At 36.1% G+C, this 121,896-nt stretch overlaps 1 protein-coding gene across 5 annotated transcripts; it reads left to right on the top strand.

Annotated features, from left to right (window-relative positions):
• Positions 1 to 48,338: 48,338 nt before the first annotated feature.
• Positions 48,339 to 121,419, top strand: LOC142357812 (diacylglycerol lipase-beta-like). 5 transcript variants are annotated; one of them, XM_075409334.1, is made up of 14 exons: positions 48,339 to 48,580; positions 54,538 to 54,823; positions 58,993 to 59,182; positions 62,097 to 62,282; positions 75,615 to 75,906; positions 76,209 to 76,890; positions 77,606 to 77,825; positions 88,807 to 88,975; positions 89,280 to 89,457; positions 89,772 to 90,059; positions 90,413 to 90,442; positions 90,581 to 90,668; positions 102,664 to 102,830; positions 120,584 to 121,419. In XM_075409334.1, the coding sequence occupies exons 1-14, from the start codon at positions 48,374 to 48,376 to the stop codon at positions 120,859 to 120,861; spliced, it is 3,261 nt and encodes a 1,086-aa protein (XP_075265449.1). In that variant the 5' UTR covers positions 48,339 to 48,373; the 3' UTR covers positions 120,862 to 121,419. The 5 variants fall into 5 exon arrangements, 3 of the variants coding, with proteins under 3 accessions (XP_075265449.1, XP_075265456.1, XP_075265461.1); XR_012761713.1 differs by lacking the exon at positions 120,584 to 121,419 and having other exon boundaries at positions 90,583 to 90,668; positions 102,664 to 102,804; XM_075409346.1 differs by lacking the exon at positions 54,538 to 54,823 and having other exon boundaries at positions 48,450 to 48,580.
• Positions 121,420 to 121,896: the final 477 nt, after the last annotated feature.

The raw sequence follows: 121,896 nt of genomic DNA on the forward strand, positions 1-121,896 counted from the left end.
TTTTAGTCACTCTCATAAATAGAAAAAAAAACGGAGGAAAATCAAAATATGCATCAAAACATTTTTATTTCAAATGTGATGTCTTGGTCTATATTACTGACTCAGCGTCATAAATGGCAAATTTATCTGTTGTAAAAACAAATTAGCTCCAGCAATTGAGAAAAAACTGCGAAAGCGTCTGGGTTCAAGTTAAAGCTCAAACAAATGTACTGTTTCTGATATCTTTCGAAACACAATATGAGGTTTTGACGAAAAAATTTCGTATGATTACAACTAACAGTGTTATACTCGTACACAATGAGTATAGTCATATGAATTGCAAACGGCCTCGCACAAGCTGAGATAGGCACTTGCGCCGCGAATGGCAGGTTTAGTTGTTACTTTCAACTAGATACTTTCTAGATTGGGCAATCGCGGTGCGATTGACTCTAACTGAACTAATAAGCTCAAATGAGAAGCGTTTGCAAGAATTAAATTATACTGAGCGTTAGCGCTGCAAATTGGAGAATGAAAGTTAATGATGATACAAATTATGAAAGAAAGTTTGTTCAGGTTTTAGTCATACATAAAGGAAGCAAAGTTTGATTTGTTTACAACGTGAATGAATATATATCCGGTACAGACTGAATGAACAGACTAAACTGCTAAAAATGGGAGGAAGTATATAGCAACTGAACTTAAATGGCATTCGCCCTTCAAATGGAACTTACAACAATGAATTAATTTAAAATACGGATATGGATACATGAAGGGTATCCATTGCCGTATGACATTTCCCCCTCTTGGAGAAAAAAAAATTACTAATTAAAATCAGAAAATTATTAAATATTCACCGGTTACTAAGTAAAAAAATATTAAACAATAGGTAAAATAAAAGTTTATGAAAGTTTGCTTTATCTAAGTTCATTCGCTATCGCTATTTTCAGCATTTTCAGCCTGGAGATCTGTCATCTCCCTCGGTTGGTCTTGCGAATACTCAGCTCCTTCATTTGACTCTCCCACAACTCCAGTATCCTGATAGTCAGTGTAGCCTTCTGTGCTACGAGCTTTTTCGACAATTGTTTGTGATTTTTGGGACTTCTTCTTCAATGTCCTCTTGCTTTTCCGAATAGAAGACGTGTCGGAATCCGATGTATCACTGTCCGTGAGTTGGCGTTTTGAAGTTTTCCGCAAGATGGGTGTAGGCTGTTTTTATACTGATGAGGCTATTTGTGCCCCGGATGGTCCTGCTGTATCGGACGATGCCACTTGCGGCGCGATTGGACTGAAATTTAGTATTTGTGTGAGATGGGGTCGATTTTGGAATGCCTCGTCGTATTTCGGGTTTCTTTTTGGCACTCTCATTTTCAATGATCTTGCAATATTGCTAGCTGTAGATATGCAAGATTGTCCCGAAGAAACGACACTCACATCATCTGTTTGTTTCCTATTGCGCTTTATCTTTTTCTCGCCAGTATTTTTTCGAAAAAGATCTCGTTTGTGTTGCTGAATTTTTTGTTCGAGAGTTTTTTCGTTTATCTTCTTTGGGCGTCGTTCTATGTATTGTGCTAGCTCCGTTTCACGTTCAGCCCGCGTCCCAAATTTGGCGATGTCAGAGTTCCTAACACGTACTTCTTGTTTGTAGGGTTCTTTGATGACACTCGTCGTAGGACTTATTTTGCACACTGTGCTGCCAGGGGCTAATACCTCATAGAGGCCATCCAAGTTCTTCTTTTGGCGTTGGTTCTCGTGTATCTTGCGGGCCAACTTCACCTGCACGCTACGTTCTGAGAAGGGAATTGCGCGGTAAACGACATCTGGCTTTATGAAACGATCTTCCCCGTCGTTTCGTTTCTCTTGTTCTGTTCTAGCGCGGGTACTTGCGGCGCAAACGACTCGCTCAACTTCCGTGTCAGAACAAAGAGCTGTATCCGCCCACTGTTCTTCTGTAAGGTAGGAGCGGCCCGGGATTGTATCTTCGTCTAAATAATAATTAATTATTGCATTATCTTTGAGATTTTTGCTATCAGATTTAGTTGTAATATTTGATATAGGTGTCTTCTCTACATTTTCTACCGAAGTCTGCCTCAAATAGTGTGATTGTTATTGTTTTTTGTTTCGATATTTTTAGTCGTTGTATTATTGCTTTCAGTGAATTTTCTAAGTTAAATTTTTTATTTAATTGTGATTTCATGCACGATAATTGTCGTTGAATTGTTTGAATGATACGTTCTACTAATCCGATTGCTCTATGGTCATTTGCTGGTGCATATATAGGTGCAATATTATTTTCTGCACAAAATGTCATGTCTCAAAGTTTTTTCCTGTAAAACATCTAGCTTGATCTAATCTAATAGTTCTAGGTACTCCGTGTTGATATATATTATTATTTAAGATTTGATTAATTTGATTACATTTGGACCTGATGCATTATTTACTATTTCTGCTGTGGGGTATTTAGAATATCTATCTATACTTGTAATAAAATATTGTTCTATGCCTTTCTCATTTAAAATTGGACCACCAAAATCTAATTGTATTTCGCCATTTGGTTCACTACATTTAGGTAGAGGTGTCCAATTGCGGTGCGGAATCACTGATTTGAGGTTTTTACCATTTTCCGTGCAAGCTTTGCACTCACTGGCCTTTGCCAGTATGTCTCTGTGGATGTAGGGCCACAAGATATTTTGGGCTAAAGAGAGCATAGCGAAACTGCCTGGATGTGTGGAATGAATATCTTCCAACACCGCATCCTTAATTGATTTTGGAATGGCAATTCTCTCATCTAAGCATACACACCCGTGTTTCACGCTTAGATCTCTCGAATATGAGAAGAGACAAGGACTGATCTCTTGCAATCGTTCCGCATCATTTCTAATCACACAGTCCCTCACTTCTTTCAGTATCGCGTCCTTTCCAGTCAGTATTGCCAGAAACTTCTTACTGAACACTTTATTGAGTGTCTCAGTAAACATCATGTCGTCGGCCTCGTCTATCATATTACCAGTTGGGGTTTCTGTATGAGTTGTTGCATTGGATTTGGGTGTTGAAGGTGTCGTGTCGGAGAAAGTTACTCTCGCCTTAGTAGGGGTCAATTTAGAGCGGGTTGCTTTGGCCTTTGACATCGTTTTGATACTATTTACTGAATTATTTGATATGAGAGGTTTATTGTGTTTATTCACAAAGTAGTGTTTCGTAGGCAGAATTTGGGCAAAAAGCGAGTGATTTTTGTGCAAGTGGTATTTATACTTGGGGATTTGTGTTTTCGCGCTTAATTTAGTGTTATTAGGTGTATTACTTGACTTATTACCATTAATGGGCTGCATTGGGGATAATTGTTCAGATTGTTCACATTCTTTACTGTCTAATATTTGCACCTCTTTTGCAGCGAATTTGTTAATGGAATGTGAATTATTTACTTTACGGTGATTTGGTACAAATTGTAATTTTGTAACTTTAGGTGGCATTTGCGACTCAAATGGATGTACAGAATACGGATTAATTTTAGAATTAGCATGTGTTAATTGCGGTGCGAATGGAGTTTTCAATGGTGAAACAGTTAATTGTGATGCAAATGCTTTCTTGCAATTAGATGAAATATCACTTTGTGATATGGTTAATCGCGATGCGAATGGTCGTGTTACTTTTGGTGAAGGCGAATTTGACTTTAAAATGTTTTTAAATTTTTTAGTTGCTGTTTCTCTATTTATAATTAGGTGTTTCATTGAATCACGGATTTTTGAAATTGTTGCTACAACAAAATGTTTGTCGTATGTAGATATCTTTTTAGCTCTGGCGAATGGGTTTCTGGAAATGTAGTCAACGAGTCCCATCTTTGCGCCTGGCATATGCTCAATTGTGAAATTGTACGGTAGCAATCTATCTATCCATCGAGACAGTCGACTATTGTATGACTTGTTTGATCGGTGTTCTTTAAGTATGGACAATAGAGCTTTATGATCTGTCACTACCGTAAAGTTGTTTCCGTATAAGTAGTATTTAAAATAATCAATTGACCAAACTATCCTCAATAGTTCCAATTCATTGACACTCTAGCGTTCTTCCGTTGAATTTAGAAATCATGAAGCGAATGTATTGGTTTCCAACCATCCGGTGTATTTTGTTCTAATGCTGCCCCCAATCCTGAACGAGAGGCATCACATTTTACGCGAACGTCCAATTTAGGGTTGTAATGGCTATTTTCTGTACTATTTGCTATTTTTTATTAATCTGATTAAAATGTTTAGTGTGTTCATCTGTCCAGATGAATTTTACTGATTTCTTTAAAAGTGGTCTAAGTGGATGACATAATTGTGCTAGGTGTGGTATAAATTTGCCACTGTAATGTACTGACCCTAGAAATGATCTAAGACGTTTTAATGTTGTTGGTGGTGGTATTGTTAAAATTGCAGCTGTTTTGCTTTCTAAAGGTGATATTCCGGTCTGTGTAAATTTGTAACCGAGCCATTCTATTTCTGATTTAGCAAATTGATATTTCTGGAGGTTAATTCTCAAGTTATCGTCATCTAATTTCTTTAGACATTTGTGAACGTAGGCTAAATGGTCTGCTTCATTGCCGGTACTATTGATTATGATATCTTCCAAGAAACAATATGTGTTTTGCAAGCCTATGAGTGTGTAATCCATAGCTTATTGAAATTCTGCCGGCATATCTGTAAGTCCATAAAAACCAGTTTTGAATCTATATGTACCGGTAGATTCTCCACATATGATGTTAAAATTACAGTATTTTGCTGTGTCGTGATGTAATTTTAGTTGACTATATGCATACTTTAGATCTAATGTAGTGAAATATGCTTGTTGACCGTTTTGTGTATCTGTAAGGTGTTGTGAGATGGTGTCGATTAACATTTCAATATTAGGCATTTGGTATTTATTTTTATGTATTGCTTTATTTAGTACTTTAGAATCTAAGGCTAATTTTATCGACTGATCTTTCTTCACTGTGATTACAATCGGGGAGATGAAATGTTCGTCAGAGCAACTAGATAGTTTTTCGATATGACTTTCAGTCTGTAATCTTTCTAATTCGTCTGACACTCTAGGTTGAAGATTTATCGGAACACGTCGACCTTTTTGATGCTTTGCTGTGAACTTTTGATGAAACTTTGATTTCGCTACATGTGTTTTAGATAAGCCAATTCTTGATACTAGATGTGGAAATTGCCTCGCAATTGACTCTTTCATTTTACATGTAGAATTATTGATGTTATAAACACATTTACCAGTTTCTGGTTGTTGTTGAACAACTGCAAGTCCCAATGTAGTGAACAGATCTCTTCCGATGATATTTTTGTGCCCATCATCTACCACAGTCAACATTGGTGATTTGTCTTGCCATTGATTGTAGATTACTGTGGTTTCCAAGTGCCCAATGACTTTAATCGGCTCATTTAAAAAAGTTTTCAAATTCCTTCTTTCTGTTGAATCTGTCCATTTGGCTGATTTTGTAGATCGGATGATTTTATTCGCTAAATTTTTTGTGATGATACTGACGGCACTTCCAGAGTCAATCATAGCAGATGTTTTTATTTCCCCCATTTGCACTTCCACGTTCAATGGTTCCAATTGATGAACTGAATCCGAAGAAATCGCCGCCACATCGTCATCTGAATCACTATCGTAGTTTGAATCGTAAACCTGTTCGTACAATTGTTGATAGCTCGTTATATAGTTGACGGATTCTTCGTCATCACTTTTTTCCGGCGACTGATCGATTTGATTTACATTTGATTTTTGGGTTTTCTGAATTGGATTCTGTGACTTTTTTTAGTTTGCGACTTTTTCTGGCGAAATGACCCATAATACCACAGTTATTGCATTTCTTACCATTCGCGGGACAAATCTGCTTATGGTTGTGGCTCCAACGAAGACCACAATCCGTACAAACACTCGTATTTTGATAATTTTGAGGGACAGTTGGGTAGCGTGTGAAGTCTCGTTTTGTTGAAGGTCCATTCGCGTTGCGATTGCGTACTAAGTTATTATTGATGAAATTCACAGAAGTATTACCTGACATCAAGTTTTGGTTAATTTTCTGCTTATTCTGCGCTCCCATTTCCATTTGTATGGCTATCTCCAATGCTTTTGGTGGTTCTACTGTTTCCTTCAACAACTCTTTCTGAGTATCGTGATCAAGCATATTTAATATGAATGCATCACGAATTAGTGTAGTTTCTTCACTACCAAGATTGCAATTCTGCGCCAATTCTATGAGACGGCCGTAGAAACTTTCTACCGACTCTCCTTTTTGCTGCTTACACGAGTAGAAAACAAAGCGATCGTAAGTTATATTACGAACCTTTGTGAATGTGTCCTCCATTGCCCGCCACAAATCTTTAAAAGGTTGTTTCTCGATCTGAAAATGAGGGTATTTGCTCTTGAAGATCCGCCGTCCCTCTGTACCAATGCTCAGATATAGCAACGATATTGTCTTCTGTTCACAAATTCCCCACGGTTTGTCTCCACAGAGGATCCCGATTTCTTCAACCTTTTTGCAATGATTTTGCCAGTTTATTTTCAATTGGTGGTTTCCAACTTTACGATCTCTTTCCGTTGCCTGTGTGTGGTTTTCCACCGGTTCTTCGTAGGTAGGTTCAGGCGGGTAAGTCACTGTTGTTGGGGGATCATTCAACAGGGTGTCCAATTGTATCCCTTCCTTAGCAAGTAGAGCCAATTTCCATTGCTGCGTCCATTTGATCCACGTCAGAGGAGGTGTTGCTGTCGGTTTCTCCCAAAATGCTTCTATATGAAGTGGTGTTTTTTTTTTGAGTCCACTGCTGGCTGCGACATGTTATGCTCATACACAATGAGTATAGTCATATGAATTGCAAATGGCCTCGCACAAGCTGAGATAGGCACTTGCGCCGCGAATGGCAGGTTTAGTTGTTACTTTCAAATAGATACTTTCTAGATTGGGCAATCGCGGTGCGATTGACTCTAACTGAACTAATAAGCTCAAATGAGAAGCGTTTGCAAGAATTAAATTATACTGAGCGTTAGCGCTGCAAATTGGAGAATGAAAGTTAATGATGATACAAATTATGAAAGAAAGTTTGTTCAGGTTTTAATCATACATAAAGGAAGCAAAGTTTGATTTGTTTACAACGTGAATGAATATATATCCGGTACAGACGGAATGAACAGACTAAACTGCTAAAAATGGGAGGAAGTATATAGCAACTGAACTTAAATGGCATTCGCCCTTCAAATGGAACTTACAACAATGAATTAATTTAAAATACGGATATGGATACATGAAGGGTATCCATTGCCGTATGACAAACAGGATTGAAAAAAGTAAGCATCTGGTCTGCAATTTTTGATAAGCACAGACAAAATATGTTTGCTTCAGGTGGCTTAAATTTGCTAGGTTGAGTTTCATTGTCAGAAAAAGAAAACACCAGAGGCGTGCCCAAGCATAAATATCTACGCGTCAATAAAAAATGAGTGATCACAAAAATCATTCAACGTTTTTAGAAACAGCAAACATGCAAAAAGGGCACTAATTTGTATAACTACTTCAATTTGTTTGTGATAGAAAAGAAAAGATTAAGTTAGTCCATGATTTGTATGTACATCATGTCTAAAAAATTCACTTTCAAAAGAAAGTGAAGGTTTCTTTAGTAAGGCTTGTCCTGTCATTGTTTCTCTCGATTTCGCTATCTTGTCTGCTCAAATTAATCGATCGCACTGTTTCTCCACTGTTCCTCTGTTGAGAAAAAAAGCCAAATTCTCATCTTTCTGCTATTTGTTTTCTTAAGCAGCTGTATTCACCATTTGGGCTGTTTTTGCCGCACTAAAATTCACTCAATTGAATGATAATAGTGGGAATACTCGAAAATGACTTGATATTAAACTTGACGTGCGGTTAATCAAAAATTACTCTCCTACAAATCAAATCTCCTTGTGGATCTTGTTTTGTTTGCAATTGGTTGAGCAAACCAATTCAAACTCTAAGTTAATAAACGTTTCAAAAATACATAAGGAAAATATATACCGAAATTAGATACAGAAATACTCACAAAAAGAAGCAAAAAAATACATACTGAAAAATTGAATTTACTAAGAAACGGTCCACAAAACTGTGAAAAGGCATACAATCAAACCACTTGTTCCAGTTGATTAAATTGTATTGGTGTTAGAAAAATCCCCGACCTGCAGGCTGATTTTTAGTAAATTCATTTTTTATCAAAAGGACGCATTTTGCATGCATTAGGTTTGAGATTTATGTTTCAAGAACATCCATTAAATAATACTAGCAGGCCCGCAAAAGCATCACAAGACAATCATTTGAAAGAAGAGATAGAAGGTTAAAAAATCAGGTTTTTTTGCACCACCTGGGGCTGGAACCTATGCCCATCATTCAAAAGCAATAGGTATTACGTTTCGTTACCGATGTGTTTTGTTCGTGAAAATTACCCTATGTGCCAACATTTTTTGTCCCACCACGTTTTCTGCTTTACCATTTTGCATATTTAAGGAGCGCTAAGACTTGTACAGATAATGATATTCTACATGGTGGCATAGTGTAACTCATGTTCTACGTTAGGTTGCATGTTTAAGGAGCGTTTATAACATGCGATGATATGGAGCTTAAACAAGCGAAAGAGAAAAGAAAGAAATAAACGAGAGAGAAAAGACAGAGGAAAGAGAGAAGACGAACGCAGAAAAAAAGAGAACAGGAAAGGGATTAACAAAAGAGAGAAAAAGAGAGAGAAAATAGAAAACAAACAGAACAGAAGAGAAAAGACATAGAAACGAAAGACAAAAAAGACAAATGAAATAGGGAAAAGAGAAAAAGAAACGAAAAAAAAAAGAAATCCACGACAGAAAAGAAAAAGCGAAAAGAAAGACTAAAGAATGAAAAGAAATCGAGAAATCAAAGACAGAAAAGAAAGAAAAAAAACAGAAAAAGAGAAAAGCAAAATAGAAAATAGAGAAAAGCGAGAAAAAAGGAGAGAAGACAGAAAAAAAGAAATGCAGAAAAAGAACACGAAAAAAGAAATAGAAATACAAAAAAGAGAAAGAACAAAGAGAAAAGAAAAAAAGAAAAAGGGGAAAAAGCAAAGAAAAGTAAAGAGAGAAGAAAGAGAAAAAAGAGAAAAAAGGACAGAAAAAAGTCAGGAAAAAACCAGAGAAGAAACGATACAGCGAAAAGAGAAAGAAACGAAAGAAAAAAAAAGAAAGCAAAAGGAAGGCAGAGGAAGAAGAGAAAAGAAAAAGAGAAAAAATAATCAGAAAAAAAGCAGAAACGAAAAAAAGAGGAAAGAAGGATCGAGAAATCAAAGACAGAAAAAAAGAAAAAAAAAACAAAAAAAGAGAAGCAGAATAGAAAATAGAGAAAAGCGAGAAAAAAGGAGAGAAGACAGAAAAAAAGAAATGCAGAAAATTATCACGAAAAAAGAAATAGAAATACAAAAAAGAGAAAGAACAAAGAGAAAAGAAAAAAAGAAAAAAGGGAAAAAGCAAAGAAAAGAAAAGAGAGAAGAAAGAGAAAAAAGAGAAAAAAGGACAGAAAAAAGTCAGGAAAAACCAGAGAAGAAACGATACAGCGAAAAGAGAAAGAAACAAAAGAAAAAAAGAAAGAGAGCAAAAGGAAGGCAGAGGAAGAAGAGAAAAGAAAAAGAGAAAAAATAATCAGAAAACAGAAAACAGAGGGAGAAAAGAAAGAGAAGAAAGGCAGAAAAGAAAAAGAAACGCACGAGAAAGGAAAAAAAGAAAGGAAAGAGAAAAAACAAAAACCTAAAGAAAGAACGAAAGAGAGGAACCAAAGAGAGGAACAAAAGAGAGAAGAATGATAAAGAAAGGATGAAAAATGGAAAGAGAAAAAGAAAAGAATGAAAAAATGAGAAGAAACAAAAAGGAGAAAGGCAGAAAAAGAAGAAAAAGAGAAAAGAAAAGATAAAAGTAAGGAAGAGAAAAGAAAAGAAAAGAAAAGAGAGAGGGGAAAAAGACGACAGAAACAAAAGACACAAAAGTGAAAAGTGGTGAAAGAGAAAAGCAAGGGAGAGAAGAAAGACAGAAAAGAAAGAGAAAAGCAAGAGATAAAAAGAATGAAAAGAGAAAACAAAGCGAAAAGAAGAGAAACGAAATACAAAAAAGAGACCAAAAAGAAAGACCGAAAGGAAAAAGAAAAACAAGAGAGAAAAGGAAAGAAAAAAGACAGAAAAGAAAAGGCAGACAAATGAAAAAGAAAATACAAAAATGAAGAGAAACGGAGAAATGAAAGCGAAAACCAAATCAGAAAAGAAAAGAAAAAAGAGAAAAGCAGGAGAAAATGAAGAGAAGACAAGAAAAAGAAGAGCAGAAAATAAAGATAGAGAGAGAAAAACGGAAACAATAGAAAAAGAATGGCCTAAAAGAACAAAAAAAGAAAGAAAGAAAGAGCGAAAAGAGGGACGGAAACGAAGGACAGGAAAGAAAGTGAAAAACAAGACAGAATAGAGAGAGAGAAAACGAAGAAAAAAGGCAGAAAAGAAAGAGAAAAGCAAGAGATAAAAAGAAAAACAGAAAAGAAAGAGAAAATAACGGAAGAAAAACTAAAAACCTAAAAGAGGAACGAAAGAGAAGAATGGGAGAGAAAGATAAAAACGAAAAGAAAAACAGAGAATAGAAGGTGAAAAAAGGAGAAAGTAAACAAACAAAAGAGAAGAAAGGCAGCAAAAGAAGAAAGACAGAAAAGCAAGAGCGAAAAAACCACAAAATAAAGAGGGAAACGAAACAGAAGAGCAAAAAAATACAAAAACGAAAGACAGGAAAGAGAAAACCAAGAGAGAATACAAAGAGAATATGAAACCAAGAAATAAAGAGCAAAGAAAAAGATAAAACGAAAACGGTAGACGAAAAAAAAACAGAAAATAAAGCGAAATGAAGAGAAAAGGAGAAAAAAAATACAGAAAATAGAGAAAGGCAGCGAAACGAAAAAAAATACAAAAATAAAGAGTAAAGAAAGCGAAAACAGCAAATCAGAAAAAAAAGAGAACAGAGAAAGAAGAAAGAGAAAAACAAGAGAGAAAGGCAGAGATAAAAGACAGAAAAGAAAGAGAAAACCAAACGATAAAGAGAAAAAAGACAGAACAAATGATAAAGAAGAAAAAGAAAATAAAGAAAAGGCAGAGGAAACTCAGAACAGGAAGAGAAAAGCAGGAGAGAGAAGAATGGAAAGCAAAGCAAAAAGTATGAAAAACTGAGGCAAAAAAACGAAAGAGAAGAACAAAGAGAAGGATTAGAAAGAATGGCAAAAAATGTAAAAAAAAAAGAATAGAAGAAAAAGAAAAAGACAAAGAAACGAAAGAGAGAAGAAAGGCAGAAAAAAGAACAGAAAAAAGAAAAGAATTAAAAGAGAAAAGAAAAGAGGAGAAAAGAAGAGATAAAATGAAAGACAAAAAGGAAAGAGAAAAGAAAGCGAAGAGAAAGAAAGGAGCAAAAGAGAAGAGAGACAGAAAAGAAAAAAGGGACGGGAGAGAGGCGAGAAAAAAGACAGAAAAAAAATGAGAAAAGACCGAAACTAAGGAAATATAAAGAAGATAAGGAGAGAAAACAAAGCGAGAAAAACAAATCAGAAACGAAGCAGAGAAAAAGAAGAGAAAAACAGGATACAAATGAAGAGAAACAAGACAGAAAAGAAAGAGAAAAAAACAATACAGAGTAAGAAACGAAAGATAGACGGAGAAAAGAAAAGCGGGAAAAAAGCAGAAGAAAGGCAGAAAAAAGGAGAAAAACATAAATGAGAGCCAGATGAAAGAGATAAAAGCAAGGCAGAAGAAGAGAAAAAAGAGAACAGAACAAAGAAACAAAAGACAGAAAAGAAAGAAAAGCAAGAGAGAAAAGAGAGAAGCAAGAGATAAAAGAAACAGAGAAAAGCAAGAGAAAAAGGCAGATAGAAAAGACAAAAAAGGAAAGAGAAAAAGAAACAACAGAGACAAAGGAAAAAGAAACGAAAGATAAAGAAGAAAGAAAAGCAAGAAAAGAAAAAACAGAAGACGGCAGAAAAATAGAAGAACAGAAATGAGAGCGAGAGACAACAAGAGAGATAAAAGAAAGGCAGAAGAAGAGAAAAAAGAGAACAGAAAAGAGACGAAAGACGGGAAGAAAGACAAACGCAAAAATAAACGAAACAAGGAAAAGCAGATATCAATGGCAGAAAAAAGAAAGACAAAAAAACAGAAACGAAAGACAGAATAGAGAGAAGCGAGAAAAAAGAGAAACTGAAGAGAGAAACGAGAGAAAAGAACAAAAGAGGGCAAAAAAATGAGAAAGGCGGAAAGAGAACAGAAAAGAAATCGAGAAAAGAAAGACCGAAGAGAAAAAGATAGAACAAAGACAAAAGACAGACAGAAAGGAAATACTGAAAAGAGAGAGAGAGAGAGAGAGAGAGAGAGAAGCAAGACAGAAAAGCAAGAGATAAGCGAAAGAGAGAAAATGGAAGAGAAAAGACAGAAGAAAACTGGAAAAAAAGAATCGAAAGAGAAAAGAAAGAAAAAGATGGGAGAAAGGAAAGACAAAAAAGAAAAAGCACCAAAGAAAAGAAGGAAAAAAGAAACGAGAAACAAGTGTAGCAAAACAAGGGTAACGAAAGAGGAGCAAAAGAGAAAGAAGAATGACAAAAAGAAAGAAAGATAAAAGGAGCAGAAGAGAAAGAAAGAAAGAAATATAGAAAAGAAAAAGACAAAAAATAGAAGACAGAAAAGAAAGAAAAACTAAAACGAAAGGGGGACAGAAAAGAGCGAAAGGGAAAAAGGAGATACAAAAAAAAAGAAAAACGGAAAGATCGAAAAGATATACAGAGAAAGACAAAAGAAAGAGAAAAGCGATAGCGAGAAAAGAGAAAAAAGCAGCAAAAAGAAGGAGAGAAAATAGAGAAGAAAGAGAAAAGAAAGACAAATAAAGACAGATGAAGGCAAATAAGAAAAACAGAGGAAAAAAGATGCGAGAAAGTAAAGAGAACCTGAAGAGGAACAAAGAGCAAAAAGAATGAGAAAAAGAGAGACAGGAAAGAAACAGACAAAAGAAAGAGAGAAAAATGACTGAAAAAGAGAGAAATGAGAAAATACAGAAATTAAAAAAATATAAAGAAGATTAGGAGAGAAAACAAAGCAAGAAAAACAAATCAGAAACGAAGCAGAGAAAAAGAAGAGGAAAACAGGATACAAATGAAGAGAAACAAGACAGAAAAGAAAGAGAAAAAAAACAATACAGAGTAAGAAACGAAAGATAGACGGAGAAAAGAAAAGCGGGAAAAAAGCAGAAGAAAGGCAGAAAAAAAGAGAAAAACAGAAATGAGAGCGAGAAATGAAGATGAAAGAGATAAAAGAAAGGCAGAAGAAGGGAAAAAAGAGAACAGAACAACGAGACAAAAGACAGAAAAGAAAGAAAGGCAAGAGAGAAAAGAGAGAAAAGCAAGAGATAAAAGAAACCGAGAAAAGCAAGAGAAAAAGGCAGAGAGAAAAGACAGAAAAGGAAAGAGAAAAACAAACAACAAAGACAAAAGAAAAGAAACGAAAGATAAAGAAGAAGGAAAAGCAAGAAAAGAAAAAACAGAAGAAGGGAGAAAAAATAGAAGAACAGAAATGAGAGCGAGAGACAACAAGAGAGATAAAAGAAAGGCAGAAGAAGAGAAAAAAGAGAACAGAAAAGAGACGAAAGACGGGAAGAAAGACAAACGCAAAAATAAACGAAACAAGGAAAAGCAGATATCAATGGCAGAAAAAAGAAAGACAAAAAAACAAACGAAAGACAGAATAGAGAGAAGCGAGAAAAAAAGAGAAACTGAAGAGAGAAACGAGAGAAAAGAACAAAAGAGGGCAAAAAAATGAGAAAGGCAGAAAGAGAACAGAAAAGAAATCGAGAAAAGAAAGACGGAAGAGAAAAAAAAAACAAAGACAAAAGAAAGACAGAAAGGAAATACTGAAAAAAGAGAGAGAGAGAGAGAGAGAGAGAGAGAGAGAGAGAGAAGCAAGACGGAAAAGCAAGAGATAAGCGAAAGAGAGAAAATGGAAGAGAAAAGACAGAAGAAAACTGGAAAAAAAGAATCGAAAGAGAAAAGAAAGAAAAAGAAGGGAGAAAGGAAAGACAAAAAAGAAAAAGCACCAAAGAAAAGAAGGAAAAAAGAAACGAGAAACAAGTGTAGCGAAACAAGGGTAACGAAAGAGGAGCAAAAGAGAAAGAAGAATGACAAAAAGAAAGAAAGATAAAAGGAGCAGAAGAGAAAGAAAGAAAGAAATATAGAAAAGAAAAAGACAAAAAATAGAAGACAGAAAAGAAAGAAAAACTAAAACGAAAGGGGGACAGAAAAGAGCGAAAGGGAAAAAGGAGATACAAAAAAAAGAAAAACGGAAAGATAGAAAAGATATACAGAGAAAGACAAAAGAAAGAGAAAAGCGATAGCGAGAAAAGAGAAAAAAGCAGCAAAAAGAAGGAGAGAAAATAGAGAAGAAAGAGAAAAAAAAGACAAATAAAGACAGATGAAGGCAAATAAGAAAAACAGAGGAAAAAAGATGCGAGAAAGTAAAGAGAACCTGAAGAGGAACAAAGAGCAAAAAGAATGAGAAAAAGAGAGACAGGAAAGAAACAGACAAAAGAAAGAGAGAAAAATGACTGAAAAAGAGAGAAATGAGAAAATACAGAAATTAAAAAAATATAAAGAAGATTAGGAGAGAAAACAAAGCAAGAAAAACAAATCAGAAACGAAGCAGAGAAAAAGAAGAGAAAAACAGGATACAAATGAAGAGAAACAAGACAGAAAAGAAAGAGAAAAAAAACAATACAGAGTAAGAAACGAAAGATAGACGGAGAAAAGAAAAGCGGGAAAAAAGCAGAAGAAAGGCAGAAAAAAAGAGAAAAACAGAAATGAGAGCGAGAAATGAAGATGAAAGAGATAAAAAAAAGGCAGAAGAAGGGAAAAAAGAGAACAGAACAACGAGACAAAAGACAGAAAAGAAAGAAAGGCAAGAGAGAAAAGAGAGAAAAGCAAGAGATAAAAGAAACCGAGAAAAGCAAGAGAAAAAGGCAGAGAGAAAAGACAGAAAAGGAAAGAGAAAAACAAACAACAAAGACAAAAGAAAAGAAACGAAAGATAAAGAAGAAGGAAAAGCAAGAAAAGAAAAAACAGAAGAAGGCAGAAAAAATAGAAGAACAGAAATGAGAGCGAGAGACAACAAGAGAGATAAAAGAAAGGCAGAAGAAGAGAAAAAAGAGAACAGAAAAGAGACGAAAGACGGGAAGAAAGACAAACGCAAAAATAAACGAAACAAGGAAAAGCAGATATCAATGGCAGAAAAAAGAAAGACAAAAAAACAGAAACGAAAGACAGAATAGAGAGAAGCGAGAAAAAAAGAGAAACTGAAGAGAGAAACGAGAGAAAAGAACAAAAGAGGGCAAAAAAATGAGAAAGGCAGAAAGAGAACAGAAAAGAAATCGAGAAAAGAAAGACGGAAGAGAAAAAAAACAAAGACAAAAGAAAGACAGAAAGGAAATACTGAAAAAAAAGAGAGAGAGAGAGAGAGAGAGAGAGAGAGAGAAGCAAGACGGAAAAGCAAGAGATAAGCGAAAGAGAGAAAATGGAAGAGAAAAGACAGAAGAAAACTGGAAAAAAAGAATCGAAAGAGAAAAGAAAGAAAAAGAAGGGAGAAAGGAAAGACAAAAAAGAAAAAGCACCAAAGAAAAGAAGGAAAAAAGAAACGAGAAACAAGTGTAGCGAAACAAGGGTAGCGAAAGAGGAGCAAAAGAGAAAGAAGAATGACAAAAAGAAAGAAAGATAAAAGGAGCAGAAGAGAAAGAAAGAAAGAAATATAGAAAAGAAAAAGACAAAAAATAGAAGACAGAAAAGAAAGAAAAACTAAAACGAAAGGGGGACAGAAAAGAGCGAAAGGGAAAAAGGAGATACAAAAAAAAGAAAAACGGAAAGATAGAAAAGATATACAGAGAAAGACAAAAGAAAGAGAAAAGCGATAGCGAGAAAAGAGAAAAAAGCAGCAAAAAGAAGGAGAGAAAATAGAGAAGAAAGAGAAAAGAAAGACAAATAAAGACAGATGAAGGCAAATAAGAAAAACAGAGGAATAAAGATGCGAGAAAGTAAAGAGAACCTGAAGAGGAACAAAGACACAAAAGAATGAGAAAAAGAGAGACAGGAAAGAAACAGACAAAAGAAAGAGAGAAAAATGACTGAAAAAGAGAGAAAAGACGGAGAAACTAAAGAAAGAAAAGACAGACAAATGAAAAGACAGAAAAGAAAGAGAAAAGATAGAAAAAAAATGGTAGAGAAAAAAGCAGAAAAGAAGAACAGAAAAGAAGAGACAAAAGAGAGCAAAGAAAGAGAGAAAAGCAAAGAGAAAAAAGAAAGAGAAAAGCAAGAGAGAAAAGAAAGAGAGAAAAGCAAGTGAGAAAAAAGGAACGAAAGAAAAGAAAGGCGGAAAAGAATGACGGAAGAGAAAATAAGGGAAAAAAGACAAAAAATACAGATGGGAAAAACAGAAAAGAGAGAGAAAAGCAGAGGAGAAATAACGAAAGAGGAAAATTAGATAGCAAAAAAAAAACGAAAGAAAAAAGCAAGAGAAAAAAGAAAGACAGGAAAAAGCAACAGAGAAAAGCACGAGCAAAAAAAGAAAAAGAGAAAGGAAAAAAGATGCGAGAAAATAAAGAGAAGCTGAGGAGGAACAAAGAGAAAAAGAATAAGAAAAAGAAAGACAGAAAAGAAACAGACAAAAAAAAGAGAAAAAAAAAGAATGAAAAAAAGAGAAAAGACTAGAAACGAAAGAAAGAAAAAACAACGACAAACGTAAAGACAAACTAAAAAGAAAAGAAAGAGAGAAAAAAGAGTGAGAAAAGAAAAAAAAACGAACGAGAAAAGAAAGGCAGAAAAGAAAAACAGAAAAAAGAGAAAGAAGAGAAAAAGACAAACGAAAAACGGACAGTCAGGAAATACAGAAATAAGTGAGAAATGCAAGAGATAAACGAACGAGAGAAAAGAAAAAAGAGAACAGACAGACAGAAGAAAACAGACAAAACAACCGAATAGAAAGAGAAAAGAAGGAAACAGAAGGGAGAAAAGAAAGACAGAAGTGAAAGTCACAAGAGAAAGCGAGAAAAGAAAGACGGAAGAGAAAAAACAGAAGAAAGAGAAAAGAAAGAAAGGAATTACAGAGAAGAGAATGAAAAGCAAGAGAGAAAAGCAAGAGATAATCGAAAAAGAGGAAAGAAAGAAGAGAATATGCAGACAGACGTAAACGACAACAAATATACAATAGAAAGAGAAAAAAGAAACAAGAGAGAAAAAGGCAGAAAGGAAAGACAGAAAAAAGCAACAGAGAAAAGAACGACTGAAAAGAAAGAGAAAAGCATAAAAAGAAGAAAAACAGAAAGGAAAAAAGATACGAGGAACTAAAGACAAGCGGATGAGGAACAAAAAGAGAAAAGAGAATGAGAAAAACAAAGACAGATAAAATGAACAGAAAAGAAAAAGAGAGAAAAGAGAAAAGGAAGATAGAAAAGCCAAAGACAAAAGAGAGAAAAGACAGAAAAGGAATACAGAAAAGAAAGAAAGAAAACCGAAAGAGGAGGGAGGAAAAAAGAGCGAAAGAGAAAAGCAATACTGAAAAAGAAAAACCAAAGAGAGAAATGATATACAGAAAAAGACAGAAGAAAGAGAAAAGAAATTGCAACAATCTTTGATGAGAATTTGAAAACGCTACACAAAATCTTGACCAAGTTGTATTTCTCTCTAGGTGATTTAAATTTATTATCATTTTTCTTATCATTTATATGGACAATTTTTCATCTTCGATTTCATTTCGGACTTTTACTTAAAGAACCTTTATTTTGTTAATATCTGTGATGCATCGCACATGTCATTCAAGGACTGTTTTCGTGTAACAAATTTTTCGGCGATGGAATTATTTTTTTTAGGCAGGTTTTCAGTCATTTACCTTGTTGTTGACTCTTTTGGCACAGGAAGATTTTCGGACATTTGCAGCTTTTCGGTTAATGACCTACTTTTGCATCCACGGCTTTGCATAGGCGCTTAAACATGGTGTTCAGTGGCTCTCTGTCGACTTTGAATTAATGTATAGATGCTTCACAGCAAGGGATTTAGCCTAGTGGTTTGCGAAAATTTTTATACCCTGATCCAATTCAACAGACTCCGGTTCGATTCCACCTCGCAGCGCTCAAAATGCATGCAAAACGCTAGGCTGCATTTTTAAGGGACGCTAATACATTTGAAGATTAGGAGCTTAAACATGGTGACATAGCTTTCGTGCTTTTTAACTTTTGCATTCTTTCGTGCTTTTTAACTTTTGCGGGGAAATTTAGCTATCAAAAAAGAAACAAATGCGAGGAAAAAGAACAAAAGACAGTGAGCTTTCAATTTTTTATTTCTTATCTGATTATTAGTTCTATAATAAAATTTCAGCTAGAAGCAGAACGCAGGTAAAATTGAAGGAAAAGACAAACTGTAATCAACAAAAAAATAAAATCAACGAAATCAAAACATTTTGATCAGATAACATAAAAACTAGCAGATTCCAAGAACCCGCCAAATAGACAATTCCGCTAAAAATCTTCTAAACCTTGAAATAGATCCTAAACGTCTGATAAAAATTTGAAAATTTCAAAAAAAAACTTTGAAAACAACTTCGTATATAGCACTCTTTATTTCTGACCCGGAAAATTATTTAATGGCTATTTCTGACCCGGAAAAATATTTACTTAAATTAAAATCATTTAAAAATCTTAAAAGATCTTCGACAATTTAAAAGAAGAATTGTCACGTGACGATAAGTCCTATTCAATTCATAGAGCCCAATTAATTAAGCGTTTACTTTTTTGCAATCTTAGATCCTAAGATTGCAAAAAAGTGAACGCTTAATTAATGTCAACATTGATTGTTTCTTGTCTTATTCGTTAAAAGAACTTTGTAATCAGCAAACAATATTGATAGCCAATTTTTGTACTTTCTTTCTGTCATCCCGAAAAAACAATATCTGCAATTCATCACAATCTGTCTCTCTTTGCAATGTTGCACAATCTTTTAAATTTAAATTAAAATTTATTTAGCAAATATAGTAAATTTTAAATGACTCTGGATACGTTAATGATGTCTCCTTGTCCTTTCAGATTTCCACACCTTTTACGAAATAACGCAGTTTTTTGGGGCAGCAGCAGCACATCGATCCTCTTTCCAGTTTTATCGTACCTGATCGTCTTAACAGCTATTGCACTTTGGCGAAAAATCAGTTCTAAAAACTATTTAGTGTTTGAAAACACGTTTTTGATAAACCGTCGGGAAAATATAAGTTAATTTTGTAAAAGTGTCAATCAAACGAGCACTCGGCAATAGCAGGAATATTAGCAAAAAGAAGTCAATCTGTTTGACGCCAATAACGGAACTGTATTCATAATACCTAAAAGTAACTGCAAAAATCTTCATTGTAGTTCAGAAGCCAAACAAGAAAAAGAATAGCACCAAACAAATTTGGGAAAACTCAAAATCTGAAGAATCTTGTTTTTGTAAGTTTTGCGGAAACAGATGCCACTATCTCGCACTTACGAACCATAAACGACAATGCAAAGTAAAAATGTTCTGGAAAAACTAAAAACCACAATGGCAAATGAAGAAAATTTGGCAACAATTTGCTTAAAAACACAAAAGTAGCAAATTTGATTTTGACAGAATTGTGGAGAAATTGCATTTGTTGCCTTAGTCAAATTGAGATGGTTATCTGCTAAGATCTTGCAAGATTATTGCAAGACTTTGTATGATTATGCGTCATCTTGTATGGGCTACAACAAGACTCCTACCAGATAACTATTAGTCTTGCAAGTTTCTTAGCCATTAACCGCCGTTCTTTTAAAAATCTTACAAGATAACCGTCATTTTGGCACTGACAAAAAATTCGATGATGTATTTGAAAACAATTTAATAACTAGGACCTAGCATTGAGTATTATCACCCGGTTGCTGACGTTATTATCAATCCAAAGGAAACGTAGCTGATCTTTGAAATACAGTTAGACACATTAAGAATTGCTTTGGGCTTAATACTCTTCAAACAAATTGTTCAAAACAAATACAAAATGTTTGTTTTGTAAGACATAATGACTTAAATAAATTGTTCGCACAAAAACAAAATCCCATTTAATGGACCAGGTTTTCACTGATAGGCGATTGTCTACTTGAAACCTTTACTTCAAGTCAAGAACAACTAGCAAAGCGTGAAAGCTACACGCATCCATCTGCTTCGTTTTTTTCAAAAATTTTTTATGGTTTATGTTCAATTCTTATTTGCTTGCTTGAAAACTATCTGAAGCCTGGTTGTGCATTTTTTAGGAAAAATTAGAAAGTGTATGATTAATTTATTGGAACCTAAACTGAAATGGGAAATAATTGGAATATATGCCAAAAAGTGAAACAAATTCGTTTGATAATTTTTTAAATTAATACTTTATAATAATTTTTCTCAAAAAAAATTTTGTTGCCATCTTGTTTTGTGTTTTGGAGTGCAAAAGATAAACAGCTTAATCTCAATCTAATCTCAATCAATTAATTGAATCTCATTTCCAAAGATTTTGTCCATCACGAAAAATTAAATAACGACAAAAAAGTTTGCAAAAAAAATTTAGCTATATTATGTTTTCATGTCGTCATTAACATTTTCTATGCCGACCACACCAATTTTTTTAGCACAAAATGTTTTTTTGACGCAAAGCAACAATATGTGTACACTACTTTGTCAAATTTATCAAAAATAAATCAAAACTTCCTGAAATACAGGAAATTGTCTTGAAAAAGAAAATAAACAGAAAAACTAATTCAAATTTTTGCTAATACTCATACAAGCCTTAAAAAATAACCAACGTCTGCCATAAAACACGAAACAGAACAATCGCAAATTATCACAGCCATTTGTTTATAACCTGGAAAAAATACTGAGAGAAAGAGTGAGTTTGGGGAGAAAAGAGAGAGAGAGAGAGAGAGAGAGAGAGAGAGAGAGAACGAGAGAGAGAACGAGATAAAAAGATAAAAAACTGCAACTCTACCCAAATGTAGAGAGAAATTGAAAAATAAAGAGAAATCTTTTTTCTCCATCTTTAGAAAACACACTTTTCTGATAGAGAACAAAATTTTTTTGCTGCTCTGAGGTATGTTCCTTAATCTTTTTTTGCCTAAACAGAGATAAAAAAAACAAAGCTAAAATCGAAAAAATAACACGATCTATAAGAAAACTTATTATTGCAACAGTTAACAAGGATTTACGGATTTAAAGTCAAAAGTAGCTTGTTAAATTAGAACTAAACATGGGAAGTCTCAAAATAGTCAAGTCAGTTATTTGTGGAAGACATAATTTATAGGTTTTTGGTTGCCGCTCTGATTGGAAAAAAAGATGCCTGCAACTGAGAAGACGTCAAAGAGAGATGTGCATTTAGCCTTTCTTTAATAAGAAGAAAGTTGGCCTTTGCTTTGATCCACATTTCCCCGCAAACTAGATTTCAAAGTCTCCTTCAAGACACCTTAACGATCAAAATTTCTACTTCAAAAAGAAAGGCAAAAACAGCTAAATTAATCCAAAAAAATCCGGTCTCAAAATTCCAAGCTATTTCTAAGTTTTTCAGAATCAGACCTCACCATCTCGCACTTACCATAAATGACAGTGCGACATAAAAATGTTTCGAGAAACCTAAAAACCGCAAAAGCAAATGAAGTAAATTTGGCCGAAATTGAAATTTTTATTTCTGACGGTATTTGGAGTAAATCTATTTTCTACTGCTTTAAGAGAAAAGCCGAAATAAGAAAGATTCATCTCCCAAATAAAAGCCGTCACAACAGGGAAAAGACTTCTCTAAATCTAAGTAGAAACAATAAGACAGAGAAACAGATCTTACGACATGTTTTTCCAAAAATATGCTGATAAGTATTGCATTAACTATCACTTAGGAGATATTGAAAACAATAACAATAAGTTTGTAACAATTTAATCCTGAACGCTAAATGAAAAAGTACACAATTGTTGAGACCGAAGGTGATAAATATTTTATGTAAAATTTTTGTTCAACCATGTTCTTGTTTTCGTTTAAAGTATTCAATGCCATCTGATACTAGCTTTGGATCTCAAATGAAAGCCTGATAATTTTGATAACGTTTTTGATAACAATTTGATAAGTATGACCTAGCAAAGATGCCTCCTAATCATGTTCGTCATTTTAATTTTACAGCATTGAGTACTGTCACCCGGTTGCTGACGTTATAATCAATTCAATAGAAACCTAACTCATCTATGAAATACAGATAGAAACAAAGAACTGTTTTTAGCATAAATTGATTTTTTAAAAAAAAACAAAGACGAAATGTTCTCCCTTGCAAGACACGATGAAGTGAGGTAAATAAACTTTTTCGTACAAACACATTATTCTTTCTAATGGATCAGTTTTTGACCTAATAGTCGATTATCTGTTTAAGTTTTTGATTATGTTATAGAAAAACTACAAACGAACCAACGAAAAAATAAAATCTTTACGTAAACCTGACATACCCAAAATGCATCGTACAAATAATTTACCTTACTTATTTTATTGTTTTTTTATTACATCTTCTCTCTTATTAAGCAACCCTTACTTTGCCAATCATCCTATGATTGCCTTCCCATTACAATTTGTCTAAAAATCGTGAAAATTTCTCAGATTCAGGTCACAAAACCATATTCGAGCTTTTTTCTTTATTGGCTATTTTAATTCAATATAAATTCTCGAGCTTCAATTGTTGCTTCTCGATCTATAGCGTGGCAATGATGGTTACATAAGCAGCAAAACTCTAAACGACGGCTCTTGAAAGTCTTTGCGTGGCACAATAATTTCCAACAAATTTCATGAAAGAAAGAAAATCAAGAAATGATTTCGGCCATTGATCCGTTTGTCTTCTAAATTGTTTTCGAAGATTTGCGTTAAACTTTGGTCGGTTAGTTACCTAAAACGGTTAGTAACCTAAAACGGTTAGTTTTTGATAAGTTGTTAATTGTTTTTTCGATTTTTCTTATATTCGCAGCATGAATCCGTTGCAATGAGCATCTAATTAGACCATTTAATAAAATTGTTGACTAAAATAAACAGTACCTTAATTTGTAATAAATTTCCTTAAAAACATCTGTTGCCGTCATGTTTTGTCCTGGACTTCAAATGCAACTTTCAAAAAACTGGGCTTACGTCTTATACCTCACATACTGCCTCGAAAGGACAACAACATCAACAAATTGCTTGGGAATAACTCTACAAAAACACAGCATAAATATTCCTGACACTCAGTCCGGAGAATTAAATGAACTATTAGAAAAAACTCGAGCTGGAGATCGAAGTGAAATCGTAGTCAAACTTTCGAGTAAGCCGTAAACCTCAAAAATGAAACAGAGAGCAAATGATCAAGGACAATAACGATCAATAACGATCTTATGATTGCAAAAAATTATTGATTAAAATGTCCTAGTCTAATAGCAAAAGTCAAGAAAATGTAAGATTTTCTTATATCCAAGATTAGAAAAACTTGAATCGAATGGCCCTAAAAACCTAAAATGACGAAAAAGGTTGGAAAACTTGAAAGAAGGACTCAAAAGACTTATCTGTACACAAAACAAGATCTATATAACCCGTGGCGTACTTTAAGTGAAGTTGTCTCTTTTTAAATGAAATTAAACGAAAAAAATTTTTTTCGGTATTGTTCGTGGTGATGGTGTTGTGCGTATGCGGGAAATATAGCGGTAAGTTTTGCAGTTTTTAATGTTGATTTTTTTGCACCGATCTCGACACGTAATAGCTTTTAATACTTAAAACTTAATGGTACCCCTATCTTAATAGAATGAGTAAAAAAATTTCATTCCTGGCTAGAGAAAAATAATGTGGCCTGCAATACATTTCATTACTTTTTTTGAAAATGTTGAAGAAATTATGAACAAAATATGAACTCTATGAACGGCACATATCCAAATCTGTCATCAAAACTTGATATTCAGGCTGAAATTATAACGCTTCAATTCCCTAATACAGTTGGATTAGGTGACATTTAAAAAACTTTACAAAAAATAAATATGTTTATTCAAATTAGATTTTCAATCCTTAATTTATAAAACTATTTACAGCATTCAATTTATACGCACTGTTCAATTTATTAAACAAGCTTCGCGATCGGTACCGAACTAAGCCTCCTTTCAAAAAAGAGTAGCTGCTGCTTACAGACAAATAAAAAAGATTAAGTATGAATAGGTATAGTCAACTTACACAATATATAAATAGATGAAAATCAGCATCAAAAAAGCTAATTTACTCGAATATTCGGTACCACTAGGGGATTGTAAAAAATCTCTTGAAGCAAAATTTTGCACAAAAATTTCTAAGCTTTTGGAATAACCATTGATAAACTATATGAGATTTTTCTGTGTCATTCCGCAGATTCGCACTACCCGTCTTTTTACATTGAAATATTAAACCGGTCAATATCGTTTCTCGTAGGAATCCTTTTGAAAAACAAGAAATTATTGTCTAGTGAATATCACGTACGGTATATTAAGCAATGGGCGACCTTGACCTGTTTGCCTCTCATAGTGGGTCTGTCTCTTTGGCAGGTCTTTACGAAGTCCTGTTCGATCCTCTACTTGCGGATCTCATTACCTCAAAGATCATCTGGGCATTAGAAGTGGGCACGCGGTCTATTAAGATCAGTTATGGCTTCATTAATTCTATCATTCTCATTGTTCTGCTGAAACCATTTCATGAACCACTTCTGATCGTAGTGAAAAGAATGAAAAAATGTTTGAGAAAATTTTCCATATAGGGGCGAAGAATGTTAAATGTTTGACAAAAAAAACTTCCGATGAGCAATTCCTGAAAAAAAAATTATTCCTGTTGACTTTAACCTGTTTTAAAACTCGCTTTCCACGTTAATTTCAAATTCTAAACATCTATCTAAACTATTTGGCTACCAAAACTGCTATAAACCGAAGGTAGAAAATTCTTCAATATGAGTTCTTAAATATGAGTGGGATATACACTCTAAAACTCTCTCGTATGAAATCACACGATTTTTTCTCCTTTGATGAAAAGTCACTCGATTTTTTGTGTAAAAAATTCAATTCCTCGCGTGAAACTATCGTGTTTTTTTAGCGAAAAATTGTTTTGTTACACGAAAAATCGGGTTTTTTCATTTTTTTCACTCGATTTTTCGTGTGAATCACGTATAAAAGCATTAGATTAAGGCCGAGAAAATAAACCATTTATCATGTAACTGCAAGTTTTCTCAGGTGTCAGTTTACCCTGAAAAATCGTTCCGTAATACACGATTTTTTGTGTGATTCACACGAGAAAAATTTAGAGTGTATAACTTCTCACAGAATGAGCTGCATTAGCATTGATTAACAGGAAGATAGACTTACACTCAGCTAGACTAACGTAGCAGGCGTAGTTCAACGGGCATGCAGTGCCAAGCAAATGACACGGTCTGAAATGTGTGAAATCACCTAACTGTCTACAGAAACTAATCAAATTCTGTAACTAAATCCCTTAAAGGTTTCTCTTAAATAAAAACAACTCCTTGACCAGATTAATAAACACTGCTTTACAATAAAGTCATTTAACTAAATGGAGCCCCTTTCTCAATTCAGATCGATCCATATAGACAACCCGGGCCATTATCTTCCCAGGCTGTGTGCGCTCAAAATCGTCCTTGTTCAGACCATTTAGAGCGCATACCTGACCTTTGTGCGCTCGAAACTACAGGGTCTGGAACGTGGAGTGAGCGCACTTGAATCTGATCATAGGCGGATTAGAGCGCACTTCGAGCGCATACAGACTGTCGAGCGCGCTTGAGTCTGATCCTAACCAACTTCGAGCGTAATTGAGTCTGATCATAAACGGATTCGAGCGCAACTGGGTCAGGACCAGGATTGCTTTGAGCGCAGGACGATAATACTGCGCTCGAAGCCTTCTGATGAGAGAAATTTTGAGCTCAACTGGTTCTGACCAAAAGCGGCGTCGCATGCAAAAGAAGTGTTAAAATAGCTAAAATTGTGTCCGAAAAATTTCTCATTTTTTCAAGTCCACTACTTGTACTACTACTACTACTACTGTTTCAACACTTTAATTCCAAATATGAAATAAAGGCACGGTTGGCAACAAATACAAACAAAACAAGAAGAGTTATTTGTTTGGTTATTCTGTGAAGTGCTGTACGACGAAATTGTTGAAGGCATTCTTTGACCCGGTTGCTGCTTTCTCCTGCAATCTGGTGAACGATACTTTGTTTCGTACACAGTCTCCTTCGATTTGACTCATCCACGTTTTCCTTTGCCCCCCAGGAGCGCGTCTAGCATGGACGTATTGATCGGGCGGGTCCCAATCGAAGGCACTGCGGGCTAATCTTCCTGGTTCCATTCTCTGGATGTGTCCGTACCATTTTATCCGTTTGAGCATGATCATCGTGGATAGTTGGGGCATTCGTGATCTTGACATAATTTCTTCGTTCGTTGCTTTCTCCAGATATGACACACGTAGAATTCTCCTCAAGGACTTAATTGGCTTTGCTATCTTGCATATTTAAATACCGCTAAGACTTGTGAAGATAACGAAGTTCTACATGTTGGCATATGAGAAAAGAAAGTGAGAAAAGAAAGTTAGAAAAGAAAGTTAGAAAAGAAAGCGAGAAAAGAAAGTGAGAAAAGAAAGTGAGAACAGAAATGAAAAAAGAAAGTGAGAAAAGAAAGTGAGAAAACAAAATAAAGAAAATGAAGAAAAGAGAGTGAGGAAAAAGAAGTGAAGAAGTGAAAGTGAGAAAACAACGTCAGGAAAGTGAAAAAAGTGTGAAAAGAAAATGCAAAGAAAAGTGAGAAAGCAAAGTGAGAACAGAAAATGAAAGAAAGTGAGAAAGTGAGAAACGAAAACGAAGAAAAGAAAGTGAAGAAAAGAGAGTGAGGAAAAAAGAGTTAAGACAAGAGACTGAAGAAAAGAGTGAAGAAAAGAGAGTAAGAAAAGAAAGTGAGAAAAGGAAGTGATAAAAGAAAGTGAGAAAAGAAAATGAAGAAAGTAAGAAAAGAAAATGAAAAGAAAATTGAGAAAACAAAGTGATAAAACAACGTCAGGAAAGTGAAAAAAGTTTGAAAAGAAAATGAAAAGAAAACTGAGAAAGCAAAGTGCGAAGAGAAAATCAGAAAAACAAAAGAGAAAAGAAAGTGAGAAACCAAAACGAAAAAAGGAAAGTGATGAAAAGAGATCGAGGAAAAGAGAATGAGGAAAAGAGAGTGAAGAAAAGAGAGTTAAAAAAATGAGAAAAGGAAGTGAGAAAACAAAGTGAGAAAAGAAAGTGAGAAAAGAAAGTGAGAAAAGAAAGTGAGGAAAGTGAGAAAAGAAAGGAAGAAACAAAGTGAGAAGACAAAGTGATAAAACAATTTGAGAAATCAAATTGAGAAAACAAAGTGAGAATACAACGTGAGGAAGGTGGAGAATAAGTTTGAAAAGAAAATGAAAAGAAAAGTGAGAAAGCAAAGTGCGAAAATAAAATCAGAAAAGCAAAAAAGGAAAGAAAGTGAGAAACGAAAATGAAGAAAGGAAAGTGAAGAAAAGAGAGCGAGGAAACGATAATGAGGAAAAGAGGGTGAAGAAAAGAGAGAAAGAAAGAAAAGAAAGTAAGAAAACAAAGTGAGAAAACAATGTGAGAAAAAAAGTAAGAAAAGAAAGTGAGAAAAAAAGTGAGAGAAAAATATGAGAAAAGAAAGTGAGAAACGAAAACGAGGAAAAGAGAGTGAAGAAAAGAGAGTGAAGTCAGTAAAAAAAAGAGAGTGAAGAAGAGAGCGAAGAAAGAGAATGAAGAAAAGAGTGAAGAAAAGAAAGTGAGAAAAGAAAGTGAGAGATGAAAGTGAGAGAATAAAGTGACAAAAGAAAGTGCAAAAGGAAGTGAGAAAAAGAAGTGAGAAAAGGAAGTGAGAAAACAAAGTGAGAAAAAAAAGTGAAAATAGAAAGGAAGAAAAAAGTGAGAAGACAAATTGAGCAAAAGAAAGTGAGAAAAAAAAGGAAGGAAAAGTGAGAAGACAAAGTGAGAAAAGAAAAAGAGAAAAGAAAGATAGAAAAAAAGTGAGACAAGAAAGTGAGAAAAGAAAATGAGAGCAGAAAATAAGAAAAGAAAGTGAGAAAAGAAAGTGAGAAAGAAAGTGAGAAAAGAAAGTGAGAAAAGAAACTGAGAAAGGAAAGTGAGAAACGAAAATGAGAAATAAAAGTGAGAAAAGAAAGTGAGAAAAGAAAGTGAAAAGAGAACATGAGAAAAGAAAGTGAGAAACGAAAATGAGAAATAAAAGTGAGAAAAGAAAGTGAGAAAAGAAAGTGAGAAGAGAACATGAGAAAAGAAAGTGAGAAAAGAAAATGAGAAAACAAAGTGAGAAAAAGAAAAGAGAAAAGAATGTGAGAAAAAAAAGTGAGAAAAAGAAGTGGGAAAAGAAAGTGAGAAAAGAAAGTGAGAAAAGTGAGAAAAGAAAGTGAGAAAAGAAAGTGAGAAAAGAAAGTGAGTCTAAGGAAAGTCTACAAAAGTGAGGGTACCCGACTCGGGTTCGAACCCTCGCCCCTCAGAATAGCAGTCCTCCGTCTTACCAACTGCACTATAACGGGTACAATTCAACGTTTCTCACAATCGCTTATATCGTATCAATAAAAATATTTTAGATTGAGAGCATTTGAGATCACACAAAAATCAAAAATTAAAGCGTGACAAAATTAGTTGAAATCTGGGAGTGCTCTTGAATAGCGCAGAATCTAAAGCTAAAACTTTGCAGGAAAACACACGTTTACAATAAGAGTTTCAAACTTAGTTCGGGAGCATTCAGAAAACACGTAATACCCAGGACAGTAAATTCTCTCTCTGGGCGAGCATACTTTCAAGCCCACTTAGCCTCGTGGTAACTGCACCTGACTAACAGTCTTTTGTCCCAGGTTCGATTCTCACCCATCAACTTTGAGCCTTTTAGGTCATTGACCTCTCTCGATATGTTCGCTTAAACATGCTGCCCAATGCGGCTCTTAAACATGTGCTTCCAATCGCACAGAAGTATCTGCCCCTGGCTACCACTCTTTAGACCCAGGTTCGATTCCCGAACATCTAATTTTTTTGGCCTTTTAGCTTTTTAAGTCATTGGCCTCTCTCGACATGGCCGCTTAACCATGCTGCCTCTGAAAGGAATTTTTAAAAGCAATGGTTTTTGGTTCTGAATCCAACCCATGCCACACTCACGCCCGCCCACACACACACACACAACCACACGCCACACATACACACACACACACACACTATTGCATACACCCAACAAGCACCACACATCTCCGGACCACCAGGGAGCAATAGCACAGAGGTATCTACCCCGGGCTACCACTCTTTTGACCCGGGTTCAATTCCCCCCATCTACTTTTTTTTCAACTTTTTAGCCTTTTTGGAATCTCTCGACGTGACCGCTTAACCATGCTGCTCAACGCACCCCTTAAACATGCGCTTCGAGAGGCTTCTTAAACATGCAAAAATTTGTCTTTTTTAGAGCTCACGCGTTTATTATATAAGACTAGCAATACCCGCTTTTTGGATCTATTTCTAATTAACCTTTTTCGGTGAATGACTTTTCTCGCATACCTGTTTTTTTTTGCGGCGCGTAAACCTTTTGGCAGCTGGATTATCGTTCATTGACTCTTTTGGCATTTAGGTCAACCACTTTTTTTGCATTTAGGTCAATGACTTTTTTGCAGTCTGCGCTTTTTCGGACATTACCTTTTACGAGACCAATTTTACGAGAGCAATCTGACCTCTTACCCATGCTGCTCAACAGCTCTTAAACATGCTCTTCGATAGCTCTTAAACATGCTCGTCAGAGGCCTTTTAAACATGCTTTTCCGCCTTTCGTTAAACATGGTGCCTTATAAACTGTCATGCATTTAAAATATAGGATTACCGTTGACACCTCGACCTGAGTTGAGTCCGATCAGAAGTTGATTTGAGCGCAGTAGCGCACTGAAACTGTCACGCGCATTTCGACCGCATACTAGCGGTCGAGCCATCAAAGATACTGTCAAGCACACTTGAGTCTGATTACAGGGAGAATCGAGAGCACAAGGAGCCCGTCAGGACTGTGGAGCTTGCATGAGTCTGGCTCAAAGCAGTTTAGGTTGTGGCTGTCTGGACTGGGGTGGTTTCGTGCGCACACCTCAGACTGGGTTTCAAGCTTCACCAACCGTTTTGGATGATCCAGATCGTTTCAGTGGAAACAAATTTGTTCGTGCTTTGTGTCGTTCATCGACTATCTTATATGTCGACCTCTCAAATACGGTTCACAATGGTCAGAATGTATTCTGTTTAGGAGCATATGGGATGTCGCGCGCGGTAAACTTCCGACCACTGTGAACGCATAATAAGCTGAATTAAAACAAAGCCAAGCCGACGTAAAAGCAATCCGAAAATCATGAATTAATTAGGTAGTCTCCCAAAAATGTCTCCCAAAAATGTGTTAACAATTACACTCGAAACCGTGCATGCAACTTGCAACATATATTGCATTATAACATGGATCCAAAGATACAAAATACGTCTTTTTTAAGTCATCCATGGTTGCCAACCCAGACAAACAGTTGAATTTGGCCGTCTCTCATAGGCATTGGCATTCCGGTGAAGGTTGTTGCGGCCAGGGACAACTTTAAATACCGCTATCTCAAAATTATCGGCTTAACTAACTTAATTTTCAAAATTAGGCTTGCTTGCCTATCGGCTTGCTCAAGCACAACCAAAAAGCATGGGCCAGTTCTTTGTCGACTTGTGAAAAGAATTTGTGACTACTAAATTTTTTAGGTATTAGTTAGGTGTGAATCGTGCAAAAACTATTAGATTGTACTGAGCTTGAAAAATTAGTAACATTGAAATTTTTCGTTTTTTTGCTCAAAACGAGCTGCCAAATAAAATAAAATACAATTGAGCGCCTTATCATTCTCCTACAATTTTGTGCTTTAAGGTCATAACAACCACTCTTACAATTGCGGTAAAATCATCGACGTTATTGTGTATTGTGAGGCATTAACAGAGTCCAAAATTCCCCATTTCTGAATTTCTAGCTGGGCCTGAATAAATTCAAATTACAAGTTTCTCATTTCGGAGAAAAATTCCGGTCATGCTCCCCTCTGTTTGTTTTATGATATGTTTGTAAAGATGACAAGAACACTATTTCTTTATTTCAGTTCAAAGATTAAACAAATCAACTTGTTTGTATATCAAGGCAAAAAGTCCTAACGTCTTAAAGTAACAAGCATAAGCAAACGTCATACTGTAACCCAAGGAATGTGATAGGTGGACCCAAACTAAATCATTCTTCTTGATGTCCGCCTCGATAGGAGTCTCTCTTTTAGGTTCAAAGATGAGAGTAGGTAGACACTCGTTAGGACAACGTTTCCATTTTGCCTTGGTTTTGGACTGAGCCCTAAGGCTAACGGTAATGATTGACCGCGTTAACGAAAAACGATTGGCGGAATTCTGGCTGCTTGGTTACCAAGTAGGAAATATTTAAGCGTTATTGTGCTTTGGTTGGACTGGTTGGTGCCTATGGCTTTTGTCGGTTGATCATTGAGTGCGTATTCAACTAGACAAAACTAATTGTTCAGAATTTCATCAGTAAGGCCACAAGTAGAGATGGTGACACACATCTGCTTGAGACTACGGAGCACCTTCTCCCAAATTTGACCTTCGTTTGGAGCACTGTGAAGATTGAACCTCCATTTTCTGCTTTTTTCAAGATTTACGCGGTGATAATCATAACATTCCATTTGTCAATATTCTCAACTCCTTTTCGACACCGTTGATGATCGTACTTTTATCTGAGCAAATCTTATCTGACATTTAGCTGCGGGAGACAATCCACTAAGCTTCTTGTACACAAAAACTATTGGCAGTGGACATGGACGAAGAGACTTCAACATGAATAGCTTGAGTAGTTGGATAAGTGAGGAGGAATCCCCACATATTCTCGATAGTCCAATGAACGGTAAGTTGAAAATCGCCAATATAATCGACCACTTTGTTTGCAAAGAGAGGAGATTGCTCTGCAAGTCTTTCTTAGGTTTCTCAGTCTTCACAGTTTCAAAATCAATTTCCACATTTGACCAGAATTAAAGGCGAGACCATTATGTCTAAAAAATATGTGAAAAGACCGATGTGGCTACTCAAACGATATTTTGTTGTCGAGACAATCCTTTCTTTTGGTGACAAAAGACTCTCCTTGATTAGTTGGCTGGAGATGGGGCTCAGCTTTGTCAATCTCAATAAGTTCTCTAATGCAGCCTTCGGCGGTGCAGTAACTTCGAGCGATGGTAAGATACGGAGCATTTATGCGGTGATGCAGATCATTCTTTGAGATATTATTGGCAAGCATTTTTTTAACTTGCTGGGACGTTGAGTGGTAAACATGAGATGCAGTGATAATCTTTTTTTCATGGTTACAACGCCGAGCGACTTGGTTTCATAGGTCAACGCTTGTGTACTCAAGAATTTCACTTTTTACAATATGCAATAAAGTTGTGGCATGTTTCGTTTGAGCTTAAACAATTCCAAACATTTGTAGTGTTTGTTCGTATGAAATCTTGTGTACAGTAATGGTCGATGCTCGACATATTTTTTTAAGCGGGCAGCGAGAAGAGCGGCTTGCAGCTCCAACGTAGGGATAGTATTACTTTCAGGGTACAAAACTTGCCTAGCTCAGATCGATTGCGAGCTCTGTTTTAGTGTTCTAAGAAGTGGTAGCTACATGAGCCATATGAAAACCTACAGCACCGAATACATCTTGATATCACCAAACATGTGGCGTTGAAGACAAGGGCACAGTCCTGAAAAGTAAAATCCTGGTAGAGTCATCCTTACCAACTACGGGGTTCAACACATAATGAAAATAATCTATCAATTATTTCTATTGGTAAGTAAATTATCCAATTTTTGTCCATTGCCAGGCTAATTTTTGTTCAAGATTAAATATTACCTACTGTAAGCGATTCAACAATAACAAATGGATCGTAGACTCTTGACATAAAAAAAAACGTGAGGCACTGTGTTCAACGCTCGGTTATGGTCATGTTTGTAGTTCTGCTTACAACGAAAGCGTTGCTTTTTTGATCCCTTTTAAGTGCAAGCACCTGCAGTGTCGAATTGCTTCCTCCTTGTATGAAACAATAATTTTTGATTCAGTAGATTGATCAAACTCATCATTATGGTCTTCCAGATCCGGAACGTTGCCGAAAATTATAGTTAAATTAATCTCATCTGGTTGAAGGAGACGTGACAATTCCTTCGACGTAATGAGGGCTCTCTCTCGGGGGATTCCACTAAAACTAAGTAATGGTCCATGTAAAAGTTGTCAAGGACGGTTGTTGTAAATATGTTTGACACCAAGGGAGCACTCTAACCTGGAGCAACCTTCTTTTAATGTCGGATTATGTGGTAAAAATATGTTGTCTGCTCCGTAGGAGCACATATTATAGGCTTGGTTTTGAACTAAATCTGTTCCGGGAGTAATGACTTGTTGGGGGATGTCCGATGGAATTTGGCTGCCTCATTCAGTACCCAATGAACCTTATTTTCTTAGTTTAACAAACGGAATATCTGGTAGGTACCATTCACTTTTCGACCCATTGTCCACCTTGTTAGCATCTTTGTTTTTCTAAGAATTTGTTGACGTTAATGGAGGAATTTTTTTCAGAGAACGGTCTTTTTTCAGCTACTTTCAAAACATTTTAATTGAACCAGAGCTCAGAAGTATCTATTGGGCAGTAGGCATCTTCAAATCTTACTAAGTAACACTTTTCTGTGTATTTGTTGACAGTATTTGAATAACTGTCCCTCGTAGACTGGTCTTGCGTAAGCAGCTATTCTAAAGATTTTATTTAAATAATACTGAGAAAAAGTTTTTGAGCAGTTATACTTATGCTCCAAAATTCTTTTTTTCAGCTAAGGAGTGACATTGAACGGTTCGGAAGCTTTATTGTCGCCTGCCGTAACAGTTAACAAACTTGATGTCAGCATGATTTTCGGCATTTTTACCCTTGACTGTTAGTTTCAGTGCCCTACTGTCCAAACCAAGAATGTTTGTCAGACCAATGGACACCCAAATGTCATTGCAAACGGAATCGGAAAAAATAAGTTCCTATTATCTTTAACATAAAACTTCTTATTCAGACAAATTACTTTATAGTAGTCTTACCCAATGATTGGCCACTAGAAATTTTACTTTGACTTGCGCCAGCCATAAAATTATTGCTTTTGTTAGTTGAGAACACCGATGAAAAAAATTGTTCTGAGAGCTATTGTAACCGTCTTTCTTGCACCTCCTCGACTTTGCGCATTCCTTTGGGCCATCTCTGTTTCTCCCAAACATGGTAAGCACGGTTTTGATTTGGACACTGTTGTTGATTGCTGTGCGGGAGTTTTTTCAAGGAACACGCTTCCCCCAGAGAGGCTATGGTTGCCTCTACACTTAAACAACAAGTGAAGAGGGGAATTACGGTTATATCTGGTTTATGGGTTCCTTTTTGGTGTGTGGTGGCAGTGAATGTATTCGAGGCAACTTTATGCTTAATTACGGAGTTATTGTTGTCCGCAGATCTTGCCTCTTTTATGTTTGATTTATTCATTCATGTGACTTGGCCTTTTTTTAACCTATCGTTGGAATCAAGAGAATTGGATTAACCAAATGTTTCTTAACTGTGAAGGTTCAACATGATTCTTTCATATTGGCTGGTAGTCTTTGCCTAGCCGTGTTTTTAGAAGTGAGGCACTTTTTAGATCAGAGTCATGTGTAAGTGACAAGAAGACCCCGACAAGATTTGAAGTAGTGGCAGAAAAGTTTATGTTCCTATCGTTATTTTGAATCTTGAGAAGTGCTGAGTTTGTCTGAAAACGCACAGGCAACTGCCCGTGGCGACAAAATTATCGTTTTCCACTCTTAAGTGCGTTTTTGTACCTGAGGCCAAAGTACTTAGGGCTGACGCAACAACGGCAATTTTTGTTTTCCCCTAGCAATAGTTTTTAGGTCAGTTGACTTGACGTCATCCGTCAAATCGTAATCCGCTCTTTAAATTAACATTACCACTCATGCCACTGCAAAATGTCGCCATTGAGTACAATTTTTCTTCCGACAGGAGATTATTTGTCGTGCAGTTAATTGCTGTTACCAACTCCCTACCTAAACCCATTGGATCTCAGATTGAACGTTTGTTGTCAACGACTCAAAGGGAGCTGCCCTTGGCAAATATTCAAATTTTATAACTATCGAGACTGTGTTCCGGATGCGTCGGTTGATACCGGCTTAATAACATTACGTAAGTTTTGGTTAACTGATTACTTTAACTGAAAGCTGCGAGCGGTTAACCGAATGTATTTAGCTGGTACGGGGTTAATGACCTTTGGTGAAAGTACATGTGGTGGTTGCAAGGGAGCAAAACTGAAAAGAGTTGGGAGTGACTTTGAACGGTTCGGAAGCTTTATTGTCGCCTGCCGTAACAGTTAACAAACTTGATGTCAGCATGATTTTCGGCATTTTTACCCTTGACTGTTAGTTTCAGTGCCCTACTGTCCAAACCAAGAATGTTTGTCAGACCAATGGACACCCAAATGTCATTGCAAACGGAATCGGAAAAAATAAGTTCCTATTATCTTTAACATAAAACTTCTTATTCAGACAAATTACTTTATAGTAGTTTTACCCAATGATTGGCCACTAGAAGTTTCACTTTGACTTGCGCCAGCCATAAAATTATTGCTTTTGTTAGTTGAGAACACCGATGAAAAAAATTGTTCTGAGAGCTATTGTAACCGTCTTTCTTGCACCTCCTCGACTTTGCGCATTCCTTTGGGCCATCTCTGTTTCTCCCAAACATGGTAAGCACGGTTTTGATTTGGACACTGTTGTTGATTGCTGTGCGGGAGTTTTTTCAAGGAGTACAATTTTTCTTCCGACAGGAGATTATTTGTCGTGCAGTTAATTGCTGTTACCAACTCCCTACTTAAACCCATTGGATCTCAGATTGAACGTTTGTTGTCAACGACTCAAAGGGAGCTGCCCTTGGCAAATATTCAAATTTTATAACTATCGAGACTGTGTTCCGGATGCGTCGGTTGATACCGGCTTAATAACATTACGTAAGTTTTGGTTTACATTGATCCCACTAGATAGATATACTTGCACGAAACGCCAGATATTAGGGATCGGGGAAACATTGCTTGCGTACAATATGATCAATGACATACGGGGGGTTGGTACCTCTAATGTGGTGGCGTTTGATGCTTTAACTGAAAGCTGCGAGCGTTTAACCGAATATATTTAGCTGCCACGGGGTTAATGACGTTTGGTGAAAATACATGTGGTGGTTGCAAGGGAGCAAAACTAAAAAGAGTTGGGACTAACTGGAGTTGCAGGTTATGGGGCTTAGATGGGGGTAAGACAGTACGTGCATTTATCTGTGCTTAGGGTGGTTTCGAACCATTAGTTGCTAATGGAGCATTAGCAAGTGCAATAAGGGACGGTAAATGAGGAGGGCTTCTCAGGTTCATCTTGGCATCACTCTTGGCATACTATGCTCGAGAATTTGAGTGTGGTTCAAAACAATTTTTTTTTCAATTTCCTCCGATTTGGCCAAAATCTCTAAGGTTCAATGAGCAGTGCAAGAAGAACTCATAGATTTTCGAATGACAATTTGAAGTCTTTCGGCCTAATTTTAATTTTCTACAAGACTGTAACCAAGTGTTTTTCTCCAACCAACAGCTAATTTTTAGCTTCAGTACTATTGGTTTCTAGTGATCTCTGCTCTTCGCTGATTTAAAAAGTCAAGACTTTATGCTTTCAACATCCACATTTTAAATTCCTTTCCAATTAAGATGGATTTAAGACTACTTGCGCCGTTGGTATCTCGAGAATTCCCTCCGACCATTGTCAACAGAGTGCATTAAGGACAATAAATGGCATCAAACCAGTTGATTCTAGTTAAACCGGTCCAGGATTTTCTCTCAAATTATGTTCCGAAGCTCATCCGAGAAGTATCAACAGAAAACCTAGTACTATTACTAAATTTGGTAATGCCGAGTAAAAGAGTCGGATTTGATACCAATGCAACCGAATGTTTAGGCAAAAGAGTTCCAATGGATCAATAAAGGAGAAAAATTTGCTTTGAGAGGATTCCATGAAACCGACTGTGATGACAATTGAGCCATTAGGTATCATCTCCAGATCATCGCTTTACTTCAGATAAAGAAGACTAATTTATAGTTATTTGTTGGCAACATTATTCATTCACTAAGCCATTAGAGCTTTAACTCTCACTTACACACAAAAAAAAGTTTTTACCATACCAGAAGAAGCAACAAATTTGAGCTGCGATATCCTCCTAGCATCAACGCCACAGCATCAGTGCCACCACTACGCAATTAAAATTTCGGTTTCGACAATGCTAACGTGCTGCATAACAAATAGTGCACCGGACGCATGATATGAATAGCTACTCTAGAATATGAAGTTCAACTATTAACAAAATTTATCAAAAATTGCTGACCTCCTAAGCTTCTATAAAACTCCAGCACAGCTATATTGCATTTGACTTAAATTATTTGACTCATTGGAGTGCTTAATTGGGACTATATCTAACCTAAATAACTTCCTACTTTTTGAAAATAAAATGAAGGCCAACCCCTATTTAAAGAAAATATTTGTCAAAATATTTCTACAGAGTAAAAAGTTTCAGGGGTAGCCAATTAAAGGGTCGCCATAAGGGTTTTGAAATGAAGATGTTGACTGAATAATAAAAGCAGAAAAACCGATACTTTGTTTCTGGGATAAGAGTTAGTCAACCCTGAAAATTTTCTATTCTGAAGGTGACATTGTTAAAAGTGCTTCTCGTTTGCGTCTCGACTCGAAATTCCGGCCTGGTCCTATTTCATCAACGTGAGAAAGGTCAACTTATTTCAACCATTAGTGCTCCGCTTGCCAACAAAGCTGTTGGGAGAATGCGAGGCCCGTTGTAGGTAACAATCAGAGCTCTTGACTGACTGGCTCAATTTTCTTGTCGATGCTGTGCTGTAATTTCATGTGGGCGAACTATTGCAGCCCTATCATAGAGAACGTAGCCAACGCATGAAGAGGTAAATTAACGATAGAGACAATAATTGTTAGCATCAATGACATCTTTGTGAACAATTTGGTTTGTAGCATGGCTCATGGTTTGAAACAAAGTTTGGCTATAGCATTGTGATTTTGTGTGCTATCGGTGTTGCTAGGGCTCGTAATTTGCTATAATTAATAACAGTTATTCCATATGTGAGCTCTGTTTTGACATAAAATAAAAGTTCTAAAAAGTGTAATACCCTAAATAAATCTGGGTATTTACTAAGAAAATTGTCTCTATTGCATTAATGTTTGTTTTTCTATATACTTTTGTTTTTTTTTATTTTTTTAATAAACTTTTACTTATCAACAATGCCTAAAATGTAAAAACAAATTATGCGTCTTAACTACTAGATTGTATTTACTACACAAACTTATAATAGGAGTTTATTTTCTAAAGCCCTTTTGTAAAGGTAATATACATATGGCTTGTTTGTTTGATCAAAAAACAGCCGCCGAAAATATATTAAAGCCTCATAGCTTATGAACTTGAACTAATAACAAGCTGTTAAACAATTGTATTGACCATGACCCAATACATACCCATGAATCCAGATGTAATCGAGAAGCTTGATATCTCAAAAGCAGTTTTTTTTCACTGGATGCAGAACTCTGACAACGAGAAATAAAAGCGGTGTACGTAAAAATGGTTTTTAAAAATTTGTTGAAGAAATTAGAAACGTGCAACAATTTTACAATGCTTATTTTAAAATAGTACGCATCATGAATTAACGGTGGATATGTGTGTTTTTCTTAGAACAAAACAGCAAAAAAACACTAAAATTAACGAAATCAGAAATAGTAGTTGAAAGAAGATAAAAAAATATATTCAAAACAACATTTTCTTTGATTGAATTGTTAACAGTACTTGGAAATTGCATACATACAGGTGTTTGCTGTGAGTACCAGAAAAAAGGGAAAAACTATAAATTTTCCTGGTCCGATCGACAACCAAAATTCAAATAGAGTCACCAAAAATATATCCCCCCATGAAATTAAAGCCCCCCATTATGGTATATTTACCATGATTAGGGGGCGGGGGCGGTAGGTTATCTGACCACTAAGCTGGGGAGGGGGCTTTAATGTGAAAGACCCCATTTCTGTAATTTCAATGCTCTTTTGATTCAAGTGACCCAGCGCTCAGAAAAGCATCACATAGTTGAGGAAAACACTGTTTGTCTTCAGAAAAAAGTCCATAACTGATGCCGCTTTACCACTAATTGAAACTATTCCTACCAATTTAAGCCACAATCTAAATTTTCTGATCTCCGAAAGCATTCAACTAGCTCTCAACATTTCCTGCACAGATATAGAATTTAATTCGGCGCGAGAGGTCACATGGACCAAGCTACATTGAGAAGAGCTTTCCACAGAGTCTTGCCCAAATTTGTAATACTTTTTAGCGGTTCAAATAAAAAACTTTACAGTTGTTTTTAGCTCTCAGTGTAATGCTAGTATCAAACAATTTTAAATTGAACACTTTTCTGACTTAATCTGATTGTTCCCTTATTTGTTTTTCGATAATTGATTGGAAACCTAGCAAACCCAAGCGACAAATATTTAACCGGAACAGGAAACTGTTTAGGCTTGACTGGTATCTGACCTCGCTGATAAGTTATTTCAGCATAGAGTAAACTTCGAGTGTTGATCAAGCCTGGAATGAATAACTGGCTGCAGAAGAAAAAATATTGAATGATCAATTACCGATTAAGGTTAAAACAGTCTTTGACCATAAATGCACGTTTTATGATGATGAATTGTTATTAATGAAGAAGAAGAAAAGGGAATGTGAGCGATTGTATCGAAAAACCCGAAGTGTTGATTTGAAGGCGAATTTTGATTTGAATACCAAAATTTATTTCAATTAGTTTCAACACAGTTAAACACAGCGAAATGACGTGTGGTGTGATTCCGCTCATGAAATTTTACGAAAATGAATGAGTTCAATGCCGTTTGTTTTACAGTACTCTTCAATTTCAGTGACAGAGATATGTTGCCTAAGTCGTCCAACATAGACATGACGGCGGCTTGGAGGTCTTTTAACGCCCAATATATCCGATGTGTTCGTATTGGTACCAGTCTTTAATTTTTTAATTCCAGAAGGTCTTTGCTTTAGCTGTGTTGTTTCTATATTCAAATCGTAGGCTTTTCGTTTTTTGGTACCTGTAGCACTTTGATAACTCGAAGTGCTGTCATTTCTGGTTTTCAGGAGCTCCGTTTCTGCTGCTCTAGGAAAGGGTGAATCAGGTTTTTTCATCGTAGTTATTTTATTTCGTAGTAAAGAGACCTCGCGTATAAGAGCATCAATGCGTTCCGTTTTTTGTTCAATTGCAGAAATTCGGATCTATTCTGCCCCCCCCCCCTCCCCAGCTTAGTGAACATAAATTTTTTATGACCCCCAAGCGGAAGTGCTATTCTTTTACCTAGTAACATATAATTTATAACGGGGGGTCATAAAAAACACGGGGGGGGAGAGAGAAACAGAATAGATCAAGAAATTCTATGCAGTGCCGACAGCTCTGCAGGGAAGGTTGGCGATCACATACTGCAGGACCAAAAAATCTTTCCACTAATATTTGAACTGTTCGTAATGTGAGTGTCACACGTATGTAAAAAAAGGGTGTATTAAAAACCTTGGGTTTCAAGGTCAAAGATTTAGTTTAAATTTTAATTTGTTACTTGATTAATGACTGACACAATCTTGATAGGTGTCGACAGATTGAAATAGACAAAGCTCGGGCTTCGAGCAATACTAACAGTTGTGACATATCAGTATTTACTTGGTTAATTTACCACGGTGATAGAACCGATATTGAGTACGGGCAAAACTGAGGATAAAATTCATTCATTGAATAAAAAACCTACCTTCAGAGTTAATCACTCAATTAGATCTTAATTTATATGAAACCATTCTCTTCTGCTTTTATCTACTGATTAATTAAACTTCAATCCTTGTATTTTAAACAAGTACCACGCTCAATTACAAAAGATAATACATATTGCGCACGGGTGGCTGCTTAGTGGCGACAGAGATGGGATTGAACTCAGGACAACTCATTTTCTTTTTTTTACCCAACCGACTCTTTCAAGAACTCTTTCTCTTCAATCATTTTCTTTTGTTCTCGGCGTTCATTAATTAATTTGAGTAGTTGATTATACATACGTGTATACACAGCCTGTAAAAATTTTTGGTAACAACAAGACCACTTTTATCAGCTGAAAATTGTTACACAAAAACAAATATGAAGATTTTGCATTAAGAAATCTTAGAGGAAAAACATTGTTAGTCCATCGGTAACGCTCTTCGAGAAAGGAACTCATGTCGAAAGAGCAGGATCTGTGTTATATGTTAATAAATGTGCAAAGATGGTAGCAACAATAACTAAACTTCCTTTTTGCACAGAAGAAGTTCCTGTGTTAGTAGAGGGTCAGAATTTTTCTTCTATTAGATATATGGACCCTATTACAAAAATTTTGTATCGTAATTATACAATCGCTGCATGCAACCCGCTGTACCCAAATGTTGTGAAATTAGAAGACGGCAGTGTTCAACAAAATGGAGAAACGCTGAAGAAATTCAATCGTGAGATATATCAGTGGTCGATGAATAATAATTTAAATGTAAGTGATGAAAATCTGCATCGCAGCCTTTTCTCCATATCAGACGTAAAACAGAGTCAAATTTTACAAACAATTCGCCATAATAGTAAAAGAATTATCAGTCGGGAAGCATTCCGAGATTCGGATGGAAAATACAGTAATGAAAATTTTATTCATTGGAACGCTCAGTTCCAAAAACAATTTTTTCTAACAAATGAAATAACAATTTTTCGTAACTTAAAAACTGAAAGCTTATACGTTTGGTTAAAAGCTAAGGACATTGCTGTGTCAATCTTAACAGTCTACCTCATATTCCAAGTTGTGAAAAATTTTCCTAAATTGTCCATCTATTTAGGATTAGTCATTAAAGGAGCCTCCTGGCAACAACTGTTGCGGAATCTCGACCCTGTAACGGGAACACGTATGTATAATTAACTATTCAAATTAATTAATGGGCGCAGAGAACAAAAAAAATGATTGAAGAGAAAAAGTCCTTGAAAGAGTCGGTTGTGTAAAAAAAATTTAAAATGAATTGTCTTGAGTTCAAGACCCAAAAAAAATGAAAATGATTTGTCTTGAGTTCAGGGCCAAAAAACGAAATGAAAAAGACTTGTCTTGAGTTCAGGACAAAAAAATTGTCTTGGGTTCAAGACCAAAAAAAATGAAAATGAGTTGTCTTGAGTTCAAGACCAAAAAAATGAAACTGATTTGTCTTGAGTTCAGGACCAAAAAATGAATGAAAATGACTTGTCTTGAGTTCAAGACCAAAAGAAATGAAAAAAGGTGTCTTGAGGTCAAGACCAATAAAAATAAGGGGAAAGTCTTGAGATCAAGATTGAAAATATTGAGAAACTTTAGAAGCAAAAATGGTTTCTATTAAACATAGCAGGTAGTGAGACCCCACAAGTTGGTGAATATGTGAACTATATGCCAGAGTTGTGGAAAATTATTTCGCAGATTTACCCGGGAGTGTACCGAGTTGAATCTTGTCTGTCACGGACTCGGAAGGTGTCTACACTAGAAATTCTGGCACCCGCCAGTATTCGGTCCCGAGCTCTGCAGACTGAAGTGGAACTGCAAAACCAGTGCGCGCAGTTAGAGAAATTGAAGAGTACAAACTCTTTACTCCAAAAGGATCTTGTCGAGCTACGAAAAAATCTAGACGAACATTGCGACAAAGCCAAAGAGGCAACAAGAGAAGCATTGGGAAAATTGAGCGCCGAGTGTGAGGCGCTAAGAGATAACCTAAATGCGGCGGCAGCTAGAAATGCCGAACAAGAGCAGTCAATCGACTTACTTAAGCAGGAGTTGGCCGATCTAAAAGTCAATACTGATAAAACTGGTAAAAAGAGAGCGAAATCATGGAGAAAATGGAAAAAGAGAATGACCAGTTGAGGTCAGAGCTTCAGCAGTTGGAAAACTATAACCAGTACTTGGCGAGTGAGTGCCGAAGGAAAGACACGACACTATAATTGATAGACAAAAGCATTCTTTGAAGAACGAGAAAGCCAAAGCGAAGGCCACAGAAAAGTGTTTATTCGAGATTCGGAATAAAATGTATTGAATCGGCCTGCGACTTTGTACAAGATTTTGCTGGTAAAAAGTTCTGCTTCAAAAGATCAGATCAAAGAACACTACCACAAAATGAGCTTGTTGACGCACCCTGATGCTGGTGGATACCACAAAATGAGCTTGTTGACGCACCCTGATGCTGGTGGAGATGAGGAGTTTTTCAAGACCATTAATCGAGCATACCAAATACTGATGAACAATGGGGCGCGAGAAGCGTACAACAATTTCGGGCTGGACGAGGCAGAGAAAGTCATGAATGACGAAAACTGATACTCAAACTTTTTATATGAAAATTACAAACTTTTTGTATTTTAAAACGTTCTTGCATCAAGAGCTGTAAAATTTGTTTGATTTCATGTGAGTGAGTGGCACACTCTATTCTTATTGAGAGGGGGGCAGTGTGAGTGTCACACGTATGTAAAAAAAGGGTTAGTCCCCAGCTTAGTGAACATAAATTTTTTATGACCCCCAAGCGGAAGTGCTATTCTTTTACCTAGTAACATATAATTTATAACGGGGGGTCATAAAAAACACGGGGGGGGGGGGAGAGAGAAACAGAATAGATCAAGAAATTCTATGCAGTGCCGACAGCTCTGCAGGGAATTCCACTAATATTTGAACTGTTCGTAATGTGAGTGTCACACGTATGTAAAAAAAGGGTGTATTAAAAACCTTGGGTTTCAAGGTCAAAGATTTAGTTTAAATTTTAATTTGTTACTTGATTAATGACTGACACAATCTTGATAGGTGTCGACAGATTGAAATAGACAAAGCTCGGGCTTCGAGCAATACTAACAGTTGTGACATATCAGTATTTACTTGGTTAATTTACCACGGTGATAGAACCGATATTGAGTATGGGCAAAACTGAGGATAAAATTCATTCATTGAATAAAAAACCTACCTTCAGAGTTAATCACTCAATTAGATCCTAATTTATATGAAACCATTCTCTTCTGTTTTTATCTACTTATTAATTAAACTTCAATCCTTGTATTTTAAACAAGTACCACGCTCAATTACAAAAGATAATACATATTGTGCACGGGTGGCTGCTATAGTGGCAACAGAGATGGAATTGAACTCAAGACAACTCATTTTCTTTTTTTTACCCAACCGACTCTTTCAAGGACTCTTTCTCTTCAATCATTTTCTTTTGTTCTCGGCGTTCATTAATTAATTTGAGTAGTTGATTATACATACGTGTATACAGAGCCTGTAAAAATTTTTGGTAACAACAAGACCACTTTTATCAGCTGAAAAATATTACACAAAAACCAATATGAAGATTTTGCATTAAGAAATCTTAGAGGAAAAAGCAATTAGTTTATGTGGACAGCAGGTGAAAACAACCGGAGTTCCCAGAGTTTTTTACTCCGAGGAAAGTTCAGAACTGAAAACTGGTAATATTAAAATAACCATGGAAATGTTTCTTTCAAGCGTTGTTGACACCTTGAATTTTGGAACTTCTCAAGGAGAGAGAAATTTTTTTATGAAAATTAGAACGCTCCAATGCGAGATTCAACGACTAAAAAATCAAACTACGATTGAAATATCAAAAAACATTGTTAGTCCACCGGTAACGCTCTTTGAGAAAGGAACTCATGTCGAAAGAGCAGGATCTGTGTTATATGTTCATAAATGTGCAAAGATGGTAGCAACAATAACTAAACTTCCTTTTTGCACAGAAGAAGTTCCTGTGTTAGTAGAGGGTCAGAATTTTTCTTCTATTAGATATATGGACCCTATTACAAAGATTTTGTATCGTAATTATACAATCGCTGCATGCAACCCGCTGTACCCAAATGTTGTGAAATTAGAAGACGGCAGTTTTCAACAATATGGAGAAACGCTGAAGAAATTCAATCGTGAGATATATCAGTGGTCGATGAATAATAACTTAAATGTAAGTGATGAAAATCTGCATCGCAGCCTTTTCTCCATATCAGACGTAAAACAGAGTCAAATTTTACAAACAATTCGCCATAATAGTAAAAGAATTATCAGTCGGGAAGCATTCCGAGATTCGGATGGAAAATACAGTAATGAAAATTTTATTCATTGGAACGCTCAGTTCCAAAAACAATTTTTTCTAACAAATGAAATAACAATTTTTCGTAACTTAAAAACTGAAAGCTTATACGTTTGGTTAAAAGCTAAGGACATTGCTGTGTCAATCTTAACAGTCTACCTCATATTCCAAGTTGTGAAAAATTTTCCTAAATTGTCCATCTATTTAGGATTAGTCATTAATGGAGCCTCCTGGCAACAACTGTTGCGGAATTTCGACCCTGTAACGGGAACACGTATGTATAATTAACTATTCAAATTAATTAATGGGCGCCGAGAACAAAAAAAATGATTGAAGAGAAAGAGTCCTTGAAAGAGTCGGTTGTGTAAAAAAAATTTAAAATGAATTGTCTTGAGTTCAAGACCCCAAAAAAATGAAAAATGATTTGTCTTGAGTTCAGGGCCAAAAAACGAAATGAAAATGACTTGTCTTGAGTTCAGGACAAAAAAATTGTCTTGGGTTCAAGACCAAAAAAAATGAAAATGAGTTGTCTTGAGTTCAAGACCAAAATAATGAAAATGATTTGTCTTGAGTTCAGGACCAAAAATGAATGAAAATGACTTGTCTTGAGTTCAAGACCAAAAGAAATGAAAAAAAGGTGTCTTGAGGTCAAGACCAATAAAAATAAGGGGAAAGTCTTGAGATCAAGATTGAAAATATTGAGAAACTTTAGAAGCAAAAATGGTTTCTATTAAACATAGCAGGCAGTGAGACCCCACAAATTGGTGAATATGTGAACTATACGCCAGAGTTGTGGAAAGTGATTTCGCAGATTTACCCGGGAGTGTACCGAGTTGAATCTTGTCTGTCACGGACTCGGAAGGTGTCTACACTAGAAATTCTGGCACCCGCCAATATTCGGTCCCGAGCTCTGCAGACTGAAGTGGAACTGCAAAACCAGTGCGCGCAGTTAGAGAAATTGAAGAGTACAAACTCTTTACTCCAAAAGGATCTTGTCGAGCTACGACAAAATCTAGACGAAAATTGCGACAAAGCCAAAGAGGCAACAAGAGAAGCATTGGGAAAATTGAGCGCCGAGTGTGAGGCGCTAAGAGATAACCTAAATGCGGCGGCAGCTAGAAATGCCGAACAAGAGCAGTCAATCGACTTACTTAAGCAGGAGTTGGCCGATCTAAAAGTCAATACTGATAAAACTGGTAAAAAGAGAGCGAAATCATGGAGAAAATGGAAAAAGAGAATGACCAGTTGAGGTCAGAGCTTCAGCAGTTGGAAAACTATAACCAGTACTTGGCGAGTGAGTGCCGAAGGAAAGACACGACACTATAATTGATAGACAAAAGCATTCTTTGAAGAACGAGAAAGCCAAAGCGAAGGCCACAGAAAAGTGTTTATTCGAGATTCGGAATAAAATGTATTGAATCGGCCTGCGACATTGTACAAGATTTTGTTGGTAAAAAGTTCTGCTTCAAAAGATCAGATCAAAGAACACTACCACAAAATGAGCTTGTTGACGCAACCTGATGCTGGTGGAGATGAGGAGTTTTTCAAGACCATTAATCGAGCATACCAAATACTGATGAACAATGGGGCGCGAGAAGCGTACAACAATTTCGGGCTGGACGAGGCAGAGAAAGTCATGAATGACGAAAACTGATACCCAAACTTTTTATATGAAAATTACAAACTTTTTGTATTTTAAAACGTTCATGCATCAAGAGCTGAAAAATTTGTTTGATTTCATGTGAGTGAGTGGCACACTCTATTCTTATTGAGAGGGGGGCAGTGTGAGTGTCACACGTATGTAAAAAAAGGGTGTACTAAAAACCTTGGGTTTCAAGGTCAAAGATTTAGTTTAAATTTTAATTTATTACTTGATTAATGACTGACACAATCTTGATAGGTGTCGACAGATTGAAATAGACAAATCTCGGGCTTCGAGCAATACTAACAATTGTGACATATCAGTATTTACTTGGTTAATTTACCACTTGATAGAACCGATATTGGGTACGGGCAAAACTGAGGATAAAACTCAATCATTGAATAATAAACCTACCTTCAGAGTTAATCACTCAATTAGATCTTCATTTATTTGAAATCATTCTCTTCTGCTTTTATCAACTTATTAATTAAACTTCAATCCAAGTATTTTAAACAAGTACCACGCTCAATTAAAAAAGATAATGCATATTGCGCACGGGCGGCTGCTATAGTAAGGCCCAGACACGCAAGGTGGGACGTAAACGGTATTAGAGTTAACACAATGGGTACCAATTTGGGCACTGCGTCGCTGAACATAAATTTCACAAAGCCGTTCAGGGCTGGTGGCGGCGGTGGGGATGCAATTTCTAATGGTAATAATAAAACATGGGGATCAAAGGAGTTCGCCCACAAGGAGCTCGAAGTAGCGCCCTACAGAGGGTTGATGTACACAGAATATAATTGATTTGATTCAATACAAATTTGAATAAGACTATTGCAAGGTCTGTCAAACAGATCAAACTGATGCGGAGAACCCTCAAGCCAAACGTTTGAGCTGGAAACTATCCAGCATGCAGAGGAATAAGATCTTCGAATAACTTGAGCAAAATGAATAAATCAAGCAGATGCGGAGAAACCTCACTGCAAAAGCTAGAAAAATTCAAATTCAGATATCTGTCCCAGATACAAATTTTTTCGCCGGAATCTGAAATCCCCAGTAATTGGGGCTACCCAAAGAATGTCCGGCCTCTTATCACTCAGTAAGTGACAATAATCACGAGCTGAAGCAAAATTAAATAGCCTCCCGTGTGCAAAATGGAGACTATTTAAGTTTATCACAACAATTAGGCTATTTACAATTATAAATATACGGGATTAATCTTTGCATGGGTTTCTGTAGCACAGCCGGGGTGTATGGGGATATAATGGGGGGAACACATTCAGAAAGGACTACGTATTTCGTGTTTCAGGTGAAATGTAGTATTGAGGGAGCATTGGCTCTGTACACGATGCCTAAGCTGCGAGTTTGCGGTAGAGCTTGGGCAATCGGAACCGATGATTTTGTAATGCCAAGTGCACTCAGCATGTATTTCAGACTTCTCTCGCTGGCGTTTTTAATCACAATAATAATTCTTCTGCACCTCAAGCTACTTAAATGTGACCAACCTTACTTCTACCTATCCCTCTATCTCTATGGCTGTCTTGGCATTACTGGGGTATGTGAAATTGCGTTTGGTTTCGTTTATTGTTCAACTTCTTTTTCCAAAATGGTGGCATGTATAGATATGCAAGGCTGGCCTTTTTTCTGTCAAAGTTCTCATTTTGTTTGCGCATCCTTGGGAAAAACGAGCAAAACAAAAACAAGAAAAAAGTGTTATACAAATTATAAAGCGCAGCAAAACTCGAATACTAAATCAAACTCTACAGGATTCTGACATAACCCGAACGCAAAAATGTCGAACAAATAAATCATCTGAAAAAAAGCAACTTGAGATAAATTTAAGAAAACAAGCGGAAATAATGTTTGACTATTTTCTGTCTTTGAATTCTTAAAATAGCCTGATAACCCATATCATACCTTCAAGTTGATTTCCTCTGTTGGATAAACAGACAATTAATGGAAAAATTTGCTTTTCTTGAGAACTAAAATTAGACCAAAAGTTTGCTTCAAAAGGTTGCATAAATTCAATAATTTTTTGATTTATCCGAATTCTTTAATAAAATTTAACATAATAAATATTTGAATTAAAATGAGAAAAGGAGGAAAGTATGGTGTCCGCTTATTATGTTTATGTTAAGCTTAAAACTTATTATCTCCAGTTCCTCTCTGGCTACCTTTTTGATCCAACGGAAGCAGTGCAAGTGCAGAAAGCATCATGAAGAAAGAAAAAGAAATGTTCAGAGAAACTGCAGTATTAATTTAAATTTTATATTTGCACTATCTAAAATATCCGTTAAATGATTAAGGAATTTGTTAATTGTACACATCTGACTTTTTTCGACTTCAAATACTTGATAACTTGTAACTCAATAGCAGTTTGATTTAAGAGAAATAGTCCTAGCCATTATTTCTCTTCAGTATAGTGTCATTTATGTCAGAAAAGCAGATCAATATTTTTTTCGAACTGCCCTCATCTTGAAAACCAAGTACTATGCTTGATTTAGATTTAAAATTGTCGTATATTTACTTACACAACTGATCTCAAATGGGATCACTGAATTTTTAGCAAATAAGAAACGTTTTTGAAAACTTAAAAAAACTTTGCAGCTTTCGATCTCCATCTTCATTTGGTTTACCCAGATTCTTATGTTGATCTCGAAACTGATATTCCTGGTCAACATCTCAGAGCTGGGTGTCAGAATGTTGAGCCGGTTGATCACATACACAATTACACAGCATGTTTTTTAAAAGAGATGATGCAATAAATTCTTAGACAGTGTGGGAAAGTAGGAAAATCAGCAACTTTTTTTGTTCGATTTGCGCGTCAACCTTATAAATAATGTGTGATAATAATGTGTGAGACTGCAGTTCTATGTTTCGAGAATTTTTTCACACTTCACTCGGTAATCCGTATGAAAAAGTTTTTCTGTGGATATAGAAATTTAGTAATTGCAAATCGGTTTAAGGTGGTGAAGTAAGTAAGTTCAGCAAGGATGTTTAGTGAAGTAAGTTCCTGGCGAAACATAGAAATTGTGAAATCGGAAGTTGAATAGCAAACGATTATGGACGGATGTGATAAGTCTTTGAAACTAGATGCATGATTGTTCCGACCCCCACTTTAGAGGGGAGGGAGGAACTATATACTCAAATGGGTTTTTTTGTTCAGACAATTTTGGCCGATCGATATATTCACCGTAGAGAGCTGTGAGTGGTATCATTTAAAAGCACTTACATCCTAAAATATGGAATTAAAACGATTTCTTTTGAATTTCGTTTCTTACAGGGAGTTATCAAGGTTTAAAATTTGTGAAAATTCGACAGTTTTTATTAACATTTTCAGTAATTTTTAACACAATTTTGCCAAGATTATTGAAAATTAGTTGAAATTTTTAACGTTAGAGACAGAAGAGCGTTGCTGAATTGTTTGATTTGAGTTGCTTTGGCTGAAGATTTTGACTTTCTTCTTCAAAAATTGGATAAAATATGCATTTTTGGTCCCTCTTGTTTAAGTTTGCCGCAAATGGAGAGCTACAAACCGCTGACACAGTCTCTCTAAACTCCAAAAGAGAGCTAGTTGAAACTCGGCACCCTATAAAAGTCTTCTGGAATTAAAGTTTTGCCGTTTTTTACAAATTTAACTCGGTAATTATACAAAATAAATCATTGTTTTATAAATATATGAAGTATTTGGCTCAACAATTGGTCTAATTTGCAAACATTTGGAACACTGGGGTGTTTTTTTTGGGCGCACGGCAAAATCAGTGATAGGTTTGATTTTATCATGGATTCTTACAATCAGAAATTTTTTAATTTTTATTTTGGTAATGCCTTCTTCAAAATATTTTGCTTGTTTTTTTTTAGTGTTAATTACTGACAAAAATTTTTATTCGCGACTCCATTTGGGAAAGCTCCCATTTACGTAAAAGTGAGTCCGAGTGTAGATATAGTTTGTTTTCATATAACATAAAGGTTTTTGTGGGTTTGAAGACGTGTTTTAGTAAACTTAAACTAAATTATTGTTTTGCTTTTAGTTGTTATTCTTTTTGTAGTCTTTTTGTTAGTTGTTACTTAATGTCTATTATGTCATTGAATTTTTATTATTTCTGTCAACTTTTAGCTTATTAATTACCGCTCCCATTTATGTAAAAATGAGGTCGAATGTAAATATAGTTTGTTTTCCGAGAACCTAATGGGAAATCTTCAACTTATATCCCTTTTTGTTCTGTTTTGCGTTTTTTCCATATTTGACGATGTTAAAATCATTATAGTAACTTAGCATCATTTTTGAGATTTCTTCGTAGTGTTTTGTTGAAGAACACAATGATTTTTGTTGGCTAAACGTTTTGACTGCTGTCCCCAGGGCTTAGACAATTTGTTTAAGAGAAATTTCGTGAACTTTAGATGTTATTTAATTTTTATGGTTCTTTGCTGTCATTTCGAAATAGTCGTTCGATAAAAAATACTTTGATGTTCAAAGCAGACGCAAATAAAGATGAGTTTAACTTTCTCGTGGTAATTTTTTTATAAACTTTATAGCTTCAACACTGGTTTCGTAAAGTTGTTTGTGAAGCTTTTTCAGACTGTTTTTAATGTTATTTTATAGTCTTATGACTTAGTTTCACGAATAACAGGAGTAATTTGTTATCGAAAAAGTTGTAAAATAAACTGTCTACTCTTTTAGTCGAAAGCTTATGTTGGCTGTGAATTTTGAAAATGTTTGTTTTTTTTTGGATTTCTGAGCTTTGCCGATCCTATTTCTGTTAACGTGTAGCTTAATATCTATAGACAAGTCAGATCCCTTATCTATTGAATTGAAAATTACTTTTGATAACGGTTCTGTTTTCCTCAAATAGTCTGTTCTTGGTACAACCATTTTTCGTAAAATATTCGTGATTTTTGCATATTCTCCCATTGTGTAAGTTTTCGTTTTCTTTTCACATTATCACAATAATGGGCGGACCTCTGGTCATTTGAATAACAAACGCAATCAAAAATTTTTATTGTTCTGAATTAAAAACTTAATGCTTTTTTTGGCTGGGACATAGTTTTCGTGGTGCAATATTTCTATTTTTGCCTGTATTTTTTAATTGCTCTCAAACGAAGTTTGTAGCAATTATATTAGTCCTGTCGGTCTTTTTTCATGCGATTTTTTGCTTGACCGATTTTTCGTCTGACGCTTTTGACTTTTCGTCCTCAAAAACGGGATAAACAGGTAGCGCCCAGCGGGCATTAAGTGCTCTTAGAGCCTTTCAGCTCAAAGTGTTTAGGAGACGTATACTTATACTTATGGTGTGAAGGGCGATTCTTAGAGGTTGGACACGCCCACTGTTCCCCCCCCATTGCCCCACCCCCCCCCACCGCGCTGTTGCCCCCCACTCCAGTGTTTCCCCCACCCCCAATCTGCCCCAGTGCTTTTTGAAGAAAAACATTTTTTGATTTTTTCAGCCCTAGGTGTCAAAGAACCTCCTTTAGGGTTTGATAATAGGTTACTGCATTATTTCTAGTGGTAATGGAATGGTTTCAACATTTTAACATCACGAATTTTAGCAATTGTTTGACAAAACGTGCAATTTTTTTGACATTTTTTTCTTTATTCAGGTCTTTTCAGACCCAGGGGCCAGCAAACATCCTAAGGGGGTTGGTAATAAGTTACTGAAAAAATTTTAATGGCCATGGAATAGTTTTTCAACTTTTTAATGTCACAATTTTTAGCAATTTTTTGATAAAACTTGCTTGTTTCAAGTTTTGAGGTTTTTGATTTTTAGATTTTTTGAGCCTCGAGAGCCAAGAAACCTCCTCTAAGGTTTGAAAATACATTACTGAATTGTTTTTAGATTAAATGGAAAGTCTTGCAAGATTTTAACATCACGAATTTCAGCATATTTTTGATATTGTTAGCCATTTTTTTCCGATTTTTAACATTTATGCTCATTATTCAGATTTTTTTGAAACCTCGAAGGTCAGAAAGCCTCCGTTAGGGTTTGATAATAAGTTACTGGAAAATTTTGTTGGTCATGGATTAATGTTCATCTTTTTAATATCTCAAGTTACAGCAATTTATTTTTATAAAACTTGCCATTTTTTAAAGTTTTTTATAAATTTTTGTCGTTTCTTAGATTTCTCTAGACTCAAGGGCCGCGGAACTTCCTCTAGGGTTTGATAATATATTACTGCATAGTTTAGAGATGTAATGGAATGTTGTTCAAGATTTATAATCATGAATTAAAGCAATTTTTTAAAAATATTTGCAATTTTTCATATTTCAATTTTTTTGCGACAACAGAGGCCCTCGAACCTCCTCCAAGGTTTGATAATAAGCTGCTGCATAGTTTCTAGAGTTAACGGAATGGTAATCAATTTTTTTGACTCCAGTTTTAGTAATTTTTGGATTAAATTAACAATTTTTTCAAGTTTTTGGAAAATTTTTATCGTGTTTGAAGTGTATGGATCTTTATGAGCCTGTAAAACATTTTCTGGCTTGACACAGGGATACCGGGTAGTCTCTTGAGACAATGAATTGGTTCTTAGGATATTAATGTCTTGCTTAATGTCATCAGCTTCTTTGCGTAATGTCATCATCTCTGATATCTATTATGAATGAGTTATAGTTGAAATGTTTTTTATCATAAGTGATCTAACAAACACTTTTTAGGAAACCATTGTTAATTGCTCTCAAAGGCAATTTGTAGCAAATTTATCAACCCTGTTTGTCTTTTATGCAATTTTTCGCGCGGCTGATTTTTCGTCCGACTCATTTGACTTTCGTCTTCAGAAATGGGATAAAGATGTACCCTGAGGTCACTAAACCGTGGCTAGCTTTTGACGAAGCCAACCGCTCGCCGGTCGTTTGAGAGCAATTCGCCCGACGTTAGTCGGTTATGTTCGCTTTTTGTAGTCATATGAAATATCCTGGATAATGAAACGTCTCAATCGCTCTCTATGGAGTTGTAAAAGAATCTCGTAAGGATTTCATTTAATGCATAATGTTTGTAATCAGTTTGATTTTAATTCTTTTCAAAAAAGCGACGTTTTAATAAACTGCCCTTTTGCTCATTTTTCGTGGACTTGTTACCAAGTCGCATTGAGGAAAAGTCCCATATTTTTCTCTAACGAAGAAGAGGTTAATCTTCTTTGGTATAAGTTTTATCTGATGCCATTTTGATCTGGTTATTAATGTTTTTCAAAAAATGGAAAACGGCTTTTGGTCGTAATTAATATTTGTTATAATCTGATTTTTATGGCCGCCCTTTCTGGTAGTCATATGATGGTAGTCACTGGTATCATCGGCCCTCTAAGGTAGATTGTTTTATTCATTTAGTAGTTTGTTGAACGATTTTATATATGTTAATTTTTTGTCTCTCTCATTTGGTTGACAATTATGTGAAAAATGTAAATGAGCGGGGTCGGAACGTTATGTGCAAACGCACGTTACCGAGCCTCCTTGTTTGATTATTTAAGCAAAGGTGTTTTTTCGTCGACTTGAGTCGTATGATGTTCCAAATTTTTGCTTAGGTGATTATAGTTGTGGATGTGATTGTGTTCTGTCTCAGTAGAAGAGGTGGGATTATGGACGAATACCCTCGAAGACATATTCCAGCCTTCTTCATATTGAGATGCGTTCTCTGTGTTGTTGAGTTCGGGTGGACTGGAATGGGTACATTTGTGGTCAGCTACAAGTTCCCTTGTGAATTGGCACTACATGTCCTAATGATTTTATGGGTGGTGCTCTCTTGGTTTGTCTTCGTATTGTTCCTGATTGGAATGATGTTGATCTTTGACCCCCTTGGAGCAACTCCGTGTAGGTTTAGTAGTCTATACTTAAATCTTTTTACAATTTTTATATGATGGTTTTATCTATTTTGTGTTTGAAGAGATGTCACTCTGTTTTGCGTCATCTAAGTTGCTGTCATTCAGAATGTCTAGCAGTTAAACTCAATTCAAATATCAGCAATTGCCCTTCAAATGTAGTTCCAGTTTTTTTTAAAAAAACTAACTCGTTGAAGTATGTAATGAATTTTTTAAATATATTTATCATTATTAATTGCTCTAAAACAAAGTTTGTAGCAATTATATTGGTCCTGTGGTTTGACCGATTTTTTTATCTGGCTCTTTGAACTTTTATGCCTCAAAAACGGAATAAACAGGAAAAGCCTGGAGGGCATAAAGTGGCCGCGCTGCTCTCTTAGAGACTTACGCCTTACTAGTCTCTTGTAAATTGTGATATGAAGGGCGGTTGTTAGACGTTTGGCCGCCCTTCACCACCCTCCTCCACCGGGTGATTTGAATGATGTCCGACTCGACATCACGAGTGGATTATAATGTATGTATTACGGATGATTACTCTAACACAAAACGGCCTTCATTATTCTAGCAATCAGCGTTTGTGCTATATAACTAAAAGAAAAATAAGTATTGGAAAGAGCCTTACATAAAAATACCGTAACTTTTATATGGTTAAAGCTGAACAAAGCTACTATCGCTCAACAAAAAAGTTTAAAAGAAACCCTTCCTGATCCTAAGACTAACATAAGTGAAGCAAACGTAGGATTATTTCAGTATGTATCAAGAAACTCTCCGGGAATGCAAAAAGCAACAGAGGCAGAGTAATCGTTCTCTGGAATTGCTGGTGACTCTTTACCTCGAAATACTGATTTTTTGCTCATCATCGTTATTACGATCAATTTGTCGTAAAAATATTTGTGTAAATCTTCAAGTCACCGGTCAACGCAGGTGAGTCTTGAATCAAGAAACATGTATTTATTTAACCGTTAAGGTAAAATTATGCCGTAAGAAAAAAAGTTCTTCTTTAATAAAATTTCTGGAATGGTCTGGGAACAGTGAGTCAAATTATCTAAAAAATATTTGGAGCCGAACAAATGAATGTAATAATTTTTGTGAAGATATGAAAATCACAGAGCGGAGCATTTATTGCTGTCATGATGACATCCAATTCTTAAAGTCAAAAGCTTCCAAGCTAGAGGACAGTAAATTGAAAAAAAACATGGCTGTTAAAGTACCTCAACACTTTTTTGCTTTTCCCCAATTTTGACTTAATTGCCCGTCATTGGTTTTTATAGTACAAAACTCTCTGGTCCTGGAGCCATTTTTTTAAAGGGAAATATTTTGAAAACTCGTTTTTTGAAACCAAATATGGGTTCTGGTACTCCTTTATATTTTATTTCAAATTAAGCTTCCATTGATTATATAAATACTTATTAAATATTATTGAGAGACGATCGGAACTGTTAGATAACTAGACTACACTCACTTAGCGATGTTAAGAAATAATATTTTTTAATTGCTCTCGAACGAAGTTCGTAGCAATTATTGTAAACATGTTGGTCTTTTTTATGCAAATTTTTCGCCTAACCTTTTTTGCGCTTTTCTTGAACATTCTTTGACTTCCCTAGTGACTTTTTTCCAAGCTTTCGTTCTTCATTTCTAAGTGATCTGTATTGCACTCACTCCAAAGTAAAGCTTGTTGCTAAAATAAAAACGTGTGCAGTAGCAACAAAAAGGGCCTGATAGCCCGGTGGGCAGTTCTTTGGTGAGGGATCGGGAGGTCAATGGTTCGAGTCCCGGCGTGGTCAACTATTTTTTGCACCCATAAAGAAAATTTTATCTAGGCTACAGCTCCTGAATTAAATTGCATCGCCTGTCGTTCGAGAGCACTTTTTCCGACATTAGTCGGTTTATGTTCTCAGTTTTATTGCTTTCAATCAAAGTTTGTACCAATTATTTTAGTCCTGTGGTCTTTTTATGCAATTTTTCGCTGGACGGATTCTTTGTTTGACCCTTTTAAATTTTTGTCTTTGAAGACTGCATAAACTGGCTGAGCAGCTCTCCTAGTTATACGCCTTACTAATATTTAAATTTGCAATTCACTAAAACTGTTTTGATGAGACAATTTCATGGTGTCAAGGGCTGTTCTTAGTCAAGGGCTGTAAAATTTTGCCTCCAGCCCACGCCCCAACACAATCACGTCCTCCATCCTGCACCTGGCGATTTGAACCCCCTCTCGTACAGTCCTTTCAACGCTTTCTCCCGTCGCTTGACCAAACGCAATCCGCTAGGCATGCTTCCATCCCTAAGTCCCAGCTTGATGCTACCGAAGCCAACTGCTTGACGGTCGTTTGAGAGAAAATTTTCCCCGAATTTAGTCGGTTATGTTAATGTGTCAAATAATGTGTAGAAGTGTAGAAAAATAATGGTTTCTGTCTCGTGAAATTTTTGTTGTCAAAAACCATAGGGGTCCAAATAAATTTAAGAGCGAAGTTATGTAAAGTTGCAAAGTATCAGCATAATCTTTTACATGTAATGAGCAAAAATGAAAATAAGGTTTGTAGGACTCATCACTATTGCTCCATTTTCGAGTAGTTTTTGTTGAGACTATTGATGACGTTATAGTTTAGCAATACATGTTAAGTCGGCAAGAATGCCAACTCTCATAAAAATCCAAGTTAACAACTTTTTATCAATCACTCCTTGTATTTGAATAGCGGAGGAACCATCTAATGAAAAGCCAGCTTTTTGTTGATTCAATCATGCTCTGTTCTGTCTTGTTGTGTTTGTAATGGACTTTTTCGCTGTGATTGGAGTGACTTTTTGTTCAGTTGTGTAAATGGATTTTTAATCTCATGTGCTGCTCGCAAATCTTTTAAAATTGCTGCGTCTGGTAAGTACATGAACAACTTACTCCGTAGTAGTAATCGACATTGATGCCTCGTAGCTCAGATCTTCCACAAAAAGTTGAAAACTTTTTAAAACTGCTGTTGGTCTCAAACAAAAAATCCGTTTTTACCTAAAAATTTTAAGAAAGTAGTGAATTTCAATACATTTTTGAGTAATCATATAGTTTCAAAGCCACAGAGAAAGAACGGCCTTTGGTCATCAGTAAATATGCTCAAAAAACTTCGTGGAAGCCAAAGTGCTGTGGGAGGTGGTAATATAACGTGAGGAAACTTTTTTTGGTTGATGGATGTTTGCTGGACTAATATTTGTTTTGGTCATTTCTGCAGCAAAATTTTTCAAAATATCTTAAAACAAAGTTCTATTCTTTCGAAGGAATTTGAAAAATGGATTGCAATTTGTTTTCGAGAACACATCTGAAAGCAACTCAGTCAGGCCGGCTTTTGGAAACAGCAGAACTATTAAAAACATGCGCGAAACAAAAGACGCGCTTGGGCTGGTTGGTAATTGACCAGCACATAATTATCCCATAGTAATGTTGATGTTTTTCGATATTTGGTGGTGTTTAAAGTGTCTTATATTGGTAAATAGTACATGATAATGTTATGCGCCAAATAAAGCTGACACTTTTTAAGTTTGATATTTAAAGTTTTCTTTCAAATGCCCCCATAAATTGCCAAATATTTCCATAGCCTATCTTCATATATATATGCGCCCTCTGAATTTCGTCATATCCGTGCAATGTTTTGCTTAGGTTGTATTGTATTTGCAATTCCTGATGTAAATTGTGCTTGTCTGAACAGGAGGTGAAACGGCAAGTAGAGCTTGAAATTGAACCCATTTGTAATTATGCTCCTATTCATTCCCTAATGAATTATCATTAATTTCTCATCTTTGTTGCTGTGCTTAATAATGCTTCATTGCAAAAGTAACTCCGAATAATGAATCTGAATAACGAAGACTCCAACAGTTGGAAGTGGTTTTTCGGCTTTAAATTTGTCAAGGCCTTAGATCATTTAACATATTGTGGGCATACCAGAAAGATTGACGACAATCGGGGCTGTTTAATTTAATGAATTCTAGATTACGGAGGGGGGGGGGATTGGGTAAAGATGTTTTCTTTGAAATCGACAATGTCTCAACTCACCCCAAGTTGAAAGCTCATGTAAATTGAACGCTCCTTGCCCTATTTTTACGCCTAGTGGGGACGAAACTTAACAGATCTGAAACCGTCATTAAGCCAATGATTTGATGATAAGATTTGCTCAATTGTTTTAGGTGACTGCGAGGAATACCCAGTGCATGCGAGTAAGATCTGGAAGACGCGAGTTTTCCTTTTGAGGATGCTCATGTGTAGATACAAATATTACGAGGAGTTCGAAGATGTGGCCAGGCTTTTCCAGACTGAGTTCAGGCATAATGAGCTGGCTCTGAGTGACGTCACTGCTGGCTTGATACTCCTTGCCAGGTATGTTTACCATTTAATATACACGTAAATCCTAATTGAGTGATGGAACACATATAAGTTAGAGTATTATGAGCGTTGTCAAGGCAGAATACCCCATATCAAAATGTACTAAATGTTTTGCCAAAAATTTTGAATGCATATGAATACACTTTTCAGAAAGAGACTTAAGCAAAGCTATATGTAAGCGGGGTCATTTATGACTTTATTGCTAAGGCCCTGAATCAACGGCTTATGGGACTTTTGCAACTAAATGATAGACAAGAGGGAGGCTCGGTAATGTGCCTTCGCACATAATGTTCCGACCCTGCTCTTCCACGTTTTGATTTAATTGTCTACCAAATGAGGAAGACTGTAAAAATTTACCGAAAATTTACGTATCGTTCAACAAACAAATAAATCAAAAAAATAGATCGACAAATAAGAGCAACAAGCGCAAAGTTAAAAAAATTCTCAACTTTGCGCTTTTTCGAAAACAGCCAATTTCAAATTCATTAAAACCAGTACTTATCAACCCGGCTCGTTAGCGAGGTTAGCTCATACCTCACAGGAAACAATTAAGAACTGTCATTATCCGTAATATGTCAGACGACAACAAAGAGAACATAAACTATTCAAGGAGAACATTAAATATCTTCAATTGAACATTTATTCAACGCTGATTGGGCGACCTCATTAGTATGATAATGTGATAAGAAAACAAAAACAAATCAGAAATGGGCAAATGAATGGGCACTTCTCTTATGAAAATGCCTAATACCACAGCCAAAGAAAACCATTAGTTGAGAGTAAAATCAGTCTATAGATTGGATTTTCGATCAGTAGAAAGTTGATGCGACCTATCGTTGCAAACACCATGCTAGAAATTTGACAGAAATAAGAAAAATGACGAAGATGAAAAAATCCACTGATATTTTCCACAACAAAATTTTTCAAAAATTCAAACAGCATAAGCTTTCAACTTACAACAAAAACAGATGAACCTGCAACTGCTCAGGAAGCTGGTTTTGCTTGTTATTAATGAGACCGAATCATAAGAAGAAAATCATATCAAATTTTTAATTCGGACAGAACTCAAAGTTTCACAAAATTTTTTTTGAAGACAGTGTTGAATCATTAAAACCATAAGACATTTTAAGCAAGTGAAAACTTGACTTAAAAAGTGACTTAAAGCAATCGAATTTTGCGCTTGCGTTTTTTCATTGTCATCCTTGAAATGTTTCTTTATGAAAAAGAAAGAAAAAACCACAAAAATTGACCAGCGTCGAAAAGTTCTTATGAAAACACATTTCTGAGCTCTAAATACGTCGGTCAAAACATAACCAACAGTACAAATGTTGTTTGACTCAACAAAAAGTTGGTCAGTTTTGTCAAGAGTGATACTAATTTACTTGTTGACGACAATCACAACAAAAATTTGGAAGTACAAAAATATTTTCTTTAGAAAAGATCATTAATTGACAGTCACCAAAACCGATAGGTGTAAACCGATGTGGGTAATTAGATTCCTATAAACAACCATAGAAGGAGTGAAGGTTTTTGGTGGTCCAGAGTAAAACGTACGTCAGCAAAAGACCGACAATTGGCAAAAACAAAAAAAAATGCGAGAGGGACCGTGTTGCAGCCGTTAAAACTGTATGCTATTCACTGAATTCTTTACAGATGTTCTATTCCGCATTCCTTTACGTTCAAATTGAACTATCCTCATTGTGAAAAATTGAAAAGGGAACAATTTACAACCTCCAATATAGGCCAGTACGCAAAAATCGGAAAACTTCGTAGTAAGAAAGCCAAGTAACCATTAGTTATAAATTAAAACATTATGAAGATGTGTTTGGCACATCACTTGGAATAAGTTTTCCTCTGTACATTTTGAGACTAAGCTACATGTGGACAGAAATAAGATAAAAAATTGGCAAACATCAGATTTTCGCTGACATCTTAAAACAAATTTATTGAAAGTCCTAAGAGGCATTAGATAATAACTGAAAGCTTTAAATTGGTCCACCTAGAGCTCATAAAGAACCCAACTCGATCTTTGATTAATAAGGCGTTTGAAATCATTCACGTTTGAAATCATCAAAATAATAACAAAAATCCAATTATATTTTGAAAGAAACCGCGCCCCAATATAATCCGAATAATTATTGACTGTAAGAATCCAAGCTGTGTCCAAACCTAGCCCTAATTTTGCTGCGCGTCCATAAAAGACAATTAATTATTCCATGCGAAAGCGGAAAAAGACCACTTAGCAAATGACTTATTTCATTGAACCAAAAATAGTGTACTTTGTTTAATTATTGAGTTACATTTTCGAAAAACCAATGAAATTGATGCCTATATGTAACAAAAGTACCACTAACTTTTTTTGGAGTTTTCAAAAAATTCGAAAAATTTTGCAAAAATATCAACCAAAAGACTCTGATCAATCGATAAGCCTCATCTATCGTTAAAAGTAAAACCAATAGCATCATGTTAACATTTTTATCAAATTTTTTGCAAAATTGACGAAAATTTGGTCTTAAAAAATACGGAAACTGAATAAAAACAACCGTATTCCGACTACTATTTACAAAACTTTAAACCTCGATAACTCCCTTTAAAAAACGAAAATCAAAATATTTTTAATTCCATACTCTACGCTGGATGGGTTTTCTAATGATACCAGTCTCAACTCTCTAAGGTGAATATATTGATCCGCAAAAGTTGACTGAACAAAAAAAAACATTGAGTGTATATTTCGTTCCCCCACAAGTAGGTCGGAACAATAAATGTATCCGGGTAATCATAATTATAATAAAGCATACATGTAATGCTAACTGGTAATTTGTGTTCGAAATAATGATCGAAAGGAATCAATTTCTGTTTTGGCTTTGGGTAAAAGGTCACATTTCCTTGTGAGTACAATGATTTATAGGAAGCACCATGTGGAAGCGGAGCGTTTCTTCAATGAGGCAGATAACTTTGCTCTAGAGGAGCAATTGAGTGTAGAAGATGCTGAAAGAGTGATGCACTTTTTCAAGTTTGCTAGTGCTGCATATGGATGGCCCAACTATGTCATTGAAGACAGGTCCCATTTGTCAGAGATATGCTGTGCCTTGAGGTCAGTCAATTATGAACATCTGCTGATTGATCTTGCAATTATAAACTGCTCAGTACAGGGTAAATATTGAATTCGCGGTCTTTTAAACAATAGAAAAAATGATAAAGTAAGTGAACAAGAAGAAAGGATTGCAGAACAGAAACTTAAATTTTTGTGTATTAGTGTTGTCGATGCCATATGGAAATCAAAAACTTGACTTGATGCTTTCGGGGAACTGAAGGAACTAAAAAAACTCGTACTACCTTTTTAATAGCCGCACAGCGATAGCTGGGGCGATTACTGGCCTTCTCTTGGTTTTTTTACGACTCGAAGAGGAGTATTGGTTTTCTCTCGATTTTTTTTTTACAGAAAGTAGATTTGTTCACGCGGCATTTTGACCTAAAAGCAAAAGTGAGAAAAGCTGTCTTTGTGAGCAGATTTTCGCTAAGCGAGAGAAGCTTTTTGATCATGCACTGCGTTTAGTGAATGACTTTTTGACTTTGAAAAGTAGTTTTTACGACTCGAAGAGGAGTATTGGTTTTCTCTCGGTTTTTTTTTACAGAAAGTAGATTTGTTCACGCGGCATTTTGACCTAAAAGCAAAAGTGAGAAAAGCTGTCTTTGTGAGCAGATTTTCGCTAAGCGAGAGAAGCTTTTTGATCATGCACTGCGTTTAGTGAATGACTTTTTGACTTTGAAAAGTAGTTTTTACGACTCGAAGAGGAGTATTGGTTTTCTCTCGTTTTTTTTTACAGGAAGTAGATTTGTTCACGCGGCATTTTGACCTAAAAGCAAAAGTGAGAAAAGCTGTCTTTGTGAGCAGATTTTCGCTAATCGAGAGAAGTTTTTTGATCGTGCGCTGTGTTTAGTGAATGACTTTTTGACTTTGAAAAGTAGTTTTTGACTGAATTGCACATATAGATAACCGTTTTAAGCCGTTTTTTCGTCTAAGTGGCCCAATTTTTTTGCTTTTAATTTGGTTTCTTGTAGAAATAAATTTTATTTGATACTATATTGAAATGTCAACCTCGGATATTGATGCCACAGTGTTTTGCAGAGCCTGAAAATCTTGAAATCAGCTAATAGATGCAGCAATAACTTATACAGATTTTTAATCAAATTATAACAGATCAGCTTTCAATAAATAGACGAATTTTTTGGTCTGTCTTTTTTACTGTTTTTTTAGACTGCCGATCTAAGAATCTATTGCGACTATTTTCTGGCAATCTGCCAGCTGTGTTAATAATAGCATGAGTAAAAAAATTCGCAGTACAGCTGAGTAAAGTTTACTATTTTTATGAATAGCCATTTCAAAGTAATCAAAATCAAATCTTCTGAACTCAACTTCAATGCATCTCAAACATAGCTTCGCTCTATCAGGAAAAATTTCTATTAATGAAAGCATGGATTCACAGGGAAACAAAATAGCAATATAATTGAACATAAGTCAAGAGCTCACTTTAAATTATGGAAAAACGTTTTGTGAAAGTCCTTATTGTGATATATCGCGTTATTGAGAACTTAGGAGATTAAGTTAAGCTTCTATATAGGAGCAAAACTTTCTTACCTAATTTTTGTGAAGTGACTTTAATATGTAATAACATCTAATTTTAACCGAGTCGTTGCTTCATTCGTTTCATACCACAAATTTATCAGTGTCCGTAAACCATAATTTTGTGTGAAATTCGATCTACCCACCATTAGTGTTGATCATAAACCAACTCGACGAGCCTCTCAGTAAATGTCCATGGCACTTTCTCACGTTGTGAGAAGCGTATCAAATTCAAAAAAAACTGCACTAGTGCTTGCCATAAAGCGACAGCGGAAAAACTTGTTCATTCTTGAGGTGTAAAATTTACTCATATAAGTTAATATATACATGGACAAATCTGTAGATTTTAATACCGATGCGGACCATAAATGCCTGCTAATTTTGTATATTCGAATTCAATTGTATATTTGAATTCTTGTGCTCGAGACCACGACAATGGTGTCCAGACCACCGACCGACAAAATTTGAATCTGCAGAACACTGAATCCTGTACTGCGTGGCCTGGCATTAGTCAAGATTTTATCGATGTTCGTAAGGGATGCCAAGGTTACAGGTCTAATCTGGGGGAACAGAATTTTACTTCTGCCAGAAGCAGAAGTTTATGAAAGAATCAAGATGGACTTGGGTTATGTTAATGACCAAGGCAATATCTTAGTGATATTGGACGTGGGATCATGTTGGATTGAAGCCTTCCCTGAGGTAAATAGAACTTTCAGAACACCAACAGTGTAGGTTTACTTGGATTAAAGGTTTGCAGAATTTGAGATACCAAAACAATAGTATCAGACAATGGTCACGTTTGTAAGCGGTAACTTAAAACCTAAAAGAGATGGTGAATCACTGGGGATTAAAGAGATGAAAGATGGAGTCAGCCATCTACCATCCAAGATCAATTGACTTGCTGAGCCAGCGGTCCACTTAGTGAAACTTGCTACTGAAGCGTGGGGTATGAATCTGAATGAGCTATTTTGTGCTTTCCTACAGCGGGCCCTGATGACACATCGGAACGCTGATAAGACTCGGGACGAAAGTCTGTGGAACTAATGCTGGGACTGAAATTAGGACTTCCAGTGGTCACTGATTTCGATATAATTAAACTACTCCTTTTCAAAGGGATGGAGTTCAGCATCAGTTCTAGCCTTCTTTTTTTATCTGTAAATGAATTAAGTTTTAGTTCGTTCAGCCGGAGATTTCTAGACAGTGCCTATGGAAAAACGTTTTGTGAAAGTCCTTATTGTGATATATCGCGATGTTGAGAACTTAGGAGATTAAGTTAAGCTTCTATACAGGAGCAAAACTTTCTTACCTAAATTTAGTGAAGTGACTTTCATATGTTATAACATCTAATTTTAACCGAGTCGTTGCTTCATTCTTTTTTTTCATACCACAAATTTATCAGTGTCCATAAACCATAATTTTGTGTGATAAATTCGATCTACCCACCATTAGTGTTGATCATAAACCAACTCGACGATCCTCTCAGTAAATTTCCATGGCACTTTCTCACATTGTGAGAAGCCTATCAAGTTCAAAAAAACTGCACTAGTGCTTGCCATAAAGCGATAGCGGAAAAACTTGTTCAGTCTTGAGGTGTAAAATTTACTCATATAAGTTAATATATATATATATATATATTTATATATATATGGACAAATCTGTAGATTTTAATACCGATGCGGACCATAAATGCCTGCTAATTTTGTATATTCGAATTCAATTGTATATTTGAATTGTTGTGCTCGAGACCACGACAATGGTGTCCAGACCACCGACCGACAAAATTTGAATCTGCAGAACACTGAATCCTGTACTGCGTGGCCTGGCATTAGTCAAGATTTTATCGATGTTCGTAAGGGATGCCAAGGTTACAGGTCTAATCTGGGGGAACAGAATTTTACTTCTGCCAGAAGCAGAAGTTTATGAAAGAATCAAGATGGACTTGGGTTATGTTAAGGACCAAGGCAATATCTTAGTGATATTGGACGTGGGATCAGGTTGGATTGAAGCCTTCCCTGAGGTAAATAGAACTTTCAGAACATCAACAGTGTAGGTTTACTTGGATTAAAGGTTTGAAGAATTTGAGATACCAGAACAATAGTATCAGACAATGGTCACGTTTGTAAGCGGTAACTTAAAACCTAAAAGAGATGGTGAATCACTGGGGATTAAAGAGATGAAAGATGGAGTCAGCCATCTACCATCCAAGATCAATTGACTTGCTGAGCAGGCGGTCCACTTAGTGAAACTTGCTACTGAAGCATGGGGTATGAATCTGAATGAGCTATTTGGTGCTTTCCTACAACGGGCCCTGATGACACATCGGAACGCTGATAAGCCTCGGGACGAAAGTCTGTGGAACTAATGCTGGGACTGAAATTAGGACTTCCAGTGGTCACTGATTTCGATATGTTTAAACTACTCCTTTTCAAAGGGATGGAGTTCAGCATCAGTTCTAGCCTTCTTTTTTTATCTGTTAATGAATTAAGTTTTAGTTCGTTCAGCCGGAGATTTCTAGACAGTGCCTATGGAAAAACGTTTTGTGAAAGTCCTTATTGTGATATATCGCGATGTTGAGAACTTAGGAGATTAAGTTAAGCTTCTATACAGGAGCAAAACTTTCTTACCTAAATTTAGTGAAGTGACTTTCATATGTTATAACATCTAATTTTAACCGAGTCGTTGCTTCATTCTTTTTTTTCATACCACAAATTTATCAGTGTCCATAAACCATAATTTTGTGTGATAAATTCGATCTACCCACCATTAGTGTTGATCATAAACCAACTCGACGATCCTCTCAGTAAATTTCCATGGCACTTTCTCACATTGTGAGAAGCCTATCAAGTTCAAAAAAACTGCACTAGTGCTTGCCATAAAGCGATAGCGGAAAAACTTGTTCAGTCTTGAGGTGTAAAATTTACTCATATAAGTTAATATATATATATATATATTTATATATATATGGACAAATCTGTAGATTTTAATACCGATGCGGACCATAAATGCCTGCTAATTTTGTATATTCGAATTCAATTGTATATTTGAATTGTTGTGCTCGAGACCACGACAATGGTGTCCAGACCACCGACCGACAAAATTTGAATCTGCAGAACACTGAATCCTGTACTGCGTGGCCTGGCATTAGTCAAGATTTTATCGATGTTCGTAAGGGATGCCAAGGTTACAGGTCTAATCTGGGGGAACAGAATTTTACTTCTGCCAGAAGCAGAAGTTTATGAAAGAATCAAGATGGACTTGGGTTATGTTAAGGACCAAGGCAATATCTTAGTGATATTGGACGTGGGATCAGGTTGGATTGAAGCCTTCCCTGAGGTAAATAGAACTTTCAGAACATCAACAGTGTAGGTTTACTTGGATTAAAGGTTTGAAGAATTTGAGATACCAGAACAATAGTATCAGACAATGGTCACGTTTGTAAGCGGTAACTTAAAACCTAAAAGAGATGGTGAATCACTGGGGATTAAAGAGATGAAAGATGGAGTCAGCCATCTACCATCCAAGATCAATTGACTTGCTGAGCAGGCGGTCCACTTAGTGAAACTTGCTACTGAAGCATGGGGTATGAATCTGAATGAGCTATTTGGTGCTTTCCTACAACGGGCCCTGATGACACATCGGAACGCTGATAAGCCTCGGGACGAAAGTCTGTGGAACTAATGCTGGGACTGAAATTAGGACTTCCAGTGGTCACTGATTTCGATATGTTTAAACTACTCCTTTTCAAAGGGATGGAGTTCAGCATCAGTTCTAGCCTTCTTTTTATCTGTAAATGAATTAAGTTTTAGTTCGTTCAGCCGGAGATTTCTTGACAGTGCTTATGGAAAAACGTTTTGTGAAAGTCCTTATTGTGATATATCGCGATGTTGAGAACTTAGGAGATTAAGTTAAGCTTCTATATAGGAGCAAAACTTTCTTACCTAATTTTAGTGAAGTGACTTTAATATGTAATAACATCTAATTTTAACCGAGTCGTTACTTCATTCTTTTTCATGCCACAAGTTTATCAGTGTCCATAAACCATAATTTTGTGTGATAAATTCGATCTACCCACCATTAGTGTTGATCATAAACCAACTCGACGATCCTCTCAGTAAATGTCCATGGCACTTTCTCTCGTTGTGAGAAGCGTATCAAGTTCAAAAAGACTGCACTAGTGCTTGCCATAAAGCGACAGTGGAAAAACTTGTGCATTCTTGAGCTGTAAAATTTACTCATATAAGTTAATATATATGGACAAATCTGTCGATTTTAATACCGATGCGGACCATAAATTCCTGCTAATTTTGTATATTCGAATTCAATTGTATATTTGAATTGTTGAGCTCGAGACCACGACAATGGTGTCCAGACCACCGACCGACAAAATTTGAGTCTGTAGAACACTGAATCCTTTACTGCGTGGCCTGGCATTAGTCAAGATTTTATCGATGTTCGTAAGGGATGCCAAGGTTACAGGTCTAATCTGGGGGAACGGAATTTTACTTCTGCCAGAAGCAGAAGTTTATGAAAGACTCAAGATGGACTTGGGTTATGTTAAGGACCAAGGTAATATCTTAGTGATATTGGACTTGGGATCAGGTTGGATTGAAGCCTTCCCTGAGGTAAATAGAACTTTCAGAACACCAACAGTGTAGGTTTACTTGGATTAAAGGTTTGCAGGATTTGAGATACCAAAACAATAGTATCAGACAATGGTCACGTTTGTAAGCGGTAACTTAAAACCTAAAAGAGATGGTGAATCACTGGGGATTAAAGAGATGAAAGATGGAGTCAGCCATCTACCATCCAAGATCAATTGACTTGCTGAGCCAGCGATCCACTTAGTGAAACTTGCTACTGAAGCGTGGGATACGAATCTGAATGAGCTATTTGGTGCTTTCCTACAGCGGGCCATGATGACACATCGGAACGCTGATAAGCCTCGGGACGAAAGTCTGTGGAACTAATGCTGGGACTGAAATTAGGACTTCCAGTGGTCACTGATTTCGATATGTTTAAACTACTCCTTTTCAAAGGGATGGAGTTCAGCATCAGTTCTAGCCTTCTTTTTTTTATCTGTAAATGATTTAAGTTTTAGTTCGTTCAGCCGGAGATTTCTAGACAGTGCTTATGGAAAAACGTTTTGTGAAAGTCCTTATTGTGATATATCGCAATGTTGAGAACTTAGGAGATTAAGTTAAGCTTCTATATAGGAGCAAAACTTTCTTACCTAATTTTAGTGAAGTGACTTTAATATGTAATAACATCTAATTTTAACCGAGTCGTTGCTTCATTCTTTTTCATGCCACAAGTTTATCAGTGTCCATAAACCATAATTTTGTGTGATAAATTCGATCTACCCACCATTAGTGTTGATCATAAACCAACTCGACGATCCTCTCAGTAAATGTCCATGGCACTTTCTCTCGTTGTGAGAAGCGTATCAAGTTCAAAAAGACTGCACTAGTGCTTGCCATAAAGCGACAGCGGAAAAACTTGTTCATTCTTGAGCTGTAAAATTTACTCATATAAGTTAATATATATATATGGACAAATCTGTAGATTTTAATACCGATGCGGACCATAAATGCCTGCTAATTTTGTATATTCGAATTCAATTGTATATTTGAATTGTTGAGCTTGAGACCACGACAATGGTGTCCAGACCACCGACCGACAAAATTTGAATCTGTAGAACACTGAATCCTGACTGCGTGGCCTGGCATTAGGCAAGATTTTATCGATGTTCGTAAGGGATGCCAAGGTTACAGGTCTAATCTGGGGGAACGGAATTTTACTTCTGCCAGAAGCAGAAGTTTATGAAAGACTCAAGATGGACTTGGGTTATGTTAAGGACCAAGGTAATATCTTAGTGATATTGGACGTGGGATCAGGTTGGATTGAAGCCTTCCCTGAGGTAAATAGAACTTTCAGAACACCAACAGTGTAGGTTTACTTGGATTAAAGGTTTGCAGGATTTGAGATATGAAAACAATAGTATCAGACAATGGTCACGTTTGTAAGCGGTAACTTAAAACCTAAAAGAGATGGTGAATCACTGGGGATTAAAGAGATGAAAGATGGAGTCAGCCATCTACCATCCAAGATCAATTGACTTGCTGAGCCAGCGATCCACTTAGTGAAACTTGCTACTGAAGCGTGGGGTACGAATGTGAATGAGCTATTTGGTGCTTTCCTACAGCGGGCCATGATGACACATCGGAACCCTGATAAGCCTCGGGACGAAAGTCTGTGGAACTAATGCTGGGACTGAAATTAGGACTTCCAGTGGTCACTGATTTCGATATGTTTAAACTACTCCTTTTCAAAGGGATGGAGTTCAGCATCAGTTCTAGCCTTCTTTTTTTATCTGTAAATGAATTAAGTTTTAGTTCGTTCAGCCGGAGATTTCTAGACAGTGCCTATGGAAAAACGTTTTGTGAAAGTCCTTATTGTGATATATCGCGATGTTGAGAACTTAGGAGATTAAGTTAAGCTTCTATATAGGAGCAAAACTTTCTTACCTAATTTTAGTGAAGTGACTTTAATATGTAATAACATCTAATTTTAACCGAGTCGTTGCTTCATTCTTTTTCATACCACAAATTTATCAGTGTCCATAAACCATAATTTTGTGTTATAAATTCGATCTACCCACCATTAGTGTTGATCACAAACCAACTCGACGATCCTCTCAGTAAATTTCCATGGCACTTTCTCACGTTGAGAAGCGTATCAAGTTCAAAAAAACTGCACTAGTGCTTGCCATAAAGCGATAGCGGAAAAACTTGTTCATTCTTGAGGTGTAAAATTTACTCATATAAGTTAATATATATACGGACAAATCTGTAGATTTTAATACCGATGCGGACCATAAATGCCTGCTAATTTTGTATATTCGAATTCAATTGTATATTTGAATTCTTGTGCTCGAGACCACGACAATGGTGTCCAGACCACCGACCGACAAAATTTGAATCTGCAGAACACTGAATCCTGTACTGCGTGGCCTGGCATTAGTCAAGATTTTATCGATGTTCGTAAGGGATGCCAAGGTTACAGGTATAATCTGGGGGAACAGAATTTTACTTCTGCCAGAAGCAGAAGTTTATGAAAGAATCAAGATGGACTTGGGTTATGTTAAGGACCAAGGTAATATCTTAGTGATATTGGACGTGGGATCAGGTTGGATTGAAGCCTTCCCTGAGGTAAATAGAACTTTCAGAACACCAACAGTGTAGGTTTACTTGGATTAAAGGTTTGCAGGATTTGAGATACCAAAACAATAGTATCAGACAATGGTCACGTTTGTAAGCCGGAGGTTTCTAGACAGTGCTTGTTTGACAATCAACTTGCACGGCTCGAACTCGATTAAATGACAGCTGTATATACTGATCTGCAATCCAGTGACTCAAGTTGACAACACTAGGTCAACATGGACGTGGCATCGGTTAATTGTACTGAAGAAACTGCAGTAACTCATGGGGAAGAAGCTTCAGGGGCCACGCTAACCTGGAGCAGACAAAAAAAACAGTCAAAGATTTGGAGATGCCTTATCTACGATCTTGCTTCAAGAAGCACGTGGGATTGGATGTATTGCGAAGTAGAGAACTTAGGAGTTTAGTTTACATCTTCGATATATAAAGAAAACTTTCTTACGTGACGTTGAAGTGTTTTAAATGAATAATAGCTTCTAATTTGAACCAAATCTTTGATACCGGTATCTTCATACCACAAACTTATGGACTCAGTGCGCATAAACTACAACTAGGTTTATGCACTCAATGTGCATAAACCATATTTCTGGGTGATACTTTTGACCTTCCCACCATTGTTGATGATCATAAATGAACCCAACAATCCTCCATGCAGATATCAATGACACGTTCTTAGGTTGGGATAACAAAGTGTTAAGTGAAAAAAAACTGCTCTAATACTTGCCGTATAAGGGGCAAGGGCAAAAGCTTGTTCATACTTGAGCTGTAAGTTTACCCATATCAGCTAATCTATATCTATACGGATCGGTAAATTTTAATACTGATACGGACCATAATTACCAGTTATTTTTTGTAAATTTAGACCATTCAATTATAAAATAAAACTGTTGTTGCTTCTGCTCGAGACAATGAAAATTATAAACAATATTTGAATTTTGGAAGCCTGAATCTACAATGCAGAACAAAAAAAATTGATAAGAAATGCGATCAAAATCAGAATTTTTTTAATTTGTGCTTTTGAAATTTTAGTTTTTTTTTAAATTAAGGATTTTCATAATCAAAAAATCTTTGGTTTCTCACACAAGTGAAACTATGAACCAATAGAGAAATCAAATTTTAGCCATTGCATATAATAGAAATAAAAAAGCAACCAGAGCGGTAAAACTTAAGCATTTACTCAGTTTTGAAATTTGCGTTGTCAATCTTCAACACCTAGTAGGTATTAACTGTAACCCCCAATTAACAATCATTATGAATCTTAAGATAACTCTTATCAAGTGGTTTTTTGAAGAAATTGTGATCATCAGCAATTTAAAATTGCTATAGAAGAGACAAGGCGGCTCGGTAATGTGCAATGGCACATAAGGTTCCGACCCCGCCCATCCACAATTTTGTGGATGGGCGACCAAATGAGGAACAGATAGAAAAACCCAAAAATTATTTTTTGCGAATCCCAAAAAAGCCCAAGTCTTTTTCAAAAAATTCCGTATGAACGATAAGATAACCTCCAAAACAAATAACTCAGTGGAGTAAAAATTGATGCATTAGATTGCTGTAATATGTCAATATTAAGAGAGCGAGTCAAAACGAACAGCAAAATCAAACAACAACAACAACAAACATTAATTATATCAAAAAATTTATGTCCCTCTTAAAAACTAAATTTAATAACAAAGTCAACATACCGTCAGATAAACCTGAAACTAAACAAAAATAACTTAAAAATCACCACAAAACATATGCGACCAGTCCATAGAAAGGTTGGGTAATAATTATACAAAAAAGAACAAAAACAGAAAAGTAAAAATTAACTTTTTTTTTTGAAACAATTAACTTCAAAGTAATAAATACCATTAGGAATAAATTAATATTACCACAAATTTGCGATTACCACTGCTTCTATAGAAGGGCATTAGGACCTGACCTTATTCATTTTTTAGAGCGGCTAAAAAGAACAACAAAGAACAAACAAAATTTAAATTGAAACTTGCCAGAAAACGCTGTCAAAACCGTCAAGCCAAATTTTGGCACTCAAAATATATTTGATTGCGCCTTCTTCAAACAGTTATAATGTAGTACGTGGCCATTCATTAGTAAGACTAGGTAACAAGTAGACAAAAAAGAGGAGTGCTAAAGTATGTAATACTTTTAATTTTTTTTTCGAAACAAAATTACATTCAATGTCATGAAAGGCATTAATTACAAAAAGAACTATTTAAATATCGTCGTTTTTTCATGAAAAAGAAACCCTCGAGACCTGTAATTATCCAGAATATTTCTTGCATCTACAAAAAGAACGTCAAATATGACAAAAATCAAATTAATTTAATTTTTTTTTGTGAAAAAGCGGTGTCGAAGCCAGTAAGGTCATAACAAAATCTTTAAAAAAAAGATTTTTGGACACTAATCCCTTTTATTCCCTTGACACCCATAATGTCATATTTGACCTGTAATCAACTAACGAGATTAGGTAACAAAAAGAAACATAAAAAGAACAAAATTGCGAAGTTAAAAAATTATTTTTTAATTTTGGAAAACGATGGGTTTGAAAGTCATAAAAGCCATCAGCTATCTGCTAATATCAGAATATCGGTTTTTCTATTCTTCCATGAAAAGCCAATGAAAGCTATCACTAAACAGGAAATTTCATACGACCGAAACGACAAAGTATAAATGACAGTTAAGACAAAATTAAAAAATTCAATTGATTTCTTCAAGAAAGAGGCGTCGAGGCCATTAAAACGATGATTTATATCTTTCAAGATTTTAATATGTTCAATTGTGTTTTAATTTGAATGCTAATAAGGTGACATGAGAACTGTCAATAATGTGATAATGTGACAAAATTAGAAAACATGAAAAACTGGCAAATATCAAAACAAACAAAAATCTAAAATCTTGTAGTATCAAAGCCAGAAAACAATAATTTCAGGCTTAAAACTGCAACCGAGAATAAATGTTAACTCAGTAGAAAGAAGAAGCAGTCTTTTTTTGCTGACACTAAGCTGGAAGTTGAACAAATTAAGAAAAAAATAGAGGAAAAGTTAATTAAGCCATTATTTATTGAAAAGTCAATTATTTTTAAAAAAAACCACCATAAACTTTCAATTAAAAAACTAAATGAATTAGCCTGGAGCTGTTTCGCAAGCGAATTGGTTGGACCTATCACTCCTGAGCTTTGATTTGATATGTTCTGTTCTTTATTATTAAAAAAGTCTTTTTTTTTAAAAAAAAAAGACCGACTGATTACAACCCGATTTTTTTTTGGATTGTAACAGTCCAAGAATGGCCCAAAACTACCCCTGTTAATACTTATTGTCCGTTAAGAACAATTGATTTTTCAAATGTTGTAGATATAGATAATTTCTGAGTTGAAACTCAAAATAAATTTTGCATTTTTGATAATCAACGAGTAAAGTTAGCAAAAAACGGCAAAGTTTTAACTACAAGGCACTCTCTGCGGACTCTGAAGTAGAAATAGCCCCCCTCTGAGTCTACAAAGATTGTATGAGTGTTGTTTGGGGGTGTACTGTAGGCAAATTTAATCAAAGTGGACTAAAGTAGCTTATTTCGTGCTGTTGTTGATGAAAAAGGCTAAATTTTGAAATGTTTATCCAGATTTTTTGACCAAAAAATTAAATCAAAACAATCAAAAATGCTTGTTCGTCTTCAAAAATGAAATCAACGACACTATTCTTAAAAATTATAACAAATTTTAGCAAAATTGACGAAAATTTAGGCAAAAATTCCGGAAAATGTGAATAAAAACAACGTGAATTCACTCTTCTTTTCTCAGAAGTTTAAGCCTCGATAACTCCCTGTAGAAAACGAAAATTAAAAAAATCTTTTTAATTCCATATTCTACGCTGAACGAGCTTTCTAATGATACCAGTCTCAACTCTCTACGATGAATATATCGAGCGGCGAAAATTCACTGAACAAAAAAAAAAAAACCCAGTTGAGTATATAGTTCCTCCCCCCTCAAGAGGGTCGGAACAATAATATCAGAAAAGAACTTGGGGAATAAGATACCAAAGGTAAAAGGATATAAAAAATTAAAATAAAAAACAGCTATATAGACATTAATAAACCTTCATTAAAGCGCGTCTGCTTGTCAAAATTGGCCTGCTTGTGGAAATTGGTCTTCTCAAACTAGTTGAGCTCAATTAATTGCATCTCAACTCCATCTCAACATATTTCTTGGGGTCGAAATGCCAGAACAAAAAGCCAGGCTAACATAGTTCCGTCCCTTTTTACATGAGCTCGGAAAACTACTAGAGAAATATGTATATTATGAACGTCTAATGTGTGTTATGTATTGTCGTTCGTTGCTGAGATCTTGTTCGTAAGCTGAGTCTCTCTTCTGCCTTATAGAAGAGGCAGAAGAGGATGATCTGGCTAAAAGTCAAAGTATTTGTTCTGCCCATCTGTGAAATTATATTTGCAGTTGGTAACAGTAGTATATTTTTGAGAGAACTAGCAATAGTTAATATTTATTAATGCATTATTGATAATTTATCTGGTAATTAACTCTGCACGCTAGAGGCAATAGAGTTCGGCGAGTTGACTGCGTGTAGTATTTCAGCTGTCAAGATGTTGGATACACAAATTTGGTGTCGAGAGAGGGTGAATGTGCGTGTCATTACAACTCTCGTACTGTTCTTAACAAAGCCCAAATCAAGAGACCAGACCTCATTATGATCTCATTCAAGAACACTATAGCAGAAGTACCATTCTACGTGTGTATGGACCATGAATCGAAGAGTGTCGTGGTTGGAGTCAGAGGAACTCAATCACTTGCTGATACCATAACTGATATGATAATCCATCCTGCTCCAATTGGTTGGGGGTATCCTGATACCTTCTGTGCTCATAAGGCAGACATGTCCTTCCGTTTTTATTCGAAGTCGCAAGTTTGCCTTTGTCCATAAACAGCAGTGAGCGTCAAGGTTTCGCGCCCTGCTGAAATTAAGGAAGTGATTACATTTAACAAAAGTATTGTCCAAGAGCCTTGAAAAGTATTAAGACGTTTTCATTGAGTGCTTTGTATTCCAGAATATTTAGTTTGCTTCTAATCGTTTGTTTCCATATATTTTGTTTTTTGGTTATAGCTTATTATGAGCATCAAGTGAAATAAGTGGACAGTATTTCTCAGAATTGGGACATTTCTGCGCTATAGGGAATGCTGGCAGCTGCCAACTTTGTGTTTGCCAAAATCCAGCGCACGAAGTGTTTTGATTACTGTTTTGAAAAGTGGCCCAACTACAAAGTGGTTGTCGTCGGCCATAGTCTTGGCGCAGGTGTTGCATGTCTAGTTGGTTTCATAATGCGACAACAAGAATTCCTCAAAGAGCGCAATGTGACGTGTTACACGTATGCACCGCCAGGAGTTCTGCTTTCCGAAGAGGCTTCAAATTTTTCAAGAACTTTCATCTACAGTGGTGTCGTAGAACGGGATATAGTTCCACGATTTTCTCTCGGAGCCATGCGGAGGCTCGAACGGGAGTTGAACGAAGTATTGCACGAAAGTACGGAAAATAAGTCAAAAATTATATTTGGAACAATTGCTGGTTGCGTAGGGAAAGCAATTCCCTGTTGCTGTTGTTTTAAGAAGAAGGTTCCGGTTCGAAGGGCCTCTTATGTGCCTGGCGATGAAGTGTGTGTTAATGTGAATGCGTGCAAAGATGAGGGGCATAAATGTTGTGGTGCGGATGGTGTTAAAGGTCACGACTTGGTTCAAGATGATTGCAATTGTCACGAGGAACCAGTCGACAATTCTCGGGCAGATTCTCACGTGCTTCCACACGAGTTCCACAACGCGTCTCTTCAAATTGATTCGAATGCTATTGATGTGGAGCAGGGTTGGGAATAGTTAAAATAATTTCATTACACCAAATTTGCTATGCAATAGTTGAAAGAAGTTGAAAAATTTTAACAGTCAATTGAAGAATTGTGATGAGAAAAGTGCGGAAATATATAGAAATGTTTTTTGGCAACTACGTATGTGTATAATAGTAGTCTCTATTCTTGCATATCAATAGTAGTTCAAATAAGATTTTGTTTTTCTGATACTCCCAGATTAGAGAACCAAATTAATTTGTAGTTATCAAATATAATTGTGTTTTGTATGCATTGTAGAACTTAATGGAGGGAATTTTAGCGACTTGTTGATAAAGTAGTTTAAGGGAAGTGATGTTAGTTGGAGTACGGAAAGTATAGATGAACTTGGATTGTTTATTCCAATCTTGCAAATTCAGAAAAGATAACTAGATGGTCAAATATTTCCATTCTCCCCAAAATCGATTCTACCCATATTAAATAAATGTGTAAATATAATACAGTTGAGAAATTTTAAAACCATTTTAGTTGTTTATTTTAATAGGCTAAAATAGTATGTGAGATGGCTACCTGTCGGCTCAACTGTAATAAATTTTGAACTGAGTCAGATGCTTAAGGTTTCTCCGTGGAAATTTGCTGTGAAATCTCGAAAGGCTACATATCTGTTTAAAGTGGGAAGTAGGTGGAGGAAGTTACAGCTGGTAAGCCTTCTTATTCCTAACTCTGCTCAATCGATAGATGAAGTACTAAAGAAATCTGTGGTTGACAGCAATCTTGTGTATGAGAACAGTAACGATGCAGGAACAGGAGTGAAATTCAAATCTGATAGCACTTCTCACGCAGCCACTCAGAAATGGAGATCGTCTACTGGGTCAAGGGTGTCCTCTATCATAGGTAGAATACTGCGTGGTGAGGATGTAGGGAAAAAACACTTCCAATACGTGCCTAAGCGAGAGCCGTGAGTAGGTTTTTAAATCTCTCTCATACAAAATTCTTAACAATTATTTTGGCTCTGTAGGTTGTTTGCTATTTTTGTGTAACCAATTTGCCACTTAGTATGCGGTTCATGAAAGCTGGCTGCTGAGAAGGCAGAAATTCATCGTGTGGAGGAAATGCCGCTCGGCGTTCGTTTGAGAGCAATTCGACCGACGTTAGTCGGTGGTTTAATTGCTCTCAGACGAAGATTGTAGCAAATGTTTTATTCATGTGGCTTTTTTGATGCGATTTTTCGATTGACCGAACCTTTATATGGCCCACTTCACCCCATTCCCCCACCACTTCACTCAAAAATCTGAACATTTTGATATTCGGGTTTCGCCTTACCTTATCTTTTGATGTTTGTGTTCGTTTTTTAAATTTTTTGTAGTGAAATTCTTTTTTAATTTGTTAAGTGCTCTCGAAAGATGTTGGAAGCAATCATTTAGAAATGCTTGTCTTTTTCCGCAAAAATTTGTGCTTCTCTCACAAAAGCGCAATCTCTCACGAAAGCGCAATCTTGTTTCGAACAGTTGACCTTGCTGTGTTCATGCGTTCTTAAAGAAAAAAGACAAAATGAAACAGATTTTTAGCTTTCCTTTATCTCGTTGTTAATTCTTATAACTTTTATCTGATACTTTTAACAAATTTGATAGATCTTAATTAAGCAACATGATGAACCAAGAGGAGTTCAATTCGCATAATGAAAGTGAACTGTACCGAATTTATGTAGATTTATTTAAAAAAGTTGGAGAAGACTTTGTTTGTTATTTCGGCAAGTCAATTTTTGCTTAAAAAAGCAGCCAAATGATGATCCAAAGGAATCATGTAAAATCTCGAACCAATATAACCATTCCATCATTAGAGAGTTTCGAGTAAGACGTTTTGAGCTAACAGGTCGCCACAAAAACACAAAACCTTGTTATTGGAATTAGTCTGGTGAAAAATTTGGTGGGGGATAGTACTATACCAGAAGATATCTGCGTACATGATAATCGAGGCTAAACAATCTGTGAAAAAATTGAAGTTGTCAAATAATTGCCCAAAACAGTGATCAAAACAGTTGGCACTCAGGACGGGACGAATTCAATTCTGAAAGAAAAACATGAAAGCATTGTCGAGTTGTTTGAGATGTATACAAATTTGGTTGATGTAACAAACGCGCTATCTCCTGAGAATATTGTACTAATGCAAGTGCCAACAATTCGTAATCTGCGAAAAAACGAACATATTAATGAGCGCATTAAACTTTTTAATGATAAAATAAATGCATTTGCAGGTCATGAAAATTACAAAGTTGCGAATATGTACGACCTGACGAAAGCCATTCCAAGCTATGATAGTTTGTATTATGACAATTTGCATTTCCATTGCAAACCAGGTGTCCCTTTTTAAAAAAAATTGTGTGCTTTCTCAGTTGCTTCCCACATCTAATAATTTAATAGCGCTGAGTAACAACCAACATAATTCAAATCAATACTCAAAATACCGCAATCATTGGAGAGAGAGAGAGAGAGAGTTACAATTCTATGAGAGGTCAATACTAGTCGAGATAATTGTTTTGCTAAATGTTCTGGGTTTCATTTGTCTTGTTTTATTTGTATTGTTTCAAAATGAAGCTTCAGTTCCACATTATTTTGCTTCTTTTTTTGTATGTAATCACATCAAAAAGGAACTGGGTGTTCACTACTACACCAATAAATCCTGAGAGGATGTCATCGTTCATGTCTATTAATAATGCGTATCCGAAAAAGATCATTTTTTCTTGCCTGTTAAGGAATTTTCTTTACTCATTGGTTGTCATTAGATTTATTTTGTTCTTCTCACGTGACGAAGTAAACCCAGGGCCACCTCTCAATTACATGCAGTTTACCACCTAAATGAAAAAATACAACGATCAAGTAAAGTTTCTACATCAAAATTGTCAAAGCGTGCTCAGACTAAGGTTGCTCCTTAAGAATTTTCTATCTGATCTAGGTGACAATTGTATTTCGGGCTTTTCGGAAACGTGGTTGAAATCAGTTGACAATATTCCGTTTTGGTCGATACACTCAGAATACTTGATGTGTTGCAGATGCGACCGACGCACTGATATTCAAGAGAAAAATAAAGGAGGTGGTATTCTTTTGTTCGTTCCAAGGAAATTTCATCCAAAAGCACGAAATGATCTAGAGACAAAGTCAAAAGCCCATTTTTAAAGTATTTGGGTATAGTGCAAAATAAACGAAAAGCCCGCGTTGATACATTTGGCTCACTTTCCAAAAAATAACTAAAAAATTGGTTTTTGGAAGAACTAGCCCTGGGTTTAGATAGAGTGGCGACTGAAAATAAAAAAAATTTTCTAGGTGACTGCAACCTTAATTATTTTAATTGCAATGAAAGAAATCTTCTAGAAACTCTGATCTTGCCGTACGACTTTAACAACAAGAGAAACAACAAGAGCCACACTTACTTTAATGGTTAAAACCGATAAAAATAAAAAAGAAGCTATCAAAAAAATGTGTTTGATGAAACAAAGTACTCTAAAAATGCTTTTTCCCTAGATGTTGGAAAGATAAAGTGGAGATCATTTTATCAGAAAATCCTGAAATCATGTATAAATCATGTTCGTCATTGGAAACGGTAACTAAAAAGCATACTCCGCAAAAGACCGTCTTCATATGCCATGACAAGCCTAAATTAACGCTACATCAACAATGGATATCAAAAAAAAACATTAAAGTTTGCAAAGACATCAAATAATAACAACAAAAACGTTTTGAAGCAGAAAAATGAAAAACATCTGCTAGATATGTTTCAAAACTTAAGAAGTGCAAGAGAAAGCTGAAATTTTATCGACGAAATCAGAAACAGTGAAAAAACAGACAGAAATACCAAGACTCAAAAACAGTTTTGGAACGGCTTTGACCAATGGAAATGATCTTGCCAATCTTCTCAACTATAAATTTTCAGCGTTAGGTAAAAAAGAAGAGTATCAATTCTGTAATAATGCGGCACGCCACAGTTACAATTTTATATTCAGGTATACGACAACCGAGGAGATATTTGATATACTCAACAATTTCAATGTTAAAAAACCGTTGGGTCCATCACTCATTCCAGCTTGCGCTTTAAAAGATGCAAGAGAACTTATAGCTGAACCTCCGATACCTGAAGATCCGATAAATTATCGACCAATTTTGCTTTCTGGAGCTCTGGCTAAAATTTTCGAAATCCTTCGAGATCAAATATTAGCTTATTTAGAGAAGAATAAGTTGCTTGCAACAACAGTTTGGATATAGAAAAATTGTCAACTACAGATGCTCTTTTATATTGCACTGAAAAAATCAGATCTCAATAAAAAACATCGTTGTAGGAGCTTTTTTAGACCTATCAAAAGCTTTTGATTCGATATCACATCCTAATCTTCTACACAAAACTAAACTTATAGGTGTTAGTGAACAAGCAAATACAATTCTGAAATCTTATGTAGAAAACCGTGTTCAAAAAGTCAAATTCTTGAAGTATGAATCAAACTTGATAGCACTTAACCGTGGAGTATCACAAGGTACTGTGCTAGGCCCACTGCTTTTCAAATTATATGTAAATGATATGAATGATACTGATGTGAATTCTAATATAATCCAGTACGCTGATGTTACTTTTATGTTTTTCAGTAGAAAAACAATTTCTGAATCAATATTACATCTTGAAAAAAGTATTGCTAAACTCCTTCTCTTTTTCAAGTAAAAATGAGTGAATTGTAAATGGAAGCAAATCCAAATTCATTATTTTTGGAGCCCCTAAAAGGAACAAAATCGAAGAAATAGTTGTTAATGGATGCACAGTTCTCGAGAAAAAAAGTTACGACATACTTGGGAGTTCATATTGAATGTAATCTTTCTTTCGATGAAGAATTAAAAAATGTACTAAGAAAAATGACTGTTGGCATAAAGGTCATTTAGTCCATCAAAAGGTATTTCCAGAAAAAATTAGATCTGCATTAATGAACGCTCTTTGTTTTAAGTCATCTGCATTACCCAATTGTTCTGTTCTCAGGTCTTATAAAATCACTGCGAGTTACTAAACAAACAACTGAACTCGGGGATAAAAGCTTGTTTCAATAGAACCAAATTTGACAGGACCATTGATCTCCAGATCAAACACAAAATCTTACCAGTAGAAACCTCATAAGGTATCGGGTTATTATATATTTAAGCTTCTAAAAGCAGATCTACCAGCTTTCGATGAACTCAAGCTGGCCACCCTAAGTGCTAAAATGAATGACCGTACTATTAAGCTGTCATTTGGAGCAAACCAAATAACAAATGAAATGCAAAACTGTTTTTCAAAAAAGCAATTGACTGGTATAACGATTTACCTCTCGCCTTAAGGCGGAATATCCCTGTAAAGCGGGCTCTCAAAACTACAATAAAAACTCATTCTGGAATGAGTTTCTGAAAGACCCAACGGTTTCTGATTTGAATTCTAATCTTAAATCTGTCAAGTTCAATCTTAATGTGACTTAGTTTTGAGGCGTCATTTATTCTTCTGAGAAATGTTATTTAAAGGATAAGCATTTTTTAAACTTTTCTCTTTTCTCGAAAATGTTAATTGTAGAATTAGCATTTTAAATTTTCATAAATATAATTCATCTCTTAATTTGTCGATATTTTAACATATTGTAAATTTAATACAAATTTAAACTTTCTCAATATGTGGCGTTTGTTTCATTTATACTTCTTAAAACTACATTGCATTTAAACTATGTTCTGTATTTTATAGTTCTTACTCAAAGGAATTAATAATATTTTCTTTTGATTTTTACCTAACCTTGATTGATTTTATTCATAAATTGTCTGTTGCTAAAACAAAACTGATTATAAGATTAGAAATCACAGGGACCTGATATTTAAGAGGCTAGTGCTCAGTTCATTTTTGTATCGTACTCCTGTTCGGTCGGAATTTTTTGCACCCTTGAAAAATTTTCTTGGCTACAGTCCCCTCTGAATTAAATTGCCTCGCCTGCTGTTCGACAGCAAATTGTCCGGCGTTACTCGGTTTATGTTTCTCTTAGTGTTTATTTGCTCTCGAATGTGTGTGTCTTATGCAAGTTTTTCGCTTGACTGTTTTTGCTCTTTTCTAGAATAATCTTTAAGTGACTTCTCAGGTGACTTTTTCACGCACTTCTTCTGATTTTTGAGTGATTTAAATTGCTCTCAGATTCAAACAAATCCAATTGTTAGAGAGACGATGCCCTCATAGCCGAATGGTTAATGCCTCTGTCGAGGCTACGAATCTAACTCAGGAGGTCGGGGCTCGAACCCGACTAGTGTGTAGTTTTTGCACCCATGAAGAAAAATTTGTTTAGGCTACAGCCCCTGAATTAAATGGCCGCGACTATCATTCGAGAGCATTTTTTTCTTACGTTAGTCCTTTTATGTTTATTGAACTCACGCAGTCTGTTCTGATTAGTTGTTTTTGACCTTTCTTATTCTCCGTTTTTGTTCAAAAATTGTTAGTAGTGGATAGAGTTTGAGTGGTGGTCTTGCGGTGTGACTCTTCTACCTAATTTTCAAGAGTAAGAAAAGACGGCATTTCAACAAAGAAATCGTTTTCAACGTCAATTTCTCATTTTGAGGTCCAATGTTTTGCTTGCTCAGTTAAAATGTAGTTCAGGTTTTGTTCTGCTGCGTTTTTCATTTGCTTTCAGCTGCGTTTTTCATTCACGTATTTCATTTGAGCACAATCACCGTTTGCACGTTTGAAACAAAGGAAAAAACCAGTGCATTGAGCCATACGCTTAATCCGTCAATTCAATCAGTCGGATCTAATAAAACTCGACTGTTACTCAAATTTCTTGGGAAATAGAAAAAAAAGACCCCAACTTTTGTCTTATAATTTCTTCAGATATGTTAATCTTTACGTCAGCGCAAGTGAACTGCGGATTCTTGCCGTCAATCAGCCGGCGATATATCATCTTTTGTTTTAGGTGTTTAACACGTCAGCTTGGATGAAATTGCTATGTAAATTGTATATATTTATACTGGTTTTCATTCATCACATATTATTAAGGCAAATAAGATACCATTCATCTGGAGCCACACATTTGGTCTGCTAATTTTGTCTCTGGCGGTACTAAAAGACTTTTTCAGTCTAAAATTTATTATTAATAGTCGTCGTCAGCCTCTCAGCGGCAATGTTTTGTTTACGACTAGAAGAGGCGGTATGGTTTTCTGTTTTTTTTCTGATGCGTGAGCGAGCAAAGGAACCGGAATTCAGGGAGTGAATCAAGTTCAAAAAACTTGTTTCTGTGATCAAATTCGAAGAGTGGAGAAAAGATGAGTAGTTTTTTTGTTCATACCTTCTTTTGAAACGAAGCGAGATATGTAGTTGTAAAAAAAACTTTGGCTAAGCGATTGAATTTTGTTCACGTGCTTCTGGAGCTGTTTTTTGTTTTAGGTTTTTATGTTGTGTCTAACAAATTATTGTAGACTAAGGTTTTAATATTCAGCTTGTTTTGATACCTTTGAAGTTTTTGATAAATAAAGGGAATTTAACAATAATTTGAAGGTTTTTCAACTATTTTGGTTGTTTTTAGACACTTTTTTTGCTGTTTTGGCGCATTGTATCGTTCTATAGAAATTATTAGTAAATGAATTAAAGCCCAATGCTTGTAGGCACTGATTACTACAAGAGATGCAAGTTTCGTTTTGTAAAAAGAAGCTGTCTTTTTCCACAAAGTTTGACAATAAGTTGAAGAAATTTGACACAATTTTTCTCAATTTTTGTTCCATTTCTCATTTTTTTCCTATTTTTTGGAAAGTAGAGAGGTTTCTGAGCAAACTACAAAGGCTTTGATATTTTTTGTGGTTAGATTACTGTTTTCCATTGCTCGAAGCGACGTTTTTGTTTGTATACGTACTTGTATTATATGGAAAATAATTTGAAACCCAAATTTTCATGTTTGTTTAATTTGTTTGATTCTTTTATTATTTTGACTTAAGAAGGTTGTTTTCTCTACATGGATGCGTTCTGCGAGCATATATTAGCTGTTTTAGAAGCCAGTTCCTTCCGGCAATCCGAATTCGAGTCGTTTACGAATTCTTGCGGCTATGTGTCTTTTTTTAAATTCGCATTAGCTTTTTATCACGTTTTTCGTTTTACATAAGTCACGATTTTCACGTTTGGCTCGTGTCTTATTTCACTTACTTTTTCAGTTGAATAGATTTAAATACTTTTACGCATTGATTTACGCAATGTTGTGAATACTGTCAATGTCAAAAGAGCCAAAATCAAAAGAAACGGGATAAAGCCCCGTCATTAAGTCATAGCGCATTAGGTTATCAAAGTTCCTTAGAGCCATTGCTAGCTGACGTTATCATTGAGCTTAACAGCTTTCATTTTAAAAGCTAAATTAAGTATATGTATAGAATCTAACTTAAACTGCACACCAAATTGGAACACTTTTTGACACTTAAAAACATCTATCAATTTCTATATTTTATTTTTGTGTTTCAATCACGATGTGCTTCAAGCGCCTCTACGGTGGCTATTTGCCGGCAATTGGCCTGCTTTGTTTATTTTTGCCCTTTTTTAACTTTACATTTTCAAATTTCTTAGGTCATTACTGTTAATGTACGTTCTGTCCAAAATTTTTGACCGAAGCACGTTTGATTATTAGATTTTTTTGCTTCACTAGAAACAATTACACCTATTGGAAAATAATTTTCCAAATGTTTAACCGAAAGCTTGCCGAAGTGAAATTGTCCTGTAATTGATTTGGTGAAAGGAATCGCCTGCTTTAAAAAAGGAACCTTTTGCCTGTTTTAAGCATTGCGGGGAAACCTCTGTGCTCCAAGAGGCATGTATGCGTCTTGGGCATCATTGTTAGCAATAATAATCATTATAGTCTTGGGCATCCTTAGACTTGGGCATCATTGTTAACGTAGTTTTTTTAACAAATAGTAGCTAATATTCTAACAGTCCATTCTAAACTTAGAGTGGAGCTCAGCTAGAGTCGCATTGTTTTTCTTGTATATTATGGGCGATTAAAAGGCCGACTCTTCGATACCTCTGTTGTCACAAATTGTTTTTTTTTCAAATGTCTGACAATTCTGCTCCGATAGAGTGATTAATTTGTTCAAGCTGATTTTCAGTTAGTAAGCCGCAAATTTTTCCCCATGACTCTATCGCTCAATTTAAAAAAGTTTTTGGTCTCAGTTTTAATCCCTGTTAATGATTTTTGTCTTATCATTATTCTCACAGGCGAACACTGCTCTTTAAACTGCCTTGATGTTACTATTCCGAGACAACCTGCGCAGTTTTTGGTTTTTCGCTCTTTTCATTTGATTGTTCATCTATCATCCTGATTTTTTATTCACCTTCCTGCGTTTTTGTCGATTTTATAAAAAAAATAATACTACTTTGTAAATATCCGAGGCTTCTGCTTTCAAATTTTTGAGATTTGAGAGAACTGTATTTTATGCTGGCCACCATAATGCTAGGTTGACTTTCAAGTTTTTCTTGTAAGCAAAACAAGAATAATTTTTAAGTCCTATCCTTCTTTTGCGCTTCAATTATCTGTCTGGTATTCTTTTTATTTCCATAGTTTACGAACCAAAGGGGTATTGATTTTATATCAGAACGAATTGTTTTGCGATGCTGCATTTTTGCGCATGTCAATTGAAAAATTTGAGTAAGGTCAGTTTTCTATAAATTTATTATAGCGGCTTTCATGAGTTCTTAAAAATATTTTAAAAGATGTTCTTAGTTTTTAATAGCCGCCATCTTCTTCGCAACAAGCTAATATTGGGTTTGTTATTTTCTAAGAATCCAATTAATATGCATTGTATTGTTGGGCTGCATTTTTTTGGTAAGACGTTCAATAATTTTTTACAATGACTGGGCTTCTAATGTACATAAACAGGTTAAGACCGGTGGGCATTAAGCTGCAATGGCTGGCGGTAGTTGTATTTTTGGTGCTGGCTGTGATGATGTTGCAGGAAAAGCCTAAATTCACGATAAAAAAATTACTCTTTACTTTTCGAGCACAAATTGTTGCGGTTTTTTTGCACCGTTTTGAGGTTTTTTTTTTATAAAATGGGGTTTCAATTGAGGTTGACCACGGTTCATATAGGTCTTCTGGATGCAGTGATTTTTGTTTATTTCAGTTTTGAGGGATATCTGTTGGTCATCGACTTTTTCAAGTTTGTGTGCCAGTGTAACTTTCTAAAATCTTTCGTATGAGCTAATTGATAAAAAAAATTTCAATTTTTACAAATATTTCAACATTTATATCATTTTAGCTTCTATTTTTCTCTTATATGAGCAGCCAGCATGCTGACAGTCTTTAAGTTATTTGTTTTTTAGATTGTTGGGAAACAGCATTGGTTTCGTCAACTTAGACAACTTAATGAAATCCAATTTTACAAATTTGAAAATGTTTCTCAAAATTTTTATTCTCTTCTTTGAGTTGCAGTGGCTTTTGAGCTTACAGCTGCTTTGTGAGTAGATTTAAGCATCAAAATGGTAGTTCTAAGGATTTCGTCATCGAATATTACGTTTTTGCTAATTTTTAATTGCTCTTCAACGAAGTTCATAGCAATTATTGTAAACCTGTTGGTCTTTTTTATGCAAATTTTTCGCTTGACCATTTTACGCTTTTCTTCTAGAACATTCTTCGACTTCTCAAGTGACTTTTTTATGCTTTCGTTCTTCTATTTTGAGTGATCTCTATTGCTCTGGCTCCGAAGTAAAGCTTGTTGCTAATACAAAGTCTGTTGCAGCATCGCAACAAGATGCGCCGGATAGCCGAGTGGGGAGTGCATCTGGGTATGGTTCGGCAGGTCAATGGTTCGAATCCCGGTGGGATAAAATTTTGTTTCGCCCGCCTGTCGTTCGAGAGCAATTCTTCCGACATTAGTTGGTTTATATTTATCTTTTGCGCTTTTTTTTACGTTCCTCTGCTGTGTCAAACAAGGTTTCTCTTGGATACTATCCTTATGCTCTTCCTCTCTTGCATTTTGGACAGGAAAATTTGGCTTTCAATAACCTAATGCCAATAGTATCTACAAGTAAAATGCTTTTTATTCTCTAAATTCAAGGAACTATTTTTTTTGCTACGCATGTAATTTCTAAATAATCTAGAGACCAGTTGGAGGGTTTTTGATTTACCTTATTTCACAGCCTGTTCAATCTTTTGCGTGAGTTTTGTACTTCTCTAGGCTGGCCTAGACTTCTCTCATTTGACTCAATGCTTTTGAACAGCAGCTGCTCAGCAACGCAATTTGAAATGAACGAAATAAAAAACGTCGTAAAACCGTAGAACAATTTTAGATGCGCGCTTTTTGAATTTTTTTCTTATTATTCTTAGTTTCTAGGTCTATAGGTTATTGCGAATGATGCGAATCCTTTCATCCTCTCATTTAATAATTAGGAATGTGTATTACTACGAAATTTAATCAAAATAGCGCGCGTTTGGCAATTTTTTGCGATACAATTTATATTTTAACAAAATGATTTTAACATATTTGAATTTTAAGTTTTGAATTTCTATCGGAACGAAGTTTGAAGCAATTATTGTAAACATGTGTTTTTGGACAAAATTTTTTGCATGACCGTTTTCTTCTAGAAAATTTTTTCATTTTACTTCTGGAATGACTTACACTCTTGACTTGTGATTTTTTTGAGTAATTTGTGTTGCGCGCATTCAGAAATTAAGTCTGTTGCTAATATAAAACGGATTGTGAGCGATGAACGTTTATAGCCCGTTTAGAGTAGTGATTAATGCACTCGACTCATCCGAGAGGTCGCGTATTGAACCCCTCCCTAGTTAGAAGTTTTTGCATTATTCATAATGGTTTTTGAGCTTTATTGTGTATTGTGGATATACAATTCAAGCCAGTTAACATGTGCTGTCATCTTAGATCTATAAAAAAGAGTTTATTTGTTGGCACTATCTAGAGTGTACATTTGTTTCTTAGGGATGACGTGCAGATTGGTCACACAATGCCTTTGTTCCCACCTGGAGTCTTCCTCTACTTTGAGCCCTGCCATCCCTCCGAGGACAAGACTGTGATGGAGCGCAATGGCAAAAACTTCTCCAAACTACCTCACTTCATCAATTACGTGCGCCAGTGGAAAGAATTTCAGGTTAACAATGGGTTCATGTCTTGGAGGCTGTCAGCGAGCTATCGAATTAAATCGAGTTCAGATTTTGTTGGATTTTATATTTTTTGGTCACAAGTTTTCTCAAATAAAACGTGGTATAGTTCTCTTAAGTGTGCTAGAATTTTTGATCTATAGGAAAATTTTCAAGATCGTATTTCAATGCAAGCAGTATCTTATCACAGGTCGTCAGCAATACTTAAGATCGTAAGATGTCAAAACTACAGATTGTAAGAAAAAAATTGATGTTTCAATTCTTGATGGTTTTCGATGTTGTAAATGTTTGCAGTACTTTTGGATCAAGAGGTCATTCTTCGATCGTCTCTTTATCTGTGACCGCATGTTTACATCCCACTTCCCGTATACTATGGACTACGCCATTGTGCTGGGACAGCCAAGGATTGACGTCATGAAACCAAAGACCGAATCCAAAGATGCGGAGCTGTCCGAGGCAAAAGATATCGCAGGTTTGCATTTAATGCAATTTTTTTAGGCAATTTCTGTATTCGCTGCAGTTTTTTAAACAAAATCTGGGGTTTTGGTATTTTGAAAATAAAATCTAGTATTTACAGAAAAATTCGGGACGCAGTGGGTTCTTATTTCTTAATAATGTTCGTAATTTGACTCCTTATTTCATCATATGGCATTCTATCTTTGTAACTACTTTACTAAACGTGCTATTAAAACTATTGATATTTAAAACTATCAAAAATTGCTTGGTTGATTGCAAATTGTTCACTATGACGATATCAGCAGGCATAACATTAAATCATTTTTGTAGGGTCTACCGATTATGAAGAGACTCGCGACAACCTGGAAAAAATGAGTCCGAGACCTGTACCTAAGACAGAAGTCTTTACCGCCACAACAGAAGTCCTTGATCCAGACAATACATCGAGTGAGGGAAGCGAGGAAGAGGAGGAGGAGGAGGATGATGATTATAGAGACAGGTATGGCTGGAGTGAGGAGATAAGGAGTCCTAATGAGAAGAGTGTGCAGACCATGTCAATAACAACAGACGTCCATCACAGTACTGTCCGACTGTCGGACATCACAGAACGACACGAAGGTTTGATAACACATATTTCACTCATATTTGTATTTTCAAGTGAACTCTATCATTTCCCTTCATGAGACAATTTTGGTTTTTCATGCCTCCTTTGATAATTTGTTAAATCTGGGTGGAATCGGCCCAGGACCTTTATACAAGAGGTAAGAACAACCATCACGGCTATAAATACCATAGTAAGGCAGGCAGTGTAATATGGCTGATCATACGTATTGCCTTTTAGTACCTCTATGGCTTCAAATAACGTATGGATATGCTGCTAATTTAGATGCTATTTAAGTTATAAAATGGACCCAGTTAAAGCTACAAATTTTCTAGCTGTAGATCTGATTTCACCATGAAGAGGGTTTTAGGCCCACGATTTGGATATTCAACTCCAATTGGTTAAAAGAACCAAAACCCTGTTCTATTTGTCTACAATAACATTTTGTGAATACGCTTAGAAGTTTTGATTGCCTCCTCTTTCTTCTCAACAATTGGGTCTCATAGCAGAACAGGGTTTTAATCCTACACATACATAGAGGAGCCTCACTTGGTTTTTGAGAAGGACAATCGGCGGCCCTACTCTCTTGACCCGAAGGAAAGCACCATCATCACTATAAGCGAAAGAAGGAAAGAACCTGTTCTATTCCATAATTATTCTATTCAAAATCAGTCCCAGAACCAAAGGATAATCAATTTATAATTCAGCTTCAGGTTATCAAATTCCATTTCATAAAGATGGACAATTGGCATGGAACCAAGTTTTAAGCAAATAATGTAATCTTGTGTCCTTTTTATGCAAAATTTTCGCATGACCGATTTGAGTTTTTGGTCCTTGATTTCTTTCCCTTTTATTAATAGCCGCGCTCATCTGAGCAGGCAGGCTTACATTTTGCTTCATTTTTACAACTCGAAAAGGAATATTGGGATTCTACAGGTTTTTTGCAACCCAAAGAATTTGGATTGTGTTGGTGCTGATTACGGTCAATGTCAAAAGAAATCAAAAGAAAAGGGAGAGACAAATCGCAGTCGTTAAGTCTTAGTGCTTTAGGTTACCAAAGTCCTTTAGAATATTTGCTAGCTAAAATTAGTATTAAGCTTAGCAGCGTTTAGTTGAGAAGCTGAATTCAGTGTATTTTAGAATATCACAAACAGCACACCGAATTAGACCACTTTTTGAAACTAAGGAAACAATTCTGTCAATTTATATCTCCTTTTTTGTGTTTCAATCCTGATGTGCGTCAATGGAGGCTATTTTCCGACAATTTGCCGGCTATGTTTCTTTGATGTTTCCGATATATGTTGAGCATTGGCTCTTTCTTTTTGATATATCTGATTTAGAGGATATTTTGCACGACTCTTCGAGTCGTTTCCTGGTTTTCTACCGGCTAGGAAACAATTTTTTTCGCTTTAGCTCATATTTCCGCTTTTTGGCTTTTTTGTGAAATCTTTCCGCTCATCCTGCTTGAAGTGCTTGTAAACAGTAGTTGCTCAGCAAAGCAATCTAAAGTGACCAGAATCAGTATCAGAAAATGGAATCAAATATAGTAAGTTATGCCTAACAACGAAATGGTGTCAAAAAATTCTAAATCTGTCAATTTTCGTTTCTTTCTGTTCTTTCAATCACAATCGGGGTTAAGGGAATCAATGGCGGCTCTATTCTGGCAATCTGTCTAGTATGTTCTTAATTGCCTTTTCCGAACTTAAGCAGCTGAACCTGATTATAGCTATTACAGCCGGACAGGCCCAACCGAATATAAAAAGAATAATGAGAATCGGAGCCGAATAAATAAAATAATCCCAATGAAAAATAGCAAATAATCCAGTTGTTTTCGTTTGGTTATCCATGGTTCACGGTTGGTTTGAACGCCATTCGGAAGATGTTGCGGATGCTTTGAAATCGACCAAGCGGAGCTGTGGAAATGGTGGTTTTTTAAAACTCCTCATCCAGTTATCTGAGATCGCTACCTGTCTAGTAAAAAGGCAAGCTTCCAAAATTAGGGCCTCAGAAATTAGCCCACCAGTATCGATCATATAGAACGATGGAGATGATCGGATCAATTTCAGTCTGAGGTTGACATTTGGGAGAAGTAAAGTTTCACAAGCAAATAGACCTATTGACAATGGACCGTAAAAAGTAAATTCATCTTTAGCTTTTTAAAAAACAACATCTGTAAATGGTCTTTTTGTAAAATCGTTCGGCTCAATCTCGTATCGATATCCTTGGCATTGGAATAAGCTCTCCTTGGCTCCTTTTGTGCCTGAAAGTTCAGCAGAGACAAAAGCTTGGTGAGCATAAAGAGAATTGGCTCTGTGAACTTCGTCATTGTTTAGATAGACTTCGCAATTAGAGAAAAGTGAATGAAGAGCATTGTCTACCAATAATGTTTCTTCGGCCTTATCCAAACGTGTTCGATCGCCTTTAATAACCCTTCCTCTGATGAATAATGGAGTAGATCGCAAGTCATTGAAAATATTACGATCAGTTTCCAATTAAATTCGATTGTTGACTCGTTTAAGGAATTTGTTGGAAACTGATCGTAATATTTTCAATGACTTGCGATCTACTATTTGTTGTTCATTGGACCAAAGAATGGGGTCTAAAATTGGAACTTTCCCGAAAAAGTCGAGCATAGAGTGAGACAAGGAATTCATTTGCATTTTAGCCGACCGTTTTATATAATGATAATTGAGGAAATAATCAAGATTTTTCTGGAATAATAAAGTAAGTTGAACTTGACCAATAGGGAAGAAGGTAACAAGGTGTCCGGCAGCGTTTTTTTTCTACATGGATACTGTGGAAGTTCGATTTGATTACTTTATGGAATCTCAAGTGTTCGAAACTGCAATAACTCAGAACCTGGGATCTCTTAAAAATCTTATTCTGGAACTCTCGGTGTTTGAATGGGAAGGAGCCTAGAAGAAGACATTTCACATCACCGACTGAATTGGGTTCAACTATATCCAAGTAGAGTAAAACTGTATGTTTTCCAGTAATATCAAAATGGAGATCTGCTGTTGCCCAGGACTTGGTGTTGTATGATCCTTTTAATAAGGCATAACAGGTTTGTCAGCTTCAACGCCCAAATTAGAAGCCAAACTTTTGCTGAATGATACATTTTGAGATCCTCTGTTGCAAAAAGTTAGTCTTCGACTTTTTTGTCGATGTTGATGGAAAATTGAGGATCTAAGTTTTTGGGATGTCGTGCTTTTTTGGGTATATCTGTAAGACTCTTTACAAAATCATCCACAGAGTTAAAAACTGCTGGTGGAATGGCGAAGACATGCTTAAATTTCATCAATCCTCCTTCAATGTTATAACATATACCGGGATATGATACTTCGACCAAAGCTACTTCCCAAGATCCATCCAGTTGTCGGGAAGAAAATTAGTGAACGAAACCATTGTATTTTGAGGATAAACTTGAGAGGAAGCGTTGGATACTAATTCAAGATTAAACGAATTCATGATGTTTGACTTTACTGTGTGACGTTTGTTTGGGAAAATGATTAGTCAAGGTTCTTCAGAACGTCTTTCCAATTTTTTGCCGAACGATACTTTGTCTAGTGTTTTTCCTCTTTTTCATTCCACCACCAGCTTGTTTTCGTATTGTTGTTTTTGCAGTCTTCTTTACTGCTTTTTTAATTGAAGTATGTCTTGATAAAACACCTCCAATTTTGGGAATGGCTGACTCGATTACATCTCGTCCAATTTTTTTTGCTGCAGGTAAAACGTATTTCTTGAATGTGAAGAGTTGTTCTAGCGACTGTTCTAGCCAAGGCTCCAAAGCCACGCCCTCTCTGACGAGGAACTCCTTCCAAATAAAGCAGAAGGTAACCGTCCATTTTCTAGCGCGACTAATTGAAAAATGATTATTTAACTTAATGACAATTGTTGCTCGTAAAAGATTCCATCAATGTTTTCTCCTTTCTGATCAACAACAAAGTAAGTCGGGAAGGGAGCCAAAGTGTTTATTTTTCGAATTAGGAAAATTTCATGTGTATAGTGAGGCTTATATCATTTTTGAAAATTGTGCTCTACTAATACCCACCGAACTTTATCATCTACTTTAAAATTAGGCTTCTTGTTCTTTCGTAGTTTCTTCCGCTTGTACATAACAGTCAAAAAGTCAGCATTCACTACATCTTTGGGCGCCAACCCAATACGTCGGTTGATTCTAGAGTTAATGACGTCAACGAACATTTGCAGGTCTTTGATGTAGGATAATGTGTCGTTTTCTTCCAAGTAGCGATAAATTAAGTTTTTCAGGGTTCGTATAGCTCTCTCGCCAAAAGCTACTTTCGTATCACTATAAGTGTAATAATATTTGACTCCCACGTCCTCGCAGAAATTGGCCATATCTCCTAAAAACTCTTTTCCTTGGTCTAACCATAGTTTCTTTGGGAAATTGAGTTCGTTCATTTTGAACACATTTTGATAAAAGCTGCTTTCACAGCCTCTGCTCCTTTGCTTCGTAATGATTCTACTCGCAAGAATTGAGAAAAAAACATCAACAATAACGAGTAAAAAGTTAATACCTCGATTCCATTGTGATAGTTTATCCATTTGTGCAAGATCTAAGCACCAAATCTCGTCAATATAGCGAGCATGCGCATTTAGCCGGGGAAACTTTCGTCTGATTCCCTTGTACTTCGTGTAAGAGTCTTTTGTTACCCTGTAAAAACTGTAACTTTGTTGCGACTGAGTCCATTTGATTTTGTTAAGTTGTTGATAGAACCGAAAGCTGTTGGTCCCTTCCCTTTGTACAACTTCTGCAATTTGATTCTATCTGAAACTGTAGTTGAACCAGTTTGAGCTATACTGTGTCCTCAAAATGTTGTTTTTAACCAGATGTGGTCTCATATTTAGAACTTTAAGAATTAAGAAATAGTTTGGAGCAACTGGAGCGTTTTTCAATTTGATTGAATGAAGGAATGTTTTTATATCAACTCCTGTGTCAACTTTGTCAACAATAATTGTATTGGAAAGTGAAATTTTCAACCGTTTGTTTTCGTAAATTTCTTTCAAAGTTTTCAATGTCTCAGGACTGTTCTTATAGTGAAATTCCAAATCTGTCTTAAGTTCTTTAGGTGGACGATCGGTTTTTTCGGAACTAACTTGTTCTTTCGCTTTTTTGATAACTTGAAAAACAGTTTCTTGCTTTTTATAGATCTCGCAGGAGGGTTCCGGTAATGTCCTTTTTCTGGTCTCCCACAGTTCTTTTGGAACAAGAACAAACTTTTTGACCTCACTCATTGAAGAAAGTTGAAAATTTGTTCATACAAGGTTGATATATGTAACTTAACATTGTTATTCTAGCTTTCGAGCCCAATATAAGTCTTCTGGAATTTAGTATTGTTGATTTTTAGGTGAGCTTTCTAAGTTGTTTTTGGAAGTGAACAAACTGATTTCTTTTTACTCCTGTGAGGTTTCCTTCAATCAAGTTTACAATACACTCACTGAGAAATCTGAACTCTTTAGGACAATTTAGAAGGAAAGCTGGTGGAAATTTCTTGCTGAGATTCCGAAGGAGCTTCACAGAATAATAGTTCTGTGCGTTTATCATTAATATCACTAATACGAGTACGACTGGTTGGTACAAAGTATTCTGAGAGAAATGATGTTACATTTGAACAATATCTCAACAAATCATGTGTAGATGGTCTCAAATCAATCATAGGATGACCATATGGTTCTTGTGTTGCATCATCATACCATTGTTTTAATTGTTTTCCGAGACCTAGCTGTCTTCCCAAGATATCAATTTGCTGCACATCTCTGGGTGATTTGAACAAAACAATATGAGTAGTCTGCAGCTCGGCATCACGTCCAGTTTTGTTTTCGAGGAAGAGGTTATGCTTGATATATACACAATTTAGATTTGACGTCTAACGGCTGTCGCAATTCCGTTGAATTTTTCCGACTTAGAAAGAATGTCCAATGAATCGTCGATTATAAGAAAATATTTAGTGCCGTCAGCGGGTAAGTTATCGATTAAATCAAGGTCAACACCCTGAATGAATTCTATGTCTCTTATTGATTGCATCATTGTCGTAAATTGGCTGAAAGTGCTTATAAAAGTATAAAATTCGATCAAATGATGGCTGAAAAGTTTTCTTTCGTAGCATGTCATTGATGAAAACAGTTTTTCCAGATCCGGAATGACCAACAAGATACATCAGAATGCGTTCGTTTGTTGAAATGATTTTTGTTCATTTTATGCTCTGGGATTGGGAAGTATATAACCAACAGCACTTGAAAGAATATCAATCCAAACTGTTTGTTCGTCACAAGTTCTAGCAAAAATAAGGTTAATAATTGAAAACAGAAGCAGTACTATTACAACTAAGCACTGAATTATTGACAAAAAAGCTGTTCGAGAGCAAGTCTGACCACAGGTTTTCCCAGGAGGCCTTTCCTGATTGTTATTATTGAAACTCAAGTCAGATGCGTGATTGAGATGATCTGTCTTTCGAGAGCAACTGATTTTTGTTTGTCTAATTTGGTAATAATGATTAGTAATTTTTTGGTAATAATGATTCACACTTGGATAGTAATAATGATAGTAATTTTTTGGTAATAATGATTCACACTTTGATTAATTGGAATCGTGGTGACATTTTTAAAAAACAAAAGTATGTAAGACCTGTTATATGTCCCAAGAAACAAAAATTCAAAATAGAATTAAAAAGTGGAACCATGTAACAATATCCAGGTCCGATATTCAGATTTGTTTTCAGGTATCCCGCGGCATCATGAAATGTAGCTTGTAATCGAATAATTTTTCCTTTTCGTTTTTTCAATAAAAAGTTTACTGATTTCTTTCTCTAACGCTGCAATTTCCTAAATGTTCATATCAAGCAATTGTACTGGAACATTAAATTTTAAAAAGTGATTAAATAAAAACATCACAAATACAATATAAAAAATTTACAAATACTTTTATGCACTTTGCGATCTTTTTTGGTTTTTGACTTTGTTCAGCACTGAAAACTGAAATAATTTCCTCACTCATTCTGTGTAGTGTCTCCATCGCCCCAATTCTGACCGAAAGAACGCATTTCCTTCTAAAATTGTCCTTTTCAGTACCTCGTGTGAACAGCTTGATTGTGAAATAGCATAGATTCTGATCATCTTGGAAAAATATTCTAGTCACACACACTTTCCGTCGAGCAGTCTCGTCCCCAAAACACATCGAATTTTGTTTTTTCCTCAACATCAGTTGGCTGGAATACAGTTTCGTCAATCACCATCTTCGCAATACCTACAGTGGGTTCCAACAGTAGTTCTTTTATCATCTCAAAATCTTTTCAATAACAAGCTTCAATTCTCTGGCCGATAGCATCTGAAATTGATGCAGAATATGTTCACTTTCCACATTTTCGCGAAAGACTTTCAAGTGAGTCCAGTTAGAGCTTGTGTTGATGGTTTCCTCTGGGATGCTGATTTGAAACTTCCGGTTATCGTATTCTTGAAAGGACCAACAGTTGTTTCTTCCATCGTACTCCTCATTTGTTTTTGAGTCGTTGTTGTCTTTTTTATCATCTGTTTCTTTAAATAGTGAAAACATGCCCTCATTATGGTAATCCAACTGTGGTGAGGGAACAACTGGTTTTCCTGCGTAATTTCGTTTGCGTATGGGAAAGGAGAACTGTTTTTTGGAGTTAGTTGAGACTGAGCTTTGATCCATCTGTGGCGTGAGAATGTGAAGAAAGTAAAAAATGAGTTTTTAAAGCAGAAATATGAAACATTGAGTATACAAGGGTAACTGAATATTGAAAGTGGAAAGAAACAAATGAATGAATTATCTTCAAAAAAAGCTTGATATCTTGAACCAATGAAATTTAAGTAAGAACGTGAAAAGTTGCGAAAATAAATTTCGTAACCAATGAGATCTTATAAAATAATTCGTAACCAATGAAAAATGAGTGCATCATGACGTAATAGTTATGTCACTTCTTTTTTAGTAACATCACGTGATGTCAAAGACGAGTTTTCTGTATTTGGTCACGTGAGAGAATTTAGCATCGGACACAAGCGAGTTATCTTACTATTAAGACTTTGATTAGAGAACACCTGTAGTTCGAGAAAGGGATAATTTGATGAGATTATTGGCTCTCATGATTGTCATTTTCCTGGATCGGAGGAAGAATAAGGTCTTCGAAACGGGGCAGATTGAAGGCTTCTGTTTTTTTTTTAGAAAATGAGTCAGCATGTTTGCAGAACATGTCTTCTACCCACCAAACACCGTAGTGATTTATGTCACGACAGTATGGGAACATAATACCTTTGCTGTCTTTCAACGGGTGTTCTTTTCGATTTCTTTCAATTGTTTGAAAATAACTTTGGAGAGAAAGCAATGAATTATTGACTATTTTCGGCTAGGTGGAGGTTATGATATCTAGCTGCCTCTAAAGTTCTCCGCAATCCTTTAGAAGTGTCAAGCTGGTAGTCTGTGTTTTTATTGTTACTCTAGTGCAATGCACCTCAAAAGATTATTCCAAATTGTTATCGGTTACTACCGTTTTAAATACTGATGGTTCCGTGTTCGTAGCGTAATCTAAATCTGAATGGAGTGTAGAAAAAGATGTTGAAGGAAGTAAAGGAAGAATCGGAGTCTTTTGCATTTCTTAGGCTACTTATGGTCAACCAAGACAAAAGACAAAATGAATCGATAATGTTTCTCAGCATCAATATTCCAAAATCAGATCTGACAGATTATTTGATTGGATAAAAATTAAGAAATGGTCATGTTCAAAATAATAATACATAACTTTTTCTGAAATCGGAAAATTGGAACTTCAGTTGAAAACGACACAATAAAACACTATTAAAAAAAATAGATTTAACAAACTTGTAAAAAACTGAAAAATTCAAAAATTAAAAAAATGTACTTTTTTTAGTATGGGAATGGGTAAATGACCTTATTTATTTGTTGTTAAGGCACTATCTTTTAATCCCTTTAGTGTTAACAGTTTGGGTATCATGCTGTGAGGTATAATTTTGAAAATCGCAAGCCGTACGTAACTGTAAATGAGTCATCCTATATAATTGAATATTAAAACTTTATCTTGCTAATCCCCTTTGAGTGAACAGCTTGGTTATCATACTGTGAGGTACGCTTTTCAAAAGTCGTACGTAACTGTAAATGAGTCATACTGATTTATTGTTAAAGGTTTTGTCTTGCTAATCTCTTTTGTGTCAACAGCGTGGGTACCATGCTGTGAGGTACATCTTTGGTAATTGACATTAGTTAAGTGTAATCTGTGAATCGGTAAATGACCTTGCTATTTTGTTATTGTGTGATTATCTTTCTAATCTCCTTCGTGTGAACAGCTTGGGTATCATGCTGCGAGGTACGTCTTTGGAAATGTACATAAGTAATGTGTTATATGGTGGGGGTAAATGACCTAATTTGTCAAAGCAATATCTTGCTGATCCCCTTCGTGTGAACAGCTTGGGTATTATGCTGTGAGGTACCTCTTTGGATATCACGTAAGCCTTACATAACTGTAATTGAGTCATCATATCTTATTTATTATTAAAATATTACCTAGCTAATTGCCTTCATGTGAACAGCTTGGGTATCATGCTGTGAGGTACATCTATGGAATTTTAATTTATTAAAGTGTAATATGGTAGGGAGTCAGTGACCTGACTGATTTGTTGTTAAGCACTATCTTGCTAATCCCCTTCGTGTGAATGTCTTGGGTGTCATGCTGTGAGTTACGTCTTTGGAAATTTACGTTATTAAAGTGCAATATGCGAATGGGTAAATGACCGAACTAATTTGTTGTTAAGGCACTGTCTTGCTAATTTCCTTCATGTGAACAACTTGGGTGTCATGCTGTGAGGTACGTCTTTGGAAATTTATATCATTAAAGTGTAATATGGTAGGGTTTCAATGACCTTACTGATTTGTTGTTAAGGGATTATCTTGCTAATCCCCTCGTGTGAACAGCGTGGGTATCGTGCTGTGAGGTACATCTTTGGAATTTGGGGGATTATGGGCTATGCCTAATGTTAATACATAGGTACTTCTTTCCCCCCTGATCTGCTCACATATTACTACTGATTGATATTTTTCTAAATTTGTGGGACTCTTTTTGGTTCAGCTGGTCAGGTCGACAACTTTGAAGTTTGTTGTTCTTTTCTTTGGAGTGTATTTCAGGACTTGTCTTGTTATGTCTATTAAATTACGCGTTTTAATTTTGTTTCGAACATTTGATCGCGCGTCAAGAAATAAAGCAACTCTGTGGATTACCACTACCACTGAACAGCTGAATTTGTGTGCGTTATGGCATTTGTTACTTTTGTGGGTCTTCAGATCAATTGAGTGATTAAGATTTGATCATTCATGACAACTCATTGAGCTTTTTCAATGGATTTAATGTGAACAGCTTGGGTATCATGCTGTGAGGTACACTTTTGAAAATCACGTAAGCCGTACATAACTGAAAATGACTCATCCTATCGAATTTAATATTAAAACATTACCTAGCTGATCCCCTTCGTGTGAACAGCGTCGAAGTCGAACAAACAGCTCCGAAGTCAATAACTTGGCAGCAAACACAAATCTGCTCACATATTATTTTTGGCAAGAATTGGGTATTTTTTGCCAAGAATTGGGTATTTGTTGGCAAGAATTGGGCATTTTTGTCAAGATTTGGGTATACCCGCTGTTTCTTCAATACCCTACTCATCTCTTTAGTTCTTTCTGCTGATTATAAGACTCATCATAAATAATTTGTTGTTAAGCTACTATGTTGCTAATCCCTTAAGTGTGAACAGCTTGGATTTCATGCTGAGAGGTACATTTTCGAAAATCACGTAAGCCGTACGTAACTGTAAATGAGTCATAGTATCTAATTTAATATTAAGACATTGCCTAGTTAGTCCCCTTCGTGTGAACAGCTTTGGCATCATGCTGTGAGGTACGTCTTTGAAAATCACATAAGCCGCACCTAACTGTAAATGAGTCATCCTATCTAATTAAATATTAAATCATTAGGTAGCTAATCACCTTCGTGTGAACAGCTTGGGTATCATGCTGTGAGGTACATCTCTGAAATTTGACATTAGTAAAGTGTAATACGGGAATAGGTAAATTACCTCACTATTTTGTTATTGTTATTGTTATTGAGGGATTATCTTGCTAATCTCCTTTGTGTGAACAGCTTGGGTATCATGCTGTGAGGTACATCTCTGGAATTTGACATTAGTAAAATGTAGTTTGGGAATGGATAAATGACGTCACTATTTTGTTATTGAGGGATTATCTTGCTAATCCCCTTCGTGTGAACAGCTTGGGTATAATGCTGTGAGGTACATCTCTGGAATTTGACATTAGTAAACTGTAAAATGGGAACGGATAATTGACCTCAACATTTTGCTTTTGAGGGATTATCTTGCTAATCCCCTTCGTGTGAACAGCTTTGATATCGTGCTGTGAGGTACGTCTTTGGAAATTTACATTAGTAAAGTGTAATTTTGTAAGGGGTAAATGACCTTACTGATTTGTTGTTATGGCTCTATCTTGCTAATCCCTTTCGTGTGAACAGCTTGGGTATCATGCTGTGAGGTACATTTTTGAAAAACACGTAAGCCGTACATAAGTGTAAATGAGTCATTCTATCTAATTTAATATTAAACCATTACCTAACTAATCGCCTTCGTGTGAACAGCTTGGGTATCATGCTGTGAGGTACGTCTTTGGAAATTTACATTATTAAAATGCAATATGGAAATGAGTAAATGACCTTACTAATTTAATATTAAGGGATTATGTTGCTAATCCCCTCGTGTGAACAGCGTGGGTATCGTGCTGTGAGGTACATCTTTGGAATTTGGGGGATTATGGGCTATACCTAATGTTAATACATAGGTACATCCTTCCCCCCCCCCCTGATCTGCTCACATATTACTACTGATTGATATTTTTTCTAAATTTGTGGGACTCTTTTTGGTTCAGCTGGTCAGGTCGACAACTTTGAAGTTTGTTGTTCTTTTCTTTGGAGTGTATTTCAGGACTTGTCTTGTTATGTCTATTAAATTACGCGTTTTTAATTTTGTTTCGAACATTTGATCGCGCGTCTTGTTATGTCTATTAAATTACGCGTTTTTAATTTTGTTTCGAACATTTGATCGCGCGCCAAGAAATAAAGCAACTCTGTGGATTACCACTACCACTGAACAGCTGAATTTGTGTGCGTTATGGCATTTGTTACTTTTGTGGGTCATCAGGTCAATTGAGTGATTAAGTTTTTGATCATTCATGACTTAACTCATTGAGCTTTTTCAATGGATTTTTTTAACACTTCAGGTTTTGGTTTTTTCTCATTTTGTCATCTTTGCGTTGCCTCTGCTTTTAACAACCTGATAGTTATCTCAGATGAAATATTGATCCCCATGGAAATTTGATGTTGAAGAGCAAGTAGTAACCGAAGGCATCGGTAATTTCCTTGTTATTTGGGTTCTACTGTTTTGGGTGGCCAATTAAAATTTTAAATTTTGGTGCCTTTCGTGCGTTGAAAGTTTATGGCTGCTAAGCGGCATAATTTTATTCAAAAATATGCTCGTAATAATAATTGTAGTTCAACGCTCCGAATGGAGAGGTTCTTAAAGAGAGACAACATCCTTATCTCCATCAACCCACAGAAATGGACCTGATAAACAGCATGACGGAGGGAGTAGGAAAATATCGAACCATAAGCTGGATGATTTTGGGAGTAAACAAAACGGAACAGAATTGGTGAATGCGACGAAAAGGTCAAAAGAAGAAAGAGGAGGTAATCTGTCCATTTTAATGCCAATAACGGCCCAGCGTTTAGTGGCTCACTCTGAAATTTATCACACCTGTCTTAATAATGAATCTAAATCAGAGAGTCTGGCAGACAATGCGTTTGATTTTTTGATTTTGGTGTGAAATTTGAATACGACAAGACCGTTCAATTCGAGAGGACATTAATCCAAGCACGGGATTCAACCATGATATGAAACTATAATTTTTCCATCTTTGCTTAAGCCAGCCACCGACTTTTCGTCCAATCGTTTTTTTTTCTTCTGACCATTTGACTCTACGTCTAAGTGCGGTTCACTGAAACTTTAAGGGACATAAATACATGGTTTGAAGGGTGGTTCTTAGAGTTTGACCCCCTCCCTCATTCCCCCCCCCCTTTTCACCCTATCCGCCAAGACGCCGCTGGCTGCTATCGAAGTCAACAGCTGGGCAGTCGTTTGAGAGCAAGTCTGCCGTCGTTAGTCGCTCATGTTCTTACGGCTGTCAACAACACCAACGCTAGTCAAATATCTGAAATTTTAATCAGCGTTCAGACCCAGTTCTCTAATAAAAAGATATTTTTAATAGCCGCACAGCGATAGCTGGGGCTATTATTGGCCTTCTCTTGGTTTTTTACAATTCAAAGAATTTGAATTGTATTGGGGCGCTGTCTTTTTTTACGACTCGAAGAGGAGTATTGGAGAAGTCCTTTTTTTTAATCAATTTTATTGGTGTGATTTTTGAAGCGGGAAATGAAACGCGTGAAAAAATTTGGAGTGATTTTGGCGCTGAACAATAGTGAAGAGCGGAGCGAAAAGAGTGGTTTTTGTTCATACCGCTGTTTTTGAGAGAGCGAGAAATTGATGTGTGAAAAAATTTTCTCTAAGCGAGCGAATTTTTTTTGTTCACGTGCGGCATTTTAAAGCAGTTTTTTTTTCATTTCTCTTGGTTAAGAGGTTTGGTTTTGATTTTGTTTTAATTTTAGGCTGCTTTTGGTATTATTTTGAAGTTCTCTGGAAATTCATATGAATTTTATGATAATTCGGAGGTTTCTAATGTATTTTGCTGATTTTCGGGCTAATTTCTGCGTTTTTTTGACGATTATTTTGTTTTACTGGCTCAATTGCGTATTGATGAAACCCCTTCTACTTGAGCAATTTTATGATAACAGTTGGTTTAAGTTTTGTGGTTAAAAATCATTTTTTTGTTGAGAAATATGAGAAAAAAATGGCGAAAATTGGAACTTTTTCTTAATTTTTTGCAGTTTTTCGTTTTTTTTTCTGTTTTTAGCTAAGTTTCTTTGCCTATTATGACTTGCCTATTGTTATGCGAGCATCTGGATACCATATTGGCTGAAGGGGATGTTTCTTTGGATTTATATGTTCTTGAATTATTAAAAAAATTTAGTAACTTTTTCCAGTTTTTCAGTGAAAGTTGTTTTTAAGAACTTTTTTTTTCATAACTTTAGCCTAAGGTATTTTCAAAAATCACAAGTGGTTTTTGTAAGTACTAGTTGTATTGATAAAGTTATTTTGATAGCGATAGTTTTTTTAATTTATAACAAATCTCAATAATCTCAAATCTCAAAATAACGGGATCTCAATTTATAACAAAATTGGTCATATTTTTTATCATATTTTAACAGATTTGATTTTATTGTTTTTACTTTTTTGTTTCAAGACTTTGTTTCAAGGTAATCTTAAATTAGTGAAGGCACATTTTGTTTGATGAGTAGTTGGATGGCGTTTAAATGGATTTTCGCTTCGAGTCGTTTCCGGAATTCTTCCGGCTATGTTTTGTTTTAAGATCTGTTCACACATTTTCATGATTTTTGAAGTCAAATTGGAGTAGTGATTTTGGTCACGCCGAAGCAGGAAGTGGAGCGAAAAAGCGAGTGGTTTTGCGGCGTGAAATTTTTTCGCTCTAAATTTAAAGTAGAGTGAGAAAACGGGGTTTGAACAAAAATTCGCTTTCTCGCTAGTGGTTTTTTGTTCACATGCGGCAATTTCACTTTGATTTTTACAATTTTTTCAATTTTTTGGATCGGATTTTTTTAAATGGTTTTCCCAATCCATTCATAGTCCGTTCATGGTCTAGTTTTCTGTTTAGTCAATGAAAATTCTTTGAATTGTACGTCAGGACTTGTCCTGCTATGTTTTTTTTTAAGATCTGTTCACACATTTTGATGATTTTTGAAGTCAAATTGGAGTAGTGATTTTGGTCACGCCGAAACAGGAAATGGAGCGAAAAAGCGAGTGGTTTTGCGGCGTGAATTTTTTTCGCTCTAATTTTGAAGTAGAGTGAGAAAACGGTGTTTGAACAAAAATTCAGTTTCTCGGTAGTTGTTTTTTGTTCACATGCGGCAATTTCGCTGATTTTTACTGTTTTTTCGATTTTTTGGATCGGATTTTTTTCTAAATGGTTTTCCCAATCCATTTACAGCTCATTGTAGGCCTAGTTTTTTGTTTGAATTAAATTTTCATTTCTCGCTAGTGGTTTTTTTGTTCACATGCGGCATTTTGACATTGATTTTCTGTTTATTTCTTATTTTTTTGTTCTGATTTATTTTAAACTGGTTTTCTCAATTCACTCATAGTCCATTCTATGTCTAGTTTTTCTGTTTAGTCAATGAAAATTCTTTGAATTGTACGTCAGGACTTGTCCTGCTATGTTTTTTATTTCGTCGTCATGATTTTTGTTACGACCATATGACGTCACAGCCACTTTTTGTTCATTCGTTTATGCAATTTCAACTGAATTGCATGTTTGACGTCATTTTTCGCTCTTAGTGGAGCGAGTTTTTTGTTCATGCGCGTGATTAAATTTTTGGTCACACTTGACTTACCAACTCTTTAATTCAAAGAGAAGGTCAAATGGGCGTGTGTCACCCTAAATGAAGGTTATTTGAGATCAGCTAATAGAGGCAGCAATAACTTATACAGATTTTTAATCAAAATATAACAGATCAGCCTTCAATGAGAAGACGAATTTTTTTGGTCTGTCTTTTTTACTGTTTTTTTAGACTGCCGATCTACGAATCTATTGCGGCTATTTTCTGGCAATCTGCCAGCTATGTTTCACATTTTTACACGTGTTAATAGTTTTGCTCTGTTTACATAAAAGATTATTTCCGTTTTTCACTCAATATTTATAATCATTAATTATATACGACACATTTTTGCTATTTTAAATGTTATGTACATGCCCCTGCAAATAGGAAGAAATTGAATTGTCGATTAAATATCGAGTAATTTGTTCATAGTTCAGAAGAAAAAATAGTCGCCTGCCCCCCCCCTCCCATCAGTCACCCCCAACTTTTCACCGTCCGCCATCTGGTGATTTGGACCCCCTCTCTCATTCGGCCCTGCCCCCTTAAAGCTAGCCTCCCTACGAAGTTTGTAGCATTTATCTCAGTCCTGTCGGTCTTTTTTATGCGAATTTTCGCTTGACCGATTTTTCATCTGACGCTTTTGACTTTTCGTCAAAAACGGATACAGGTAGCGCCCAGTGGGCATTAAGTGCTCTTAGAGCCGGCTCAAATTGCGTTGGAGACTCATACTTATGGCGTGAAGGACGGTTCTTAGAGGTTGAAGACCCCTCCACTGTTGACCCCCCACTATTGACCCACCCCCCGCGCTGTTACCCCCCACCCCACTGTTGCCCCCGCAAGCCCCTCGCTAGCTCTCGGTGCAATCCCCCCCCCCCCCCCCCCCCGGTTCTAGCTAATGCCGAATAACCGCTCGCCAAACACACGCAAATTTACATTTTGCTCAGTTTTGTTCAAGCTTTTTGAAAATGTTTCGACATTTTCTGATTTTTATTAGCCCTAGGTGTCAAGGAACCTCCTCCTTAATAATAATAGGTTTTAATAATAGGTTACTGCATAGTTTCTGGTGGTAATGGAATGGTTTCAACATTTTAGCATCACGAATTTAAGCATTTTTCTTGACAAAACGTGCAATTTTTTTGACATTTACCATTATTCAAGTGTTTTTCTGCCCCAGGGGTCAGCAAAACTCCTTAAGGGTTTCATAATAAGTTACTGAAAAAGTTTTAATTGGCCGTGGAATAGTTTTCAATTTTTTGATATCACGTTTTAGCAATATTTTGATGAAACTTGCATTTTTCATGTTTTTTGAATTTTTTTTTGAATTTTTATGTTTCCTCAGCCTCAAGAGCCATGAAACCTTCACTAGGGTTTCTTAATAGGCTGTTTTATAGTTTCTAGATGTAATGGAATGTCTTGCAAGATTTGAAAATTACAAATTTTAGCATTTATTGACAACTTTTGCCTTTTTTCAGTTTTTTGAGATAGTCATCATTCAGGTTTTTTTTAAGCCTCAGGGGTCAGAAAACCTCCGTTAGGGTTTGATAATAAATTGCTGCAAATATTTTGTTGGTTATGGATTAATCTCCAACTTTTTAATATCAGAAATTATAGCATTTTTTTATAAAACATTTTTTAAGTTTTTTTTTTAAATTTCCTAGGTTCATCTTGCCTCCAGAGCCACGGACCTTCCTCTAGGGTTTGATAATATGTTACTGCATAGTTCATAGATGTAGTGGTTTGTTGTTAATTGCTCTCAAACGAAGTTTGTAGCAATTATATTGGTCCTGTCGGTCTTTTTAATGCAAATTTTCGCTTGACCGATTTTTCATCTGGCGCTTTGGACTTTTCGTCCTTCAAAAACGGATACAGCTAGCGCCCAGCGGTCATTAAGCGCTCTTAGAGCCGTTCAGCTGTGCTTCGGCTCAAACTGTTTTGGAGACTTAAACTTATGGCGTGAAGGGCGGTTCTTAGAGGTTGAAGACACCCCCCAATCTTGACCCTGCACTATTGCGCCACCCCCCACCACGCTGTTGCCCATCAACCCACTGTTGCCCACCTCACTCTGCATCAGCCCCCCGGTGCCCCCCCCGGGCTACTGACCAACAACCGGTCGCTAAAAGTACGCAATTTTATACTAATTTTCACATTTTTTTTCAAGCTTTTTAAAAATTTGTTGTTTTTTGTTCTTTCAGCACTAGGTTTCAAGAAACCTCCTTTACGGTTTGGAATAGAGAGCTGCATAGTTTCTTGTGGTAGTGGAATTGTTTCAACATTTTAACATAACGAAATTTAGCATTTCTTGACAAAACGTGGAATTGTTTTAAAATATTTTTACATTTATCTTTCATTATTCACGTCTTTCCAGACGCAGTGGCCAGAAAACGTCCTTAAGGGTTTGATAATAAGCTACTGAAAAAATTTTCTTTGCCATGGATTAGCTTTCATTTTTTTAATGTGGCAAATTTTAGCAGTTTTTTAATAAATTTTGCATTTATTCAATGTTTTAAATTTTTTTGTCCTCTTTTAACTTTCTCCAGCCTCAAGAGCCACATAGCCTCCTCCATTTTTTCATTTTTTTTTGTCATTTATTGTCATTCTAGTTTTTCCCCACCCAGGGGCCAGACAACCTCCTTAAGGGTTTGATAAATTACTGAAAACTGTTTTTTGGTCAGGATAAGTTTTCATTTTTATAGTATCACAAATTTTATCGATTTTTTTTATAGAACTTCCAATTGTTTGTTCCATTTTTTTTTATTTTTTGTCAGTCTTGAAGTTTTTCCCTACCCAGGGGCAAGCAGATTGTTGCGGCTGCTCAAGAATCTCAGCGGAACCGATATATCACAGCCTGGTTCTCGAGTTTTCCGCCGGCCTGATTCTTCACAGGGTTCGATTGATTAACGATCTCGCAGAGTCGTTCGGACGTATTAAAGGACTGTAACTTTAATTTTGTTGATGGAAGTTAAGAAAATCCGAAGTGATAATCTATGTTCAATCTCGTGCTCAAGTTTGTAAGGCTTCAACCAGTGTTAGTAATGTTGCTATCTTCTTGTAAGTAAGCTCAACTAACTTAGAACTCGTAAGATCTTAAGATCTAGCAAAACTTAGCAAAAAGACTCAAGTTGTTAAAGAATCAAATTTTAGTCAATCTGAGAGCCAACTGCTCTTGGTAACAATTTCTAATGGTTCTAAATACAATAAGGTTTCACTAATCAAACAATTGGGTTAAAGAAAATAATCAAATTTTTATCAATTATAACATCATCATTACGTGTTTCTGATTTGTTAATCAAGAAAATGATTTAGGTCATTGTTTGCATAGTAAATGTCAAATTACTGCGATATTTACTTTTGTCGACATAAGCACAGTTGGTTATTACGCGGCTGTTAATGCCTCGAATATACGGTATTTCACCTTTAATGGTCATCTAAAGTATCATAAAATAAACAACTTAAAAAAATTAATAATAAATAACAAAATATTGAAAAATGCCAATTTTGCACCATATAAGTGCTAATAGACACACTTGTGGGTCTGATGCAATAACGTTCGTTGGGTCCATGGATAGCTTAGAGGTAACCCTAACCGTTTGCCATAACCTCGGGTTGCTCCGGTTTTGCCTTCCCAAAATCGGGGGGGGTGTGTACAGATTTTCGGTCCCAACTTGTAAAATTTTTCAGTTTTGACCATTTTTGAGTTTTGACAAATAAGTTTTTTCAGTTTCAAAATTTATTTCTTGCTGTCTGATGGCTTTTGTGGCTCATTTGAAGTGGCGCCAACATCGCTGGCCCTGTTTTCGATCTCGGAAACACCATCGTAGAATACTGGCGCTAACTTCACGACTGGCCGGTTTAGCTCTCCATGTGCCATTTTGGTTCTCACTGATCTCACAACTCCGTCGTTGCCAGTGAAGATCTCAATGATTCGTCCCAATTTGTATTCACAGCGTTTCACAGAGTCATCTACTAGCCAAACTAACTCGCCTTCTTTCAGGTTTCGCACATGTTCTTTTGACCACTTCGACCTCTGGTTCCATTGTGGAAGTTATTCACGAGTCCATCTTCTCCAGATCATGTCGGCATATGCTTGAGCCGTTTTTGAATGATTTTCTCAGGTCATGGTAGCGTTCACTGGATGGCATGAATGGTGCACTCGCGTTCTCTCGTCCTAGCAAGAAATGATTAGGTGAGAGTGCTGTCAAATCTTCAGGGTCGTCACTTACTGCTGTCAGGGGTCTTGCGTTGAGAGTCTGCTCTACAAGACACATTGTTGTGCTGAGTACCTTGTCGGTGAGGCTTCGTTTGTCCAAGATTGCAATCATGACCTTCTTGCAACTTTGAACCAGTCTTTCCAAGACTCCACCAAAGTGAGGAGCTCCGGGAGGATTGAATTTCCAAACAATCTTTTTCTGTGCTAATTCACTCTCAATCTTTGCTTTGTCCCACTCGTTCATGAATGCTTTCAGCTCATTGGCTGCTCCAACAAAATTTATTCCGTTGTCACTGATGATGGTACTTGGGTAGCCACGTCTTGCAATGAATCTTGTCACTGCAGCTAGACGTGACTCGGTGTCCAATGACTGTGCGACTTCGATGTGTACTGCTGGTTGTCAGGCAGGTGAAGAGGTAGCACCATCTCTTCATGGTACGTCGTAGTGGCTTTACTTCGAAGGGTCCGAAGTAGTCGACTCCGGTATGGGTGAATGGGAACACATGTTCATCAAGTCGTTCTCTGGGTAGATCCGCCATCGGTGGGTGAATTGGATTGGCGTTCCTGTGTCTGCATTTGATACATCTCGACTTGATTTTTCTTAATGCGTTTCTCAGTCCGATGATCCAGTATTATTGTTGGAGCATGTTTCTCACGTACTCTGTGCCTTCATGTAAGTTGCCTCGATGCGCTTTCTCCAACAGAAGTTGTACAACTGGATGTTTTGCTGTTAACAACATTGGATGTTTTGCATTGTAATCAAGGTTTGAATGCGTCAGTCGGCCTTTCACTCTAATTGTTCCATCTTCTTCTATGAAGGGTGACAATTTGGCAATGTTTAATGTTTTGGAGATTTCTCTGCTGTTTGCTATAGACTTCGAAACATTCGGGGAGCTTTCGGTTTGAACAAACCGAAACAGTTTTAGATCTGCGTTATGAATTTCGTCTGCGTTGAGGGTACCCTTCTGCTTTGTCTTGAACCTCATGCAGTAGGCAATGAAGTTTCTAATTCGGTTGAAGGTGCTGTATCGTCTCCAGTCAAATAGTTGGTCTAGTTTTGTTTCTGTTGCTACAGTACTCGTAACTTGCTCGGGTTCGAGTTCGTTCTCTTGGCACCACGGCTTTGGCCACTTTTCTTCATCTGCCTTGAGCCATGCCGGCCCAATTAGCCATACGGACTCCTTGAGGCCTTCGATGGAAATTCCTCGGGTTACGATGTCGGCAGGGTTTTCGACACCTTTGACGTGTCTCCATTGATCCATAGATGAGTTTTCCAGTATTTCCGCTGCTCTGTTCGCAACGAACACTTGTTGTTTCTTGTGCGCTGCCTGTAGCCACTGTAGGACCGTTGATGAGTCGGTCCAATGAAAGATTTTGTCAATTTTGACATCATGTTCGTTAGAATCTGCTTTCTGAGACAAACTCCGTAAACAGCGGCTTGGAGTTCTAATTTCGGCATCGTCATATGTCTGATGGGTGCCACACGACATTTCCCTATTACATAGGTGAGTTTCAACGTTGCAATGTCTTGCAGATATACCACGATGCACATTGCTTCCTCTGACGCGTCTGTGAAAATATGAAGTCTGAGGTTTTAACATCCATTTTCGAAATAAAGTCGATTTATTGACATCGTTCTTATTTCTCTCAACTCAGAGCACCAATCACTGAACAGTTTTGAGTGTTCTGCTGACAACTCTTTGTCCCACACTTGTCCCGTTGCTGCCCAAATGCTTTTGAGTAGGAACCGCATTCTAATCGTGAAGGGTGAACATATCCCAAGTGGGTCTAACACTGCTGAGGCAAAGGATAGGACAATTCTCTGAGTTATTTTTGCTGGAACTTCTTGCTCAGTTCCACGACAGACAATGAGACTGTCTGTGTCCACATTCCAGTTGAGTCCTAGGATTGAAGATGATTGTGGTTCTGCTTCGAAAGTTTTCACAACTTTCGTTGCTCTGTCTCTCTGGGATCTGTGACTTGACTTCATCGTCACTTGTTATCCATTCCGTCAAATTGAATCCACCTTTGTTAAGGATTTCTCTGACTTTCTGGTAGATTTCGATCGCTTCTTGAGGTGTTCCGCTGACTTGAGGAAGTCGTCCATGTAGAAGTTTCGCTGGACAGCTTTGACAAGATTATTGTCTTCTTTCGCGTTATCTTTCGCCACTTGATGCAAAGCGTAATTTGCACAAACAAGTCGGCGAGCTTTTCGCCCCAAAAACGTGTCGTGTGTACTCATAGACTTCTATTTTCTGCTCTGGATCTTCTCGCCAGAGAAATCGTAAGCATCGGCTGTCATCGTTTGGGACAGCAACTTGAAGAAACATTGCTTCTATATCGGCTGATAAAGCTATTTGGTGTTCTCGGAAGCGAAATATAATTCCGATCAGACTCTGCAGCAGGTCTGGCCCAGCTAGAAGTTTTTCGTTTAGGGCTACACCTTGATACTTCGCTGCTGCGTTGCACACTCCTCTGACTTTTTCGGGTTTGTGCGGGTTTATGACGGGATGATGTGGTAAATACCATTGCAGTTTGTCTTTGGTTTCATTCAGTTCAGCTTGATATACTTTCCGAACGTATCCAGCGTTGACATCCGTGTCAATGGTTTCCTGATAGCGCTTTCGTAGCGTCTCGTCTTTCTGTAGGCGTCGTTCTAGGGACTTGAGCTGCCCCATTGCAGAGTAAATGTTGTTCGGTAACTTCGTCCTCTCGCCACAGAAGTCCAACTTCGTATCTTTCACCGTTAAATCGTGTTGTTTGCTCCAACGTCTTGATTGCTCGTTGCTCTTCCTTTGAATTTCCGGTGACATCGCAGTTTGAAGCGTAGGACTCGATATCCCACCACCTACTCAACTGGTTTGCTAGTTTATCATCTGCAATTAATGTTGCTGTGATTGCAAGAGTTGCTGCCTGCTTCGCTGGTAGCGGACCACTCAAGGCCCAGCCGATCTTTGATTTCACTGCCCATGGTGCAGTTTTGTCTTCTGACTTCTTGAATTCAAAAGGGTGATGAATATCGTAACAATCTTGTCCAAGATTCACTTGAACATCGTTTAGATTGTAGCTCTGACTTGGCAAGTGCCTCAGATGTGGGTAGCGGTCATTCAACTCTTGCAGCCCTACAATCTGGTCACCCAATTTCAGTTTTTCGTGAACGTAGAATTGCACTGTTGTCAATGGTCGAGACTTCTCATGCGCTGAAACAGCTTTTGGCACTATTTCCGTCTTCACATCTTGTGATCCGTGGATCCCTGCTACTGATAAGGACGCTTTTCGGCCTTGAAGTTGAAGATTAGACACCACTGACTTGTCCACAAATGAGATTGAGAATCCCGAATCACATTGCTAATACATTTAGGCTTAAGTCTCTGTTTGTCAGCTTGATTCGTACCACTGGAAGTCCTCCTTGGTTGATGTTAGTTGCTACTGCAGTTGTAGCATCTGAGACATTCTTTGTAGTTTCCTTCTTCGGTAGTTTGCTGTGCAAAAGCCTATTGTGCCGCCTTCCACAGCTGGGTACACTGCATGTCCTGCTTGTGCAGTCCTTCGACATGTGACCTGGTTTCAAACAATTGAAACACAGTCGGAGCTTCTGGACATGCTCTCGTCGTCCATTTACTTTCATTGATTTGAATTTTTCACATGTCCAAATGGGGTGTTGTCCGTCTTTGAAGGGACATTCGAAATTCTTGGGTTTGCTTGACTCTTCAGCGTTTGAAGCAAAGGTACTCGTCTTCGGTTTATCACGGCTTTGAAATTTGTTTCTGTCAAACGACGAGTTCGTCTGTGCTAACAAGTTCTCATGAATTACAGCTTTGGAGGCAAGCCACTCTTTGAAAACAATCAGGTTGCCTCTCAGTAGTCGACGATCTTGCATGTATTGCAACCACTGTTCTCTCAGTTGCGGAGAAAGTTTTCTCGTTGTTGAAAGTTTCTCGTTTGAGTTCTTTCAGCGCTAGGTGTCAAGAAACCTCCTCTTCGATTTTATATTAGAGAGCTCAATAGTTTCTAGTGGCAGTGGAATTGTTTCAACATTTTAACATCCCAAAATTAAGCCTTGACAAATTTTTTAAAAATTTTTGACCTTTATCTTTCATTACTCAGGTCTTTCGAGACGCAGGGGCCAGAAAACGTCCTTAAGGGTTTGATAATAAGTTACTGCAAAAATTTGTTGGCCATGGATTAGCTTTCATTTTAATGTGGCACATTTTAGCAATTTTTAAAAAAAAATTTTGCATTTTTTCGAGTTTTAAAATTTTTGTCCGTTAAGTTTCTCCAGCCTCAAGAGCCATATAAACTTGCCTCAAGAACCATATAAATTGTCATTTATTGTTATTATTCTAGTTTTTCACCACACAGGGCAAGAAGATCTCCTTAAGGGTTTGATAGTAAGTTACTGGAAACTTTTTATGGCCAAGAATAGTTTTCAAGTTTTTAATGTCACAAATTTCAATATTTTGATAAAGCTTGCTATGTTTTTCAGATTTTTAATTTCTTGTCATTTTTTAGATTTATACGGCCTTAAGAATCTGTGGTGTCCGATTATAGGTTACTGCATAGCTTCTGGATGTCATCGAAAGTTTTCCAAGATTTTAATATCAATTTTTAAAAAAATGTTTGCAATTTTTTAAAATTTTCTGGCACCATCATTTTTTCCGGCACTAGAGTCCTAGGGACCTCCTCCAAGGTTTTGATGATAAGCTGTCGCATAGTTGCTAGAGTTAATTCACTCGTTCTCAATTTTCTATTGACTCCAGCTATAGCAATTTTTTGATAAAATTTATTTTTCAAATTTTTGGAAAATTATTATCACATTCCAAGTTTATGGATCCTGTTACCAGTGAATCTAATTAAAGCTTGAAATTGGGTTACCGGATAGTCTTTTGAGAAAATGAAATATTTTTTGAAGATTTAAATATGTTGATTTTTAGCAAGATTTTGTTAAAAAATTTGAGATTGTTTTCAATTTTTTTGAATATTTATGTACTTTTCCTATGTTTAACGATCATTACTGCCAACGAAACTTTTCATGTCTTGCAGATTGGTTATTTGACAAAACTCCAGAGACAAAAAGCATTTTTAACCTGTTCATTGCAAAATCTGGAAGCGACTTTTAATTTTGCGATATTGCAAATTAATAAAATATCAGTTTTTTATTTGTTTTATTTATTAATAAGGCTAGAAAACTAAAAGTTGCAGAGTCGAATCAAGCTAAAGCTAGCCTCACTAAGCCGTGGCCAGCTTCTGAGGATGCCAACCGCTCGCCGATTGTTTGAGAGCAATTCTCCCTAAGTTAGTCGGTTATGTCAATTATTGGTTAATAAGCCAGTCTTTTTAAGCTGCGATAGCTATAGCTAAAGGGAGCTGGTATTGAACTTCTCGATTTTCCACAACTCAAAGATATTGAATTGTATTGGCGAGCTGTCGTGTGAAATGTTGGAACGGTTTTGCAGAGCATTTTTTTATTCACGTGCGGCAACTTCACTTCTAGATGAGTGCAGGATTTAACAAGGAGATTTTAGGATCGGTTGACAGTTTTAGCATCAAATTTTTGCTGAGTTATTTCATTTAGGGTTTAATGGTCAACATCTTGCCCTGAACTTAGTTGACATTTGTTTCAGCTGAAAAAAGCAGCAATCCAGCCAGCAGTAATTTAAGTGGGAAGAGACACTCCAATCAAGAGCCAGAAATTAGGGTCGCACTGATTGAATCGGAGACAAATGAAGCCACATCGGCGAGACAGAAGAAACGGGTTAATGTACGAAAGAAACGAAAGTGTTCCGACAGACATTTGGGATCCGCGACAGATGGTACCAATCGTGCCCAAAGCGAAGGCATTCTTTGCAGCGGTTTTGTATAGCATTTCTTCAGCCTCAAGAGCCCTGGAAGCTCCTCTAGTGTTTCAAAATGGCTATTGTATAATTTCTAGATGTAATGGAATGTCGTGCAAGATTTTAACATATCGAATTTTAGCATTTTTTTGACAACTTTTGCCTTTTTTCAATTTTTTGACAGTCATTATTCAGTTTTTTAATCTGAAGTGTCAGAAAACCTCCGTTAGGGTTTATAAATTGCTGGAAAAATTTTGTTGGTTATGGATTAATTTCCAACTTTTTAATATCAGAAGTTATAGCATTTTTTTTATAAAATTTTTTTAAGTTTTTTTGAGTGCAGGATTTAACAAGCAGATTTTATGATCGGTTGACAGTTTTAGCGTCAAATTTTCGCTGAAATAGGTTATTTAGGGTTTAATGGTCAACATCTTGCCCTGAACTTTCCTTTTTGAAATTTCCTTGGTTTCTCTTGCCTCCAGAGCCACGGAACTTCCTCTAGGGCTTGATAGTATGTTACCGCATAGTTCATAGATGTAGTGGTTTGTTTTTAATTGCTCTCAAACGAAGTTTGTAGCATTTATCTTAGTCCTGTCGGTCTTTTATGCGAATTTTTGCTTGACCGATTTTTCATCTGGCGCTTTTGACTTTTCGTCCTCAAAACCGGATCCAGGTAGCGCCCAGCGGCATTAAGTGCTCTTAGAGCCGGCTCAAATTGTTTTGGAGACTTATACTTATGGCGTGAAGGGCGGTTCTTAGAGGTTGAAGACACCCCCACTGTTGACCCTCCACTATTGCCCCACCCCCCCTACCGCGCTTTTGTCCCTCACACCACTGTTGCCCCCTCCCTCCGCGTCTTCCCCCATTGTACCCCCCCCCGGCTACTGACGAACAACCGGTCGCTAAAAACACGCAATTTTATACTAATTTTCACATTTTTTGCAAGCTTTTTAAAGCTTTTTTTGTTGTTTTTTGAGTTCTTTCAGCGGTAGGTGTCAAGAAACCTCCTCATCGATTTTATATTAGAGAGCTCAATAGTTTCTAGTGGCAGTGGAATTGTTTCAACATTTTAACATCCCAAAACTTAGCCTTTTTTGACAAAACGTGCAAATTGTTTAAAATTTTTTGACATTTATCTTTCATTACTCAGGTCTTTCGAGACGCAGGGGCCAGAAAACGTCCTTAAGGGTTTGATAATAAGTTAATGAAAAAATTTTCTTGGCCATGGATTAGGTTTCATTTTAATGTGGCACATTTTAGCAATTTTTTTAAAAAATTTTGCATTTTTTCAAGTTTTAAAATTTTTGTCCGTTAAGTTTCTCCAGCCTCAAGAGCCACATAAACTCCTCCATTTGTTTTCTCCTTTTTGTCATTTATTGTCATTATTCTGGTTCTTCACCACACAGGGGCCAGAAGATCTCCTTAAGGGTTTGATAGTAAGTTACTGAAAACTTTTTTTGGCCAAGAATAGTTTTCAACTTTTTAATATCACAAATTTCAATATTTTGATAAAGCTTGCATTTTTTTCAGATTTTTAATTTTTTTGTCATTTTTTAGATTTATCCAGCCTCATGAGCCTTTCGGGTTTGATTTTAGGTTACTGCATAGCTTCTGGATGTCATGGAATGTTTTCCAAGATTTTAATATCGGCATTTTTTTAAAAAAAGTTTCCAATTTTTTAAAGTTTTCTGGCACCATCTTTTTTCCAGCATCAGAGTCCTAGGGACCTCCTCCAAGGTTTTAATGATAAGCTGTCGCATAGTTGCTAGATTTAATTCAATGGTTCTCATTATTTTATTGACTCCAGCTAGGGCAATTTTTTGATAATTTTTTCAAATTTTGGAAAATTATTTTGTTCCAAGTTTATGGATCCTTGAGCCAGTGAAACTATTTAAAGCTTGAAATAGGTTTACAGGATAGTCTCTTGAGAAAATGAAATAGTTTTTTGAAGATTTTAATTTCTTGATTTTTAGCAAGATTTTGTTTAGAAAATTTGAGACTGTCAAATTTTTTGAATGTTTGTCCTTTTCTTGAGTTTAATGATCATTACTGCAAACGGAACCTTTCATGTCACGCAGATTGGTTATTTGACATAACTCCACAGACAAAAAATAATTTTTAACCTGTTCACTGCAAAATCTGGAATCAACTTTTTTAAATTTTTTTTAAATTTTGCAATATTGCTAATTATAAAATGTCAGTTTTTTATTTGATTTATTTATTAGGCTAGAAAACTGAAAGTTGCAGAGTCGAATCAAGCTAAAGCTAGCCTCACTAAACCGTGGCAAGCTACTGAGGATGCCAACCGCTCCCAGGTTGTTTGAGAGCAATTCGCCCTAAGTTAGTCGGTTATGTTAATTATTGGTTAATAAGCCAGTCTTTTAAAGCTGCGATAGCTATAGCTAAACGGAGCTGGTATTGAATTTCTCGTTTTTCCACAACTTCAAAAAATTTGAATTGTATTGGCGAGCTGTCGTGTGAACTGTTGGAACGGTTTTGCAGAGCATTTTTTTTCTTCACGTGCGGCAACTTGACTTCTAAATGAATGAGTGCAGGATTTAACAAGCAGATTTTTTGATCGGTTGACAGTTTTAGCGTCAAATTTTCGCTGAAATAGGTTATTTAGGGTTTAATGGTCAATATCTTGCCCTGAACTTTCCGTTTTGAAATTTCCTTGGTTTCTCTTGCCTCCAGAGCCACGGAACTTCCTCTAGGGCTTGATAGTATGTTACCGCATAGTTCATAGATGTAGTGGTTTGTTTTTAATTGCTCTCAACAAAATTTGTAGCATTTATCTTAGTCCTGTCGGTCTTTTTTATGCGAATTTTTGCTTGACCGATTTTTCATCTGACGCTTTTGAATTTTCGTCCTCATAAACGGATCCAGGTAGCGCCCAGCGGGCATTAAGTGCTCTTAGAGCCGGCTCAAACTGTTTTGGAGACTTATACTTATGGCGTGAAGGGCGGTTCTTAGAGGTTGAAGACACCCCCACTGTTGACCCTCCACTATTGCCCCACCCCCCCCCACCGCGCTTTTGTCCCTCACCCCACTGTTGCCCCCTCCCTCCGCGTCTGCCCCCCATTGTACCCCCTCCCCCCCCCCCCCCTCCCCGGCTACTGACGAAAAACCGGTCGCTAAAAACACGCTATTTTATACTAATTTTCACATTTTTTGCAAGCTTTTTAAAAATTTGTTGTTTTTTGAGTTCTTTCAGCGCTAGGTGTCAAGAAACCTCCTCTTCGATTTTATATTAGAGAGCTCAATAGTTTCTAGTGGCAGTGGAATTGTTTCAACATTTTAACATCCCAATTTTTAGCCTTTCTTGACAAATTTTTTAAAAATTTTTGACATTTATCTTTCATTACTAAGGTCTTTCGAGACGCAAGGGCCAGAAAACGTCCTTAAGGGTTTGATAATAAGTTACTGAAAAAATTTCTTGGCCCTGGATTAGCTTTCATTTTAATGTGGCACATTTTAGCAATTTTTTTAAAAAATTTTGCATATTTTCAAGTTTTAAAATTTTTGTCCGTTTAGTTTCTCCCGCCTCAAGAGCCATATAAACTCCTCCATTTTTTTCTCTTTTTTGTCATTTATTGTTATTATTATAGTTTTTCACCACACAGGGCCAGAAGATCTCCTTAAGGGTTTGATAGTAAGTTACTGGAAATTTTTTTTTTGGCCAAGAATAGTTTTCAACTTTTTAATATCACAAATTTCAATATTTTGATAAAGCTTGCATTTTTTTCGGATTTTTAATTTCTTTTGTCATTTTATAGATTTATCCAGCCTCATGAGCCTTTCGGGTTTGATTTTAGGTTGCTGCATAGCTTTTGGATGTCATGGAATGTTTTCCAAGATTTTAATGTCAGCAATTTTTTAAAAAAATGTTTTCAATTATTTAATGTTTTCTGTCATCATCTTTTTTTCCGGCACCAGAGTCCTAGGGACCTCCTCCAAGGTTTTAATGATAAGCTGTCGCATAGTTGCTAGGTTTAATTCAATGGTTCTCCTTATTTTATTGACTCCAGCTATAGCAATTTTTTGATAGATTTTTTTTTCAAATTTTGGAAAATTATTATGTTCCAAGTTTATGGATCCTTGAGCCAGTGAAACTATTTAAAGCTTGAAATAGGCTTACAGGATAGTCTCTTTAGAAAATGAAATAGTTTTTTGAAGATTTTAATTTCTTGATTTTTAGCAATATTTTGTTTAGAAAATTTGAGATTGTTTTCAAATTTTTTGATTGTTTGTCCTTTTCTTGAGTTTAATGATCATTACTGCCAACGAAACCTTTCAAGTCTTGCAGATTGGTTATTTGACATAACTCCAGAGACAAAAAATAATTTTTAACCTGTTCACTGCAAAATCTGGAATCAATTTTTTTTAATTTTGCAATATTGCTAATTTATAAAATATCAGTTTTTTATTTGATTTATTTATTAGGCTAGAAAACTGAAAGTTGCAGAGTCGAATCAAGCTAAAGCTAGCCTCACTAAACCGTGGCCAGCTACTGAGGATGCCAACCGCTCGCCGGTTGTTTGAGAGCAATTGGCCTTATGTTAGTTGGTTATGTTAATTATTGGTTAATAAGCCAGTCTTTTAAAGCTGCGATAGCTATAGCTAAACGGAGCTGGTATTGAATTTCTCGTTTTTCCACAACTCAAAAAATTTGAATTGTATTGGCGAGCTGTCGTGTGAACTGTTGGAACGGTTTTGCAGAGCATTTTTTTTATTCACGTGCGGCAACTTGACTTCTAAATGAATGAGTGCAGGATTTAACAAGCAGATTTTAGGATCGGTTGATAGTTTTAGCGTCAAATTTTCGCTGAAATAATTCATTTAGGGTTTAATGGTCAACATCTTGCCCTGAACTTAGTTGACATTTGTTTCAGCTGAAAAAAGCAGCAATCCAGCCAGCAGTAATTTAAGTGAGAAGAGACACTCCAATGAAGAGCCAGAAATTATGGTGGCACCGATTGAATCGGAGACAAATCAAGCCACATCGGAGAGACAGAAGAAACGGGTTAAAGTGCGAAAGAAACGAAAGTGTTCCGACAGACATCATTTGGGATCCTCGACAGATGGTACTAATCATGCCCAAAGCGAAGGCATTCTTTCGCTTAACCGCCCAACACATTATGAAATTGTAGACAAACCAAATTCTAATTAGTCAACAATTCGCTCTTTTTGGCACTGCCTTTTGTGAAAGCCCGTATCTGATCAGCTTCTTGTACTTGTATCCTTTTAATACCCAGTACCATAAAAATGCATGACGACCTTGATAAACGGGATTTAGGATGACAGTTGATCATAATATATGGTAATAACCTTAGGAGGTTAACACTTTCAATAAAAATTTATCGACAAATATTGCATTAAATATTGACATTGCACTTTTGATTGTCAAAATTTGGCTGTTCCGTAATTAAATGTAAAACTTTTGTTTCATACTACGAATAAAAGCGATTTAATTTTATTTTCGGGAAGAGGCGGAAAAGGGTTTTTTTAATTATTACAGAAGTAGATTGTTAGTTTGTTTACTGAATATTGATTAAATTTGCAATTTTATGACCAATGTGCAATCAGGGTATATTAATTTATATCAGCTTTTGTTTACCAGATGGTTTTCAGGTATTTATTGACTAGTATTGCTAATATCACTTGGTGCTAGATTATAACTTTATTATTGATTGCGCGCATTTAGTTTTCTAATTTAACTGTCTTTTAATGTCTTTTTAAATCGCCCTCAAACAAAGTTTGTAGCAATTATTTTTTTTTTGGTCTGTTTTATGCAATTGTTTGGTTGATCGCTTTTCTTCTGGCAGATTTGAGTTCTCAAATGACTTCTTCACTAATGACTTCTTGATTTTTTGCGTGATCTAAATTGTTCTCATTAATAGCCGCCCTCATCTTCTCAGCCGGCTGGCTATTATAGCGCTCCTATTTTTTTTTACTTCGTCGAACTTTTTTTCGCTTTACCATTTTGCCGCTTTTTCAGCATTTTGCGTGAAATCTTTTTGACTTCTCTAGGCTAGTTTCTCTCTTCTCTCATTCTGCTAAAAGTGAATTTGAACATCAGTTGCTCAGCAAAGCAATTCAAAATGAACAGAGTCAGAATAAAAAATTGAAGTCGGAAATAGAAAGGGGATAAACCCATAAACATAAAGCCCAATTTTAGATGCCCGCTATTTGAACATCGTTCCTA

This window comes from Convolutriloba macropyga, chromosome 2 (assembly GCF_964194025.1).
Source record: "Convolutriloba macropyga chromosome 2, txConMacr16.3, whole genome shotgun sequence".
Lineage (NCBI taxonomy): Eukaryota > Metazoa > Xenacoelomorpha > Acoela > Convolutidae > Convolutriloba > Convolutriloba macropyga.

Coding starts and splice junctions, on each gene's coding strand:
- LOC142357812 (XM_075409334.1), top strand. CDS start 48,374: ATGCCTAAGCTGCGAGTTTGCGGTAGAGCTTGGGCAATCGGAACCGAT. Junction 62,283..75,614: donor GAGATATGCTGTGCCTTGAG/GTCAGTCAATTA, acceptor GTAGTATTTCAG/CTGTCAAGATGTTGGATACA. Junction 77,826..88,806: donor TACGTGCCTAAGCGAGAGCC/GTGAGTAGGTTT, acceptor TTTGTTTCTTAG/GGATGACGTGCAGATTGGTC.